A 105085-nucleotide genomic window follows, 5' to 3' on the forward strand; every position below is an offset into this window, starting at 1 on the left:
GTTACTTTGATTAGAAAAAGAAAGTGTAGGTAACAATATGAGGGTTTGAGCCCCATATGGGCTGTGAAGGATTTATATATTTAAGCTACACACTCTCTAATAGCTTAAGTTTTTGGAATAAATGATTGTTAATATGTATTAGAGCCAAAGGCCTCGGGTTCAAACCTCACCGTCGCCCTAATTAAAAATTGAAAAACACATGTTGGACCAAAAGAAGGCCACACGTGAGGGGGCGTGTTGAAGGATTTATATATTTAAGTTACACCCTCTCTAACAGTTTAAGCTTTTAAAGTAGATGGTTGTTATTGAAGATTTGGTGTTACTAGAGGAATCAGTGGAGAAAAGTCCTCCTTGTTTCCAATTTTCTAATTCTTTCCATTCTCATAATTTATTCTCCTATATAAAGGAGCCTCCACCATTGTATTGAGTATGAATTGAGAGCGTATTATAAAAGTGATGTAGCCCTTTGGGCTCTTTGTGCGGTGAATATAGGCCCTAATGGCTGAACCACATAATATTTGTGTGATCTACTTGTTTTATTTATCTCTTCGCTTATGTTTTATGCTTTACAACATGGTATCAGAGCCTAATTTCTCTTCCTAGGTTCGGACCCCTATTTTGGGGTATTCCCTTAGCATCTGAAATGTTGCTAAGGGTTTCTCGGTGCTAATTGTGACTTGTTTGGGTTGCCAGTTTGTTCAGCAGTAATGTTTTTCGACTTTGTTGTGTCTCCGGCAGTTTTTGTTGACTTGTTTGGGCTAGCGGTGTGTTCAGTAGTATTGTCCTCGCCTTTGCCGTGTCTTTGGCAGTTTTTTGTTAACTTGTTTGGGCTGTCGGTGTGTTCGGTAACATTGTTCTTCGTTTTCTCTCTTCTCTCTTTCATCATTCACACTTGTTGTTACTCATCATCTCAATGGCAAGTTGGGCATTCATGCTCCAACTTGAAGGGGAGTATTGAAGATTTGATGGAGGAATCAGTGGAGGAAATTCTTCTAGTAATTTATGTTGTTTCATATTATTAAAGATTTACTGTTACTAGGGGAATTTGTGGAGAAAAATCCTCCTTGTTTCCTGTTTTATATCTCTTTCCATTCTCATAATTTATTCTCCTATATAAAGGAGCCTCCACCATTGTATTGTGAATGAATTAAGAGAGCATTATAAAAGTGATGTAACCCTTTAGGCTCTTTGTGCCGTGGACGTAGGCCCTAGTGGCTGAACCACGTAATATCTTTGTATTTTCTCGTTTAATTTCTTTTCGCTTCCGTTTTATGCTTTACAATAGTTGTTAACATGGGCATTTGTGGGGGTGTATGAGAATTTACCTATTGTGACCTAGATGTCACGGGTTCGAAACAAGGAAACAACATCTTTGCATGCGAAGGTAAGGCAACGTATATCTAACCCTCCCCAGACGCTGCAATGGCAGGAGCCTCGTGCATTGGGTTCACCCTTTTATGAGTATTTACTTAATCAAAAATAATATTGAGTAATATTTGTAGAAATTTATATTTTCTTAGTTTCTAAAGGTAGAAGTAAGAAATATGTTAATTGGTGGTACTTAACCTAATGCAGCAAGTACGATTCACACCCTTTAGCAAGCTACTGCTCGTATCAACTTAGTTGGTTATTCATTCCAAAAAAAAACTTAGTAGGTTATTGCTCATGCTACTATAGGAGTGAACTAGTTTTGTAATTTTGTCTTTTGAGGTTCATTTGATTAGGCTTTAGTTTAAGGTCTGGATTAGTGTGGGTTAAGTTAAGGATTAATTTTCTGGGTTTAAAGGTCTAGAAGGACTATTCTCATTTCTTGTGGAGTTTGTGAATATAATTGAAAATTGTGGTCTTATTTATTAAAAAAACTGCTTGTTGTCTTTCACTTAAAACACACAAAAAAATGAAAGCAGCTCCACTAAACCCTACTATTTTCCCAGAAGCCCTTTTCTATCAATTCTTATCTATCTCTTCTTTGAAATGATGCAATTTTGAAAGGTCCTGCATCAGTATTGGTATTGGATCAAAATATCTTTCCTTCAGATGTTAATTTTCTTTATATATTACAGTACGATCACTAACACAGTTTTCATCCAAATTTGAAGAACTTTTAAAAGATAATGAGAAATGTGAAGAGAGATTTGGGTTTCTTGATAGCTTCTTTAAAAGCTACAGTTCAGTCCCTAAAAGGCTTCTATTTAAATGCTTTTTGACATCAAGATAGTGTTTGTGGACGTAAAAGAGAATGAAGCTTCAACCTTTACAATACAAAGTTAAGGGCAGTTCTTCGTCAGCATCAGGTTATATCTTCGTAAGCATCAACACTAGTTCTTCCACCGGATAGTATATGGACTTGATTCTTGACTATCTGAGTGATGCTTCTCATGACGGATATATTCAACACTATCTTGTTCGATGGAAAGGTTGTCACATGGAGCATAGATGATGATGAGTTTTGCCGTGTTGGCTCAGATTTTTTGGACCCATACCGCTGCATTGGCTCTTTGTAGGAGAGTTTTCTCAGTCGGGGAGAATTGGTGGAGAACAAGATGTGACTTGAATGCATGAGCCACACGTGATTCACATTTACTTTTGGAGAAGGGCAAAGATAGATAAAATCAGGGATTTGATAGATTAGGATTACTTATTTATTTTTTAATTATTATTTTGGTAATATTTAATTTTAGCTTTTTATTTATATATATATATATATTTTATAATTTTTAGGGCTTCTTAGGGCTTGCTTCTAATTTTGCTTATATAAGAGGCGCTTCAGGTTTGTTTCTTGTATTAGGATTTTGATTATTGATTATCGTTAATTTTCAGATTTCTCTCCCTGATCTTCTCCCTCCATATTTCTTGCTTTGTCAACCCCTCTGTCTGTTCAATCTATCTATTCCATCTCTTTTCTCAGCCCCTTTCTTCTAGCCTCACTTCATATTCTATCATCTCATCCTCTGCTTTCTTTCTGGTCCTACCTTAACTTGGTGTTAGAGCATTTCTGTCCTGCATCACTTGTACTTGGATACAAATCTTGCAAGCAAATAAAGATCCTAGAAAGGAACCATATTTGTGTAGTATCCTCTAATTACATGCTTGATGTGATGTCATCATGTATCATAATTCCTGACACTGGCCGCCCTACTCATATTATTTTTTAGGATGCTTTTCCCAAAACTTGGATTAAAAACTGAGCCACATCCTCATCTATATAAGGTGACTTTGGTAAAGAATACCAATCAAGTTCTGAGAGTTGTTTAGTATCTTATTACATAGAAGAATTAGTTTATACCATGTAACACTGTGTGCTGTGCCATATTTTGTTGTGTTAGTTATGCCTCCCATAAAAAGGTGGAACATTGTGGTTGAAGTGACATATATTTGTTGGTGAGATTGAGATGTATTTTGTGCTAGCCAAAAACTTGCTACTATTGAAACTTACGGACTGCAGTAGTGCAGTTTCCTTGCTTCTATAGCAGATTAAGGTGGCTATGGCAATTTTTTCCAGCCCTTAACTCTATGGAACCTTTTTTTTTTTTTTTCCCAACTTTTGGAGGGATTAGAGATGATGCATTCACGAAGATGTACTCTCAGTGGAAGCCAAAAAGTTATATTGGTATGACCAAGAGTGTCTATGGTGATGGAGGACCGTCACGGGTGTCACCCTAAGCTCTTATACTGTTAGACATTAAGTGTGTGCTAAATACAAGCCAGACCTAAAAGGGAGTGAATAGGTCTTAAAAATGTCTTAATTACCAACATCAATATTTTAGATTCCAACTATTATAATTTGAATCACATAATTCACATTGATAAATCTATAATTTTTTTTTTGATAAGTACATTGATAAATCTATAATTGATATGCTTTGATACCAAATTTAAAACACTAAGGACTGTAACCCAAGGCTCTAAAGGTTAATGCGAGTGCGGTTAATTAGACCTAGAAAGGGAGTGAATATGTCTAATGAATATCAAATTCGTAACTAACTAACTTTTCAAAATTTTGTTAATCCTTATTAGTTTTGTTACATATCTCAATTGCAATCACAAAAACACATCAAGCAATAAATAAAAGGGTAGTGCTATTTCGCCCGACTATCAAAAAAACCGACAAAATACGAATCTTACGTGGATGTTACTGATTGGCCAACTGTTCACAAGAAGTGTGCAAATCCTTCTTTTTCTTTTTCATTTTTCTCTCTCCCCACCGAAGCAGTCATGCATCATCTCTCTCCCACTCCCAGCAAACTCTAATTGTGGGTCGATCGTGTTCATCAACTCCTTAATCGATTCAACATCCCAAGGGTTGCTACTTACTTTTTTTTTTTTAATGTATAAAATCAAACTGAAATTAAATAATTTTCTATAGAAAATACCACTAAATTGCTTAATTCTTGACAGAAATCAAGATAATACATTGATTCTGACGTGATTGCCATGTGGGTATCTCAAATTTAATCCAGGCTTGTAGTATCCAACTCTATCTCTAACCTTCGATTTATTGTTTATGAAGTTGATTCTGTGATTGTCATCTGCGTCATATATTTTGGGTTCTGGCCTGTGTCGAATTCAACGGACGATGGTGTTGGAGAAGATGTCAAAGTGCAGGCTGGAGAGAGCCCCGGCGGGTGCGGTGGAGTTGGAGAGGACGAAGGCAGGCCAAATCTGGGACTGAAACTGATGTTGGAAAGATGGAGAAGACAAAGAAGGTGGAGAAGGAAGACATGATAGTGGAATTGGATCTAGGTTTCACTGGGATTCCGAGATTGATGGAGGACTCAGAACAATTGAGAACAAAATAAGGGAATGAAATAGAAGAGAGCGATAGGGAAGGGTTTTGCAGAGGAGTGAGAGAGAAGGGCGGGCGCAGAGGAAGAGAGAGAGAGTGTGTTGTGCGCTGACACCTGTTAAGTCAGTTTTTTCGGCTAAAATTAGTCGGTAATTATATCATTTTCCTAAATAAAAATGAAGCAGAGATACAATGTTTTTTACGTGAAAAACATGGTACCTAGTTGGGACAATCAAAATCTAGTATACGAGACAGATTTACAACTAAGTTACTAGATTACATACCATAAAATCACGTAGTCCCTTCTGGCTTAGACTTACGCAAGATGTCTCCTATCCTTTTAGCTGCTAATCCATCAACAGACACAATCAGCTTCTCTATGGACTTCTGATCTCCACGACTAGTAATGTCTGTGTTAAGTCAATAGGACATAGGTTGGGAAATTTCGTAGAACAAAACTGGAAGTATGTGACTTTTGTTATTATTTCTAGTTTAGGAAAGTTAGTCAGTGTTAGTTGTTACCTCTTACACTTGGTTAAAGAAGGAATTTCAAGCTTACACTCGAGGGTTATTTTTTAAATTTTCTTCTACAAGGTTAAAAAGGTAATTTGACACTTTGGTGAACTCACCAAATTAAGGTTCATGCATACATGATTAGGGTTTCTAATTTTTTTTTTTTAATTTTATCTTATATGATTTCCTAAATCTCTTAAAATATGCATAAAAATGTTTTTGAAAACTTCGATCTAAATTTTTTCGAGTATAAAACTGCAGCAGATTTCGATCGACTGAGCTGTCAATCGAGGGCCACTAGAGTTCTTCAATTGGTCGACCTAACTCTTCGATCAATTGAGCTGCGTACAGTTTTCTTTCTTGTTTAAAACACTACAAACCCTATTCTCTCTGTCCTTCTATTTTGCCTATAAACATACTATGCTAGGGCAGAATACTACAAATCTAGATTACGTAATTACATATAGAGTGAGCATTATTGTGAGTTCTTGAGTTGCTTCCTATTTTTGTCTTTCATTCTGTCATACTTTTAGTGTTATTCACTGTGTGTTGACATCTATTGCTGTGTACTATAGTTGAAGAGTTAAACACAATTCAATCCATCGCTCAGGGATCAACTGGACAACTAGTGGCTGAGACTGAGACTGAGACTGAGACTGGGTCACTTGTGGATAAGTAGATTCGTGAGGAGCGAAGTCTGCTGAGAGGATAGTTTGGTGGACCGATCTGTGTCAAGGAGGTAACTAGGGGTTTCTAGGGTTTTGGGAAACTGTAACCTAGGTCGTAGTCCTTTCTCATAGTGGATTCAGTTTGCCTAGACCAAGTCCTGTGAATTTCCCCGTTGGGTTTTCCACGTAAAAAAAATATATCTTTTATTTTTATTGCTTTAATTGTTTATTGCATGCATGAATGATGGATTGAGTAGATTTAAATTTCTGTTAAGATAGTTTAAATTTTAAAAGCAGTTGAAATCCGGTAATCCGATCTACAAGACCTATTCATTGTCCTCTAGGTCCAGATCACGGGCCTTGCATAACTATCTATCAGTGCCTCAGGTTCTGGTCCGAGCTTTCAGTCCGTTCAACGTGTTCTTTATGAACCACTCTGTTGATGCTCTGTCTGATGGTTTCAATTTAGCTTCCTGCTTTGATTCATTTAATCACATATAGTATGGTAATCTATGAAAAAGCCTAGATGTTTCTCAAAGCTCTCTCTCTAAGAGGTATAGATTCCCTCAATACTATGTAAAGAGTTTAAAGCGCTGTGAGAGAGATCCTAGACTGGATATAAACCCTTTATTTTTTTAATGTTACGGTAGCTAGGGTTAGATACTATGCCATGATCTAAGGAGTTTGAAGATCATAAGAAAGGTAAAAAGGTGAATTTACCTCTTAAACACCTAGGTCACCAAGTAGGGTTTTATTCTATGCTTTCCTATCATTCATCGTGGTTAGGAAGCATTGTACACACATTATAGAATGCATATATCCATGTTTTTAAAATATAAAATTGAATTTGTACAAAAACAGGGACTTCAATCGATTGACCCATTGATCGTCCCATTCTACTCGTTTGATTAATGAAGTCATGAAGTGATCGATCGAACCCTATGAGAATTAGTAACCTTTTTCTAGTTTTAAACTTTAAAACCCTAATTGTGTAACGACCCGGGTTTTTATTCAACCCGGTACTACAGTGATGAACCGAAGGTTGATTCATTTACGGATCCAGATGCGGAAGCAAGAAACAAGACAATGATCTCCTAAGGCATAACACACCTCTAAGACCCTTTGATAACCTTCCATGAGGTCACGGAACCCAAAGGAACAAAGTGTGGAAGCAAAACAAAGACAAGGGTATGAAAACCCTACCGAAGGAAGGACCAAGGGTAAAATGGTCATTTTACCCTAAGAGGAAGGAATTTGACTACCAACAAGTCAAATGAGATCAAAAACATTCAAAAACAACCTTTGGCAACTTCACATGAAGTCCCAAGGCCAAAGGAAGAGAAATCTCAAAAGAACCCTATCCCGGTTCGAACCAAATCCGACACCCTCTCACTAAAACGAGGAAATATTGAGCTAGGAAAAGAATCTGAAGCTGAAATTGGTACCATTGGAAAGCTTACTTCGACGCGGTCGGTTTAGACTCAAGAACGGACCAATTCCGAGTTGAAACAAAGAAGTTACATCAGTTTGAAGTTGGAAGGCCAAAACTGAAATCTCTGGAAGACTTGAACCGGTTTAACATTTCTTGAACCGGTTCAACTTTGGCAGTACGCCCAAGCTGAACCAAAATGACACCTTGAAACGGTTCAACTATTCTTGAACCGGTTCAACTTGAACAGAACACCCAAAATGCAGCAGAAACAGTGTTTTAACAGAAAAATGAGTTTGGAGCACAATTTTCGAGATCAAGATGACATTTTTCTGAAAAATGTCGTGAAGAAACTCCCCCTAAAATCACATTTTCTATGTGATGGAGTCAAGAACGGAATTTATTTCCCAAAAGAAATCCCCAAAATGCCCTTGGGCCGAGTTTTTCAACAAAAAGGTGAAATGAGTCCATAGGAGGCTCAAAACACAAACGAAAGGGTTTTTCATGGAAACGATCATTTACGCAAACGTAAATGATGATTTTGAGTGCGCGGGAATGGTCCGCGGCTCCTTGAAATGGCCGAGTCAAAATCCGACCCCCCAACGGCCAAAAAGGCGAAAATTAACTTGAAATGAGAAAATTGAAAACCAAAATTAGGAAATGGTTTCAAATGACCGTTTGGCCCTTGGCCACACTTCATACATGAGTAATGAGACCCTATGAAAGAATGAAAATGGAATTCTCACACCCGATGCAACCATGGCAAGATAATGACTTGGCATTTTTCAATATTTTCATAAAATTTCATGAAGTCGAAAAATACATGGGATACAAATTACATGTCATTGGACTCCGGCCTTATCTCATACATGTCAAATACAATACAAAGGGTGTACTTATGTACACATTACATATATGGAGTCATACTTTAACATATAAGTCTACAAAATGACATTTCATGCTAACATTTGCATGAAATGGAAACTTAAAAGTTACACGACATCCAAGGAATGCTAAGCATCACGAACCAAGTCTTCGTACCTGAAATATGCCCCAGTAACTTTGGGGTGAGCAACATAAAGCTACTCGTAGGAAATGAGCATGCATTGACTTAGCGTTTTACAATTTATCACCTTAAGGTGAAACATGTTAAAGGGCTCATGCCACCTAACGTCTATGTTAAAGTGAGACTCAGGAAGCATCCTAAGCTACTCTAGAGCATAAATGAACAAGAATCATGATATACATACGTACATGAAATGAATCAAGATTGGGATAATCCACAGAACACGACAAGAAGGATGCTTGAGTATAGATCAACATGAATTGCATTTTCAATACAATTTAACAAGGTTTAGAATAGTCCATACAACACGGCAAGAAGATACTAGAATACATGGATCACATAAAGCAATGCAATTTACAGGATTGGGACATACCAATTAACACGATAGGGATAATACGCGAAATCAAGAACATGGCACAATATCTATGCAATTAACAAGATTAGTACATTCTGATTAACACGATAAGAGTTATACAAGGATTCAAGAACAAGGCATAATGTCTATGCAAATTAAACATGGATTCAAGAACAAGGCATAATGTCTATGCAAGTTAAACACGGATTCAAGAACAAGGCATAATGTCTATGCAATTAACAACGATTCAAGAACAAGGCATAATGACAAGGATGTGACATTCTATGAAACACGAAAAGAGTTATAAATGAAATCAAGAACAAGGCATAATATCTATGCAAGAACATGGCAAAAATCTATGCAAGTAAACAAGATTGGAGCATTTAACATACACGACAAGTTTAAATTTTCAAGGAATAGCAACTTGAAATTTAAAGAGTGAAATCAAACAATGTGGAAACTTGGATATCGCCCGGATTAAAACCGTACTCTTGGGATCACTTTAGGATTGCCAACCCAAGGGTACCTTCCCCTAGTCTTGGGATCACTTTAGGGTTATCAACCCAAGGGTACCTTCCCCCGTTCTTGGGATCACTTTAGGGCTTTCAACCCAAAGGTACCTTCCCCTATTCTTGATTGATATCCCAAGTCCCAAAATCAACAAGTTGTGCAACTAAGATTGTATCACATACAAGAAATGCATTAACCACGTTTCATGCACAACCAAGATTTTGGAACACACAAGTCATGCCCTAAGTTCATCAACTAACATGGCATGTGAAAATGTCAAGAATTCATAGTGTGCATCTATATAGACTAGAAACAAGATCTATAGCACATGAAATTCATTGAAATAGATATACCACAAGTATAAGATTTATGATTCAACTACTTACTAAGCAACACATGAGTAATCAAACCATTCCAAGATAAGGGTGCAAGTTCATTAACTACATTAATGGAGCCAAGTTGCAACAAGTCATGATACATGCTAAATAGGCAAAAGCCCTATGAAATAGATGTCCCTATCATTAGAACACTAAGTTGAAATTAATTAACCTAATTAATCAATTTCTCTAGAAATCAAAGTTGTCCAAAAATTCTCAAATTTATATATGTGAATGTCCATTCCATGGTAATTGCAAATATCACATTAATTTCACAAAGGGAGCAAGATATAATCATGTGGAATTTAATTAATTTAAATTAATTAAATCTCTAGATTTCAAAAGTTGTTCAAATGATCTCAAATTAATATATATCAAGGATTAAGTCATGGCCATGCCATATATCAAGTCAAAAAATGGAAAACAAGCAAGGTACAATTAACTAGAATTTAAATCAAATTAAATTCATTAATTCTTTAGATTTGAAAACTCATTCAAATGGTTCCAAATAATTATATAACGATGATCAAGTGAAGGCCATGTCATATACCAAGTCAAAAGTGAGTTATATGCAAGTTACAACAATCATTAATTTATCAAATTAATAAAAGACATGCATACAACATGTATAAGCATCAAAAGCATGCAAGACAACAAAATATAAACCTATAACATCCCCTACCTCACTAGAGAAGCGTCTCTCTAGAATCCAAGGCAAATCAACACAAAATGGCAAACCTTTCTAGGGTTATGAAGAGGAGAGTGAGAGGAACAAAAAGTATTCCAAGCTTCATGGTCTAAGGTGAGTGGAAGGCCCTCAAAAATCAAGGTCAAAGCTTAAGGCTCTAAGCTTCATCCATGGAGGCTAGGGTTTTTTTTACAAGAGAGGGAGATAAAGAAATAATGTGTGATGGAATGTGAGTGGAGGAATTAGAAATCCTCCACTCACCATGTGGTTTTACACCATGGTCAACACACACTAGTTTGGTCAATTGCACAAAAGTCCTTCTTAAAAACTATAATCCCAAAGTGGCCCAAAAGGAATTGCAAGACTAAATTTGGAGTATACACTTGTCACAAATCAATGGCTCCTTCCTAGGCTTAATCTCAAGCCTACACTTGTCAACCATCGAAGCCAACAAGTGCACCAATCCTAGGTCAACAAGTTGATGAATCTCCATCCTCCATGTGTCATCATCCAAGGCATCAAAGTGTTTCCACACAAATGTCAACAAGTGGACCAATGAGAGTGTGACACTTGTCACACTTTTCCGGAAATTGCAAAAAGGTCCTTTTTGAAAATATCTTCCAAATTAGATTGCAAAATGGTCCCTAAGACGAAAAATAATTACTTTCAATAATTACACTAGTGACCCCAAAAGAAAGGAAAATTCCAAGGAAAGTGTGCATCCACACCCCCAAGGAAGAAAGTGCACAAATGGCATGCATTTCTAGAAAAGTAAAAACACACGTCTCTAAGAAATCATATATCATGAGTGCATGCAAAAGTGGAAGCAAAACCAAACACGAAAAGCGAGATTATGCCAACAAAGTGACAACCGAGAAAAAGACGAAAGATGAATAGTGTCAAAAAAAAAAATGAAAAATGCGGAAATGACTCGGTCCTCAAAGGAAGTTGTCAATCCGCACGAAAGAGTTTCAGAAGCCAATTCCAAGCATTCGAGACGACACTAAGTGACAAGAAACAGAACTCAGAAAAGGAAACTAAACGAAAAAAAAAAATTATCCGTAAAATTTCAGAAAAAAGGAAAGGAAGGCAAATGACCGGGTCGTTACAAATTGTCTCCGATCAAAGGCCTACATAAACACTTTTAGGGCTCAAAAATGATATCTAAATGGATACAAGCATACATATAGAACATATTGCACTCAGATGGTATGTAGTGTTTTTGAGTGTTGGATTCATTAAACCTAAAAAGCTACAAAAGAGATATTTCAAATCACACAAATTAAGAAAGTTGGACGGCTAGCAAAGGAGATCAATCACAGAAGAAGACGCGGAACGTTGGGAATGGTGAGAGTGTGGTGCTACTGGAAGCTTATGAGGCTTAGAGGGGTGACCAGGTCCATTAGCTCTTTTGATTGATTTTGCTTTTATATTTACCAAGTTTATAATTTAATCTATTTTATCAATCACATACAAGTAATAAAAGCACTAAAGAGTAAGAGAAAAGGAGAGATACCGCATCCTGTAATAAAAGCAATAAAGAGTAAGAGAAAAAGAGAGATACCACATCTTTTATGAAAAAACCCAATCGAAGAAAACCAAAAGACCTAATCCAGATCAAAGCAATCCACTATCTTCGAAGAAGTTATGCTTGAACTTTGACTCAGTCCAATGTTTGGAATCCCTTTTACCCAGATTTTGTTGCTAAATGTCATCGACTTATGCCTGGTTGCATGCTTGAATCCATAAGAGCACAGTAGTTTCTGACTTCAGACTTATTCCCACGATATTGCAATTTCAGCCTCTGATTGTCAATGCAATCGCTTCACTCAAAATGATTTGTTTCTTCTCAGCGATCTCGTGCTTTGCCATTCTCAATCTGTTATGAATTAATCCCTTTTTGTATACACAATGATACAATTAGTTAGGAATTAATCTGCCCAAGATCACACACAAGTATACAATTACAACAAAGAGAAAATAAGATAGACAAACACAATATTTAATGTGGTTCGGCCTCACCTGGCCTACGTCCACGGAGAGAAGAGATTCCATTATTCATCATTATAGAAGAGATATTACAACGGTAGATCACACACACACTATCTCATTAGAAATAACATCAAGAGAGATGTCGAACACCGGATCATGCTCACACCACGATCATCGTACTCACACTACGATCGAGCCCTCCGCTCGCACTTGTGTTTACCACACAGCATCACTCCACCCTCACACACATTTCTATGAGACTACATCACTCTACCTTTCCGGTGCCTCGGTGCACCCACTCTTTCCCTTTCTTCTATTCTCTCATCTTCCTCTTCTCTTCTCTTCATTCCTTCATCACCATGCACCTCTATTTATAGGTGATGTTTGCGCCTCTCAGCCTTTGTCTGTTACCAGTTTCTCCACGTTTCCTTTTCTTTTCTTTGGTCAAGTCTTCTGGCTTATTCTAGCATATTCCTTTTCGCCTTTAGTTTTCTTCCTTCACTTTCTTTATTGTTGCCTCCATTTGCTGTCATTAGAACACCTCATATACATGACACTTTTTCTTCATTTCTTTATTCTTTGCTTTTCCAACTTTAAACTGTGCTTTTCTTTAGTTTTCTAGCTCTTTCTAGGATGGTCTTGGACTTTCCACCACGTGCATAAAAGAATGCTCTAGAATTGAGCCACATGTTAACACAATCTCTGAAGGGGCGGTTTGACTGATTGATAGCGGTCGATACTCTGAGTTGATTGATTGATAACAGTTGATACTCCGAGTAGATAAAAGCTCTATGCTCTTGATTCAATTAGAATTTGAATGAATGGTCACTAATCAAATCCCATCTGTGTGAATGTAAAGAACCAGAGGTTTTGCAAGCTCTCTCCCTTCTTTTCTAACCTGTGTTGTTGGATCTATGTTAACTCTAAAAACCTTCTTACAAGGTTTAGAGACCTTTATTCCTAGAACGTTTTGAATTTGATTTGGAATAATTTTGGACATGTTTTGGAGTGATTTAAACTTGTTTTAGATTGATTATGCAAATCCTGTTCAAACTGGAAGTGCGAGCACTCGTGCATTCTGAGCAACTACCGCTGCTTGTAGCATTTTGGAGTTAAACGTCAGTGCTTGTTGCACATGTACTGGCGCATGATCCATTATGGCAAAAGAGTGCACTGATGCAAGATATTTGTTGGATTGCTCACCTGGCCTGACTTTTCGAGCTTCATTGAGGGGTCAAATGAACTTGAAATTTTTTGCATGTAATATAATCTTGGGAAATCTAATCAAGTGTACTTTCTGGTCGTAAAAAGATGACCACTGAAATTCCAACTATGGAATGAGTTATTATTACAGAAAGACAAAAAGGTAACACTTTGAGTGAATATACACCCTATGTTGGTATTTACTCAAAGCCTACTCAAATCATGTTTTAATGTTTCCAAAACACATTTTTATTTTATTAATATTATAATAATAATAATTATTATTTTTACTTATCAAAAAAAAAAAAAAAAAAAAAGGAATAATGATTTTTAAAGTTTCCTAATCCTCCAAGGTTAATGTTTGAAATTTGTCCAATTAAATCAAGGTCCAAAACTTATGTCAAAGGTTGTCCAAACTATATAAGCCTTATCAAGCTATTTCCTAAGTTCTATAAGGTTTCAGTTTCCTTTTCCTAAGTGTAACTGAACAATGTTGAGATACTCTGATGTAGCTTCCATCTCTGTTCTTCAATCCTAAGTGATAAACCCAACTCAATTACTTGTTCATACACTCTAGTATAAAACTTAAGAATGAGATTTGCCAATCTACAGATATTATCTAACAAACAGATTTGTATATCCACAGCAATGGAGTTTGTGGAGGAATGTCCGACATTTGAGGCGTCTTAGGTGATATACTAGGGGATTAAAATTTGAGACTTAGGTTTGTATTACCTTTTCTTATAGTGTTTTTACCTGTATGGTCTGGGTCCCGTAGTTTTTGCCCTATAGGGTTTTTCATGTAAATCTTGGTGTTTTCCTGTATGATTGTGATTATATAAATTTATTTTCTTTAATTGCTATTAATTATTGTTGCTTTCATCATAGTTGTCGATTTTAAAATTCATTATCAGTAGTTAAAGTTTTGAAAACTCATTCATCTTCCTCTAGTCTAGTTAGGGACTTAGCGTACTTTGACACATCAGAGCATAGGGTGCTGGTCTTCCTTCACTTTCCTTACTGTTAGAATGTATATAGGTTTATTTTTGTATTTCTTATAAGGGCATGTTGATCATTTTTCAGTAACACTATTTTTGTTATATACTAGTATATACAATGGAAAAGAGATCATTTTCTCTCTCTGAAATTTTTCCCAAACATAGTCTTCTCTGTTTCCTTCTGTTTGAACACTAATTTCAACACTTACCATATAGGCCTTTTTCCCTAACATCCAACTTAAAAATTTCTTTGAATACTACAGTATGAAATTCTTGCAACCTATATTTTTCATTTTCAAGCCTCTACAACCTTTCTTCCACCTACTAACTTTAAAGTAACAAGCTTTATATAACCTTAGCCTTCAACAAAACAAATCATCGGCAGCATTCTTTTGAGTTTCAAGTGTGTCCTACTCAATAAATTGGTTACTAACTGTTGTCAATGTGAATATTCATACTTTCTGACGCTTCACTTCTAATAATATGCTTGTCAGTTGTGAACCTAGTGCCTTCTAATGATGTTCGACCCGAAATCAAGCACGTATCTAAAGTTATCTTACTCACTGAAGACTCACCATAAGGAAAATTATAAAAACGAAGAGTACCTCCAAAAATTGCTTTTAAGTTAGTACCCTTAATGTGCAGCAAAATTATTTGTTTGGATGCTGCTGTGTGGCTGTAAGGCAACATGATATATATATTTTTTGATAAGTGTAAGGCAACATGATATTATGCTAGCTTAAGTCATAATTTTGTTGCAAGAAATTTATGTCAGATTATATGCATGTATGTAGGCGAGGGTTATGGTGCACCGATTCATATAGATGGATAAACATACATCTGTAGATTGGTAGAATTTTCTGGATTTATTACTTGTAATTAGTGTAGATTAGACAACTTCAACAGAAGGGTCTGGAAGCATTGTGACATAGTTGAAGAGTATTGCAGAAGATAATATAGAATTGTTGGATTTAGTGACATTTCTATCTTGTGAGCCATATCATGAATGTATGATAAAGCATGCAATGAATTTGATAGTATTTTATTATTTGGTTAAAAACTGTATATTAGGTAAAACATACTTGTACCCTATAGCGGTCCTTAGTATGTGTCCGGATAGAAAAACTTTCGCAGTAGATTTTGTGGAATGTCAAAATTGACACTTTCTTGCCACGTATGTTAAACACATGTACTTCATCCATTTAAAATATATAGGAAACATGTATGTATGAACTTAACCTAAGTTATACCATAAAGTTAGCTCAGCCCTAGAAATCCTGCAATTAGTGGGGCATATGATCTATTAAACTCATAGGTCATCATGAGGTTTCTTGCAGCCTTGACAGTGATTTTCCTTCCCTGGTTCATCTCATTCTTGAAACAACTTCAACTAGAACCTGCACTAGTTTGTAGTGAAACCATTGATTTTTGTTGCTTATGAAAAATTCATTTCAGCCACCTAACTTCTCATGAATGCATTCATTTCCATCTTTTCCTATTCTGCATCAAGATTATCTCAACATGCTCACTAAATTATACTCCTTTGAGGAATATGCTACTTCACTACCCACCATTTTCTATGATAATCCTGGGTGATGGGAATAGTGGACTTGGTATCCACATTGTCCGGCTTTATTCACGCGAAGTGGCCGCCTTTAGCCATAAAGTTCTACTTTCATACCTGACAGCCCTGCATTCTTTGATTAAGCATGGGTACCCTAATATAAATCTAATATCGATTTTTCCCTCTAGTAGGGGTGTTGACAAGCTTTTTCAGACCAAGTATAGGATTGATTGAGCTTGACGAGGTTGGAATTTAGTAGATCTTCTTTTAGCTTGAAGTCTACATAATTGAGCCTTCACTGATTGAGCATGGCTCGGTGAAAATACTGGTACCTTGACCACTGCTTCACCTTGGCACAGCAGTTACTGATTTCTTCATAAATCCTTTCATTTCCTCTGCAGTCCATTAATCCAATGTACTCATTTTTTCAACATCTCAAATTCTGAACAGATAATACTCTCAATCTTCTGAGAATGCTTTGAAACTAGAGGAGAGTTCTGCGTGTGTGACCATAATGGTAAAATAACAAGGAAAATTCAGAGTTTCGAGACAGATAGGATCGATTCAAAACCTGAATAGAATGCTTAAAAATAGAATGATGATGCCAACAATTCATGTGGTGGTGGGTAGAAAGAAAGGGTTTGAATGAGATTGGATCTGAAGGTGGCATATTGAGAATCTCTGACAGGTTTATAGTTGCACCACACAGTACTTTGAAGTCTTTGACAGCTGCTGGAAAATGCATTTGATTGATTTCTGTTGATTTGAAAAAGTATATAGATTTCATTCAACCTTTATCTCTTGATGCATTTTATGGCACTTCTAGAACAAGAACAACTTTTTATAATATGGAATTTTGAAATATTCTGGTGTTATGTGATCTAATTTGATAGAGTGGAGGGATTTGTATGTTTTTGTTTGAATTTGGAAATTAGTTTTGTTTTACTATGCTTGTAACCACGAAATGTTGTTAACTCTTCTAATTGATGATATTGGAATGAGCTGTAGACAAACATCATTAGATAACTTTCTGTGTTGGCTCTACCAACTTTATCTTGCTACTTGTGTTCAATCTTGTCAATATATATATATATATATATCCTTTTTGTCCAAAAGTTAAAAGCAAATGCACACACCCCACAACACTTCCTCTGGCGGGGTAAAGCTCTAAACTTCCCTTTTGGGGAGGAGAGATCATAACAACCGGGCTAGTAGCACGGTGGTTATATATAATACTCTTGTTATGATGTTTGGGTTGGAAGGTTGAGGTCAATATATTAGAATGGTAATCAATTTGAAAAGTTACAAATTGTATTTGTCATCAATTTCTACTTTAATAAGGTTTCTTATTCTTTGGATTATTTTCATTTAAGAAACTTCTCTATTCGGATTTATTTGGCTCTTAGGGAATTTCAATCTTTTATCCGACAAGAAACTTGGGCATGTGACTTTATTCTTTCGGAAAGTAGATGGTATATGTATTTGATTAGTTGATATTTTATTAAAGAATCAAACTTTAGTTGCAGGTGGAATCAATTATCAGAGCTTTGGCTTAATCTGACTTCATTGTGAGAATTTTAGTTGCAGGTGGAATCAATGAATTGATTTGTGATTGATTCTGATGGTTACAAGTTTATGAAGTCACAGGACACCTAGGTATGAGCACCAGATATGTGTCTGATATGTCTTGTTTAAATTTGTGAATGATTAACAAGTGCTTCATTGTCTTATGTTACATAAAAACACCATTTAACTTTTGAATACGAAAAATTATTAAAATTTGTATATTTATGAGCCACGTTCCAGTGTCGCTGGTCTTTTAGATTTTGATAAATCCGAAACTGAGATCTGATAACATAGGTGTTTGAAGGTTGATATTGCTTTCAATGGTTGCTTTGGACTTGGTTCTTTCTTTCTAATCTTTATACTAATTAATCATATTTACTTCAATATATACGAGTTTTTTTTATAGAATGTAATTAGGGCCAATTTCGACCACCAGGAGAATGGGTTCAATGTAATTTACCTAATATTCAAAGTTACATGACTCATATTATAGGTAAATAGGTAGATGAGAAGGTGATACTTACTCCAACAATATCTCCAAACTATTAGGTCTAGGTAAATGTCCCTATATAGATGTAATATATTATTTATGTATCTATACCAATTTAATATGAAACAATGAAGAATATGGAAAATACAAAATGTATCACTCAAACATATAGCTGAAGCACAAAGTTATGAAATATCATTATTATTAGTAGATGCTCCAAACAATTTGTATTCAAATAGCTAAAGACACTGCAAACATATATATTTTTAAAAAATGACCTTATTAAGGAGATATAATGGATGAATAATACTTGCCTCAGGCCACATAAGTAGGAATGTCCTTCTGATGCTGACATGAATCAATAAAAATATGACGTGTCAAAAACTATTTAAAATAATTAATAAAAATTGTTTTGCGGATCATCCAAAAGGAAAGATTTTTTTTTCCCCTAATGTGTTTGAGATTTTCTATTCCATAACTCTTCATATTGCAATCCGTAAAAGAAGCTAAACAATTAGCCTAAACATGATAAATTAACCACAATTGTAAAACTCCAATTATCAATGGAGTTTAAGGAAATTAATTTGGCTTCTGATTACAACAGTTGGCTAATTTACCACAGCAATGACAAGTCATGCACAGAAAACTCCAGATTAATATAATCTGATGCAGTATATGCTTATAGACTATAATTATGTGAAAAAGATTGATATAGTAGTAAGTATTCACGCACATGATATAGTAGTAAGTATTCACACACATATACCTCAACTGAGGCTTTCCCTTTGAAAAGTAGAAGCCGGTACCACTGGCCTGTTGGTTGTTAACCACTAATTTTAGTATAATGAAGTTGATTCACTGATTACATAATCCTCCTCCTCCTCCAGTAATGGAAAAGAAAATTTCACAACTACATCAACATCACAGAGTATACAACTCCCCAAATGCACAAGCAACAGAGACAACTGCGGAATTCCTCCTTAACACATTCATAAACCATACACAATCTTCTTCCCCGGCACCCATAAATCATAGAACTCCACCAACTCCATCGCATATACATACAACATCATAATGTTATACAACATCTCACAATTTTCAGAATGTTATTCACCTTGAAGAATAGAACTCTGGGATTTTGGTTGCAAGTTCAAGCCTCATCGCCAATCTACGAGAAGCAAACAGTTCTTTAGTGAACACCATAACTACAAACCAATCAACGCTAACTCGTAACAATAAACTATAAATAAAATACTGGTATAACAGAATGCAATTCTTTAGTGAACACCATAACTACAAACCAATAAACATTAAACTCATAGGAAACTATCATTTTCTTTTTCAGATCCATTATGATTCTCAGTCACTCCACCAGTAAATTTCGTGAATTTTAGTGGAAGCTCTTCAATCAATTGCAGCCAATCCCAGCCAATTACATATTAGAGGTATCCTTGGACACATTTCTTGATGACATAAAGCTAGCTTGATTACTAAACTATTCTTGATTGATCGGAAGATCATTAGATCCCTGCAAATTTTTAATGTACATCAAACAAATGATACAAAAGCTATTCAATTGAATTCTTATCTGATAAAACACAGCGATAAATAAAAAAGTATACACACACACACCTATGTATGCATATACATAAGTCATAACAATTTATGTTGTTAAAGTTTTTTTCTGCATTCTCGTGGGTGTGGAAATACCATATCACAAGGAGGGAAGAATTAACAATGACATTTACTGGCTATGTTTCTCACCTTTGCCTGGCGAAAACTGCCTGACAGGCTGGCAGTGATTGGAGTGGCATGCAGACATCCTGTTATTGAGACCTCAATGATGTTTTGTTTTCTCTGTAAGAGAAAAGACATTGTAATTGGACAAGTGAAATGGAATTCTTTTGTAAATATGCCTTCCTTTGCGTCTCTGAAGCATAGAAGACTTTATTGAAGAAAAAATCAAAAAATAACCTTACACTTTGTTCAAGAAACCATCTATCTTGAAAAAAATTATCCACTCGTTAATCACAACTAATATATATCAACAACATAACATAATACTCAGATGGAAAACATCCAAGTGGTCCAAAAGTTAACAAAGATATATGGAGAAACATATTGATGCATGCTCGAGTTAAATATAATAAATCAAAAGAGAAGAATCCAGTTCGGATTTACCCACAAACAATGATCTCATATAATAAATCAAATGTTTCTTTTAAATGATGCAGCAGAATGAGCGGGAAATTTGATGCATGTGTTATAGAGGTTGTGATGAGCAAGAAATTGGATGCATGCAGAGGAAAAAAAAAAAAAAAAAGGCCCAAAATTCATAAGGCTGATGTAGTCACCTCTGTCCTGGGTCTGAAGACTTTGAAGCGTGGAAGAGAAGGGTCTGGGATATCACCGAGATTTGAGTCCGCGAGAAAATCCGGTACAAATTCAATAAGATTGGGGGGCAAATTCCCAATCCCTTGAAGGTAGGACTCAAGAAATGGACAATTATATATTTCTATGGTTTCGAGGCTTTGAAGAATCTGATCAAAAAATGGCAACGACGTCAGATTTGAACAACTGGAGATACAAAGTGATCTGAGTTTGGGGGTGGACAAGCAGACTCCTCCCTCCGGGATGGACTCCAGTTTTTCACAATACTTGATTTGAAGGGATTGGAGGCTTGGAAGAATCAGGTTGGTAATGGTGGTAGCAGCGAAGGATCGGAGATTCACGCAATTGTGTATAACAAGTTGACTGAGGTTGGGTAAGCCTCTTTCGGGGAAGGACAAGCACTCCACAACATCGAAACTTTGTATCCAGAGTCTACGAAGACTAGCGAAATTATTTACGCACCTCCCAATCCCAAGTACTAACATTCCAACCTTCGGCCATCCCGAGATGTCTAGCTGTTGAAGTGATGACATATTCATATCCTGCTGCTGCTGCTGGAAGTACTCCAATGACGAACAATAAAAAATACTCAAGCGTTCAAGACCACAGATGCCGTCCGGAAGGGACTTCAATGCATTGCACTCCTGTATTTGAAGTAGTTTGAGCATTGGTGGGACACCTGTCTTTGGAAACTCCACAAGTTTTGGACACCCAACTATCTCCAATGATGCGAGAGATGTGAGATTATGCAGCTCATTTGGGAACTTCTCAAAATTCACACAATCAATTATATACAATTCTTGAAGATTAATGCAAGGCAGCCCTTCATCTAATTCTTCACCAAACGAAACAAGTTGGGGACGGAGAAGATTATTTTGCCAAAAAGCCACCAGCTGGTTGCATTCAAAGAGCGTAAGACTCTCAAGTGCTACCAGGTACTGCACCAATGCTTCATCAAGATGAAGAAGCCCTGTAATACTCGTAACATTCAAACTAGTTAGTGAGGTCACATCAACAATACTTTGTAGCACCGCCTCATCACAACCTCGCAAGAATAATGTTCGAAGAGAGGGAAGCATTAAAAGTGAAATCCTATTCAACTTGGGACAACCATTTATTTTAAGCTCCCGTTGGCAAGGGAATTGTCTTCCAGCTTCTTCAACGTCAATACAACAATCCCATTCGTCCCATGCCGGCATGGACTCAAATCTCAAACTCTTCAGTGATGGAAAAGGGGGAAAACAATCCCCGCAGAACTCAACCCCCAAATTTTGTAATTCAGTCATGCCTTGAATGCATAGCTCTTTGAGGTTGGGTAGTTGCCCAAATGGTGGTAAAATTTTGCATTTTGGACAGTTCACAAGAGACAAGTTCACCATTTTGGAGAATGATGGATCGCCAATCCAACTTGGAAATTTTGTGCCCCCATAGAACTTAATTTTGAGCCTTTTCAAGTCTCCATGAGGTTGTAGCATGTTAAGTACATTCATTTCAAGGTTTTCATTTTGAAAATCATTGAAATTTCTTCCACACCATGCGAACGTTAATTCTTCAATGTTCTGCTTAGTCCTTAATTTTGCTTCATTTGCATCTTGAACATCTGAGACGTTTTGCAACTCTGTAATAGAAATACTTCCCCGTAAAAGCCTCAGATTCTTCAACTCTTATAGTCTTGGCCCATTATGTTTGCCCACAACAAAATGGGACAATGCTTGCAAATTCGTCAATCTATCAATTCCTGAGCACAGACCAGTCCCATCAAATCGACCAGCCTTTGAGTACAGACCAGTCCTAGTTATGTCAAGATGACGTAGGTTAATTAAATTTCCAATGTTTGAGGGCAACATACAGAGATACTCGCAATTGCACAACAATAGTGTTTGTAAATTGTATAGATTACTGACCGATTCAGGTAACCGTCCGATTGGAGTCCCACATAAATTAAGATACCTTAGATGTATTAAATCACCAATCGAGTCCGGTAGCTCGGTTATGGCATAATTAGACAAAGACAACACCCTTACACATTGTAAGTTCGAAAATAAATCAAGCAAAACATCGTTTGCTGAGCCGTTACTTCTAAGATGTAAATAGTAGTCTGCTCCATTGCCAAACAATTGTAGAAAAGTTCACAAATGTTGCCTTTTATAAGTAGGCCTGAACCTTTGAAGGCCATCAAATCTTTGACGAAGAAATGACAAGTGTCGAGCTCCTTCAGGAATTTCAATTTGCTTATCACCTACCAACTTATCTAGCATAAAGCATATATCCCCAGCGATATATAGAGTTAAATCATTTAGAAGGTCATGCATCACAAACCGTGATTCAAAAGCACTTGATTGTTGAAAAAACGACCTTGATAATAAATCATCAAAATATTCACTACCAAAATCTTCCATCTGCTTCTTTTCTGTTGACAGTGGCAAAAGACCTACCCCCATCCACAACAAAATTAGCTCCCCTTTGTCAAACGCATAGTCCTTTGGAAATATTGCACAGTAAGCAAAGCACTGCTTCAAATGAGATGGGAGATGATGATAGCTCAATCTAAGAGCCGGAAGAATATTACTTTGTTGTTCGGGTAAATCCCAAATCTTGCTATCGGATATATTCTCCCACACTCTCTGCTGTGATTCGTTGCGCAAGAGACCTCCTAGTGTTTTTGCTGCCAAAGGCAAGCCCTTACATTTATTCACTATTTTCTCACCAATTTCTTTAAGATGTGGATGTGCATCAAAATTTGGTCTCGCGAGTGCATGATGAGCAAATAAAGATAGACATTCATCTTTGGACAACTCGTTTAGAGTGTAAGCCAGCTGGGACGGACACAATGTTGATGTAATTTTTGCAACGTTTCGAAGTCGAGTTGTGAGAATAATTTTGCTCCCAGGTGCCCCATGCATAAAGGGACGGCGTAGGACATCCCAGTCTGCATAATTGTCATTCCAAGCATCATCCAAAACAAGAAGAAATCTTTTCCCGGACAATTTCTCATTTAATTTTTTTTGAAGCATATTCAGAGTCTCCAACTTATTAGCGTCTGAAGTGAACGCCTCAAGAATGGCCTTAGTAACTCTGACAACATCATAATCATCAGAAACACAGACCCACAGCTTGGGATCAAAACAACCCTTTATGCGTTCATCATTGTAGACGAGTCGAGCCAGAGTCGTCTTACCAATGCCTCCCATGCCCACAATGGGAATCACAGAAACACTAACTGATTCATCTTCCTTCAACAACAATTGAAGGATAGCCTCCTTGTCCTTTTCTCTGCCATAAACGAGAGATTTGTCTTCCAAAGAAGTCGTTTCCCGTCGTCTTTCTGATACTGCTGTGGTGGACCCAATCCCTCCAACACTGGCTTTCAAACCCAGGCTCTTCTTTCGGATTTCAATACCTTGTAATCTTTCGGTGAGTTTCTCTACTTTGGACATCATATCGTTATCAAGCTTAGGAGTAGTAAAGTGAGTGAAACAAGTTTGGATGAGTTTTCGTACCTTACTAGGAGGAGAGATGCTACTGCTAGCTTCAGATTCTGCCTGGAGTCGCAAAGTTCGAGTGTTGAAATCGTCGAGCAAATCATCAAGTCGTAAACCAAGTCGGTGAGATCATCCATCCATGATTAAACCCGTTTATCAGTTATTTGCTTATCCTCGGCGTCGGCCAGAACAGCACGAATCTCTGGCAACGTTTTCTGCAACTTCTCCAACTGAGCAACCATTTCCTCTTGACGGCCATAGTTTGACTGCACCAGAGAGAAAAACTTGTCACGCAGCATCTCAAAGATCGGCCCCAGAAAGATCCCCGCAACCTCCATGGATCGTTTGTCTCTGAAATAAATTAGTAACAAGCAAAAGAAGAAAGAGAGAGTATTTGAAAATATATGTTTGGTAAATTTATTTTTTATTTAAAATTGACTCTTTTATTTACTATTCGAGTATAATTAAAAAATAATAAAATAATATTTTAATTGCCATTCAAGTATAATTGAAAAATAATAAAATAATAAAGCTGACACTTTTTGTAAAGTTTTTGACTTATCTTTATATATATTTAGTATAATGACTTTTCAACTGTGGGGCCCACCTGAGATATAAGGGTCATTACAGACCCATTTAATTCCAATTTGCTTTCTCTCTCGGGCAGCTTATATATCTCTCTCTCTGCTTCTGTTTTTTTTTTTTTTTTTTTCAACTTCAATCCTTGATTTCTCTCTCAATTCTTGGCGGATTTAGGTGCCGTTTGAGGCAAAACGACGAGCACGACAAGCTCTACTTGCTAGTACCAGAAATTCCAGCTTTTAGTCCTCTTTGGGAGCTCGAATTTAAGGACCCATTTTAAGGGTTTTGTGCAATCTTGAGGTAGGGGCCCTTAACTCATGATGTTCTTGCTCTTTTGTGAATTATACCTCCTAAATTGTTGAAAAGTATGCTTATTTTTGAATTAATTGTATTAAAGATGATGTAAGTGTTATATGTGAGGTTATGATTAAATGTGTTACTTGAGTTGTATGAGAACATATTTATTTGACTAATTTTCTTGTCTGATAAATTGATTTACCATGCTTATAGTGTTGTAAAACTTGCTAGAATGATATGGGATGGCATGTGTAATTTTCCTAGAGTACTTGTAATGTATACACGATTGTATAATGTGAAAGCCTTCACTTCCATGGCATTAAGAACATGATGTACATGCATACCAAGAGACATGATTGGGAAGATTGTTTTTGAAATGAAAATAGGGAGTTTTGGGGAAAAGTATTTTGATGAAAGTGTTTTTGGAAAACCCGGTCGCCGCGGGGGTACCAAAGGACCGGAGTGTTAATATAGCCTAGAGGGGACTAGGGAGTCGCCCTAGTGTGGTTGAGCTAGCTGGGCCCCATAATGACGCCGCGGGGTTACCAAGGGTCAGGGACACTAGCCAATCCTCCTCTCGTATCGCTGCGGGGTCACCAAAGGGCGGGTTATATTAACAGTTTGAAAGTGATGGATTTTAAATGTGAAAACGGGGAGCGACATCGGCATGCATTCGTATTTCATGGCATTGCATTGTTTGTACTTGAGTTTGATTAGAATGTTGTATTATCCCGATATTGTATGATCCCCATTCCCATTGACCTATTCTATGTTTGGATTCACGGGGACACAAGATGCGTGTCTTAAGTGTCACCTACTGAGCATATAGCTCACCCTGCATACTTATTATTTTTTTCAGGTCATGGCAAAGAAATGGCGGATGACAATCCTCCGGAAACTTGAAAGTTGTTAGAAGGTTGTTTGCTATTTTGTATTTTGACCATTCTATGTATATTCATAGTTGTGGAAATGTAACTAAGTTAGTATTCATGGCCTTGTAATTTAAGAACGAACTTATCTTTTATTTAATGTAAATGAAACTAATGGAATCATGGTATATATTTTCATGTAATTGTATCATGTAACGTTATAAGACATGGACTTTAGATCTTAACCATGTATTTTGGGACTGTAATTATGATAATTTGGATTAATTGGTGTGTGAATGTTCCACCATGAAAGGAACTATATTAAGGTATAATGAACGGATGAATGGGATGCTAGATGATTTTATGTGTTTTGTGTTTTGGGACAGGTTGTTGAAGGTCCATTTTTAGGGGAGGTTATGCCGAATATTTTTTTTTTAAAATTTTGGCATCAGGTAAGGTCGTTACACTTTTGTTTACTATTAGATTATAATTGAAAAATAATAAAATAATAAATAACATTTATGTAATTATGAATAATAATAAAATAATAAATAATAGTATTTGAAAACCAAAACTTCATTTGGAGTTGTGAGAATTGTGAAGAAAATGACAACTAATTTTCAAAAGTTTTGAAATGTGAAAAGTCAAAATAGACTTACCAAACGAATTTTGTTATAGTTGTTTTTAAAAAAATGAAAACTACAACTGAAAATCAAAATTAAAAACTTTACCAAGGAAAGCCTTAGGCACCTTGATTATCAATTATAATCGTAATATGAAGTCAATTAAACATACTATACCTGAAATTGCAACATTAGAATCATTGAAGCACCACTAATATACAATTTTGACACAAGGAAAACACTCTAATACAACCATGCACAATGAATCAACAAAACTCAAAAAAAAATTCGTAAATTTAAATAGGGCGGAGCCAGAATTTTAATTCAGTGGGGACACAGTTTAAAAAAAAAAAAAATTAACTAACATTGTTATAAGTTATAACACGCAAAAAAAAAAAAAAAAAGAATTTTAAGAAGAAAAAAGAAAAAAAAAAAATTTGAGATATATTTGAAAGGAAAAAAATTAGAGTATGATTCAAAAAGAAAAATTTGACTTTTTTTTTAACAAAGTTTAAGAAATTTAAAGAACAAATATATAATTTTTCATATATACTAAAAATAAAATTAAAAATTAACTATATATATTCTATTGAGCGAGGCCAAGGGCACGCCCCCCTAGGCCTTAATTGACTCCACTCCTAGAATTTAAATATGCTACACACTCCACACCTGCTAAGGAAGTAAACCGATGAAAGTGCTCCGATCTCCAAACAAAAATAAGAGTTTTGTAAATCTTGGTGTTCTTATCCTTTTTACCTTGTGGCAATGCTTGAATCACAAGGGAAGTGGTGTAAATGGTGGTGAAAGGTTGAAGGAAAAATGAAGATGGATGAGAGAGAAGAGAGACACCGCTGGAGAAAGAAAGAAATGTGTGAGAAAGAGAGAGAAATGTGTGGTTTGGTCTTGCTACCTCTCACCCACACGCACAAATATCCTTGGTCCCCAAACTCAAAGCGTGTCCTACATGAATTCAAAATGGCATTAAAGCCAAAAAAATGAAGATAAATGCTTATGAAATGTCACACAATGCCATAAATGATGAATGCAACATCAACGAAATAAAAGAATAGCGATGAGAAAAATCCTTGAGCACTTGACCTGATCCGATTTCACACAATTCGAAGGAACATAAAAGTTTAAATAATCAACCAATAATTATCATTTTTTATTATTATATTACATACTTTGCCATGATGAATTTTATTTCATATGCCACAGCAATAACTAAGGCATTATTTTAGTTTAGTCTAGCGGATTTTAGTGGCATCTTTTTTTTGGGGAGAAATTAAGCAACTGACATTGATTAAAAGTAGGGGTGGCAATATGGGACAGGAGTCATCAACTCGCCCACATTCGCCTGTTTTTTAATGATTATGGATGAATCATATTTAATTGATGGTCAAAATGAATTGGGTAATTTTTAACCACTTAATTTGAGAATCATATTTCACCCATCACATGATAAACACTCAACACATATCATTCTATACTGTACTCAACTTATTTCTCTCTTTAAAATTTTCCCACTTATAATCTTCTCTCTATAATTTTTCTCTCATCAATTCCCTCCCTCTAAGTTTCTATTTCTAGAAATTTCTTCTAAAAAAATTAAATAATTAAAAAATAATTTAAAAAATTAAAAAGAAATTAAAAAATTAAAATTAAAATTAAGAGAACGGTGAAAGACGGGAAGAGTTGAAGGTCGGATGTGGATAGGAATGGCGGCTGGCGGTGGGTATTGCCGGTCCTCTGTGATCTGAGTTCGGCCAAGACAGATCCGGTGAAGAAAAGGAGGTGAAGGGAGGAGGAGAGAGGTTGGGATTTGCAGGGAGAGGATGGGATTTGGTTGAGGTAAGCTGAGGCGGCAGATCAGATCGGTGGTGGCAGAGATTGGCTTCAACACGGAGTCGCGACGGCAGAGATCTTATCTCTGTTGTTTGCTCAACTCGGTAGAGAAGATCGGCGGCGGCTAGAGCAGCGGCTGTGATGGCAGAGATCGACTTCGGCTAGGCAGATGAGATCGATGATGACGGCGGCAGAGATCCGTGGTGGCACCGGCGATTTCGGCCTCTAATGGCGGCAGTGCTCAGATGCTATCGGCTGTGATGTACGTTGTTTGGTGCAACGGCGGTGACGGCTATGAGATGGTGACAGGCAAGGCTGTAGAATCTGATGTGGCAATTCCAAATTAAAAAGAAAAATAAAACCTTATAAAAAAAATTTAAAAATTAAAAAATTTAAAAATAAAAATTCCTTACTACATCTTCCAAATAAAAATTTTCGCAAATTGTAAATTTTTGTGCGCGCGCGTGTGTGGAAAATTTCTCCGGCGGTGGAACGTAACAAACTATTACGGTCGCATAACATAGGGGAGGGGCCGGAGGTACGGTAAACTCGGCCAAAATATGACACCCAAAAAGGGAAAAAGAGCATCAGACATGCTCCGGTTCCGACTAGTTCCACAACACCGGTAGAGGCACCAAAAATGTTCCCATTAAGTTTAAATAAAACAAAATTAAAAATATAAAAAATTAAAAATAATAATTAATGGGTCCACGGGTCATAACAGGTTGACCCTATCCGTTTTCAACCCGCCCATTTTTAACCCGTTCTTAATCGGTTGAATATGGGTACTAATCCATGTTGACCCGCCCATTTTCGACCAAACACAAACCCGACCCAACCCATCCATTTGCCACCCCTAATTAAAAGTATTTACAAAGTTTAAGGCCGAAGCCCAAATACAAAAGGATAAAACATGCCCAAATGAGTAACAAGGGCACAGGCCCAATCAAATAACAGAAGTGACTCATATTAAGTGTCATTGTAACCGTTAGTGATGAGATCACTTAGAATCGATTCCGGTGAGTGTTTGTAGCCGAATTAACGGCTAAGTCAAGCAATTTGGAGGGCGAGGAGGTGGTCTGCCGCACGACGGAGGGAGGTTCCATTCGTAGAGGATTGATCTCGAGGCTATGCAATCCTTTAGAAATCCCAGTCTTAGAATCAAAGTGATGGAGCAAGTGATCTTGGCTAGCAGTGCTCTTCGTGAGCAACTTCCCATCTTGAAGATTCTATTATTGCATTATTCCCAAGTATGATAGACAAGAGAAGAGAGACATATCTTCCTTACCAAATTTTGTGGAGAATTGGTCTTCCACATGAAGCTTACTAGCTGCACCAACATGCTCCAGTTTGTGATCACTGTTGAGAAGTGACACTTGTCCTTGATGAACCTCCAAATTGGCGAGATGTAGAAGCATGTGAAGAACAAATGGTCATGTGATTCCATTGCATTGGAGCAAAGTGGACACAGGTTTTGGAATTTGGTCATGGATTTGCAGTCAAGTGTTGGCAGTCTAGATTGGACTGCCAACCACAGATTGATTTTCATTCGTGGTATGATTGGGGAACTCCATACCAAGTTGAACCAAGGGACCTTATCAAGGTGCCCTGCTAAGTGAGCAATAATATGTTTGAAGCTGTAGCGTGTAGTAGGTGAAGCAATCCAAACCTTCTTGTCAGTGATAGCCGGACATGGAGGTTGTATGTGCAATAACTCTGGAATAAGAATTGTGAGTGACTGCGAAAATGACCTAGTGAAGCTTCTGTCTATGAATGTTTCAAGAGTGGTGCTTTCATTAATGCCAGTTGCAGTGAAAACAGAAGATGGAAATCGAGTGCAGAGTGGACCTCCTGGAGCCCAATTGTCCAACCAAAATGATGTGTCAGCTCCATTACCAACCTTGTGCTTGATAAATAGCCTAGTTGGATACCTTAACTGCAGTAATTTTCTCAAACTCCATGAGCCTGTGTGTGGAATTTTTAGTGATCACAAGTTTATGGATTTGATAAAGTGAGAATTGCACCATCTAAAATTCTATCCAAGCTTCCACATTGCAAATCCCAAGTGTGCCTCATAATTCCTGCTTTGTTTGCCTGCTATTAGTGGCATCTCTTTGTGAGGGTTCTAAGTTTCAAACAGGGTTCTTAAAGTATTATTTCATCGCTTTAAAATAATTATTCTATTTTTAATAATATTATTAATCTAACATTTTAACATTGAACCCACTGAGGTTAAAATAGAATAGTATAAAATAAAATAAACAAAAACCTTATAAAAGCATTTAGCTAAATCCTAAAATATTAAGGATTTTTTTATCTTATTTGACAATAAGATATGTGTTTGTTGTTTATGAGATGTCAAAAATTAAATAAGACCTTCCATTGATATAAAAAAGGTCCTGCTAGCTATATATATATATATATATATATATATATATATATATATATATATTCTTTACTATTTAGAAATACATGAGAAATTTTACATGATGCCATCCTAAAACTTCCAGCAATTGAAAATTCTCTCTTAACTTTTTCTTTCTTTTATCTTTTACTCTTTTAAATTCTTTGATTTTCTTAAAAATAAAAGTTAACTTTCCTTCTTCAATCAAACCTTAATTTTGTCCTTCAACATTATATCATTTTTCTGTTTTTTTTCATTTTCTTCTTTTATTTTTGTTTTTGTTTTTTTCGTCTTCTTCTGCATGGCTGAAAGTTGTTCTTTTTCCACTTATGTATGATACATGTACTGAAATATATATTTTTTCTCTTCTTATTCTTTGCATTCCCCTTCCTCTTATTCAAATATATTACTGTAATTTTATGAACTCAATGTTTGCAAGTAATTTCATGCATTGTTTTTAAAATACAAGATTGATCGATGACCGTTATAAATGTATTTAATGCAAATATTACCAATAAATGAATAGATATTTTGGTTATTATATTTTTTTAAGTATTTATTTTACTTATACAACCCATTGATAAATATATTATTTTGTAATGTTTGATTCAAAGTTAAGTCTATTTAATTTGGAGTAGTACCAAGGTATATAGGTGACCTCATGGGAAGTCTCTGCTTCAAGGAAACAAAAAATGAATAATATTGTGTTTGTGTAGAATAAAAGTTGTTACAATTTGTTTAACCAAAAATATACATCTCAGACATGAACATATAGGCTCAATTGGAGCATCCGCCCCGCTTGAATTTTTTTAATTTATATTATTATCTCTAATTTTTATTAAAATTTTAAAAATGATGCTAATCAATTTTTGAAACTACCCTACTTTATATCCTTATTACCACTCTACTTTTTTTTTTTTTTTTGGATCTATAAGATGGTTCAATAATTGGCTCTCTCTTTCTTCTTTACTTCTAACGAACCCACATCTATGGTAATGTCTCTCTCACACACTCCTTTTTAACTCAATTTTGTAAAATATATCACTATAATTTTTTTATAAAACACTCTATTACTAGTCTCTCACTAATTTTATTTATTTATTTATATAACATATTTAAAAGATTGGGCAATTACAATATGATGATCAAAATGAGTTTTGCTTGCTCATAATCAAATTCAAGAGAGAGCAAGAGAAAGAGGGCTGATGGGAATACTCAGAAGTCTTTGTTAAATACTTTATCATAAGGGTAGAGCATCTGGAAAGTGTCCGTCATAATACATTAAAGTAGGAGAAAATTAATCATCAGCTTTTTTTTTTTTTCAACCCTGGCAAAAAAAAAAAATAGCCATGCGACATCTACAAACACAGCCATAAATAGCTGAATAGAGGCAAACAAATCATGAAGCAATAAAAGAAAAAAACTAAAGAACAGACTCCAGATTTGTTGAGAAACAAGACACCTCGCAATAGCGGAAACCACCAAGGGAGAAGAGCAGCAATGCGAGTGACTCAAAGGTCAGGTCATCAGCAAGGTGTAATACCCCTAATTTTAAAAGGATAGTCTTGGCATTTTAATTATTATTATTTTTTTTCATTTTATTTGATTATTTGGCATTCTTTTATTTGATTGTTTGGCATTTTTATTTGCTTATTTTTCTTAATTGTTTTAATTGTGGTGATTTAATTGAATAACTTGTATTATTTGTTTTATTTATTTGAGTTAGTGTTTTAAATTGGTAATGTTTTAAATTGTCTTATTTATTTGTTTAAATGACTTAGTTGATTGTATTCGCTATTATTAAAATATAGTTAGGGTTTTATTTTTTTTCTGTTTAGGTAATTAAATTGGATTTAGGGTTGGTATTATTTCTTATAAATAGAACAATAGGTCTGCCAAGGGTTTTTGAGACCCTTATTCACGTACTGGAGGCAGAGTGAAACAGAGAGAGACTTGAGAGAATCAAAGAGGAAACCTAGGGTTTGGCAAGGGGGTGTTGTTCGTGGGTTGAACCAAGGAAGAACAACAAGGAGTTAGAACAGTATGTGTTTACAAATTGCTTATTGCTCGTTTTAAATTCTTTCTTGCGTAATTCATAATTTAATTGATGTCGATTAATGAATAAAGAATTTAGTTGATTTTGGAACACACTGGAACAAAGTTCAAACACCTAGGAACTCTAGGAATGGAGAAAAGAGGGTCGGAAAGTCGCCGGAGGCGAAGCAGGTGAGGGAAACGGGTGAGAGCAGGCTCCCAGTTGAAGGGAGCAGGGTCTCCTTCACAAAGAGGTGGCTCCCTCAATGAGGGAGCCGGCTCCATGAAGCTTGGAGGCGGCTCCATCTTCAAGGGAGCCTGCTCTATCAGTGTTTTTTATTTTTTTATGTTCCAGGGACAATTTTTGCTTCGGGCTTAGATCTTGAAGGTTACAGGTTCAGTTAGAAGCTGTATTAGGGATGGTCAGAGATGTCCTAAGCCTTATTAAGACTTCTGGGAGAAGATTAATGCAAAAAAAATCAACTGATGTTTATACTTCAACAGTAGACAATGTTTAAATAAATTAGTTTACTGTTTCTGGATGGAAAAAATTTTAAATTGCTTAATCTTAGGAAAGCAATTCTCATGGATGATTTTTCAGTTAATCATGTTCCAGGATTATCAAATAAGCATGTGAACTTATATATATTTCATTAAGTTTATTTGGAATTAATTGGTTTGTTGTTTCTGGATGGAAAGGTTTTTAAATTGCTTAATCTTAGGATAGCAAATTCTCAGATTCTTCAGTTAATCATGTTTCAGTAATCTCAAATAAGCATGCAAATTTACAGATCTCTATTATGCTTATTGTGGATAAATTGATAGTTACATATGTTGTGTGTATTGTCAATTATTGGAGTTTGTTGGAGTAGATTTAAATCAGCATGTTAGTATATATATTTTCTCTATCATGTTTAGCAAGGAACAATTGATGTTTATATTTAATATTTTTATTATCAACTGTTGGATTTATGGGTTGGTTGATATTTATACTCACTGTCTGTATTATCAACTGCTGGATGTTGGAATTGTATGCACCGGTAGGGGACGGTGGCATACAGGGATGGATTAGCTCAAATCGCTAAGTCCTATCTATTTTGGAATAAGGGAATAGATTATAAAAATAAAATCCTACTTATATGTAAGTCAATACAGCTGAATAAGTTGAACAGCTAACTGGATGTATTATGGATGGATAGGATATGACTTTATATATATATTTATGGTACCGCGATATAAGCCTGAGTTTCAGAGTCGATGGTTAGGGAGCGTATGTGCAGTAGGATGCGTAGCTGGATATGATAGGTTGAGGTATACCCTGTTAGGCTTAGGTACTCATGCCCACTCAGGTGCGTTTTGCATGTTGCATTTTATTCAGGTTGAGACTCCCTTCATAGTCCAGTGAGAGTCCCGTAGTGTGAATATATATATATATATATATATACGGATTATATAGCTATTGTTGAGTTGGTTAGAATATACATGCGTATCGAGTCTCTGTTTGGATTGTAGTAGGATAAAACTTGTTCGTGGGCCTGACCCACTTCTATTTTGTTCAGGTGTTCGTCAGTTCCAGGCTTAGAGCTGGTTCGTGCTAAGCGGAGATGGTCATTCATTCTTTCAATAACGTAGGATCTCTCTTCATGATTTAGTACTGGATTTTTTTTAGTTTTTCTGTTTCAGTTTGGGATATTATTAGGGGTCCACTGGATGGATTCCCGAGTTATTAAACTATTGGATTTTCAGTACTTAATTTTAAAGTATTATATTTTAGAATTCTTTCAGCTTTTAATTATTTAATTCTTAATTCATTTTGAAATTTGTGTTCATTTAAATATTAATTGTTTGATATTTCCTCGAATTTCGGCTTTGGCCTGATCACCACATGTCTCGAATTCGAAGGGTATCACACAAGGCAACAGCTCCAAGGCTGCATCCACAAGGCACCGCCGATTGGGGGAAAAACCACCCAAACCCCACACAAGACGACGGGGACAATAAAATCTGACATAGATCAGAGATCTAATCAGAGACAAAACAACAAATCCACCCTGTCGAGCCAAAAAATAAGTCAAACAGGAGTAGATCTAGCAAAACAATAACTAATATGGAATTTTTTTTTTATCTCCATCACTCATGTTTTTTAGGGTGTCATTTCAGTCTCTACCTTGAATGCCATGGTAGCTTAAACTTGCCATGTGTTTGCTCTGCATTATGTAAGACTTTATTTGAGGTACTACAATTTTCTCCTGCACAATACTAAATCGTTTTTCTTAAATTAGTAACGTATGTTAGAAAAATATTGTGATGTTAGACTTGCGTTTCAACAATTTTCTAACATATATCACTAGCTGAAAGAACCGATTAAATATTGCATGGGAGAGGATTATGATCTTTATTTTATACTTATACGTGTTCCAACACCTAGGTATTTGGGGGCATCAGTTCATGACTTTCTTGATTGTATAAAATGATTCTTCGAATGAAATTTTTTATAAGTGCATTTAACCAAAATACTCTCTCTTTTTGACACTCCAAGCAAATGAGAAATACAAGTTAGAAACTTAAGGTGGAGTAAAACTGAAAATTAAGTATTAAAAATTTTAATAGTTGAATTTCAAGTGTGAAAGTTTTTAAGTGGTAACTAAAAATTAATTATTATTTTTATATCTTTTTGAATTTTTAGCATTTAGTGATATCACTTAATAAATTATTCCATTTTTAGTGACACTTAACATTGTGGTATTCAAATTGCATTATGATAGTACTTAATTATATTTAACTATTTGTTTATACATTATAGACATGTAAAAATAATGAAGTTCAAAGATGTTGTGATTCATGTTTACTTGTGATTAATGTTTGATACGAATAATTACAATTTACAGGTGCATAATTTAACTATGTAACTAAATGAATAAAGTGATAAATTATTATATATATAAATTTAGTACTAGTAGATAACTAAAATATATAACATTTATATATAGTATAATGAAATGTAATGTAATAATATATACTGCAAAAAAAAAAAAATGTAATAATATATACATATATAGAATTATATATAAATACTTTTAATTAAATCTCATTATTTATAATTCATATTCTATTTGTTATGGTAACAAATTGTTTTATACATATCATTATCGAATTATTTAAAAAATAATTTTTCAATTCATATCCAGATAATCCGATCTAAGGAATCCAAATCCATTGAAAAGTCTACCTCACACATACACAACATCTCAAAGATAGGCCCAAGAAAGATCCCCGCAACCTCCATGGATAGTTTGTCTGGTGATGCATCGAAAGATTGAGGAATACAAGACAAAGAGGGTTGACGGCTATTTTCAAAAGTCGTTGGACATACTTGATCGAATTCGGTGACAAAAAAAAAACAAAAAAACTTGATCGAATTCAATAGCCATTGAAAAGTGTGGGCCAGAATACGTTAAAGTTGGAGAAATAATTCACAGCACTTGGTCAGAAATCAGACCCGCAAAAGCATCAATTAAATACTTACACCCAATATGGAATCTTTAATCTCCATCATTTACTTACACCCAATATGGAATCTTTAATCTCCATCCCTCCTTTTCGTAAGATTTTTTTCTCTTTTTTATTTATTACAAGACTGTTAAGGGTTTGTGATTTGTTAAAATAATTATTAGATCAATTCAATTGAGCCTTCTTGATTTTAAAAAAAAGATCTCATAAAAGTGTAATATTACATTATAAGAAATCTGAACAACAGTCCGAATAAAATTGATTAATTAGTTCATCAAATGTTAAATAGTTCAAAATTATTTAATAATTTCTAAGGGGCAGAGGGAAGAGAAAGGTACATATTCGAACACATCTTTCAATAGAGCAAAATGATAGTTGCACTCCTTTTATTAGGATGCGAGGGTAACTTTTGTTAGGACACTGACGTTTAAAATTCTATTTTAATTACATATTTATTTTGTATCATGAAATTTTTTGATAACTCTTATGTTTGGGTTTTATAAATATACACCTAGGTTATTGTTGAGAGTAATGAGTGGAGCTAGATTATTGTTGAGAGTAATGAGTGGAGCTTGAGGGTGTGAGTACAAGGTAGAGAGGGTTTACGGATATGTAATATCTCTACTTAATTACAATAATTTTTCCGTCTGTGAACATAGCCCCTAAGTTTCAGTGAATCATGTAAATCTATTGTGTTGTTGAATTGCTAATTTTGCTTCCGCTTAGCCTAACAACTTTAGCTTAGCTTATTTTAGACACACACACACACACATATATATACACACATATGGGGGTATTATTAGTTCATGATTTTCTTACTTTAATAAAATAATTCTTAATACATACCATAAAACTCCTTTTAAAAGTAAAAAAAAAAAAAAAAAACTTAGAAGTTCATTTAACAAAAGTATTTTTTTTTCCTTTCTTTTTAACATATTTGATTGTCATAAAATATTTACGAAAAAATATATATTAAAATTTAATAAAAATAATTTATTCATCAATTTTCGACAAATTATTTTATAGAGAGTCGACCTAAATCTCAATCTATACTTTACCAAACATTGAAAAATAAAAATAAATTTCATAAAAAATATTTTAAGTACAAACAAAGGGTCCTAAAATGTGATTATGTTATTTGAGTAATTTAACACGATTCAAGTGTCTTTGGACATACTTTACCAAAGAGTGGTCTTTTCCATCCCTGGTCTAATATAACAAAGAAGCTTGACGAAGTCATAACTAATGGAGATTTGATTGTCATAATCCAAAACTCAAAAAAAAATTGGACTTTTTTTTTTTTTTTTTGAAGTATGGAAGAAAAAAAGTTTTTTGTTGCGTTTGGGAGTATTGAATTAGTGATTTAAATTTGGGATTAAAAAATTTTAATTTAAATTTCTTTTAAAAATTTCTTTCGATACCAAATCCAAATCCCCCAAACATAGCAAAGTAAAAGATGAAAATGTTTGGCATTTGTATGCAACCTTATAGCCCTTGCAAACACCCTTAACTAATAGCACTAAATAGTAGGAGTATCAAATTTCAGAAGTACCCTTCTTAAATAAATATTGAAAGCATCATAGGCTAAGAAAATTGGGGATTGGGTACTACAAAAGGAAATTGATAAGGATTATCGATTTTTTTTTTCTTTTTTCTTCTTTTCACCCATGACAAGAATGTTAGATTAAAAGTTAAGAGGTGCAAAAGCTCGAAATTGAGTTCCTAATGACAACAGGGAGCAACTCAACTGTTGGGAATTATTGATTATAGTGGTCTTTGTGCTTCAACAACATAATTTTCAATTAGCTGCCAAAATCTGAAAATCCTCACATCTTTTTGCCATATATTTTGGCTAGTGTAAAGTTCAAATGTTATTATTATTATTATTATTATTTTGGATGGTCAAACAATGTATATTGATATGTAAAATTTGCATTGTTGGGCTGTGGAGCTCTGGGTTCCTTTGGAGAGAGGCCAGGGACCAACAAGCCCATTATAATAAAGTACAAAATGTCTAAAATAAGCAGATACAAGTGTAACCCATAGTTTTAGGCCCAAGCCATTACAACAAGGACTTAAGCCCAATTCAAATGTTCAGAAGAGAGAGAGCCGTTGCAACTGCAATCAGCATTGATCAAGACTTCACTGGAAGGAGAGCTCTGTAGCTCTCAAGTTGCAGAGGCGGTAGTCTGATACGAGGAGGAGGAAGATCGCAACTGACTAGAATGCGCATTGTTTCGACACAGACCCTAATATTGATTTCGATTCAGGATGGAGTTCATGACTTGAACAATGCTTGTCTATCTGATGAGGAAATTGTATGTCAAAATTTCAAAATCTCTGGGTTGTTGGGCTGGGCTGGGTTAGCCCACCCAAGTTGCAGCCCTACATACACCCGAAGCACATAGTCGCGAAATAACATTAATATTATTAGATGCACCAAATAGCTTGTATTCAAATACCTCAAGACATTGCAAATCAAATAAAAATGACATTATTAAGGGCAGATAATGGAGACATATGGATCGGTAACAGTAATGAACTCTTAATCCTAGTCACAGAAAAAAACATAGCAAAGTCCCAAATTTACCACGGTAATGGCCTGTCATGTATACAAAACTAGAAGCACTATCAAAACAGGTAATTTCCCATACCAATCTGACGCTGTTATTTTTGGTTCCGAAAAGTGAACCTAATCAAATCAGTTGGATCGACCAATCAAAATTCTTACAACTCAACCATCTACTTCAACAGATGAAAATAATGACATCTTAGTGTAGTCATCCATACTTCATCTATACTATATATGCTAATGGATTATAATTACGAGGAACAGATTAATATAGTAATAAGTAACTATAGTTTTATTTACCGATAACCACTAGTTTTAGTATAAGTGAATGTAGAGACCGGAAGGTAATATATTTTAGAGCTTAGTAATTCTGAAAAGAGAACAAGACAGAAACAACAGAACAAGAAGAACAAAAAAAATCAGTTTGCAGTGATGCTGAAAAAAATACCTTAAATTCGCACGTCTTCAACTAAAGGATTGCAATCGTTGAATATAAAAGAACTTATTGGAGTTGTCCATTCTTTAAAAATGACTTTGATATCAAGAAATGGCAAGACTGCTGCTCACATATTTTGTCAACTGCTGTATTACAGCAATTTCATATATCAGACAATAAGGCACATGCGAAGGAGAGAATCATGTTCATATGCATAGTGAACTGTGACATAGCCAATGCTCCCATAAGAACCTCCAAAATGACAAGAGACTCCCAAGTTACAATAATCTTATTTAGAATCCCCAAGATTTAATGATATTTAGATAGTTCGTTAACAAGAAGCAAAATTCACTTCCTGTTCTGCAAAATCTGAAACAAAAAGGCATGTTGATACTGTTAATTTTAATTTTAGTTATTATAAAAACTTTAAAAGGCAGCATATTTGTCTTACAACTAAAGTCTAGTATGTATAATTATTAATATAAGAAGATACAAGACAAGATTATGTATAAGGAAACTATTTCATTACCCATTAAGTTCCTACAAAATACATCTAGCCATTTTTGTCATATATGCATAGAATGGAGGAAAAAATAATTTTGTTTTATGTCCAGTCAAGTATGATGTAAATGTGTACAAAAAATAAAACAAAAAAAGTGGCCAAATATCTCCCATCAAATTTGTCCATTAGAGAATAAAAATCATCTGTTACCAAAGCAACCATCTTGAAGAACTGTCTGTTTAATCACAACTAATATAAATCAAGAACACAACTTAACTTCCATCAAATGAAAAAACATCCAAGTTGTCCAAAAGTTAACCAGCTCATAGCAACAAGATTTTATAGATTGAATAAACAAATAGAGAGAAACACATTGATATATTCTCCATGTTAGCCAACTCATTCATCAACTGAACTTGAACACTAGATGGCTTTGGATAGGTTTATAGTTGCACTACACAGTACTTTGAAGTCCTTGACAGCTGCTGGAAAATGCTTTTGATTGATTTATGTTGATTTGAAAAAGTATGTAGATTTCATTCAACCTTTATCAGTATCAATGTCAGGCAAATGACAATATAGGTATGAGTACGAGATATGATATGCCTTTTTGAACATTGTAAAAGATTAAAAAGTGCTTCATTTGGTTTTATTATTACTTCGAAATACTGAACTATCGATGTTCATCACCCTATGTTACATAAAAACACCATATAACTGTAGAATACGAAAAATTATTATGTAATACCCCTAATTTAAAAAGGATAGTCTCGGTATTATTTTAATAGTTTTAATTGCATTTAATTATTTAGTTATTTTCTTGGCTAATTGTTTACTTGTTTAATTGATTTAATTATTTGTTTAAATTGAATTGTATGTGATGATGTGTATTTATTTAAGAATTTAATTGTTTTATTTTTATTTTTATAGTTTTAAGGAATTGGATATGGATAGTAGTAATTGACCAATCAATTGGACTGACATGGACTACTTGGATAAGGGGTTTAATGGGTACGGATAAATTGGACTGACATGAACTACTTGGATAAGAGGTTTAATGGGTACGGATAATTACACATGTATATGTATATTTAATAAATATATATATATATATATATATATATATATATATATATATATATATATAAGGAAAGTCCTTTAATAATAATCTGATATATATTTATATATTATATATAAAAAAGAGTACACATAGATTATACGTAATATATATTTAAGTTACCTTTTTAGTATTTAAATTTTATTTATTTTTATTTTATTTTAGTTTGTCTTGGAATAGGAAAAGGATTAGGGTTATTTTAGTTGCCTATAAATATATAACTATAGAGTTGTGAAAGAGGTTAAAAAATATATCACGTACTATATTTTAGAGAGAGAAAGAAGGAAGAGGAAGGAAGAGGAAAAGGAAGAAGGAGGTTAGGGTTTTTATCAAATTCCTAAAGGCAAGTTTTAATTCTTCTCTTCTCCTTTGATTCATACCCTATGCATGCTAGATTAATTCTAGGGTTTTGTTTTTAATAATTAATTAAATCTAATTACATGAATTGGTTTGAGAATCATAAGTCTATGTGTTTTAGTAATGATTTTGTAATGAACTTGTATATTTAATAAATTAATTTTACAAAGAATAATTTAGTTTTCCTGAAAGAAGTCCGCCGAACGAGGTGAAATTGGTTGTGGCGTGAATTAGTTTTTTTTTCCTTCATGGTGACAGAATTGTGTTTCCTAGAAGAGCACGCCGAACGAGGCGCAATAAGTCTCTGGCGTGAATTGTTGTTTTCCATTGTGAAGTTTGTAATCAGATTGGCGTTTTTGGTTCTAAAGTGAGGAATAATTGAAGCAATGATGATATAATGAGTGTATTAAAGGAATAATTGAAGCAATGATGATATAATGATTGTATTAAAGTTATTAATGATGGAAATAATGATTGGTATTATGATTGATATAATAATTAATATAATGATTGTTATTATAATTGATATAATGATTGATATAATGATTAAATAATGATTTATTTATTTTATTTTGATTAAATAGTTTTGTATTGAATATTTTAATGTTAATTTGTTTAGGGTTGGAATATTAAATTAATATTTGTTATTTTTGGATTGATAAATCTATATTAAATATTTAATTAATTTAAATAGATTCATTAGGAATTTGAAATGCATTATTTTGTAAGTTTACATGCTAAGTATGAAATTTAATTAATTTAAAAAAAGATAAATTAATAAAATATTGTTGAATTAAATTATTTTAATCATTTATTTAGATTTAAATTAATTTAATCAGAATATGGAGATATACAATTCTGTTGATATGCATGTTAATTTCTTGTGATGTAAATTAAATGTATACTATTTAGAATTGATATTTTTACTCAAGTAAATGCAAAGAATGTGTTTATAATTTATATCATATTTATTGGGATTATTAGATGTAAATATTATTTACATTATCCTTGGATTGGAAACTGTTATTTGGTTATGTTATGGATTAATGCACCATTATGGGATGAGGGCATAGTAGGGATAGATTAACGTAAGAGTTAAGTCCTACCTATTTTTAATAAGGGAACGGATTAACCACAGTGTTAAGTCTTACTTATTCGTGTCAGGTCAACGGAATGACATATTATTAAAATAATAATTGGATAGTTTATTTTGATGGTTGGATAGGACGGATTTTACATATATAATTATACGCCATGATATGAGCTTGAGTCTCAGGATCAGTGGTTAGAGTGCATATATATTGCCAGGGATGTGTAGCTAGATATAGTGTAGTTGTGTACCCTGGTAGGTCTAGGTACCCATACCCACTATATGTGCGTTTTGCATGTTGCCTACTATTCAGGTTGAGACAACTCTATAGTCTGGTGAGGTTCCTTTAGTGTGTGTATATCTATATATGGACTATTTAGTTATTGTTGAATTAATTAGGATGTGTACGTGTATTGGGTCTCTATTTGGGATGTAGTAGATTTAGAACTTGTATGTGGGCCTGACCCACCATTATTTTTTTCAGGTGTTCGTCAGTTCCATTCTTAGAGATTGTTCGTGCTGAACAAAGACAGTCATTCACTTTTCCGACTCTACGTAGGACTCTTCTTCATGGTTTAATTATTAGTTTTTTTCAGTTCAGTTATTTCAGTTAGGATATTATTAGGGGTCCACAATATGGATTTCCGAGTTGTAGTTTTAATTAATTACTGGTATCAGAGGATTGGAGGATTTTAGTATGAGATTTTTAATTATTTTTATTTGAGAATTTTAAAATAAGGATTTATTATTTAGTTTCCTTCAGCTGATTATTTATTTAATTCTTTATTATTCTTTTTGAATTCAAATGCTTGTTTAAATATTAATTGTTTGGTATCTCTCGGATCTGTGCTCGGACTTGATCACCCGTGTGTAACGACTCAAAACTAATACTTTTTAAACAAAAAAAAAAAAAAAATTAAATTCGGCATGACCTCCCCTAAAAATAGGTCTATCACAACCTGTTTAATTGCATTTTTAACCTGTCATGGCTCAAATTCCGAATTCACGACAACAAAAGATAGTGATACAACCAACTAATCTAGACAATGCTTCAAACTAGGATTATCCATCCATTCATCAACAAGTTGCATATTATCAAATCCCCATCCAAAACATCATCAATTCTTTAGTCATATTACATGACAAAGTTCCACAAAATAATTATACATCTTTGCACTTCTAGTGTTTTACAAAATAATGGGGAATATACAAAGATACAAAAGTGGACTTCTATCGCCGTTTAAGCTTGAGGTGGGTTGTCATCCACCAGTTCCTTTCCAAGACCTGAAAAAAATATATATATAGATATAGGGGTGAGCATATAGCTCAGCAGGTGACACTTAAGACACAATTCTTGTGTCCTAGTGAATCCAAATAAAGCATAGGCCAATGGGAGATTGGGGACATGCATTGAAGGGGAAAAACAATTACAAGTACAAGTCAAATTCAATCACACACAAATGCAAATGGAGTGAGATGCAATGCATGCTAAAGTCACTCCCCGTTTTCATTCTCAAAACCATCACGTTCAAAGTTAATGTAACCCCCTTTGGTAACCCCGTCGCGACGAGAGGAGGATTGGCTACCGTCCCTAGGCCCTTGGTGACCCCGTGGCGCCGTCGAGGGGCCCGAATAGCTCAACCACGCTAGGGTACTCTCCCTAGTCCTCCCTAGGCTACATTAACCTCTGGCCCGTTGGTAACCCCGCAGCGACCGGGTTTGTCAAAACCAATTTTTTTTCAAAACATTCATTCCCAAATCCCCATTTTCATTTCAAGACAACCACTTCCCTTTTTCATGCAACCCAATGAGATGTAGGCTCATGTCATGATCTCAATATAATGACAAATGGGAACTTAGCACAATAATAAATAAGCATGTTCTCATGGCATCATTATAGCATGTTAGTAACCTCAAAAAAAAATGTAAACAACCATCACATAGACATACTTTTCATTCAACCATGTTATACACATTTACATAACTAGTATGTTGTCAATTAAATCATTTTAATCAAAATCAACAACAATTAAACATGCTATAACACACATAGAGGAGCATGATTCATTATAGAGCAAGATTCCATGGCTTAAGATGTCCCTACCTCACAATCCAAGCCGAAATCCCTAGAATAGGTCCTCCAAATTCGAGCTCCAAGGAAGACTCAAAACTGGAAATTGATAGTATGGATGCGTAGAGCTCGCTACAAGCTTCGTTTCGCCTCAAACGGTTCCTAAATCCGATGAAAGATGATTGAGTAATCAAACCTCAAAGTTTTTGTCTCTAAAATGAAAGAAAAAGAGAAGGAACCGAGAGGGAGAGAGAGAGCATACGGGAATGAGAAAGAAAAGAAGATTTCTTGACCAAATAAGTTAGTGGTGGGCCCCACTTGAAATTATTTTCCTTTTCTCTTTATTTTTTTGTCTCTAATTACACCACAAATACACAATTGCACCATACAAATGCTGCATCACCACATAAATTAAAATGTAGGAAATGTAACTGGACCCAACCACAAACCCGGATGGTAAAGTGAAAAGACGAAAATGCCCTTGCATTAACGAATTTTCAGAAAATTCGAAAATGCTGAAAATTAGAATTATCACACCGTGGCTCTAGAATCGAAACTTAGACACATATCCACACTCAATACACATAACTGAGATCTGATAACATAGGTGTTTGAAGTATTGCTTTCAGAATGCTATTCTACAGGCCTATATATTGATACTTGGGTATAATTTATAGATACTTGGGTTAAAAAAATTATAACATGGCCCCCCAAAAATAAAATATTGTGGCCTTCTCAAATTCTTAATTAAAGCTTGCTGCAGAATCATGAGGGAATGTGTGCACATCAGCAATCTCACTCAAGAATGTGAATCACGGGATTGGGTCAAACTCAATATCTGTATGTTACCGCCAAAAAACAAACAAATTAAGAAAAGGACTCGAAACCCACTATTTTATAGAAAATTATTGAGTAAAATTGGAAACTTAAAACTCATATAATTGAGCTGATTTTGACCTGCACTTAATTTTTGGCAGACCAAACAAATTATATTATACTGTATTCCACAGATAGGCCATTTAGCATCAATTCTATAACTGATTAATCATATATACTTCAATATATACAAGTTTTTTTACTTGACAAATATTTAACTCCCAAGAATTGAACCCTCGACCTTTTGCTTTGAATGGAGAGGAAATACTGCAACAACAAGTTTGATTTCAATATATATATATATATATATATGACTGGGATTGCTTAGATTCGTTAATGTTCTCTAAATTAATCAGGTAAACATAGTCCTGACGAGCCGTGGCCAACATGTCTTAGAGATCATCAAAGGGATTTCTTACCTTTATAACGAGCTTCCAAGCATAAATCTGCCTCATGGTCACCTCAAATCCTCAAATGTGGTTTTAGGTGGTACCCTTGAACCCCGCTTGGCAGATTATTCACTCACGCCTGTGGTCAACAAGATCACGCTCAACAATTCATGGTGGCCTACAAATCACCTGAGTTCACCCAAACAAAGAAGCATCCGTGCTTTTAGTTGTTACACTTCCTATAACTACAAATCAATAAGCATATAGTAATTTGATGGAAGATTCAATAATCATGTCGAGATACGTGATTACTAGACATTGTTCACATTTAATTGAACCCTTGCTTAAATGTTAACGTACAATAGACCCAAATCCTTTCTTGTGTGGGGATCCAGACCAGTGCACCAAAATAGTGCCGTTTTAAATATCCAAACATCACTATCTCCCTACTCCTAATATTTCAGAAAGTAGTTCCTAAATTGAAGATAAAATTAAGAACTTGGAAGATCTATTTAGCCACAAACAAATTACACCCTTCTAGAATAACATTCATTCACGAAATAATTTAAATAAATAAAGTACTAATAAAATCAATGATTCAAAAAATGCCCAAACATCAAAAGTTACCACTTACATGCAGTGACAATATGCATATGGAATCTGGGGAAAAAACGAAAAAGAAAACAGAAAAAAAATGCTCTCAGGGCTCCTACAAGTATCACATCTCTAGTACAGAAAGGAAAGCTAAGACTGAGTTTTTCTTTTACTCTATTTAAGATTGATAAATGACTCATATTATAGGTAAATAGGTAGATGACAAGGTGATACTTACTGCAGCAATATCTCCACCCAAACTATTAGGTCTAGGTAAATGTTCCTATATAGATGTAATATATTACTAATATATCTATATACCAATTTAATATGAAACAATGAAGAAAATGGAAATTACAGAATGTATCACTTAGACAAATAGCTGAAGCACAAAGTTATGAAATATCATTATTATTAGTAAATGCACCAAATAACTTGTATTCGGATACCTAAAGACGCTGCAAATAAAAAAAAAAAATGACATTATTAAGGAGATATAATGGAGACATATGGATCTGTAAAGTAATGAACTCTTAATCCTAGACCTAGAAGAAGAAAAAAAGAAAAGAAAAAGAAACACGAGCTACTCTCAAATTTACCACAGCAGTGACCAGTCATGCATAGAAAACTCCAACTTAATCCACAAGCGCTATCAAAACAGGTAATTTTCAAGACTAATCTGATGCAGTCATTTTTAGCGCAGTCATCTATATTTTATCTATGCTGTATATGCTAACAGACTATAATTATATGGAACAGATTGATATAGTAGTGAGTAATCTTCATGTTATTTATTGTTAGCCCCTAGTTTTAGTATAATGAAGTTGATTCACTGGTTACATAATCGTCCCCCATAAATGGAAGAGAAATTTTCACAACTACATCAACATCACAGAGTACAACTCCCCAAATGCACAAGCAACTGAGACAACTCTGCAATTCCTCCTTAAAACATCCATAAAGCATAGAACTCCACCAACTCCTTCGCATACATACAACATGAAATATTTCACAAAATTATCAGAATGTTATTCACCTTGGAGGATGGTACTCTGGGATTTTGGTTGCAAGTGCAAGCCTCATCACCAATCTATGAGAAGCAAACAATTCTTTAGAGAAAACCATAACTACAAACCAATCAACGCTAACTCGTAACAATAAACTATAAATAAAATACTGCTATAACAGAAAGCAATATTGACTATTATCTCACCCTCAACACAATAACTACAAACCAATAAACATTAACTCATAACGGTAAACTCTAAATAAAATACTGCTACAACAGAACAGCAACATTTACTATTATCTCACCCTTTTCTGGACTTGGTTTGTCTGGAAAAGTATCATAACAAATGAAATTTATATGCTTCTTAGGAAGATAAACCATGAAATATTTTCTTATAATGTTTAGAGATCGCAAGAAAGCAGTCAAGAAGACTATTTATTGATAATCTCTTGCAAAATGATCGCAACAATGCTGTCAATGTTCAACTCGGTTTGGATGGACCCTGGAGGTATAGTAAAAATATGTAGGAAGAACCAAAACACCAAGTTATCCAGGCCATTTTTAGGTTATTAAACATTAGGAAATTAAAACGATTCTTACTCTTAAAAATTAGAAAACTATCATATTCTTTTTCAGATCCATTATGATTCTCAGTCACTCCACCAGTAAATGTCGTGAATTTTTAATGGAAGCTATTCAATCAATCCCAGCCAATTGCATATTAGAGGTATCTTTAGACACATTTCTTGATGACAAAAAGCTAGCTTGATTACTGAACTATTCTTGATTGCTCGAAAGATCATTAGATTACTGCAAATTTTCAATGTACAGCAAACAAATGATACAAAAGCTATTCAATTGAATTCTTATCTGATAAAACACAGCGATAAATAAAAAAATATATACAAAAATTGTCTTGTAAAATAGATGAAATTATATTTCTCAAAGTCCCTTTCACATCAATATCGTTGAAAATCAGCATATTTTAACCATGTTGTAAATCAGTCCAACAACAAAAGCTGCACTTTGTTAGTAGCCAAGAGCAGTATTTAGAACAATTTTGTGGGAGCAAAGCAAGAAATAAATTTCACCTCTCAATTTTGATTGAACATACATATCGGCAATATAATTTTAGTAGTTATGAAAAGAGAACAAGACGAAAACAATAACCAGGGAAAGCAAGAATAACAAGAACAGAAAATTTTAGTTTGCAGTGATGCTGAAGAATATACCTTAAGACAAGTAGCTAACCCATCCTAGATTGCCAAAAAATTTCACACGTCTTCAATATCAAGAAATTTTAGCCTGCTGCACGCATATTTTGTCAACTCCTGTATTATAGCAAATTTCTTTTATCAGAAAATACGGCACATGGGAAGGAGAGAATCATGTTCATATGAATAGTTAACTGTAACATAGCCAATGAAAACAAACTCCAAGCTATAGCCAACGATATTGAGATAGTTTATTAACAGAGAGCAAAATTCACTTTATGCTCTGCAAAATCTGAAACAAAAATGTAGTCTTTTGAAATGACCAAAAGGGTATATATGAGTTCCCAGAAGCATTCATCTGCAGAAATAGCCCAAATGACTGTTGAAAGAAGATATATTCCTGAATCAAGTAGGATAAATGGAAAAGTGATTCATATTCCTGAATCAAGTACGATAAATGGAAAAGTGATTCATATTCCTGAATCAAGTACGACATATTCCTTTTTGCTAGGTGATTGAAGCAAATGAGAAATAAGGTTTCTTGCAGGAGGATGTGATGAACAAAATTATATTCTTTTATGACTCATACATCACAACAATTAATCTTCACTATTTTATATTTTTGTCATGTTCCAATAAACATGAATTAGAGTACTACAGCTAATTCCAGACCAGATAAACTCTAGAATGGGAAAAAAAAAAAAAAAAATCATAAAATTTTCAAATTCGTTAATTTAACAATAGATTCAGATAACTTTATCTGCAGCAGAGTTAGGGGACAGGAATTGGAGGTGGGGAAGCAAGAGCTGGTATTAACTATTAAGTTCTGAATGAACAGAGATAACTTTTTTTTTAAAAAAAGTTATAAAAAGCAGCATATGTTTCTCATAACTAGAGTCCAGTATATCTAGTTAATATATAAGAAGATATAAGAAAAGATTATTTATAAACAAAAGTATTTCATTACCCATTAAGTTCATAAAAATATATCTAGTCATTTTTGTCATATATATGCATAGAATGGAGAGAAAAAATATATATTTTTGTTTCATGTCTAGTCAAGTATGATGTAAATGAACTTATCCAAAAAAAAAAAAAAACGTATGTTGTAAATTGACTTATTGAAATATATATATATATGATGTAAATGTGAACAAAAATAAAGATCAAACATCTCCTATCAAATTTATGTCTTTTAGAGAATAAAAATCTTCTATTATTTAAGAAACCAATAATCTTGAAAAAAAAAGGTCTATTCACTAGCTAAATGATCACAACAAACATATATGAAATATATATAAAGAACATAACATAATACTGGATGGAAAACATCCAAGTTGTCCAAAAGTTAACAAGCTAATAGCAAAATGTTTCTTTCAAATGATGCAGCAGAATGAGCATGAAATTGGATGCATGCGAAAAGAAGCGGGATTTGCCCAAAATTCATAAGGCTGGTGTAGTCACCTCTGTCCTGGGTCCGAAGACTTTGAAGCGTGGAAGGCAGCCCTTCCCTATGCAAGGGTCTGGGATATCACCAATATTTGCGAATTGTCAACGAGATCTGAGTCCGCGAGAATAAGTGGTACGAAATTCAATAAGATTGGGGGGCAAATTCCCATTCCCAATCCCTTGAAGGTAGGACTCTACAAATGGACAATTTTCTATTTCTATGGTTTCGAGGCTTCGAAGAATCTGATCAAAAATTGGCAACGACGTCAGATTTGAACAACTGAAGATACAAAGCGATCTGAGTTTGGGGGTGGACAAGCAGACTTCTCCTTCCGGGATGGACTCCAGACTTCCACAATTTCTTATTTCAAGGGATTGGAGGCTTGGAAGAATCAGGTTGGTGGTAGCAGCGAAGGATCGGAGATTCACGCAATTGCTTATAGCAAGTTCACTGAGGTTGGGTAAGCCTCTTTCGGAGAAGGACAAGCACTCCACAACATCGCAACATCGTATCCAAAGTCTACGAAGACTAGCGAAATTATTATTAATATTATTTACGCACCCCCCATTCCGAAGTAGTAACATTCCAACCTTCGGCCATCCCGAGATTTCTAGCTCTTGAAGTGATGACATATTCATATCCTGCTGCTGCTGTAGCATCATCGTCATCTCTAACACCTCCGGGAAGTACTCCAAATTCACACAACCCTCAATTTGAAGCACTTTAAGGGCAGTGGGTAACGTATCGGTAGGCCAAGACCTCAATGATGAACAACAAAAAATACTCAAGCGTTCAACACCACAGATGCCGTTCGGCAGGGACTTCAATGCATTGCATCCCTGTATTTCAAGATATTTGAGCATTGGTGGGACACCTGTCTTTGGAAACTCCACAAGTTTTGGACACTTGTATATCACCAATGATGTGAGAGACGTGAGGTTATGCAGCTCATTTGGCAACTTCTCAAAATTCATACAATCAAGTATATACAATTCCTGAAGATTAATGCAAGGCAGCCCTTCATCTAATTCTTCACCAAAGGAAACAAGTTGGGGACACGAACAAACACCCAGTCTCTTTAGACGGAGAAGATTATTTTTCTGTCTAACCCTCCCACCGTTTTGCCAAAAAGCCACCAGTTGGTTGCATCCACTGAACGTAAGACTCTCAAGTGCTCCCAGGTACTGCACCAATGCTTCATCAAGATGAAGAAGCCCTGTAATACTCGTAACATTCAAACTAGTTAGTGAGGTCACATCAACAATACTTTGTAGCACCGCCTCATCACACCCTCGCAAGAATAACGTTCGAAGAGAGGGAAGCCTTAAAAGTGAAATCCTATTCAACTTGGGACAACCATTTATTTTAAGCTCCCGTAGGCAAGGGAATTGTCTTCCAGCTTCTTCAACGCCAATACAACAATCCCATTCGTCCCATGCCGGCATGGACTCAAATCTCAAACTCTCCAGTGATGGAAAAGGGGGAAAACAATCCCCGCAGAACTCAACCCCCAAATTTTGTAATTCAGTCATTCCTTGAATGCATAGCTCTTTGAGGTTGGGTAGTTGCCCAAATGGTGGTAAAATTTTGCATTTTGGACAGTTCACAAGAGACAAGTTCACCATTTTGGAGAATGATGGATCGCCAATCCAACTTGGAAATTTTGTGCCCCCATAGAACTTAATTTTGAGCCTTTTCAAGTCTCCATGAGGTTGTAGCATGTTAAGTACATTCATTTCAAGGTTTTCATTTGGAAAATCATTGAAATTTCTTCCACACCATGCGAACTTTAATTCTTCAATGTTCTGCTTAGTCCTTAATTTTGCTTCATTTGCATCTTGAACATCTGAGACGTTTTGCAACTCTGTAATAGAAATACTTCCCCGTAAAAGCCTTAGATTTTTCAACTCTTTTAGTCTTGGCCCATTATGTTTGCCCACAACGAAATGGGACAATGTTTGCAAATTCGTCAATCTATCAATTCCTGAGCACAGACCAGTCCCATCAAATCGACCAGCCTTTGAGTACAGACCAGTCCTAGTTATGTCAAGATGACGTAGGTTAATTAAATTTCCAATGTTTGAGGGCAACATACAAAGATACTCGCAATTGCACAACAATAGTGTTTGTAAATGGTATAGATTACTGACTGATTCAGGTAACCGTCTGATTGGAGTCCCACATAAATTAAGATACCTTAGATGTATTAAATCACCAATCGAGTCCGGTAGCTCAGTTATGGCATAATTAGACAAAGACAACACCCTTACACATTGTAAGTTCGAAATTAAATCAAGCAAAACATCGTTTGCTGAGCTGTCACTTCTAGGATGTAAATAGTAGTCTGCTCCATTGCCAAACAATTGTAGAAAAGTTCGCAAATGTTGCCTTTTATAAGTAGGCCTGAACCTTTGAAGGCCATCAAATCTTTGACGAAGAAATGACAAGTGCCGAGCTCGTCCAGGAATTTCAATTTGCTTATCACCTACCAACTTATCTAACATAAAGCATATATCCCCAGCGATATATAGAGCTAAATCATTTAGAAGGTCGTGCATCACAAACCGTGATTCAAAAGCACTTGATTGTTGAAAAAATGACCTTGATAATAAATCATCAAAATATTCACTACCAAAATCTTCCATCTGCTTCTTTTCTGTTGACAGTGGCAAAAGACCTACCCCCATCCACAACAAAATTAGCTCCCCTTTGTCAAACGCATAGTCCTTTGGAAATATTGCACAGTAAGCAAAGCACTGCTTCAAATGAGATGGGAGATGATGATAGCTCAATCTAAGAGCCGGAAGAATATTACTTTGTTGTTCGGGTAAATCCCAAATCTTGCTATCAGATATATTCTCCCACACTCTCTGCTGTGATTCGTTGCGCAAGAGACCTCCTAGTGTTTTTGCTGCCAAAGGCAAGCCCTTACATTTATTCACTATTTTCTCACCAATTTCTTTAAGATGTGGATGTGCATCAAAGTTTGGTCTCCCGAGTGCATGATGAGCAAATAAAGATAGACATTCATCTTTGGACAACTCGTTTAGAGTGTAAGCCAGCTGGGACGGACACAATGTTGATGTAATTTTTGCAACGTTTCGAAGTCGAGTTGTGAGAATAATTTTGCTCCCAGGTGCCCCATGCATAAAGGGACGGCGTAGGACATCCCAGTCTGCATAATTGTCATTCCAAGCATCATCCAAAACAAGAAGAAATCTTTTCCCGGACAATTTCTCATTTAATTTTTTTTGAAGCATATTCAGAGTCTCCAACTTATTAGCGTCTGAAGTGAACGCCTCAAGAATGGCCTTAGTAACTCTGACAACATCATAATCATCAGAAACACAGACCCACAGCTTGGGATCAAAACAACCCTTTATGCGTTCATCATTGTAGACGAGTCGAGCCAGAGTCGTCTTACCAATGCCTCCCATGCCCACAATGGGAATCACAGAAACACTAACTGATTCATCTTCCTTCAACAACAATTGAAGGATAGCCTCCTTGTCCTTTTCTCTGCCATAAACGAGAGATTTGTCTTCCAAAGAAGTCGTTTCCCGTCGTCTTTCTGATACTGCTGTGGTGGACCCAATCCCTCCAACACTGGCTTTCAAACCCAGGCTCTTCTTTCGGATTTCAATACCTTGTAATCTTTCGGTGAGTTTCTCTACTTTGGACATCATATCGTTATCAAGCTTAGGAGTAGTAGAGTGCGTGAAACAAGTTTGGATGAGTTTTCGTACCTTACTAGGAGGAGAGATGCTACTGCTAGCTTCAGATTCTGCCTGGAGTCGCAAAGTTCGAGTGTTGAAATCGTCGAGCAAATCATCCAAGTCGTAAACCAAGTCGGTGAGATCATCCATCCATGATTTAACCCGTTTATCAGTTATTTGCTTATCCTCGGCGTCTGCCAGAACAGCACGAATCTCTGGCAACGTTTTCTGCAACTTCTCCAACTGAGCAACCATTTCCTCTTGACGACCATAGTTTGACTGCACCAGAGAGAATAACTTGTCACGCAGCATCTCAAAGATCGGCCCCAGAAAGATCCCCGCTACCTCCATGGATCGTTTGTCTCTGAAATAAATATTAGTAATAAGCAAAAAATATTAGTAATAAGCAAAAGAAGAGAGAGAGAGAGTATTTGAAAATATATGTTTGGTAAATTTATTTTTTATTTAAAATTGACTCTTTTAGTTACTATTAGAGTATAATTAAAAAATAATAAAATAATATTTTAATTGCCATTCAAGTATAATTGAAAAATAATAAAATAATAAAACTGACACATTTATTTACTATTAGATTATAATTGAAAAATAATAAAATAATAAATAACATTTATGTAATTATGAATAATAATAAAATAATAAATAATAGTATTTGAAAACCAAAACTTTATTTGGAGTTGTGAGAATTGTGAAGGAAATGACAACTAATTTTCAAAAATTTTGAAATGTGAAAAGTCAAAATAGACTTACCAAACGAATTTTGTTATAGTTGTTTTTAAAAAAATGAAAACTACAACTGAAAATCAAAATTGAAAACTTTACCAAGGAAGGCCTTAGGCACCTTGATTATCCATTATAATCGTAATATGAAGTCAATTAAACATACTATACCTGAAATTGCAACATTAGAATCATTGAAGCACCACTAATATACAATTTTGACACAAGGTAAACACTCTAATACAACCATGCACAATGAATCAACAAAACTCAAAAAAAAATTCGTAAATTTAAATAGGACGGAGCCAGAATTTTAATTCAAAGAATTTTAAGAAGAAAAAAGAAAAAAAAAAAATTAAGATATATTTGAAAGGAAAAAAATTAGAGTATTCAAAAAGAAAAATTTGACTTTTTTTTTAACAAAGTTTAAGAAATTTAAAGAACAAATATATAATTTTTCATATATACTAAAAATAAAATTAAAAATTAATTATATATATTCTATTGAGCGAGGCCAAGGGCACGCCCCCCTAAGCCTTAATTGACTCCACTCCTAAAATTTAAATATGCTACACACTCCACACCTGCTAAGGAAGTAAATCGATGAAAGTGCTCCAATCTCCAAACAAAAATAAGAGTTTTGTAAATCTTGGTGTTCTTATCCTTTTTACCTTGTGGCAATGCTTGAATCACAAGGGAAGTGGTGTAAATGGTGGTGAAAGGTTGAAGGAAAAATGAAGATGGATGAGAGAGAAGAGAGACACCGCTGGAGAAAGAATGAAATGTGTGAGAAAGAGAGAGAAATGTGTGGTTTGGTCTTGCTCCCTCTCACCCGCACGCACAAATATCCTTGGTCCCCAAATTCAAAGCGTGTCCTAGAATGAAATGTGTGAGAAAGAGAGAGAAATGTGTGGTTTGGTCTTGCTCCCTCTCACCCACACGCACAAATATCCTTGGTCCCCAAATTCAAAGCGTGTCCTACATGAATTCAAAATGGCATTAAAGCCAAAAAAATGAAGAAAAATGCTTATGAACTGTCACACAATGCCATAAATGATGAATGCAACATCAACGAAATAAAAGAATAGTGATGAGAAAAATCCTTGAGCACTTGACCTGATCCGATTTCACACAATTCGAAGGAGCATAGTTTAAATAATCAACCAATAATTATCATTTTTTATTATTATATTACATACTTTGCCATGGTGAATTTTATTTCATATGCCACAGCAATAACTGAGGCATTATTTTATTTTAGTTTAGTCTCGAGACATACATATTTACATCTGACAGTACCAACAAGGGTCAGGAGCCATCAACCCGTCCACATTCGCCTGCTTTTTAATGATCATGAATGAATCATATTTAATTAAGGTTTAAAATAAATTAGGTAATTTTTAACGAAAATCATATTTCACCCATCACATAATAAACACACAACACATATCATTCTATATTGTACTCAACTTATTTCTCTCTTTAAAATTTTTCCACTCATAATCTTCTTTCTATAAATTTGTCTCTCATCAATCACCTCTCTTTAAGTTTCTATTTCTAGAAATTTCTTCTAAAAAAAATAAATAATTAAAAAATAATTTAAAAATTAAAAATAAATTAAAAAATTAAAATTAAAATTAAAAAATTAAAATTAAAAGAACAGTGAAAGACGGGAAGAGTTGAAGGGCGACGCCGAAGCCTGCGGCTTCGGATGTGGATAGGAACGGGGGCCGGCGGTGGGTATTGCCGGTCCTCTGTGATCTGAGTTCGGCCAAGACAGATCCGGTGAAGAAAAGGAGGTGAAGGTAGGAGGAGAGAGGTTGGGATTTGCAGGGAGAGGATGGGATTTGGTTGAGGTAAGCTGAGGCGGCAGATCAGATCGGTGGTGGCAGAGATTGCCTTCGACACGGAGTCGCGACGGCAGAGATCTTATCTCTGTTGTTTGCTCAACTCGGTAGAGAAGATCGGCGGCGGCTAGAGCAGCGGCTGTGATGGCAGAGATCGACTTCGGCTAGGCAGATGAGATCGATGATGACGGCGGCAGAGATCCGTGGTGGCACCGGCGATTTCGGCTTCTAACCGCGGCAGTGCTCAGATGCTATCGGCTGTGATGGACGTTGTTTGGTGCAACGGCGGTGACGGCTATGAGATGGTGACAGGCAAGGCTGCAGAATCTGATGTGGCAATTCCAAATTAAAAAGAAAATTAAAACCTTATAAAAAAAATTTAAAAATTAAAAATTAATTAAAAAATTAAAAATTAAAAATTCCTTGCTACATCTTCCAAATAAAAATCTTCGCAAATTGTAAATTTTTGTGTGTGCGCGCGTGTGGAAAATTTCTCCGGCGATGAAACGTAACAAACTATTACGGCTGCATAACATAGGGGAGGGGCCTGAGGTACAGTAAACTCGGCCAAAATATGACACCCGAAAAGGGAAAAAAGCATCAGACATGCTCCGGTTCCGACTAGTTCCGCAACACCGGTAGAGGCACCAAAAATGTTCCCATTAAGTTTAAATAAAAAAAAATTAAAAATATAAAAATATAAAAAATTAAAAATAATAATTAATGGGTCCACGGGTCATAACGAATTGACCCTATCCGTTTTCAACCCGCCCATTTTTAACCCGTTCTTAATGGGTTGAATATGGGTACTAACCCATGTTGACCCGCCCATTTTCGACCAAATACAAACCCAACCCAACTCGCCCATTTGCCACCCCTAATTAAAAGTATTTACAAAGTTTAAGGCCGAAGCCCAAATACAAAAAGATAAAACATGACCAAATGAGCAACAAGGGCACAGGCCTAATCAAATAACAAAAGTGACTCATACTAAGTGTCATTGTAACCGTTAGTGATGAGATCACTTAGAATCGATTCCGGTGAGTGTTTGTAGCCGAATTAACGGCTAAGTCAAGCAATTTGGAGGGCGAGGAGGTGGTCTGCAGCACGACGGAAGGAGGTTCCATTCGTAGAGGATTGATCTCGAGGCTATGCAATCCTTTAGAAATCCCAGTCTTAGAATCAAAGTGATGGAGTAAGTGATCTTGGCTAGCAGTGCTCTTCGTGAGCAACTTCCCATCTTGAAGATTCTATTATTGCATTATTCCCAAGTATGATAGACAAGAGAAGAGAGACATATCTTCCTTACCAAATTTTATGGAGAATTGGTCTTCCACATGAAGCTTACTAGCTGCACCAACATGCTCCAATTTGTGATCATTGTTGAGAAGTGACACTTGTCCTTGATGAACCTCCAAATTGGTGAGATGTAGAAGCATGTGAAGAACAAATGGTCATGTGATTCCATTGCATTGGAGCAAAGTGGACACAGGTTTTGGAATTTGGTCATGGATTTGCAGTCAAGTGTTGGCAGTCTTGATTGGATTGCCAACCACAGATTGAATTTCATTCGTGGTATGATTGGGGAACTCCATACCAGGTTGAACCAAGGGACCTTATCAAGGTGCCCTGCTAAGTGAGCAATAATATGTTTGAAGCTGTAGCGTGTAGTAGGTGAAGCAGTCCAAAGCTTCTTGTCAGTGATAGCCGGACATGGAGGTTGTATGTGCAATAACTCTGGAATAAGAATTGTGAGTGACTGCGGAAATGACCTAGTGAAGCTTCTGTCTATGAATGTATCAAGAGTGGTGCTTTCATTAATGCCAACTGCAGTGAGAACAGAAGATGGAAATCGAGTGCAGAGTGGACCTCCTGGAGCCCTAATTGTCCAACCAAAATGATGTGTCAGCTCTATTACCAACCTTGTGCTTGATAAATAGCCTAGTTGGATACATTAACTGTAGTAATTTTCTCAAACTCCATGAGCATGTGTGTGGAATTTTTAGTGATCACAAGTTTATGGATTTGATAAAGAGAGAATTGCACCATCTAAAATTCTATCCAAGCTTCCCCATTGCAAATCCCAAGTGTGCCTCATAATTCCTGCTTTGTTTGCCTGCTATTAGTGGCATCTCTTTGAGAGGGTTCTAAGTTTCAAACAGGGTTCTTATACTATTATTTCATCATTTTAAAATAATTTTTCTATTTTTAATAATATCATTAATCTAACATTTTAACATTGAACCCACTGAGGTTAAAATAGAATAGTATAAAATAAAATAAACAAAAACCTTATAAAAGCATTTAGCTAAATCCTAACATATTAAGGATTTTTTATCTTATTTGACAATAAGATATGTGTTTGTTGTTTATGAGATGTCAAAAATTAAATAAGACCTTCCATTGATATAAAAAAGGTCCTGCTAGATATATATATATATATATTCTTTACTATTTAGAAATACATGAGAAATTTTACATGATGCCATCCTAAAACTTTCAGCAATTGAAAATTCTCTCTTAACTTTTTCTTTCTTTTATCTTTTTACTCTTTTAAATTCTTTGATTTTCTTAAAAATAAAAGTTAACTTTCCTTCTTCAATCAAACCTTAATTTTTTCCTACAACATTATATCATTTTTCTGTTCTTTTTCATTTTCTTCTTTTATTTTTGTTTTTGTTTTTTTCTTCTTCTTCTCCATGTCTGAAAGTTGTTCTTTTTGCACTTATGTATGATATATGTACTGAAATATATATTTTTTCTCTTCTTATTCTTTGTATTCCCCTTCCTCTTATCCAAATTTATTACTGTAATTTTATGAACTCAATGTTTGCAAGTAATTTCATGCATTGTTTTTAAAATACAAGATTGATCGATGACCGTTATAAATGTATTTAATGCAAATATTACCAATAAATGAATAGATATTTTGGTTATTATATTTTTTTTAAGTATTTATTTTACTCATACAACCCATTGATAAATATATTATTTTGTAATGTTTGATTCAAAGTTAAGTCTATTTAATTTGGAGTAGTACCAAGGTATATGGGTGACCTCATGGGAAGTCTCTGCTCCAAGGAAACAAAAAACAAATAATATTGTGTTTGTGTAGAATAAAAGTTGTTATAATATGTTTAACCAAAAATATACATCTCAGACATGAACATATAGGCTCAATTGGAGCATCCGCCCCGCTTGAATTTTTTTAATTTATATTATTATCTCTAATTTTTATTAAAATTTTAAAAATGATGCTAATCAATTTTTGAAACTACCCTACTTTATATACTTATTACCACTCTACTTTTTTTTTTTTTTTTTTTGGATCTATAAGATGGGTCAATAATTGGTTCTCTCTTTCTTCTTTACTTCTAACCAACCCACATCTATGGTAATGTCTCTCTCTCACACACTCCTTTTTAACTCAATTTTGTAAAATATATCACTATAATTTTTTTATAAAACACTCTATTACTAGTCTCTCACTAATTTTATTTATTTATTTATATAACATATTTAAAAGATTGGGCAATTACAATATGATGATCAAAATGAGTTTTGCTTGCTCACAATCAAATTCAAGAGAGAGCAAGAGAAATAGGGTTGATGGGAATACTTAAAAGTCTTTGTAAAATACTTTATCATAAGTGGTAGAGCATCTGGAAAGTGTCCGTCATAATACATTAAAGTAGGAGAAAATAAATCATCAGTTTTTTGTTTTTTTTTTTAACCCTGGCAAAAAGAAAAGCAGCCATGCGACATCTACAAACACATCCATAAATAGCTGAATAGAGGCAAACAAATCATGAAGCAATAAAAGAAAAAAACTGAAGAACAGACTCTAGATTTGTTGAGAAACAAGACACCTCGCAATAGCGGAAACCACCAAGGGAGAAGAGCAGCAATGCGAGTGACTCAAAGGTCAGGTCATCAACAAGGTGTAATACCCCTAATTTTAAAAGGATAGTCTCGACATTTTAATTATTGTTTTTTTCATTTTATTTGATTATTTGGCATTCTTTTATTTGATTGTTTGGCATTTTTATTTGCTTATTTTTCTTAATTGTTTTAATTGTGGTGATTTAATTGAATAACTTGTATTATTTGTTTTATTTATTTGAGTTAGTGTTTTAAATTGTCTTATTTATTTGTTTAAATGACTTAGTTGATTGTATTTGCTATTATTAAAATATAGTTAGGGTTTTATTTTTTTCTATTTAGGTAATTAAGTTTTAGCCGACTTGGAGATTGAATGAGAGTTTTCTTTTCCCATCTCTAAATTAAATTGGATTTAGGGTTGGTATTATTTCTTATAAATAGAACAATAGGTCTGCCAAGGGTTTTTGAGACCCTTATTCACGTACTGGAGGTAGAGTGAAACAGAGAGAGACTTGAGAGAATCAAAGAGGAAACCTAGGGTTTAGCAAAAGGGTGTTGTTCGTGGGTTGAACCAAGGAAGAACAACAAGGAGTTAGAACAGTGAAGGATCGCCGGAGAATTTAGGAAGACGACGTTGAGATTTCGAACAGAAATCTCAAAAGGCAAGTTCTATTCCTAACTCTCTTCATTTGACTCGTGTTCTTTACATGTCTAACACAATTCCAGGAATAAATAAACATTAAAATTAATCTGGTTTGCATGTCTGAGATGCTTTAAACAGTACGTGTTTATAAATTGCTTATTGCTCGTTTCAAATTCTTTCTTGCATAATTCATAATTTTATTGATGTCGATTAATGAATAAAGAATTTAGTTGATTCTGGAACACACTGGAACAAAGTTCAAACACCTAGGAACTCTAGGAATGGAGAAAAGAGGGTCGGAAAGTCGCCGGAGGAGAAGCAGGTGAGGGAAACGGGTGAGAGCCGGCTCCTAGTTGAAGGGAGTAGGCTCTCCTTCACAAAGAGGCGGCTCCCTCAATGAGGGAGCCGGCTTTAGGGGCCTCGGAGGTGGCTTCCCTGAAGAGGGAGCCGGCTCCATGAAGCTTGGAGGCGGCTCCCTCTTCAAGGGAACCTGCTCTATCAGTGTTTTTTATTTTTTAATGTTCTAGGGACAATTTTTGCTTCGGGCTTAGATCTTGAAGGTTACAGGTTCAGTTAGAAGCTGTATTGGGGATGGTCAGAGATGTCCTAAGTCTTATTAAGACTTCCGGGAGAAGATTAATGCAAAAAAAATCAACTGATGTTTATACTTCGACAATAGACAATGTTATTGTATGCACCGGTAGGGGACGGTGGCATACATGGATGGATTAGTTCAAATCGCTAAGTCCTATCTATTTTGGAATAAGGGAACGGATTATAAAAATAAAATCTTACTTATATATAAGTCAATACAGCTGAATAAGTTGAACGGCTAACTGGATGTATTATGGATGGATAGGATACGACTTTATATATATATTTATGGTACCGCGATATAAGTCTGAGTCTCATAGTCGATGGTTAGGGAACGTATATGCAGTAGGATGCGTAGCTGGATATGATAGGTTGAGGTATACCCTGTTAGGCTTAGGTACTCATGCCCACTCAAGTGCGTTTTGCATATTGCATTTTATTCAGGTCGAGACTCCCTTCATAGTCTAGTGAGAGTCCCGTAGTGTGAATATATATATATATATATATATATATATATATATATATATATATATATACGGATTATATAGCTATTGTTGAGTTGGTTAAAATATACATGCGTATCGAGTCTCTGTTTGGATTGTAGTAGGATAGAATTTGTTCGTGGGCCTGACCCACTTCTATTTTGTTCAGGTGTTCGTCAGTTTCAGGCTTAGAGCTGGTTTGTGCTAAGCGGAGATGGTCATTCATTTTTTCGATAACGTAGGATCTCTCTTCATGATTTAGTACTGGATTTCTTTTAGTTTTTCTGTTTCAGTTTGGGATATTATTAGGGGTCCACTGGATGGATTCCCGAGTTGTTAAACTATTGAATTTTTAGTACTTAATTTTAAAGGATTATATTTTAGAATTCTTTCAGCTTTTAATTATTTAATTCTTAATTCATTTTGAAATCTGTGTTCATTTAAATATTAATTGTTTGATATTTCCTCAAATTTAGGCTTGGGTTTGATCACCACATGTCTCGGATTCGAGGGGTATCACACAAGGCAATAGCTCCAAGGCTGCATCCACAAGGCACCGCCGATTGGGGGAAAAACCACCCAAACCCCACACAAGACGACGGGGACAATAAAATCTGACATAGATCAGAGATCTAATCGGAGACAAAACAACAAATCCACCCTGTCGAGCCAAAAAATAAGTCAAACAGGAGTAGATCTAGCAAAACAATAACTAATATGGAAATTTTTTTTTATCTCTATCACTCATGTGTTTTAGGGTGTCATTTCAGTCTCTACCATGAATGCCATGGTAGCTTAAACTTGCCATGTGTTTGCTCTGCATTATGTAAGGCTTTATTTGAGGTACTACAATTTTCTCTAGCACAATACTAAATCGTTTTTCTTAAATTAGTAACGTATGTTAGAAAAATATTGTGATGTTAGACTTGCGTTTCAACAATTTTCTAACATATATCACTAGCTGAAAGAACCGATTAAATATTGCATGGGAGAGGATTATGATCTTTATTTTATACTTATACGTGTTCCAACTGTCGGGAAACGTGCTAGTTTTAAAAACTTTTCGAGAGATTTTGAATTCCTAGATCTTGATTCATCACATAGAGACAAGTTTTGTGCAAAAATAAAACATGATGTATCATTCAATTAACAGATTAAATACTTACATCAAAGGTCTGAGTAAACCTTTAAATCTTTCCTCTAAAGTGAATATTCTCACTTATTGTAGATCCCTTAGTAAGATGCCTTCTCCTTGGATCTTCTTATTTTTCGTACTTGTTTTGCCTTTAGGAATCACTCATAAGCCTCCATGAATGACCTTAGAAAACTAGACTTGTGGGAGCCTCCATTAGATGCGAGCATAAACCCTAATTTTCTAGAGAGAGAAAATATATTCATTTTTCCTTCTTCCAAAAATCACCCCTCAAATATACATAGACCATGTATATTTATAGGCAACATAAAGATAAAGAAAATGAAAGAATAAATCCTTCTCAATCTCTAATTCACATGTCTCAAATCTAATAGGATTCCAATATCAAGTTAGGCTATGAGTGAGAATCCTTTGGGCTTATTATTTTATTGGCTACAATGAATTAATAACTGGCCCGGTCCATGGACCCAATTCAATTAATTCATAAATTAATTTCTACTCCACTAAAAGAAATTAATTGAACTCTAATTAAATAATAAATAACCTCTAAGTCAATATTGCATTTTGACCCCTCTATGCATAATTAATTATCGGATAAATAAAGCCATCAATTCGACTACATAATTAATGTATTTATTTTGGTACCTTTGATTATTTCTGGCTCGATCACAATAAAACATTTGTTTGACAAAAAAATAATAATTTAAATAAATAAATATATAATAAATAATTTTGTCTAAAAACATACGAAGGCCTTCGAATTTACTTTGTGATCAACCATAATTAATACAAAATAAATACAAGTAGCAATGATGCAAATATTGAAAATATAACCATCTAACTATTAATTACATAACTACCCAAAGTGTCGGTCTAAGGGTTCCGAAGAATCCGTCGAACAAATCAAAGTAATTATTAATTAATAAAAGAGTCTATACTTTTCTCATGCTTAAGAGTCAAATGCCATGACGGTGATAGGGAGCAATTGCATACGACGGCTCTCGCAATATATCTCAACCTAACGCGGATCCAGTTCAAATCTTAATTAATTATGAGTCCATCCATAATTACCAATTATGAATCATTTATGATTACTATTTATATTCATATATTGATCGCCATCACATACATATATAAATATTTCTTGTAATCAAGTGGACACTATCAATTTTATAATGAATCGAAACATAATATATTGAATTCACCAATTGTATAAAGTATAAATATTTCAGAAACGTCAGAAACTTATGCCACTATAATCCAAATGGGAATTTGCTATACCAGGGCATATAAATCCAAACACCAACACCTAGGTATTTAGGGGCATTAGTTCATGACTTTCTTGATTGTATAAAATGATTCTTTGAATGAAAATTTTTATAAGTGCATTTAACCAAAATACTCTCTCTTTTTGACACTCCAAGCGAATGAGAAATACAAGTTAGAAACTTAAAGTGGAGTAAAACTGAAAATTAAGTATTAAAAATTTTAATAGTTGAATTTCAAGTGTGAAAGTTTTTAAGTGGTAACTAAAAATTAATTATTATTTTTATATCTTTTTGAATTTTTAGCATTTAGTGATATCACTTAAAAAATTATTCCATTTTTAGTGACACTTAACATTGTGGTATTCAAATTGCATTATGAAAGTACTTAATTATATTTAACTATTTGTTTATACATTATAGACATGTAAAAATAATGAAGTTCAAAGAATTTGTGATTCATGTTTACTTGTGATTAATGTTTGATACGAATAATTATAATTTACAGGTGCATAATATAATTATGTAACTAAATGAATAAAGTGATAAATTATTATATATATAAATTTAGTACTAGTAGATAACTAAAATATATAACATTTATATATAGTATAATGAAATGTAATGTAATAATATATACTGCAAAAAAAAAAAAAAAAAAAAAAAAAAAAACGTAATAATATATATATATATATATATAGAATTATATATATATAATTTTAATTAAATCTCATTATTTATAATTCATATTCTATTTGTTATGGTAACGAATTGGTTTATACATATCATTATCGAATTATTTAAAAAATAATTTTTCAATTCATATCCAGATAATCCGATCCAAGGAATCCAAATGCATTGAAAAGTCTACCTCACACATACACAACATCTCAAAGATAGGCCCAAGAAAGATCCCCGCAACCTCCATGGATAGTTTGTCTGGTGATGCATCGAAAGATTGAGCAATACAAGACAAAGAGGGTTGACGGCTACTTTCAAAAGTCGTTGGACATACTTGATCGAATTCGGTGACAGAAAAAACAAAAAAACTTGATCGAATTGAATAGCTATTGAAAAGTGTGGGCCAGAATACGTTAAAGTTGGATAAATAATTCACAGCACTTGGTCAGAAATCAGACCCGCAAAAGCATCAATCATTTACTTACACCCAATATGGAATCTTTAATCTCCAACCCTCCTTTTCGTAAGATTTTTTTCTCTTTTTTATTTATTACAAGACTGTTAAGGGTTTGTGATTTGTTAAAATAATTATTAGATCAATTCAATTGAGACTTCTTGATTTTAAAAAAATGATCTCATAAAAGTGTAATATTACATTATAAGAAATCTGAACAACGGTCCGAATAAAATTGATTAATTAGTTCATCAAATGTTAAATAGTTTAAAATCATTTAATAATTTCTAAGGGGCGGAGGGAAGAGAAAGGTATGATATTCGAACACAACTTTCACTAGGGCAAAATGATAGTTGCACTCCTTTTAAAAGTAAAAAAAAAAAAACTTAGAAGTTCATTTAACAAAAGTATTTTTTTTTTCCTTTCTTTTGAACACATTTGATTGTCATAATATATTTACGAAAATATATATATTAAAATTTAATAAAAATAATTTATTCATCAATTTTCTACAAATTATTTTATAGAGAGTCGACCTAAATCTCAATCTATACTTTGTCAAACATCGATAAATAAAAATAAATAAATAAATATATATATATATCATAAAAAATATTTTAAGTACAAACAAAGGGTCCTAAAATGTGATTATGTTATTTGTGTAATTTAACATGATTCAAGTGTCTTTGGACAGACTTTACCAAAGAGTGGTGTTTTCCATCCCTGGTCTAATATAACAAAGAAGCTTGACGAAGTCATAACTAATGGAGATTTGATTGTCATAATCCAAAACTCAAAAAAAAATTGGACCATTTTTTTTTTTTTTTTTTGAGGGGAATGGAAGAAAAGAAGTTTTTTTGTTGCGTTTGAGAGTATTGAATTAGTGCTTTAAATTTGGGATAAAAAAAGTTTAATTTAAATTTTTTTTAAATTTATTTCGATACCAAATCCAAACCCCCCAAACATATCAAAGTAAAAGATGAAAATGTTTGGTATTTGTATGCAACCTTATAGCCCTTGCAAACGCCCTTAACTAATAGCACTAAATACAACTGCAAATAAATGATACCCATGTCTACTACTAAAGATGGGCTAAATAGTAGGAGTATCAAATTTCAGAAGTACCCTTCTTAAATAAAATATTGAAAGCATCCTAGGCTAAGAAAATTGGGGATAGGGTACTACAAAAGGAAATTGATAAGGATTATCGATATTTTTTTTTTTTTTTTTTCACCCATGACAAGAATGTTAGATTAAAAGTTAAGAAGTGCAAAAGCTCGAAACTAAGTTCCTAATGACAAAAGGGAGCAACCCAACAACCGCTGGGAATTATTGATTATAGTGGTCTTTGTGCTTCATTAACATAATTTTCAATTAGCTGCCAAAATCTGAAAATCCTCACATCTTTTTGCCATATATTTTGGCTAGTGTAAAGTTCAAATGTTATTATTATTATTCTGATTATTATTATTTTGGATGGTCAAACAATGTATATTGATATGTAAAATTCGCATTGTTGGGCTGTTGAGGTCTGGGTTCCTTCGGAGAGAGGCCAGGGACCAACAAGCCCATTACAATAAAGCACAAACTGTCTAACATAAGCAGATACAAGTGTAACCCATAGTTTTAGGCCCAAGCCATTACAACAAGGACTTAAGCCCAATTCAAATGTTCAAAAGAGAGAGAGCCGTTGCAACTGCAATCAGCATTGATTCTGTAGCTCTCAATTTGCAGAGGCGGTAGTCTGATACGAGGAGGAGGAAGATCGCAGCTGACTAGAATGCGCATTGTTTCGACACAGACCCTAATATTGATTTTGATTCAGGATGGAGTTCATGACTTGAACAATGCTTGTCTATCTGATGAGGTAAGTTTTACTCCACTCAGCCCGTGTGTTGCTATTGTTTATTGTTGACGTAAACAATAGCAACAGGTAATTGTATGTCCAAATTTCAAAATCTCTGGGTTGGAGTTGGGTTGGGCTGGGTTAGTCCACCCAAGTTACAGCCCTACATATAACTGAAGCACAAAGTCTGCGAAATAACACTAATATTATTAGATGCACCAAATAGCTTGTATTCAAATACCTCAAGACATTGCAAATCAAGGGGAGATAATGGAGACATATGGATCGGTAACAGTAATGAACTCTTAATCCTAGTCACACAGAAAAAACATAGCAAAGTCCCAAATTTACCACGGTAATGGCCTGTCATGTATACAAAACTAGAAGCACTATCAAAACAGGTAATTTCCCATACCAATTTGACGCTGTTATTTTTGGTTCCGAAAAGTGAACCTAATCAAATCAGTTGGATTGACCAATCAAAATTCTTACAACTCAACCATCTACTTCAACAGATGAAAATAATGACATCTTAGTGTAGTCATCCATACTTTATCTATACTATATATGCTAACGGATTATAAGAACAGATTAATATAGTAATAAGTAACTCTTGTTTTATTTACCGATAACCACTAGTTTTAGTATAAGTGAATGTAGAGACCGGAAGGAAATATATTTTAGAGCTTAGTAATTCTGAAAAGAGAACAAGACAGAAACAACAGAACAAGAAGAACAAAAAAAATTAGTTTGCAGTGATGCTGAAAAAAATACCTTAAATTCGCACGTCTTCAACTAAAGGATTGCAGTCGTTGAATATAAAAGAACTTATTGGAGTTGTCCATTCTTTAAAAAAGACTTTGATATCAAGAAATGGCAAGACTGCTGCTCACATATTTTGTCAACTCCTGTATTACAGCAATGTCATTTATTAGACAATAAAGCACATGTGAACGAGAGAATCATGTTCATATGCATAGTGAACTGTTACATAGCCAATTGTCACGAAGTGATTCCTAAGACGCTTGGAGGATGGAAGATACGCATGCTGGTTGGCAAAGAGCAGAGTTTGACTGGGAATGGTTCCAGGGAAGGGACGTGCAGGAGCACATGATGGAACCTCTTCAGAGTTTAGGCAGGTCGACTAGGTTGAGTGCGAGGAGCTTGTCGCTGGTCGTGGACTTAACTATGAAGAAGGGATTTGGCCATCCCTGCACAAACTGGTCGGGAGCTGAAGCCGTTCCCTTGACGAGGCCAAGGCAGGCCGAAACCAGTCAGCATGTATCCTTGGAAGGGCAAGTCGTGGTGGCTGACCAGGGCGCTTGCGCGAGCTGAAGCAATGCCTTGGTGCCACACGGGCCGTGCCGCTGCGCCAAATCTCTAGGCCCGTGATAAATGGTATCAGAGTAGGACTCGGGGAAAAGCACAAAGGTGTGCCCCTTTGTCGATCCGGGGGTCTTGAGAATGAAGTAGGTGCACTAAAGCGTCGGTGGGCAATCAATGTTGTTGGAGGAGAGCCTCCATCTCCCCATGAAGACACGTTCTTTAAAGCCGGGGGGCCGCGCGCATCGGATGGCTGGAGGGCCGCGCGCACCAAAGTTCTTGCAAATTCAAGAGGCATGCAAACCGTTGTGAAGGGCGGGTATCAAGTCAGCCGGAGGGCCCTTGTTTGCTCGGGGTGTCGCGGAGGCGGCATAACGTGGGGTTGCGTCCCGAAGAAGTGGGCGTCCCTTTAGCCCGAAACCTTATCATTGGGCGAGTGCAACCAGGGGTTGTACAAGGAAGCGATGGTGGGCAGGTGAGCATACCACTTAGAGGAGAGAGACTTTGGAATGTTAGACGCAGCGGAGTCAGCGCCGCACTGCGACGAAGGTGTCGCAGGATTTGAGTGGGGGAGAATGTCACGTTCCTATTCCTAACGATACCATGAGCATAGAAGATACGCATGCTGGTTGGCTAAGAACATTCATTGACTGGGAATGGTTCCAGGGAAGGGGCGTGTAGGACCACAAGATGGTACCTCTTTAGAGTTCAGGCAGGTTGACTCGGTTCAGTTCGAGGTGCTTATCGCTAGTCTTGGACTTGACTATGAAGAAGGGAGTTAGTCATCCCAGCACAAACTGGTCGGGAGCTGGAGCTGTTCCCCTGACGAGGCCATGGCAGGCCGAAACCAATCAGCATGTATCCTTGGGAGGGCGGGTTGTGGTGGCTGACCAGGGCGCTTGCGCGAGCTGAAGCAACGCCTTGGTGCCGCGCGGTCCGTGCCGCTGCGCTAAATCTCTAGGCCCGTGACAAATGGTATCAGAGCAGGACTTGGGGTAAAGCACGGTGGAATGCCCCCTTGTCGGTCCGGGAGGGGTCAGAGAATGAAGACGGTGCACTGAAGTTGCGTCAATGAGGAGGAATCAATGCAGTTGGGGGGAGAGCCTCCATCTCCCCAGGAAGAGGCGTCCGTCGAAGTTGCGCATCGGAGGGCTGCACGCACCAAAGTTCGTGCTTAGTCCTTGGGTGATGCAAACCGTGGTGAAGGGCGAGCATCAAGTCGACAGGAGGCCCTTGCTTGCTCGGGATGTTGCGGAGGCGGCATAATGGAGAAGAGTCACGTCCTTGAGGAGTGGACGTCCCCTTGGTCCGAAGCCTATCATTGGGCGAGTGCAGTGCAGGGAGCTGCACAAGGAAGCGATGGTGGGAAGGCGAGCATACTGCATGGAGGCAGACTTTGGAAGGGAGTGGACCCAGTAGTGAAGCGCCGCACTGCGACGAGGGCGTCGCAGGATTTGGGTGGGGGAGAATGTCACGAAGTGATTCCTAAGACGCTTGGAGGATGGAAGACACGTATGCTGGTTGGCAAAGAGCAGAGTTTGACTGGGAATGGATCCAGGGAAGGGGCGTGCAGGAGCACAGGATGAAACCTCTGCAAAGTTCAGGCAGGTCGACTCAGTTAAGTGCGAGGAGCTTGTCGCTGGTCGTGTACTTGACTATGAAGAAGGGACTTGGCCATCCCTGCACAAACTGGTCGGGAGCTGGAGTCGTTCCCCTGACGAGGCCAAGGCAAGCCGAAACCAGTCAACATGTATTCTTGGAAGGGCAGGTCATGGTGGCTGATCAAGGCGCTTGCGCGAACTGAAGCAACGCCTTGGTGCCGCACGGGTCGTGCCGCTGCGCCAAATCTCTAGGCCCGTGACACAATGCTCCCATAAGAACCTCCAAAATGACAACGGACTCCCAAGTTACATATTCTTAAGCCCCAAGATGTAATGATATTTAAATTCCAAAAAAAAAGATGTAATGATATTTAGATAGTTTGTTAATAAGAAGCAAAATTCACTTCCGGTTCTGCAAAATCTGAAACAAAAAGATATTATTTTGAGATGTCCAAAAAGGTGGGAGACAGTGGGATACAAGTTTCATGTCCGCAAGCAGCCATTTGCAGAAGTAGCCCAAATGACTGTTGAAACAAGACCTCTGTTTAAATGGAAAAGTGATTCATATTCCTGAATCAAGTATCAGATATTTCTTTTTACTAGCTGATTGAGGTGAACTAGAAATAAGGTTTCTTGCAGGAGGAAGTGATTAACAAAATTAAAGGGCTATACATGATATTCAAATGAAGAAAAAAGAAGTATTTACTGAATATGAAGAGTGTGAATTACACTTGTTCTGCTCCTAGAGTCCATTAGACCACAAATGCACTCCATGAAGGGGCGGACCCAGGAATTTGGAATTGGGAGGGCCAAGTCGATACTGTGAATTTTAATTATATTTTTTTATAAAAAGTTATAAAAGCAGCATATTTTTATTACAACTAAAGTATAGTATATATAATTATTAATATAAGAAGATATAAGACAAGATTATTTATAAGGAAACTATTTCATTACCCATTAAGTTCCTACAAAATACATCTAGCCATTTTTGTCACACATGCATAGAATGGAGGAAAAAATAATTTTGTTTTATGTCTAGTCAAGTATGATGTAAATGTGTACACAAAAAAAAACAAAAAAAGTAGTCAAATATCTCCTATCAAATTTGTCCATTAGAGAATAAAAATTTTCTGTTATTGAAGCAACCAACTATCTTGAAAAACTGTCTATCAATTAGTTTAATCACAACTAATATAAATCAAGAACACAACTTAACTTACATCAAATGAAAAAACATCCAAGTTGTCCAAAAGTTAACCAGCTCATAGCAACAAGATTTTATAGATTGAACAAACAAATAGAGAGAAACATATTGATATACACTCCATGTTAGCCAACTCATTCATCAACTGAACTTGAACACTTGATGGCATCTTCTTAATCATAAAAATGAACTTGTTTATACAATAACCACAATATTGAAGCACATGCACAATCCTATATCAACACTCTTCAAACAAAGGCAGATACAGAATTTTCAAAAATAAATGAACCAAGCCGATTCAAATCAGACAACTCCCAAACTCACAAGCAAAAACTACGACTCCATAATTCCTCCTTCAAACATCCATTAAAATGCACGGTCACTCTTCCTGGGCACCCTAAATCGTAGAACTCCAACCTCCATGAGATTCAAACCATATGCACAAAATTAAAGATTTTCAAAGAGTTATTAACCTTGGGAGACGGAAAAACTTAGGTAGATGAAGGTAAGGATACTCATGGATTTTGTGCTGCCAGAGAAAAGGTAGCCTCCTTACAAGATTTACAGCGCCTAGACAATTTCTAATTACAAACCAATAAAAATTCTAATAGGAATAAACCTCTAAATTAAATAATAATTATAACATAATACCAACAAGTTGACGACAACTATAACTATACCTGCTGGAAGAACTTCATAATTAGTGCAATTTGATATGGTTTTCGGGAAGATAGTGAGACAATGTTTCTTCCTATGACTAGACATTGCAGATGAGGCAATGAGACACTCTGTAGATCATCTTTTTCAAAATGGTATAAAACAATGTTATCCTCCTCAATTTGGTTCAGAGGGTATATCATAATATATGAGTAATTCAGTCCTTGAGTTGTGGTGGATTCCATGGAAAGAATAAAAAAAGGAGGTTATCTAGGGCAAGTATTAATACAGCTAGTAACATCCATCTTAATCAGCATTCAAACACACTGGTCATGTATGTTCATTCTTTCCAAATTAGTTTTCACTGAGATTAACTCTATCTTTAGAGCTTTCTTGTGGTCAGGTACTGAATTGAAGAAATCTAAGGCTAAAGTAAACTGGATTAATGTGTATGCCTACAAGAACGGGTGGGATTAGGGCCACCTTGCCTTCAATCTAACCAAGCAGCAGTGCTTAGACACCTCTGGGCAATTATCATCAACAATCCACAAAGCATATGGCGTTTATGGGTGAGGACGGACTTAATTAAACTACGAAGCATCTGGAAGATAAAGATCCCTTAGGACTGTGCTTTATCTTGGAGGAAATTGTTGCTGAAGATGCAAGAAATTCCTTCTCCTCTTTCTCTCTCTAGAATTCTTACACCTCAACCCAAAAAGATCCCCCTCCATTTCATTCCATCTCCTATTTATAGATATTTACAAGATATTTACAAGATATTTACAAGATATTTACTAACTGCTGGATCTGGGCCTATTCCTTCGTAAGCCTTGGTCATCTTTGGTGGGCTTACTCTTGTTCGGCCCATATGGCAGTGTCCTTCTATGGGCTGGCCCAGCTGTACGGACTGAATGCTATGTTTGCGAGTCGGATCTGGCCCATGTCATCCGGGGCCTCCTCAACTGCCCCCATAATTGCCCCTTATTTAATAAGGGGTAATTATTGATGGCGTCTCATCATGATGTTGACGGCTCGAGATAACCACGTGGGGGAGCGGACGGTCAGATCCAGCATCAATGTTCCGGGGCTCGAGGGATTTCTCGCCTTCCCGACGCTTCGGCCCTCGGGCCCCCTCGCCTTTATAATGCTCTAGAATTCCACTTCACTTCCCTTTACCGTCTCCATCATCAGCCAAGTCTCTCTCTTTTCTAGAACAGTGCTAAGCTTTCCTTGGTGAAATCCTTCAAGAGTCATTCTTCCAGCGATCTTGCAGTCCTCCGAGGTTAGTTTCGTTCTTTTTACTTTCGGCAGGCTTCCATTTACCCTCTTGTAGATTCTTCTATCACTTCCACCATGGTTGTAGATCTGGATGTTCTTCGTATGAGACTTAGACTTCCTGACAACATCGAAGTTAGGGTTTGCCCCCAAGACGTTAATATTACGACCGGCGCCGGCCTCCTGCCTGGCGAAGTCTTATTCACGAACCTTCAATTGAATGTTGTTAGGTTCCCTCTGCACCCTTTCTTTAGTTATGTCTTCAATAGATTGGGGATATCCCCTCTGCAGGTCAACCCCAACTTCTTTAGAATCATATCTGTTATGCTCTTATTGATGCGTGACAGAAATCTGGACCTCGACCTCATAGACCTCCTTTTTGTGCTATAAGGTGAGTAAGATCCGTACTAACGAGCCCTTCTACCACCTCTACCCGTTCGAGAAGATGTCCATATGTACTGACACAATAAAATCTGAAAAGGGTTGGAGGGATAGCATAGTGGGCATTAGTGGGGCTTGGTCTTCGCCGGCTGCAGAGGGTTACCCAATCCCGAGCGCCTTTGGTGTCTGCTCTGTCTCCTCCTATAAAAAATTCAAATCCCATAAACATGACTGCCCTTGTGAAACATGCGTTCCTCGTTTTTGCACTTACTTATGCCGCTCCTTGGGAATACCTTGTGATGACTTGAGCTATAGTGTTTGCAGGGATAGGAGTAACTACTTGAAGAGATACGTTCTGAACGATATTCCTTCCTGCTCAGATCTCCTCACTTCAGACAACCTCTTAGCGCTCTCATCACTCGGCTACACATGAGCAGACTTCAGATTCCCTCTTTTGGCAGGAGGAAAAATACTCCCCCAGCCACTCCTGCTGCTGGGGCGACCTCCTCTCCAGCGTCAGCTTCTTCTTCAGCCACCATATCTGACACTGTCCCGAGCGCAGTGGCTACTAACCCTGTTGCCAGCGCCCCTGCTGCCAACCAGAACGCGCCCTCCCCAGCTACCATAGCTCCTGCTGCTGCGGGGGGCGGTCGGGACAAAGAACGAGGCAAAAGACCTCATCCTGACAGTGAAATCGATCCTGAGGAGGAGCCTCTCATTAGAAGGACCCGGGTCTCTGGGCCGGGTACTCTCTTGCACCGAGCGATCAGAGCTCCTTCTCCCTCTGGGCCTCCTGCAGCTGGTGGCTCTGCTTCTGCTTCAGGCCCCCCTTCTATCCCTAGCTTACCGCCATGGGCCCCTCGGTACACCCGAACGGATGGGACGTTCGTGAAACCGAACGAGACCATGCTGAAGGATGGCCAGACCGCTATGGCCTACTACAGGAGCATGTGGACTCCGAAGGACCTTGAGGCGGCAAAGGGCCTTTCCCAGAAGGATGTGTTCAGTCGCTTTCCCCAATCTGCTATGGAGGTGACTTTTATTTTCTAACTCATGAATTCTCTCATATTACTTGGTCTTGCCTTCGCCCGTTCTGACTATTGGTTTAACCGTTTTTAATGTGCACCTATGCAGACATTGTTCGGGATGATGGCCATGCAGAAGCAGGTGGAGATGGGGAACGCCAGGGCCCGTAAGTATTCTGACAGCCTGGAGGTGGCTAATAAAGAAAACGACCTCCTTGCCATGAAGAATACCGAGGTGCTGGTTCGGCTTGACAAAACCGAGCAAGAGAGAGATGTCCTGAAGAAGGAGAATGATTCCCTTCAGGATGAGAAGGACGCCCTCCAGCTTGAGAAGAGCGTCTGGCAGACCGAGCGGGAATCAATTAGAGAAGAGAAGGCAGAACTCCAGCGCCTTCTAGCTGATGAACAATCTGCTCGGATGGCCTTTGAAAGAAGAGCTCTGGACGAGCGTACCGCTCTGATCGACGCGATCAGCAGAGTGGGTGGTGGGATGCTGGCCCTTCACGCCCGGTTCTCAAGGGTCGGTGCTCTTAGGTATGCTCAAGGATTCCGGGAAGGTTTCGCCGACCGGGTTCCGGATGAGGGATAGACCAGCTCCACTCCGGATGAGGTAGACAAGGATCTGGGGATCGAACCTCTGGGGGTCTATGTCGACCCAGAACCTACCGAAGCGGAGCGTATATTTGATGAGTGCCAGGACATCGCATCCTCAAGGATCATCACAGCTCCTCCTACCGCTCTGCCACTGACCGCTCCCCAATCGTCAACCGTGGTTCCTTCTATAGCCACTGCTGACGCTGAACCCCAGCCGAACGATTCAGTCATTCACCTTGATTCCCCACCTCATGAAGGTGAGGCGGCTGATGGGGCCGAGGAGGCGAGTCGGCACGACCAGGATGCTGTTGGTACTGAGGCGTCTAGCTAGGGCTCCTTCGAATTCTTCTATTTCATATCTTCTTGTAATGATGGACATCTCTCTTTTGTAAACTCAATGTTCAATATTAATGAAATGACAGAACTCTTTTTCCCTATGTGTTGTGCTCTATTCAACTCATCTTCAGTACATACATATCTTTTCTCTCTTTTTCTTTTATATTAGCTTTGCCGTGTGTTTGTTTACGGCAAGTGCCTGGCGCTCGGCTAGGATGCCACTTGCCACTTGGCTTTAAGCTTTTAGCAAGTGTCTGGCGTTCGGCTTATAGTGCCAGCTGCCACTTATCTTGCTCAAGTGCCTGGCGCTCGGCTAGAATGCCACTTGCCACTTGGCTTTAAATTTTTAGCAAGTGTCTGGCGTTCGGCTTACAGTGCCAGCTGCCACTTATCTTGCTCAAGTGCCTGGCGCTCGGCTAGAATGCCACTTGCCACTTGGCTTTAAATTTTTAGCAAGTGTCTGGCGTTCGGCTTGTAGTGCCAGCTGCCACTTATCTTGCTTAAGTGCCTGGCGCTCGGCTAGAATGCCACTTGCCACTTGGCTTTAAATTTTTAGCAAGTGTCTGGCGTTCGGCTTATAGTGCCAGCTGCCACTTATCTTGCTTAAGTGCCTGGCGCTCGGCTAGAATGCCACTTGCCATTTGGCTTTAAATTTTTAGCAAGTGTCTGGCGTTCGGCTTATAGTGCCAGCTGCCACTTATCTTGCTTAAGTGCCTGGCGCTCGGCTAGAATGCCACTTGCCACTTGGCTTTAAGTTTTTATAGTAGACCGTTGGAAAAGAAAATTCTTTTTTGTAAATTCCAGTAACTTGCTCATTCATACGTATTTGATTGACAACAAACAACATCCAATTAAAGCCAGAACTTAGCATTCATTTATTGGTAGTACCTCTTCAGAGACGTGGCGTTCCAGGGCTTGCTGACCAACCTTCCCGCCATGGTTTCCAACGTATATGCCCCCTTGCCAATGACTTCTGCAATTCTGTATGGGCCTTCCCAGGGTGGCATCATTTTTTTGACCATCCCCACCTTTCTTTTCAGAACCAGATCGCCAGGGGCAAAATCCCTGTGTTTTACTCTCTTGTTGTGACTATTCGCCAGCACTTGCTGATACGATGCTAGCCTTATAGCCGCTGCGTCTCTCCTTTCGTCTATCATGTCGAGGTTCAATCTTAACATCTTGTCGTTCTGATCCCGACTCAATGCTAAGCTTCTGATAGTGGGGACTAAATGCTCAACCGGTATAACTGCTTCGGTACCATACGCCATTGCGAACGGGCTCTCCCCAGTCGGCCGCCTTGGGGTGGTTCTGTAAGCCCATAGAACGTTCGGGAGTTCATCCAACCACTTCCCCTTATGATCTTCCAGCCTCTTCTTAATGCAGGCGAAAATGGTTCTGTTTGTGATTTCTGCTTGTCCGTTGGCCTGAGGATGACTTACTGCAGCCAACTTCTGGTTGATTCCATACTCCTCCAGCAGCTTTCTTACTTGCCTGCTGTCGAGGTTTGCGCCATTGTCCATGACTATCGATCTGGGAACACCTAAACGGCAGATAATGTTGTTCCAAATAAATCGTCTCACCTGAGTCTGAGTCACGCTAGGATACGGTTCTGCCTCCACCAATTTAGTGAAGTAATCCGTGGCCAGTAACACATACTTGTTCTGAGCTCTTGCAGTTGGCAGAGGACCGACCACATCCATCCCCCATTGCGCGAAAGGCCACGGCGAGGCCATTACGTGCAATTCCTCAGGTGGTTGGTGGATCAATGGTCCATATCGTTGGCATTTATCGCACCTTCGAGAGAACTCCTCCGCATCTCTTGACATGTTTGGCCAGAAATACCCTTGTGTCATTGCTTTATGCGCTAACGATCTTCCCCCAGAATGATTGCCACACACACCCTCATGAATAGCTCGCAATACCTGCTGCGACTCCGCGGGGGTGACACATTTCAAGTACGGGCCAGAATAGGACCTTCTGTACAGCTGGTTCCGCATGATGGCGTACTTGGCAGCATTCTTTTTGAGTTTCCTAGCTTCATCCCTTTGCATAGGCAAAACGCCATCTCGAATATAGGTAATGATTGGGTCAATCCAACTCGGTTCATACGGTATGACGTTGACTTGCCAAGGGTCAGAGTCCATCGGTTCTTCGAAAATGGATGGCTGGGTCACTATTCCTACTGGAATCACTCTCGCCAATGTTTCACCGCAACTCGAAGCACTGCATGCTAAACGGTCTGCATCTGCATTCTGTTCCCTCGGCAACTGTATGAATTCAATCTTTGCAAAGTCCTTGGCTCTACGCAGAACGGCAGAACGATATGCCCCCATCGTGTCATCCTTGGTTGCGTACTCACCATTTACCTGCCGAACAATCAGCTGCGAGTCACTATACACTGTCAAACTTTTGATCTGTAGCTCTCTGGCCAACTTTAATCCATTTAGCAACGCCTCGTATTCCGCTTCATTATTGGTGGCTCGGAACTCAAGTCTGAGTGCTTGGCTCAAGGAAGTACCCTCTGGGGTTTGCAGTTTGATCCCAATCCCAGCCCCCATCTGGTTAGAGGAGCCATCCACAAAAAGTTTCCAAGAGCCGCTTCTAAGGTCCTCTTCCGTATCTTCGGCATCACATTCTAGTAGGAAATCGGCTACCGCTTGCCCTTTAACAGCTGTTCTCGGCTCATACGTTATGTCAAATGAACTCAACTCTATGGCCCACTTTGTCATTCTGCCCGAGAGCTCTGGCTTGTGCATGAGCGTTCTGATTGGGAAAGTTGTTAGAACAGCTATGGGGTGGGATTCGAAATAATGCCTCAACTTTCTTTTTGCATTTACAAGTGCAAGTACCACCCGTTCGGCCTTTGAGTATCTTTTTTCTGCCTCCATTAGTGTTTTGCTTACATAAAATACCGGGTATTGCACCCCTTCCTTGCAACGAATCAGAACGGCACTCGTCGCGACACCAGATACTCCAAGATATAGAAATAACTTTTCTTCCGGTTCTGGGGCTGACAGGACTGGTGGATTCTGCATATATTGCTTCAAATGAGTCAATGCTTGTCGTTGCTCATCCCCCCAGACCTGCCTTCCATGGCTCCGAATTGTGTCAAAGAATGGTTTGCAGTGATCTGACAATTTTGAAATAAATCGACTTAATGCAGCTATTCGTCCTATTAGGGCTTGCACCTCTCTGATCGTCTTTGGCTCGGCATTCTTAATCAAAGCCTCTGCTTGAGCGGGGCTAACTTCGATGCCCCTGCGGTTGACCAGGTGTCCCAGGAACTGTCCGGAACTCACACCGAACGAGCACTTAGTCGGATTGAGCCTCATCCCATATCGCTTTAGTACATCAAATACCTCTTGCAGATGCTTCAGATGATCATCCTTTTTCCTACTCTTTACCACCATATCATCAATATAGGCTTCGACAATCTTACCCATTTGATTCTTAAAAACTTTGCTAACAAGTCGTTGATAAGTTGCTCCCGCATTCTTTAGCCCGAAAGGCATAACTTTGTAGCAGTATGTTCCTCGCTCGGTGACAAAAGAAGTTTTTTCTTCATCTGCGGGGTCCATAGGAATCTGATTATAACCTGAATATGCGTCCAGAAAGGTTAAACGCTCATACCCAGTGGTGGCATCCACCATTTGATCAATCTTAGGCAACGGGAAGCTGTCCTTCGGACAGGCCTTGTTCAAATTGGTGAAATCAATGCACACTCGCCATTTCCCATTTTTCTTCTGCACCACAACGACGTTGGACAACCACTCAGGGTAGTGCACTTCTCTGCAAATCCCGCATCAAGCAGCCTATCGACTTCTTCCGCTATGATCTGATTACGTTCTGGAGCAAATCTTCGCTGCTTCTGTTTCACTGGTTTGAAATTGGGATTGACATTCAGGGAATGACAGGATACGGAAGGACTAATTCCAGGCATGTCTAGGTGACTCCATGCAAATACGTCGACATTGTGGGACAAGAAATCCACTAGCTCTTGCTGCTCTTCTCTGGTCAGTCTTATACCTACTCTGGTAGTTCGTTCTGGCCTGGACTGATCGATCTGCACATCCAGAAGGGGCTCCTCGGTCAAGTCGACTGACTCCTCCACCCTATTCTGCTCGAGCGGAGGTTTCTGTAATTGCTATCTGGGGCTTGTCGAACGGACGGGCGCCTTTCCTTTCCCAGCATGCTTTAGTGTGACGGAATAACACTCTTTGGCTGCGACCTGATCCCCCCGAATGTCTATTACTTTATCTCCATCGGGCCCGAGGCACCTCATGACCTGATGCAGAGTTGAGGGTACACCTCGGACTCTGTGAATCCATCCTCTTCCCATCAGGAGATTATACGAGGGGCGAATTTCCACAACCACAAAAGTTTCCATAAGAGCTCGTTCTGCAGCTTGAACTTCCACTTCCACCATCCCGACGGGTTCCACCCTCTTCCCATCGAACCCTAATAAGGGATTTCCAGTGGGCTTGAGCCTCTCTGGTTCAATGTCGAGCCTGTCAAATGTGTCCCTCGGCATGACATTCGCACTGCTCCCAGGATCGATCAGAACTCTGCGCACCAAGCAATCTGCCACTGTCAAACTGACTACCAACGGGTCGTCATGAGGCAGTTGAACACGCTGCAGGTCTGTCCAGTCGAACTTTATCTGCATTGACGGGCTCTGCTGGCGTAGAGTAGTCACATTGCCGACCCTTTTCTTCATCTGCGCCTGTCGCAGGCGCACCCGGAGCAGCTCATCTGACTCTTCACTAGGCTCGGGTCGACCATGGATAGCATTGATTATACGAACTGGTTGCAAATTGTGGGAGCTTTGTTTATGACTCCTTTTTATTTGTTCCACCGGTCGATTCTGCTCCATCGCCGAACCTTGAACATAACTCGCAAACTCCCCTCTAGCTATCAACATCTCCACTTGCCTCCTCAGGTTCCTGCATTCGTTAGTCTGATGACCGAAATCAGAATGAAAAGCACAATGTTTAGTTTGATCCCTCTGTTCGAGGGGTTGCCTAATTGGCAGTGGTGGATGAAACTTGTCTTTGTTCTCTTGATACAGCCTCGCCAGAGTGACCTTCAGCGGAGTAATCAACTCTTCCTCCCTGGACCTTTTTTCGGCCTTCCAGGTGGTCTGACGTTGCGGCTGAGCCTGCTTCTGCCTGATCTTTGCCTTGGACTTTTCCTCGGTCGACACAAGCGACGTTGTCCGAGCATTAGCTGCCTCCTCTTCTTCTAGGCGCACAAAGCCATCGGCTCTCTCATTGAGTTCATCCATAGTAGTCGGCGTGTTCACTACCAGACTGGTGTGAAATGGAGTTCCGCGTGTCATGGCTAACTTGAAGGCTTGAACTGCCGTTGAAGGGTGGCATTCGATCACCATACTCTTAGTGAGATTAAACCTGGTAAGAAAGGCCTGGAGACGTTCATCCTTGTGCTGCCGCATCGTGAATAGGCTCGAGATGTCCTTCGGCGGGCGTTTGTTCCCATAGTACTGGCTTATGAACCGATCGCACAGGTCTCTGAAACTACCAATGGAGCTCCTAGGCAAGTTTTTGAACCAGCTGAGCGCCGGTCCGGCCAGGCTTGTAGGGAAACATTTGCACATTAAAGAGTCGTTTTCCGTATTCAGGGCCATTTTCAACTGGATATGATACACATGATCGATCGGATCGGTCGTTCCGTCAAACAGAATAAAGACTGGCATAGCAAACTTCCTTGGATGCGGCGCATTCAAGATCTCGTCGGTGAATGGTGAATCCACCGTCCGAGCTGCGGATCGGAGAGCTTCATTCTCTCTCTGGAGTCCAGCGGTAGCTCTGTGAGTTACGGTTCTGCCCTCCGAACCGTGATGAGTGACAGTAACCATGGAGGGCCGGTAAGACGGATCGAACGACCGTTCCTCTATGAACTCTCTTTGCCAAGGCGACGCTACTCGACGGCGATCAACCTCCATCACTTCCTCTCGGTCAAACCTTTCCCGCTGCGGATCAACGTGAGTCGATCCTTCGTGATCTTCAACTCGACGAACATTTGGCGGCAAATTGTCCATCATCCTTTCATCACGGTGGTGAGCTGACTGATTGTTCTCGTCCTGATCGCCTTGATGCGCGATATTAGATTGAACACCTCCTTCTCCGACCGGAAGTGGATGCGAAACCGCAGGTATTCGCTGATGCTGCAGTCCAGCTTTCAATTCTGCATTTTCTTTTTTGAGAGCTTCAATCAAGTTCATCAACTCTTCAAGCTTTGTTTGCTGGACAGCCTCCATCGGATTGGAGCTTTCACCTATCATTATTCCCGAACGGAGTAAAGGCATTAATCTCAAGTTCGCGAGTAGATCTGATCTTCGTGAGTAGGAATTTTTAGATCTGGCTTCTAATTCTCCGAATTATGCTCACTGTTTACGAGATCTGAATTGTCTGAACTCTAAATCCGTCAGATCCTGCCACAATCGAACAACTCGTAGATCTGAAGTCACTCCAAAGCTTCAAGAATTGTAATTCCTCCAGAGCAGGTCACAATCGCTCAGCTCTGGATTCAAATCCCAAAGATCGAGTCTCGATCAACCGAATTGGTTTGAATCCATTCGATATTCCTCATTGATCAACCAAACTTCCATGCGTTTCCCACAGACGGCGCCAATTGAAGATGCAAGAAATTCCTTCTCCTCTTTCTCTCTCTAGAATTCTTACACCTCAACCCAAAAAGATCCCCCTCCATTTCATTCCATCTCCTATTTATAGATATTTACAAGATATTTACAAGATATTTACTAACTGCTGGATCTGGGCCTATTCCTTCGTAAGCCTTGGTCATCTTTGGTGGGCTTACTCTTGTTCGGCCCATATGGCAGTGTCCTTCTATGGGCTGGCCCAGCTGTACGGACTGAATGCTATGTTTGCGAGTCGGATCTGGCCCATGTCATCCGGGGCCTCCTCAGTTGCAATTGAGACATGTTGCTAGGAACTTCATGAAGCACCAGATCAGAAATGGGACAACCTGCTCTTTTGGATGGACAACTGGCTCCCAGCAGGCCCATTAATACCAAGGATGAGTGATGCTGTGGAACAAGACTCTTCAGTCCTAAAGGAAGCATCAGTTAGTGAGTGAGTGATTTTATTGATGTGGGGTTTCATTGTATTTCCCACCCAATTTGCTATCCATCATCCCAGAACTATCAAACCATCCGCCTTTCTTCCCCAGACCTAACAGAGTATTGTGGTCTCCATCTCCCACTAGCCAATACTCAATAAAACACAGAGTGCTGGCCCTCTCGCCCACCCTTATCCCCAAGCCAAGGCATCACATCCCTTGGAACCCAATTTCAATACGCAAACACCAATTCATCACTTGGGTAACCATCCAAGTAAGATTACCCACCGTCGACAAAAAAACACACGGCTCATCTCCACTACCCCAATTGTTGCGCTCTATGCCTATCCTAGAATGAAACTCACAACCACCTCTTTCTTCTCCTGTAAATTCTTTAAACCCATCTGGTCACTCATTCAAGAGATCTGCAAATCATATGTCCCACACTCAGATTGGTCTGAACAGATCGCCCCATGGACTTCAACTCACTGGCAAAGAATGAATTTTGCTCATTCACTAGAAAAAAATAAAAATAAAAATAAAATCAATAAAATTCCTATTTACATGTGTAAACCTAACATGCAAGAAAAGAAATGCACGAATTTGCAAAGGGATTGCATCTTCTGAGAATGGGGTTCTCAGCAAGATTTGCAGCTCATCGAGCTCTAAAGCCTCCAATTCAGTGAGAAATACCTTGGGATTGTCTTCGACCACCCCCTCGATCCCCTAATCCCTCTATGTAAGGTCTTCGATGGTGTCTTCAATGGCGTCATATATATTTTTTAACCTAACAATTATATAACTCCCACAAATTGAACCCTTCAACTTTTGCTTTGAATGGAGAGGAGATACTTATAGCCAACATGTTCGATTTCAATATATATATATATATATATATATATATATATAGGGTCAAGTGTAAAAAATACCCCTTAAGTATGTTTATAGTGCATATCACACCCCCTCACGTGCAAAATACACCCTTCAAGTTTCAATTTGGTGCAATTAGGTCCCCTGACACATTTAAAATTTAAATTGACCAAATTACCCTTATTGAATGATTTTATAAAATATATAAAAATAATTTTTTTGTAAAAAGACCAAAAAGGACATCAAACATTATTCAACAAAATAATTTACAACCCCATTACAATTACACCACCAATCAACACCAAACACTGCAAGTAGGTATGACAAATCTAACAACATCGAAAAAGAAAAAGCCAAGGACGAAAGCTTTAGTATTGGTTATGGCTTAATCGAAGGTGTAGAGATCGACGGTTGCAGAGGGCAGAGCCATAATCGAAGGTGCAGAGATCGACGGTTGCAGAGGGCAGAGCCATAATCGAAGGTGCAGAGGGCGGGGAAGAGATTGACGGTAGCAAGCATGATGGCGAACGACGGTAGCGAGTTCTGGCGCCGCCGAAGGGAGTGAGAAAAAAATAACAATAGCCTTGTTTTTGGATCTTGGCAAGTTTTCTATATTGACTTTGTTTGATCTATATGATGTGTCAACAAAGTGTAAAGAGTCTAAAAACCCATGAATTTAGATGAATATGGGTCCTTATGTTCCTTATAGTTACAGTTTTTGATATTGACTTTGTGTCACCTTTTTGGCCTTCGCTCCTACATTCATGATTATTTTTTAAAGAATATAAACTGAGGGATTTCTTTGTTAAAACATGTTATAGCCACCATTAGAATTCTATTTATGTTTTCTGTTTGATCTATTATTAGATATTTAGCTGTATTACCAACCATACACACTGTCGCTCCAGCCGAGATTCAAATCGGAGAAGCTTTTTCGCTTTGGCCAAACTCCGGTCTTGAAAACACCGACGATGACATCGGATCTGTAATCGGATTTCGGCTAAAGACCGTGCTGGTTTCTGAGGATGACAAATTGCGGCGAGCGTGTGGTGTGGCGGCATCTCGGTGATCCTCGAAGGAAGGGAAAGTGTGAGTGCTATGAATACCCTTAACCACCCACTGATTGTGATTTCGTTCTTCGATTTGATTAACCTTAAACCAATGAACATGTAATTTCGAAGAGAGAAAGTAGGGGTGAGTGCTTTGATTAAGCTTAAATCTAATGGATTTTGTAGAGAGGGAGCAGGGTTGGACGAGTGAGAAGAGAGTGGTGATGGCGAGAGTTGAGACTTGATGGTAGAGAGAGTAACACTATTGCTCTAGGCTTTCGCCTTTCCTTGGTTCGTGGTTCTCATGGTCAAGTTTGAGGGGGACGGATTAGCGGTGAACACTGAAATTTCCAACGTGAAGCGGAGACGGCGAGCAAGGCAAAGGATTATTGCAATGAAGAGGATGATTGCAAGGGCATTTTGGGAAAAATAAAAGGGTAAAATGGGTATTACATTCCTAATTTATGTCAGATTTTTGAATTAATTTTGCACAATATTAAAAGATTAGAGGTGTTTATTGCACATTTTTTTAAATAGGGGATAAAAGTGCTACAAAAAGTATACTTCAAGAGTGTTTTCTGCACTTACCCCTATATATATATGATTTGGATTACTTAGATTTGTTAATTTTCTCTAAATTAATCAAGTAAACATAGTCTTGACGAGCCGGGGCTCTACTGGCTAACACGCCTTAAAGATCATCAAGAGGTTGGCTTACTTTGATAAGATTGAAGAGTTGGAAGAGAGGGACAGCGAAGAAGATAATTCTAGAGCAATGACTGAGGATGATGACTTCTCTTTCTTTGTGGCTGGTTGACTTTGTTTCAGACGGAAACAGCATGGTGCTGAAACTTTTTTTTGAGTTCATGAAGTTTAAAGGATTTGAAACACAAGATGTACGAAATTTGAGGTAAGGACACAGTAATTAGGGCCAATTTCGACCACCAGGAGAAGTGGTTCAATGTAATTTACTTCTAGTCATGTCTGACATGCGTCTGGACCATGTCCCATGCTTGTTCGACATCGTCACGATCCTCTAAGAGAAGTGTTCATACTTCTTAGTTGTTACACTTCTTATAACTACTAACCAATAAACATATAGTAATTTGATTGAAAATTCAATAATCATGTCGGGATATATAATAACTAGACATTCTTCACATTTAATTGAATTTGGCCTTGCTTAAATATTAATGTTCAATGGACCCAAATCATTTCTTGTGCAGGGATTTGGACCAATGCACCAAAATAGTGCCGTTTTAGAGCACCAGCATGGGACACAACCACATGAAACCATTAAATAAATAACAACCCATGTGAGGAGAAAACCAAATCAAAACACTTCATATTCATATATAATAAAACAACAGAAAAATAAACCAGAAAAAACAAAAAGGGAAGCTAACACTGAGTTTTTTTATTTAATCTATTTAAGATTTGAAAAATGACTCATAGGTAAATAGGTAGATGACAAGGTGAGACTTACTCCAACAATATCTCCAAACTGTTAGGTCTAGATAAATGTTCCTAAATAGATGTAATATATTACTAATATATCGATACCGATTTAATATGAAACAATGAAGAATATGGAAAACACAGAATGTATCACTTAGACATATAGCTGAAACACAAAGTTACGAAATATTATTATTATTAGTAAATGCACCAAATAACTTGTATTCAAATACCTAAAGACACGGCAAATAAATAAATAAATAATGATTATTAAGAAGATATAATGGAGACATATGGATCTATAACAGTAATGAACTCTTAATCCTAGTCCTAGAAAGAAAAAAGAAAAAAAAATAGAACAGTCCCAAATTTACCACAGCAATGACCAGTCATGCACAGAAAACTCCAACTTAATCTACAAGCACTATCAAAACAGGTAATTTCCAAGACTAATCTGACGCAGTATATGCTAATGGACTATTTTGTGGAACAGATTGATATAGTAGTAAGTGTTCCACATTGATATAGTAGTAAGTACTCACAACCACTAACCTGTTGGAGCCCGGTACCACTAGGCTACTGGCTTGGTTGTAAACCACTAATTTTAGTAGTATAATGAAGTTGATTCACTGGTTACATAATCCTCCTCCAGAAATGGAAAAGAAAAATTCACAACTACATCAACATCACAGAGTATACAATTCCCCAAATGCACAAGCAACAGAGACAACTGCGAAATTCCTCTTTAAAACATCCATAAAGCATACACAATCTTCTTCCCCGGCACCTATAAATCATAGAACTCCACCAACTCCATGGCATATACATACAACATCAGAATGTTATACAACACCTCGCAAAATTATCATAATGTTATTCACCTTGGACGATGGGACTCTGGGATTTTGGTTGCAAGTGCAAGCCTCATCGCCCATCTACGAGAAGCAAACAGTTCTTTAGTGAACACCATAACTACAAACCAATCAACGCTAACTCGTAACAATAAACTATAAATAAAATACTGCTATAACAGAAAGCAATATTGACTTTTATCTCACCCTCAACACAATAACTACAAACCAATAAACATTAACTCATAGGAAACTATCATTTTCTTTTTCAGATCCATTGTGATTGTCAGTCACTCCACCAGTAAATTTCTTGAATTTTAGTGGAAGCTCTTCAATCAATCCCAGCCAATTACATATTAGAAGTATCCTTAGACACATTTCTTGATGACATAAAGCTAGCTTGATTACTGAACTATTCTTGATTGGTCTAAAGATCATTAGATTACTGCAAATTTTTAATGTACAGCAAACAAATGATACAAAAGCTATTCAATTGAATTATTATCTGATAAAACACAGCGATAAATAAAAAGATATATATAAAAAAATTGTCTTGTAAAATAGATGAAATTATATTTCTCAAAGTCCCTTTCACATCAAAATCGTTGAAAATCAGCATATTTTAACCATTTGTAAATCAGTCCAACAACAAAAGCTGCACTTTGTTAGTAGCCAAGAGCAGTATTTAGAACAATTTTTTGGGAGCAACACAAGAAATAAATTTCACCTCTCAATTTCGATTGAACATACATATAGGCAATATAATTTTAGTAGTTATGAAAAGAGAACAAGACGAAAACAATAACCAGGGACGGCAAGAATAACAAGAACAGAAAATTTTAGTTTGCAGTGATGCTGAAGAATATACCTTAAGACAAGCAGCTAACCCATCCTAGATTGCCAAAAAATTTCACGTCTTCAATATCAAGAAATGGTAGCCTGCTGCACGCATATTTTGTCAACTCCTGTATTATAGCAATTTCTTTTATCAGAAAATAAGGCACATGCGAAGGAGAGAATCATGTTCATATGAATAGTGAACTGTAACATAGCCAATGAAAACAGACTCCAAGTTATGGTAATCTTATTCTGAAGCCCCAAGATGTAATGAGAGTGAGATAGTTCATTAACAAAGAGCAAATTTCACTTTCTGTTCTGCAAAATCTTAAACGTAAATGTACTCTTTTGAAATGTCAAAAAAGATACGAGAGGCAGTGGAATATATGAGTTCCCAGAAGCATTGAGCTGCAGAAATAGCCCAAATGACTGTTGAAAGAAGATCTATCTATATGGAAAAGTGATTCACATTCCTTTTTGCTAAGTGATTGAAGCAAATGAGAAATAAGGTTGGTTTCTTGCAGGAGGATGTGATGAACAAAATTAAATTCTTTTATGACTCATACATCACAACAATTAATCTTCACTATTACATCACCCATTAAGTTCATAAAAATACATCTAGTCATTTTTGTCATATATATGCATAGAATATATATTTTGTTTCATGTCTAGTCAAGTATGATGTAAATGAACTTATCAAAAAAAAAAGTATGTTGTAAATTGACTTATTGAAATATATATATATATATATATATATATGATGTAAATGTGTACAAAAATAAAACAAAAAAGTGATCAAACATCTATCAAATTTATGTCTTTTTAGAGAAATAAAATCTATTATTTAAGAAACCAACAATCTTGAAAAAAAAAAGTCTATTCACTAGCTAAATGATCACAACTAACATATATCAAATATATATAAAGAACATAACATAAAACCGGATGGAAAACATCCAAGTTGTCCAAAAGTTAACAAGCTAATAGCAAAAAGATTATATAGATTTAAAGAAAGACATATGGAGAAACATATTGATGCATACTCAGTTGCATCTATGCAAAAGCAAAAGAGAAGAATCCTGTTCGGATTTAACCACAGCCCATGATCCCATATAATAATAAATCAAATGTTTCTTTTAAATGAAGCAGCAGAATGAGCGGGAAATTGGATGCACGTGTTATGGATGTTGTGATGAGCAAGAAATTGGATGCATGCGAAAAAAAAAAAGGCACCAAAATTCACCTCTGTCCTGGGTCCGAAGACTGTGAAGCGTGGAAGGCAGCCCTTCCCTAGGCAAGGGTCTGGGATATCTGTCAACGAGATTTGAGTCCGCGAGAATAGCCGGTATCAAATTGAATAAGATTGGGGGGCAAATTCCCATTCCCAATCCCTTGAAGGTAGGAATCAAGAAATGGACAATTATATATTTCTATGGTTTTAAGGCTTTGAAGAATCTGATCAAAATTTGGCAACGACGTCAGATTTGAGCAGTGTCTGATTACAAGTGATGCGAGGCTTTGAAGAATCTGATCAAAAATTGGCAACGACGTCAGATTTGAACAATGGGTGATACGCAGCAATCTGAGTTTGGGGGTGGACAAGCGGACTCCTCCTTCCGGGATGGACTCCAGTTTTTCACAATACTCGATTCGAAGGGATTGGAGGCTTGGAAGAATCAGGTTGGTGGTAGCAGCGAAGGATTGGAGATTCACGCAATTGATTATAAGTAGTTCACTGAGGTTGGGTAAGCCTCTTTCGGAGAAGGACAAGCACTCCACAACATTGCAACTTCTTATCCACAGTCTACGAAGACTAGCGAAATTATTATTACTATTATTTACGCACCCCCCAATCCCAAGTAGTAACATTCCAACCTTCGGCCATCCCAAGATTTGTACCTCTTGAAGTGATGACATATTAATAGTATGAATATCCTGCTGCTGCTGTAGCATCATCGTCGTCTCTGACACCTCCGGGAAGTACTCCAAATTCATACAATCACTAATTTCAAGCACTTTAAGGGCGGTGGGTAACGTCTCGGTAGGCCAAGACCTCAATGATGAACAATTAAAAATACCCAACCGTTCAACACCACAGATGCCGTCCGGCACGGACTTCAATGCATTGCATCCCCATAGTCGAAGTTTTTTGAGCATTGGTGGGACACCTGTCTTTGGAAACTCCACAAGTTTTGGACACTGATATATCTTCAATGATGTGAGGGACGTGAGGCCATGCAGCTCATTTGGCAACATCTCAAAATTCACACATTCATTTATATACAATTCCTGAAGATTAATGCAAGGCAGCCCTTCATCTAATTCTTCACCAAAGGAAACAAGTCGGGGACACCAATCAACACTCGGACTCTTTAGATGGAGAAGATTATTTTTCTGTCTAACCCTCCCACCGTTTTGCCAAAAAGCCACCAGTTGGTTGCATCCACTGAATGTAAGACTCTCAAGTGCTCCCAGGTACTTCACGAATGCTTCATCAAGATGAAGAAGCCCTGTAATACTCGTAACATTCAAACTGGTTAGTGAGGTCACATCAACAATACTTTTTAGCACCGCCTCATCACACTGTTGCAAGAATAATGTTCGAAGAGAGGGAAGCCTTAAAAGTGAAATCCTAATCAACTTTGGACAACCATATATTTCGAGCTCACGGAGGCATGGGAATTGTAGTTTTCCAGCTTTTCCAACGCTAATAGAACAATCCCATTCGTCCCATGCAGGCATGGACCCAAATCTCAAAGTCTCCAGTGATGGAAAAGGGGGAAAACGATCCCCGCAGAACTCAACCCCCAATTTTTGTAATTCAGTCATGCCTTGAATGCATAGCTCTTTGAGGTTGGGTAGTTGCCCAAGTGGTGGTAAAATTTTGCATTTTGGACAGTTCACAAGAGACAAATTCACCATTTTGGAGAATGATGGATCGCCTATCCAACTTGGAAAATTTGTACCCCCATAGAACTCAATTTTGAGCCTTTTCAAGTCTTTATGAGGTTGTAGCATGCCAAGTACATTCATTTCAAGGTTTTCATTTTGAAAATCATTGAAATTTCTTTCACACCATGCCAACTCTAATTCTTCAATGTTCTGCTTAGTCCTTAATTTTGCTTCATTTGCATCTTGAACATCTGATACATTTTGCAACTCTGTAATAGAAATACTTCCCCGTAAAAGTCCCAGATTCTTCAACTCCTTTAGTCTTGGCCCATTATGTTTGCCCACAACAAAATGGGACAATGTTTGCAAATTCGTCAATCTATCAATTCCTGAGCACATACCAGTCCCATCAAATCTACCGGTCTCTAAGTACAGACCAGTCAGAGTAACGTCAAGATGGCGTAGGTTAATTAAATTTCCAATGTTTGAAGGCAACATACAAAGATCCATGCAATTGTGCAACAATAGTGTTTGTAAATTGTATAGATTACTCACCGATTCAGGTAACCGTCTGATTGAAGTCCCAGATAAATTAAGATACCTCAAATGTTTCAACTCACCAATCGAGTCCGGTAGCTCGGTTATGTCATAATTAGACAATGACAGCACCCTTACACATTGTAACTTCGAAAATAAATCAAGCAAAACCTCATTTGCTAAGTACACTCCACCAAGTCCCAATAACGGTAGAAAAGTTCGCAAATGTTGCCCTTTATGAAGAGACCCAAACTTTTGAAGGACTCCAAATCTTTGACGAACAATTGACAAATGCCGAGCTCGTTTAGGAATTTCAATTTGCTCATCACCTTCCAACTTATCCAATCTAAAGCATATATCACCGGCGACATGTAAAGCTAGATCATTTAGAAGGTCGTGCATCACAAACAGTGATTTACTGTCACTTGATTGTTGAAGAAATGACCTTGATAATAAATCATCAAAATATTTACGGCCAACATCTTCCATGTCCTTCTTTACAGTTGATTTCGGCAAAAGACCTACCCCCATCCACAACAAAACTAGCTCATCTTTGTCAACCTCATAGTCTTTTGGAAGTATCGCACAGTAAGCAAAGCATTGCTTCAAATGAGATGGGAGATGACGATAGCTTAACATAAGAGCCGGAAAAATATTACTTTTTTGTTCCCATATCTCGCTATCCAACACATCTACCCACTCACTTTGGCGTGGTGGCTTAGTGCGCAAGAGGCCCGCAAGTGATTTAACTGCCAAAGGCAAGCCTTTACATTTCCTCACTATTTGCTCACCAATTCCTTTGAGATGTGGATGTGCATCAAAGTTTTGGCTGCTGAGTGCATGATAAGCAAGTAAAGATAGACATTCGTCTTTGGACAACTCTTTTAGAGGGTAACCCGGAGACAGACTCATGGTTAATGCAACGTTTTCATGACGAGTTGTGACAATAATTTTGCTCCCAGGTGCCCCAAACATAAAAGGACGTTGTAAGAGCTCCCAGTCTTCATACTTCTCTGTCCAAACATCATCCAAAACAAGAAGAAACTTTTTCCCTGACAATTGCTCTTTAAGTTTCTCTTGAAGCTTATTTAGAGTCTCCGACTTATCAGTTTCTGAAGTGACCGCATCAAGAATGGCCTTTGTCACTCTAAAAACATCAAAATCATCAGAAACACAGACCCACGCCTTGGGAACAAAAAAACCCTTTAGACGTTCATCATCGTAGACCAGTTGAGCCAGAGTCGTCTTACCAATACCTCCCATGCCCACAATGGGAATGACAGAAACACTAGCGGATTCATCCTCCTCCAACAACAATTCAAGTATAGCCTCCTTCTCATTCTCTCTGCCATAAACGTGAGTGTTGACAACCAAAGAAGTCGTCTCTGGCCTTTCTCCTCCTCTCACGGGCCTATTCTCTCCTACATTCATTATCAAATTTAGCAAATTCTTTCGGTCTTCAATATCTTCAAATCTGGTGGTGATTTCCTCTACTTTGGACATCATATTGCGTCGAAGCTTAGGAGCACTGGGAGGAGTGAAGCAAGTGAAACAAGTTGGGATGAGCTTTCGTACCTTTTTACTAGTACTGCTGCTGCTAGCTTCAGATTCTGGCCGCATGATCTGCTCCAGCTCCAGTCGCGAAGCATTCGTATCCAACTCGTCCAACAAATCATCCAAATCCAAAGTCAAGTCCGTGAGATCATCCATCCACGATTTGACTCCATCAGCTTTCTTTTTCTGCTCTGCGTCAGCGAGAACAGCACGAATATCAGGCAACATTTTCTCCAACTTCTTCAACTGATGATGAATTCTCTCTCGACGGGCATAGTCCGACACCGCGCCAGAGGCCAATTTGTCAAGCAGCACCTCAAAGATCGGCCCGAGAAAGACCCCTACAACCTCCATGAATGGTTTGCGAAACAAATTAGCAATAAACGAAGGAAGAAGGAGATGGGTAAGTTTGTGAAAGATTGAGCAATTGAATGATCAAAATGGATTTTGCAACTAATCAAATTCAAGAGATGATTGACTAAAAATTTCAGAAGTCTTTGTTTTGGACAAACTTTACGAAAAGGGTAGAGCCAGTGGAAATTACAGGTGGAGAAAATAATTCATAGCACATGGGAAAAGTAGTAGATGGAAAATCAGACAACCATTTACGGACAATCAATATGGATTTTTGATCTCCATCACTCATTTTTCTCTTAGGATGCCATTTCAGACTCTTGCTAATTTTAACCTCTTTGATCTGTCTTAGGATGCCATGGTAACTTAAACTAACCGTGTGCTTGGCCGGAAAAAAAATTGTCTCGGTAGTGATCGAGTATCTAATGGAGTCGATTAACGACACCCCCTCAATATCCTCAATATGATGTTATCATCGTCAAGTCAGCAAGTCCTGCTTTTCTTTTGCTAGGAATAACACTTTTATACATTATTCGTTATACAAATTATAAAGAGTATACCTTTTTTTTATTGAAATTAAAATAAAATTTAAAACTCAAAATAATCTCTCGGTTAAAACAATTCAACAAAAATTAAAATATATACACATAACATGCTACTCAAACAAAATTATAAAAAAAAAAAAAACCATATGATTACGTGTTATAAGGGTTAGTATATGTATTTTTACCTCAACAATTGATCCCAATTACTCTTTTCTCAAATTTTTTCCAAATCGAAAATTTCAAACCGTAATTGCGTAAGATTCAGTCCAGTTGAACTACTTTAATTCTTACACCACAAACTCCTTGTATAGGGCTTTGAGTACATGAGAGTGCTCTGTGAGACACCACCATATTGAGCTCGGATTGTATTTGTTATCATATCTTGCAATTGTTCGACAGATAATGAAGAAATTGAAGAAGAGGTATGATTGGTTTGACCAGTCGCCTGTTCTATCCCCGGCGTCTGATTTTGACTGGTCGCTTGTTCTGTCACCGACGTCTGTTTGGGATTCTCCCTATGAGTACCTTGTGCTGTAGAATTAGGATTCTCCGTTAGTATTGCTGTGGAAGATGTAGGTTTCCCAGACGGTGGTGGTGTGAAAGTTGCACGATTCCCGGATGGCATTGGTGTTTCACCGAAGGTCTGAACTTCCAATTTATTCATTAGTGTAGCGATTTGCAAGTCCTTTTCTTCAATAGTCTTTGTGAGGTTCTCAATGGAATAAGCCATAGTTGCTAGTTGTTCCTCCACCGTAGCAGCTCCAGTCATCATAGCAGCAACCACATCTGAGTATGATAGGCCTTGAGAATCCACGTTCCTTGAAGTGATTGATTGCTCCGAAGTCTGACGTGGTGACTCTGGGGGTGAACCGACACTAGAGTGAGCATCATAGATAGAACGAAGTGAATCTAGTGGTGGAGCCTCCTCTGGAACAATGTCGAGGTTTTTGACATGTTGAGTTTTCACGTTCGCCGGTGTTGCAGGATTAGTTTTCACCACATCTTGCTGAAGTTTGAATGACGCCATCGCCTGGGACTTGCTACGTGTCACAGGGCCCGTCAAGGGACTTCCATCGCTTAATTTGGTCTTCGTGCCACTTTTCATGGTGGCTTTAGCGTCAACCTTTGCAATAGCGATGTTCTTTTGGGCTTTCTTGTCTGTCTGAATCTTAGGGGGAGCCATAGAATCTAATAGAGAAGAAACTTGATGGTTGGAGAAAGAGATGAGAGGCAAAGGTGGTCCCACCGGGCGTGCCACAAATTTGTACACAACAAATTTTGTAAGTCTGCAATAGAAACAAAATATGGAGCAAATAGAATTTTATTAATTTATGAATGTGGAGTACAGTCCTTTGTAATATCTTTTACAAAAAAAGAATGGTCCTCTGATTCGATCTCCTTGTTTTTGGTTGGTTGGATCCAAGGGCTACACGAGCTTGTTCTTGAATCACTGTGGAATTTGATGAAGAACGGCACGTTGTTGGATGTGCTTGTTGTTGATCACCGTGGGATTTGATGAAAAACGGCACGTCGTTGGATGTGCTTGTTGTTGATCACAGTGGGATTTGATGAAAACCGACACGTTGTTGGATATGCTTGATGTTCTTCGCTTTTGGGTTTGGATTCTGAATTGTGTCTCTGATTTCTGAGTCTCTAGACTTCTGAATTCTGAATCTCTGGATTTCTGAACTCTGAATTTGTGTACCCCTTCCTTCTTCCTCCAGACCTCTATTTATAAGCTTCTTGGATCCATAGGATGATGGCATGTGTCATATCCTAATAAGGATAAAATTATAACTGGGCCGGGCCGGTTATATTATGATAATTATTCTTAAATATAATTATTCCAAATATGTTTTATTAGGAATAATTATCATTTCATTTAATCATCTGGGCTGGGCAAATTAAATAATTTAAGTGGACCAAGCTTAGGTCAATTAAATAACTTAATTAAACATTAGACCCATATTTGATGGGTCTATTTGTCAAAACCAAAGTCTACTAAAATTTTAGTGTTTACAGTATGCAACCTTATGACCCTTGTAAAGGCCCTTAACTAATAGCACTAAATACAACTATTAACAAATGATACCCATGGCTACTACTAGAGATGGGCGTAAATAGTATCAAGAAGTACCCTTCTTAAATAAAATATAAATTTAAGTATAAGTAAAAGATTGAAAGCATTCTGGGCTAAGAAAATTGGGGATAGGGTCCTACAAAAGGACTTTGTTAAGGATTATTGATTATAGTATAATTTTCAATTAGATACCAAAATACTCCAATCTTTTTGCCATATATTTTGGTTAGTGTAAGGTTCAAATATAATTATTATTATTTTGGAAGGTCAAACAATGTATATTGATATGTAAAATTTGCATTGTTGGGATGTTGAGGCCCGGGTTCCTTTGGAGAGAGGCCAGAGACCAACAAGCCCATTACAATAAAGTACAAACTGTCTAAAACAAAGCAGACACAAGTGTAGCCCATAGTTTTAGGCCCAAGCCATTACAACAAGGACTTAAGCCCAATTCAAATGTTCAAGAGAGAGAGCCGTTGTAACTGCAATCAACATTGATCAATCCAGAGTGCTTTATAGCTCTAAATTTGCGTAGTGTGGTGGTGGCGGAGGTAGTCTGATACAAGGAGGAGGAATATCGCAACTAATTAGAATGCGCATTGTTTCGACACAGACCGTAAGAACCTCCGAAATGACAACAGATTCCCAAGTTACAATAATCTTATTCTGAAGCCCCAAGATGTAATGATATTTAGATAGTTCGTTAACAAGAAGCAAAATTCACTTCCGGTTCTGCAAAATCTGAAACAAAAAGATATTATTTTAAGATGTCCAAAAAGGTGGGAGACAGTGGGATACGAGTTTCATGTCCACAAGCAGCCATCTGCAGAAGTAGCCCAAATGACTGTTGAAACAAGACCTCTGTGTAAATGGAAAAGTGATTCACATTCCTGAATCAAGTATCAGATATTTCTTTTTACTAGCTGATTGAGGTGAACTAGAAATAAGGTTTCTTGCAGGAGGATGTGATGAACAAAATTAAAGGACAGTTTATAGAGAGACACACATTGATATATACTCGATGTTAGCCAACTCATTCATCAACTGAACTTGAACACTTAATGGCATCTTCTTAATAGAGAGAAACACATTGATATATACTCAATGTTAGCCAACTCATTCATCAACTGAACTTGGAACATTTGATGGCATCTTCTTAATCATAAAAATGAACCTGTTTATACAATAACAATGATCTGATGCTCACGGCATCTTCAATCCCTTATCTCTTGTAATTACTAGGAGTACAAATTAGCAATATATCTATCTGTTGGAAACGAGGGCATTAAAAACATAAACTTTTGATGAGGTTTGGAATAAATTCCGCTAATAATTTTTTGCGGATCTCTAGACGAACGCGTTTCTCTCCGCAAGGAGATGAACGTGATATATTTACTTTCTCAAATCCGTTTTCGGGTGAATGAGAAATTAGCTCCAAAGTATGGTGTTTTGATAAGCCTAAATGGGTATGCAAAATATGGAAAGTGTTTGTCCCACATGGAAAAAAATGTTGAAACTAATTGAAATTTAAATAAACCAAATTTGGGCTTGGGCTTGGGCCTAATTGTAAAGTCCAATTATTCTTTTTATTAAATGGAATCTTGAATTGGGCTTTTCATTTTGGGCTGGGCTTATTTAAATGGGTGGTTAGTTTTTGAATTTAAATTAAAAGTTAGTTTTTTAATCAAAGGGTTGTATCTATTGGTTGCATCTATTTTCCAAAGAGTTGCATCTGTTTCTAAAGGGTTGCAACATATTGGAATGGATGTGTCTATTGGTGAACAGATACCATGTGAACCATTGCAACCTATTGGAATGGATGTGTCTATTGGTGAACAGACACCAACTAAACCATTGCAACCAATTGGAGTGGGTGTGTCTAGTGTGAAGAGATACGTATAAATGGTTGTGTCCAATGATGAAGAGACACATATAAATGGTTGTGTCCAATGATGAAGAGACACACCCAATCCGAAAAGGCACCTTGCTTAAAAACTACTTTTAGTTTTTTTTCAAAGGGTTGCACCCACCCGAAAAGGTACCTTGTTGCCTATAAATACCCCCATTTGGATCATTTGCAAATAATTCATTTTCATTTTCTTCTATCTCCCTCTCTAGACTTGAACCTAACCCAAGTGGGTTCAAACCATAGGTTAAGTGGTCCAAGCCACTTAGACCTTAATCCAATTTCATCGAGCCATATTAAGATTAGTTCGAACCATTTGGTTTGAATTGCACCCAATTCAGTATTTATATAGTATAGATAGATGTATTTTTGAGTCAGAGAGAGTATTATACGGAGGAGGTTCACCGTATCCACGAGTTTGTAGTGCTGCTACTGGTGGATGTAGACCGTTGTATCCTGGGAGATAGACGCCACTGAGTCCGTTAACACCATAGCGGGGCGAATCTGTCTTAAGGACATAGTATCCAATACTAGCCTCGGTCCAGGTTTTTTATTTATTATTATTATTTTATTACTTTATTTTGCGTATTTAATTACATATAAGGTTGCATATTTGATTAATGATTTCTTAGCATATTTTAATTAACTCATGACATATTAGTATAAGGTTTGTTATATCTTAAATGTCACATGAAGCATATATTTTGGCAACAATCTTAAGACAGATTCACTCATTGCGTATGTTTTATTAGATGCTTCTATTTAAGATATAAACAAGTAGAGATCATACTAATAAATGAGATATAATAAAATAATGTTATATATATTATATGATAATATGCTAAATATTGATATGTTCAATATTATATGAAATTGAAGCATGTTATATAAGTAGAATATTGAATTATCTATATAATTCAATATTAGTTGAATTATTTTAATTTTGTATTATGATATAGTATAGTATATTATATTATCTTAAATTTATATCAACAAGTGGTCGAAAAGGGTACTTCGTTTGTTTTATCAACGATTGCACAAGCTACTGTTATATATATTTGCTACGAAGCAAATATAAAACCTTAGAAATGTTTTAAATATTACAAAAATGAAGTTGAGAATCAAATTAGCAAAAAGATTAAAACACTTGTGCTAATATTTATTCAGAACATGATATCATTCATGAAGACATGATAAATGTTATATTGATAAATTCTGGTTTAACTCAGAATTTTAGAGAAAAGTTTTGCTTTCAACAAATTATGTTCTCAATAAAATACCTTAAACTAATGTGACATCATATGAATTATGGAAAGGTTGAAAATCTTCCTATAAATTCTTAAAAATGTGGGGGTGTCTAACTAAGGTTGTACTTTCTCCTAAGAAAGTTAAAGTGAGACATATAATGTGGCAACCTTATGGGTGGGTGTGCCGTGGGCGGGTGCAAAAGGTACTGACATGCTATCACACTGAGCAAGTTACAGGTGCACAGTCTCATACCACCTACGTAAGGGAAAGGTAAAGTGATTTTATGTAGTAGTGTTATCTTCGATTGGTACAAGACTTTTTGAGATAAAACCCAATAACAAAATCGTGCGGGCTCAATCCCAAAGTGGACAATATCATACTATGTGGTGGAGTGGATCGTTACATAAAACCTTTGATAGGTTATAACATCAGTGTATATCATTTTCTTGTAGGCTAGAACGTCTACATCTTTTGGCTCTAATTTTCTAGCATGTTTATTGGAGAATGAGCCACAAATCTTTTTTCTTAAATTAATTATGTGAGATAATTAATCATGTGATATAATATGAAACTATATTGTTATGCAAGTTCAATATTATTTTTACAAAAGTTTATTATTCGATACTATAATATTAAACTATGCAATTGAATTACTTAATGTGCATTGTAATTCAAATTTACAATATAATTTATTTAATATGTGATATTATTGAATTTTGTATGAATTCATGACTGGTTTGTGTATGTAATACAATAAACAAAAATTAACTAGTCCAATTATGTCAATTCTTTTGATAGTCAAAGGAAAACGATCTATACTAGTGTTTAAGACACGTATAGCTGTAAATGGGCTAAATAATAGAAGATTTTCCAATAACTCGAAAGAGTTTAATGAAAAATGTTATGGATACACTAAGCAAGTACACCGAGACAAGCTAAATCAAGCTAGTTAGCTCTAATGTACAATTTAGGTAAAAGCTAAAATGTTATTGAGTTGTAAACTAGTTAGCTTAGCTATAAGCTAAATGAGATGCAAAGAACCTAAGAGGAAGATGAAAAACTGTCAGTTGGTTCTAACTCTTAACTTGATAGTAAAAAAAAACATGAGGGTGATGAGTAGCTATTTTAGCCATAAGCTATTTGAGCTATACATCATATCTACTCATGTAGGAGAGAATAATACTACTTGTAAAGTAGTAGTTTTTGAAGAATATTCTTCAAAATAAATTACTATACTACCAAGGTAAACTACTTAGATAAGTATGTACTAAAGCTATGAGCTACTAGAATTGATAGCTAAACAAACTTAACTTCAAGCTAGCGGTAATAGCTGAGAAGTGGGTACTCATCATAACCTAGTAGTGAGATATGAGAAGAGTGTAATAATACTTGAGAAGTGAGTGTTCACTCTGTGGTGATTGTATTCAAAGCTTAAATAATAAGATAATTATTTGCTTAAATTATTGAGTTATGTGATGTGTGACACATGAAAAGTTATGACATGTTAATATGACTGACTTAACATGAACCTAAATATGAATAACTCAATTCATAAATACAAGAGATGTAAAAGTAAATATTAATTAAAGTCCATTATAATTAATATATCTAGCATTAACTCACAGTAACGTTAGTAACATATTATAAGAACAAGCTAGAGATAAAGTGAATATTTATGCACTAGAGACTGCTATACATGCTTGTTGAGAAGCGAATATAGAACCTTGGAAAGGTAGATAAGGTGAAATATTTAATATATGGTATTTCAAGATTTGGAAAACCATAAGAAATATATCATATATAAAATTTCAGGATTATCCCAAAGTTGTGGGGGGATATTGTCCATAGATGAAATTTGCTATGAGTTACCTCACCAGATAAAAAAATACTTATAAATGTAGGGTTCTTAATCCTAAATTTTTTTGGATAAATCCAAAAATCATTTATAGTATTATAACAATAGTGCATGTTGTTTCCTATGAGGAAAATATTATGGAAAAACTAGAAGAGTTCTTTTTTCAACGGAAGAGCTGAGTTATTTGTTCTAGTTGAAGAGTAAAGTGTGCAAGCTTATAAGTCCTTGAGTGGATTAAAATTGGTACCAAGACAATAACATAAATGTGATGTATAAGTCATTGTATGCCTTAAAAAAATAAAAATAAAAACATAAAAAAAAATTAAAAAATGATATACTAATTAGTATATTTGATATGAAAGATTTAACATCTGATAACATAGTATATTCTCAATAGAGTGAGATTGAGATAATATTAGTTATGATAACAAAAGCCTAGCTAACCTTTGTAGATGTAAATCTAAAATATAAATACTAGTCAAAGTATATCATTGGTTGAGATTGCAAGACATCTTAATAATTGTGTTTAATTACACATTTTCAATCCAGGATCGGATCACTGAAAAACAATAAATTGAGTAATTGAGATACACCCTAAATCCAATATTACATAGATCGAGGTATCTAACTAAATTGGAGGTGTAACAGTGATACAATCTGGATATGGGATATTAAAGACTTCAAATCCAAGAGTGGATATATCTTTTATATTAAAGGTGTAGTTGTATGTTCTTAATATAACTCAAAGTTAGAAACTTTGAATAAATCAAATAGGCTAGTCAATAGATTTCACCTAGAAGACATTCCAAAGTAAGTCTACACCTGTGCCACTAAAGAAAATAATTTTAGGGCACAAAGTATACAGTTGCTCTCACCTGGAAAATCTCTGCAGAGTCTAATATTTCTAAACACAACCTTGTGGCCACATAAAAAATTGAGGGTTATACTAGAGAGCAATTGTACAGATCATCGAGGGGAATGGGATTAAAAGCCGAAAGCTAACGAGTCATCTTAATGGAAACCCAACCTAGCTGACTGGAGATCCCAAGATCTAGGTTCATAGGGACAACAGAAATTTTGAATGACTCACCAGAAGTACTGGAAAGATATAAATCTTCTGCCCATTTCTATTATGAGACAGTATTACCTACAACGAGGATTAGGATAAGCTAAGCTTTTAATGACTCTTATACCTTGAAAATTCAAGTGGGGTATGGTAGGATACTCATTATAAGAAGTCACCTATATGAGTGTGAAGTGGGGCCGCTTCAATGAGAACTATAAAGGATAAGTTTTCTGGAGCACTCATTGAATACCAGGAGTTGTTCAGGACCAAAATGAACACAACAATAAGAACTAACTTTGTGAGGAAAGGTACTGTATGTTTGTTATTGTCTTGGTTTACACAAACAGCTGAACAGTTCAAGACATCGCGCTCACTAGTTAGCCAGTAAATCCGATAGCAATACACTAGGGAAGGTTCAAAGCTAAAAGCTACCTATCCTGATGAAGTAACTTTCCGACTATACTCTCTCTAGTGTCTGCATGATCATCTTTTGCATTTTACGCAAATTTCCATTCATATAGGGAATTGTTGGAAACGAGGGCATTAAAAACATAAACTTTTGATGAGGTTTGGAATAGATTCCGCTAATAATTTTTTGCGGATCTTTAGACGAGCACGTTTCTCTCCGCAAAGAGATGAACGTGATATATTTTCTTTCTCAAATCCGTTTCCGGGTGAATGAGAAATTAGTTCCAAAGTATGGTGTTTTGATAAGCCTAAATGGGTATGCAAAATACGGGAAGTGTTTGTCCCACATGGAAAAAAATGTTAAAACTAATTGAAATTTTAATAAACCAAATTTGGGCTTGGGCTGGGGCCTAATTGTAAAGTCCAATTATTCTTTTTATTAAATAGAATCTTGAATTGGGCCTTTAATTTTGGGCTGAGCTTATTTTAATGGGTGGTTAGTTTTTGAATTTAAATTAAAAGTTAGTTTTTTAATCAAAGGGTTGTATCTATTGGTTGCATCTATTTTCCAAAGAGTTGCATCTGTTTCTAAAGGGTTGCAACATATTGGAATGGATGTGTCTATTGGTGAACGAACACCATGTGAACCATTGCAACATATTGGAATAGATGTGTCTATTGGTGAACAAATACCAACTAAACCATTGCAACCAATTGGAGTGGGTGTGTCTAGTGTTAAGAGACATGAATAAATGGTTGTGTCCAATGATGAAGAGACACATATAAATGATTGTGTCCAATGATGAAAAGACACACCCAATCCGAAAAGACACCTTACTTAAAAACTACTTTTTAGTTTTTTTTCAAAGGGTTGCACCCACCCGAAAAGGCACCTTGTTGCCTATAAATACCCCATTTCATTTGCAAATTATTCATTTTTATTTTCTTCTATCTCCCTCTCTAGACTTGAACCTAACCCAAGTAGGTTCAAACCATAGGTTAAGTGGTCCAAGCCACTTAGACCTTAATCCAATTTCATCGAGTCATATTAAGATTAGTCCGAACCATTTGGTTTGGATTGTACCCAATTTAGTATTTATATAGTATAGATGTATTTTTGAGTCATAGAGAGTATTACACGGAGGAGGTTCGCCGTATCCACGAGTTTGTAGTACTGCTACTGGTGGATGTAGACCGTTGTATCCTGGGAGATAGACGCCACTGAGTCCGTTAGCACCATAGCGGGGCAAATCTATCTTAAGGACATAGTATCCAATACTAGCCTCAGTCCAGGTTTTTTATTTATTATTATTATTTTATTGCTTTATTTTGCATATTTAATTAAATATAGAGTAGCATATTTGATTAATGATTTCTTAGCATATTTTAATTAACTCATGACATATTAGTATAAGGTTTGTTATATCTTAAATGTCACATAAAGCATATATTTTACCAACACTATCTTCTGTCAAATAATTAAAAAACATGCGAATGCAAAAGAGCAAAATCTTGTTCGTATATACCCAGCTCATTGTCACGGACTTGAGCCTTTTCAAACTACCGTGCGGCCTTAGACACTTTCAAGCCCCCTTGAAGCGCTAAGTCAGCCTACCCGAGTGTGCTAGCTTAGTGAAGACTAAGGCTAGACAAGTGTTTTGCTTACTTGGGTGTGTAGGAAGAGGTTAGGCAAGTGAGCAAGAGAGTTTGGAAATGTATAGAACTTGTATTCCTTGAGATGAGAGATTACAACTTGGTTGCTTGGTGAGGAACAAATAAACTCCCACCCCCTATTTATAGGTCTTTGGCCTTACAAGAACATTCTAGATGTGTACAAATGTGTGGCCTAGATTTAGTGTCTAGAATCCTCCAGAAATATCTACACAATTCTAGAACTATCTACTATGTACAAGACAAGTCTAGAGAATTCTAGAGAACTCTATACAACTCTAGACAAGTCTAAAAAAGGCTAGACAACTCCACACTAATCTAGAGAATTCCAGAAAGTTCCATACTTGTGTAGAGAAGTCTAGAAAGCTCCAGTCCATGCAGGCTCCATGTCATCGTCTGCTGGGCGTCTGCGTGGTGCCTGCGTGGCATAGCCTCTTGGTAGCGGGGTGTGACATTTTCCCCCACCTAAGCTCGCGACGCCCTCATCGCGTCTTCTTGCTTAAACCGCTGGATATGCTCCGCAAACTGCCATAGTGTATCCTCATGCTCCCAGCTCGCCTCGCTATCTGGCAGGTTCTTCCATTTTACTAAGTACTCCGTATACTTGGGCACACCTCTCCTGCTCATCACACGATCCGCAAGGATGCAGTCAACTTCCTTGTCAAAAGATGTGACAACGGCCGTGGGTGCCCTATGCGATATGCCCCGAGTAAGGTCTTCCGTGTCTTCATGATAAGGCTTGAGTATGCTGACATGGAAGACTGGATGTATCTTCAGATTCGGTGGAAGCTCCACCATGTAGGAGACCTTGGCCACCCGCTTGACGATGGGGAACGGGCCCTCGTACCTCCTTACTAGCCCCTTATGCACGTTCCGGAAGGACTTAAACTGTTGGGGTAGTAGCTTAACCATCACCTGGTCTCTCACTATGTACTCTACCCGCCTTCGCTTGGTGTCGGCCCACTTCTTCATCTTCTTTGCCGCCTTGTCAAGGTACGCCCTAGCCAAGTCAGACTGCTCATGCCACCTCTTGGCAAATTTGTAGGCCGCTGGACTCTTACTATCGCGAGTTGAAGCAATGGCATTGGGTGTCATAGGCTGCCGTCCGGTGACAACCTCAAATGGACTGTGATTGGTAGCCTCACTCCGCTGTAAGTTATAAGAAAACTATGCCACCCCAA

General features: G+C 36.8%; 4 protein-coding genes and 2 long non-coding RNA genes across 7 annotated transcripts; 2 read left to right on the forward strand and 4 right to left on the reverse strand.

The window, feature by feature from the left end:
• Positions 1-18893: 18893 nt before the first annotated feature.
• On the reverse strand, positions 18894-94211 carry LOC132280789 (putative disease resistance RPP13-like protein 1). 2 transcript variants are annotated; one of them, XM_059782545.1, is made up of 3 exons: positions 89032-94211; positions 87817-87913; positions 18894-19373 (listed from the first exon to the last, which is right to left on the reverse strand). In XM_059782545.1, exon 1 carries the CDS (start codon positions 93123-93125, stop codon positions 89103-89105), a length of 4023 nt encoding a protein of 1340 aa, XP_059638528.1. In that variant the 5' UTR covers positions 93126-94211; the 3' UTR covers positions 18894-19373; positions 87817-87913; positions 89032-89102. The 2 variants fall into 2 exon arrangements, with proteins under 2 accessions (XP_059638528.1, XP_059638527.1); XM_059782544.1 differs by lacking the exon at positions 18894-19373 and adding an exon at positions 86700-87032.
• LOC132281295 (putative disease resistance RPP13-like protein 1) lies at positions 19701-22443 on the reverse strand. The gene is made up of 4 exons (XM_059783011.1): positions 22347-22443; positions 20560-22214; positions 19970-20062; positions 19701-19733 (listed from the first exon to the last, which is right to left on the reverse strand). Exons 1-4 carry the CDS (start codon positions 22441-22443, stop codon positions 19701-19703), a joined length of 1878 nt encoding a protein of 625 aa, XP_059638994.1.
• LOC132280790 (putative disease resistance RPP13-like protein 1) lies at positions 22674-24199 on the reverse strand. Its single transcript, XM_059782546.1, has one exon. It carries the CDS (start codon positions 24034-24036, stop codon positions 22726-22728), a length of 1311 nt encoding a protein of 436 aa, XP_059638529.1. The 5' UTR covers positions 24037-24199; the 3' UTR covers positions 22674-22725.
• LOC132286671 (uncharacterized) lies at positions 24671-26111 on the forward strand. The gene is made up of 2 exons (XR_009472839.1): positions 24671-24960; positions 25817-26111. It is a non-coding gene; the product is annotated as an uncharacterized LOC132286671 (long non-coding RNA).
• On the reverse strand, positions 43364-53986 carry LOC132281296 (putative disease resistance RPP13-like protein 1). Its single transcript, XM_059783012.1, has 6 exons — positions 49934-53986; positions 48488-48586; positions 47283-47336; positions 45683-45841; positions 44421-44549; positions 43364-43600 (listed from the first exon to the last, which is right to left on the reverse strand). The coding sequence occupies exon 1, from the start codon at positions 53984-53986 to the stop codon at positions 50021-50023; it is 3966 nt and encodes a 1321-aa protein (XP_059638995.1). The 3' UTR covers positions 43364-43600; positions 44421-44549; positions 45683-45841; positions 47283-47336; positions 48488-48586; positions 49934-50020.
• On the forward strand, positions 83870-85707 carry LOC132280791 (uncharacterized). Its single transcript, XR_009471700.1, has 2 exons — positions 83870-84679; positions 84826-85707. It is a non-coding gene; the product is annotated as an uncharacterized LOC132280791 (long non-coding RNA).
• Positions 94212-105085: the final 10874 nt, after the last annotated feature.

Source organism: Cornus florida, unplaced genomic scaffold, assembly GCF_030987335.1.
Source record: "Cornus florida cultivar Cherokee Brave unplaced genomic scaffold, ASM3098733v1 CherokeeBrave_3.0.0_Hap2_Chr11, whole genome shotgun sequence".
Classification (NCBI taxonomy): Eukaryota; Viridiplantae; Streptophyta; class Magnoliopsida; order Cornales; family Cornaceae; genus Cornus; species Cornus florida.

What these genes read in the sequence shown, in the direction of transcription:
- LOC132281295 (XM_059783011.1), bottom strand. Translation starts at nt 22,443, where the DNA reads ATGTTGCCCTCAAACATTGGAAATTTAATTAACCTACGTCATCTTGAC. An exon ending in TCTTCAGACCCAGGACAGAG is followed by an intron (nt 20,063 to 20,559) that starts GTGACTACATCA and finishes TTTCTCTTACAG; the next exon opens with AGAAAACAAAACATCATTGA. An exon ending in GCAGTTTTCGCCAGGCAAAG is followed by an intron (nt 19,734 to 19,969) that starts GTGAGAAACATA and finishes AAAAATTTGCAG; the next exon opens with GGATCTAATGATCTTCCGAT.
- LOC132280790 (XM_059782546.1), bottom strand. Translation starts at nt 24,036, where the DNA reads ATGATGTCCAAAGTAGAGAAACTCACCGAAAGATTACAAGGTATTGAA.
- LOC132281296 (XM_059783012.1), bottom strand. Translation starts at nt 53,986, where the DNA reads ATGGAGGTAGCGGGGATCTTTCTGGGGCCGATCTTTGAGATGCTGCGT.
- LOC132280789 (XM_059782545.1), bottom strand. Translation starts at nt 93,125, where the DNA reads ATGGAGGTTGTAGGGGTCTTTCTCGGGCCGATCTTTGAGGTGCTGCTT.